Source organism: Lactuca saligna, chromosome 5 (genome assembly GCF_052625555.1).
Source record: "Lactuca saligna cultivar CGN05327 chromosome 5, ASM5262555v1, whole genome shotgun sequence".
Taxonomy (NCBI): domain Eukaryota; kingdom Viridiplantae; phylum Streptophyta; class Magnoliopsida; order Asterales; family Asteraceae; genus Lactuca; species Lactuca saligna.
The window spans coordinates 30,211,676-30,355,854 of record NC_136421.1 but is presented as its reverse complement, the minus strand read 5'-3'; the positions used below and the strand labels follow the sequence as shown (position 1 = coordinate 30,355,854).

The window sequence follows — 144,179 nt, the reverse complement described above, 5'->3', positions numbered from 1 at the left end:
TCAAAACATTAAATACCCGGGGTAAAATATCAAGCCATGGATGACCCACAGATCGGATTTGGATCAACAAACCTACGTTATCTAATTACCTGCATAAACATACACAAACCACCCTACAAATACAAGAAACTTACACAATATATCCTGTAATCATAAATTAAGACTCACAAACCCCACAAATGATAAGTTTGTATTTGTTGGTTAATATTTTCAACAGCCCCTCTCAAACTTATCATTTGAGACTACAACAAATCACTTACCTATAAACATATTCATAAGGCTGAGTCTATTTGATAAAAAATATGTTATGCAAATGTTAGACTTAATCAGAATATCAGCATACTGATCAGAAGAATCAATTTTAATAACTTTTAAAACTCCATTTTCAATTTTTTCTCTTACAAAATGAACATCTATTTCGAAATATTTAGTTTTTTTTTCATGAAAACCATGATTTAACGCTAACTTTATTGAAGACTCATTATCAGAAAACAATTTAACAGGAGAGAAATCTTCATGACCAAGATCATAAAAGTTTTCAAAATCCATAAAATCTCACATGTGATAGAACCCAAAGCACAGTATTCAGACTCAGTAGAAGATCTGGATATTGTGCTATGTTTCTTACTTTTCCAAGAAATTAACGAACCTCCGAAATATACCAAATAACCAGTAACAGACCTTCCGGTTGATAGGTATTTAGCCCGATCAACATCCACATAAGCAACAAGATCAAAAGAATTTGACTTAGAAAAAAACACATTTTCCAAGACAATTTTTTAAGTATCGCAACATTTAGATGTGACTAACGGCGTTTATGCATATATTGACTTAAAACTTGTACAACATAACTTATATAAGGTCTGGTCATAGTCAAATAGATCAATTTTCCTATAAGTTTCTGAAACTCAATAATTTTAACAGTGTAATCAGAATTATCATCACAATCACAACTAAAAACAAAGTTAACTTCTAGAAGTGTCTTAATAGGTTTACTGCACAACATTCCAAACTCATGTAAAAGTTCCAAACAATATTTCCTCTGATTTAATAAAACACCACCATTTACAGGTAACACTTCTATTCCTAAAAATGATTTCAATAAACCTAAATCCTTTATTCGTAATTGTGACTTAAGAAACAATTTAACATTTTCAATTTCAATACTACAGTTTCCAGTCAAGAGTATATCATCCACATATACTAGTAAAATAACAATGGTGTTATTTTAGACCTCACAAACAATGAATAATCACTAATACTCTGAGTGAAACCAAAGCAAGACAAAGGTGAACACAAATTTTCATTCCATTTTCTAGGAGCCTTTTTCAGTCCATATAATGATTTGACTAATTTACAAACTATCACACCCCAAAACCAAGAACGGTGGAAACGTTCTGAGGCGGAGGACGTCATGTAAAGTATCACAGCACAGTAAATGTAAATAAGCAAACAACATCATCCATTGCATTAAATATATAATTTTAATACAAGCGTGTCCTGTACAGTTATAGACACCAAAAATAATGTAAATCAAAATAAGATGAGTCTTGGATGCGCTCCATCTTCTCAAAAGCTGGCCTCGGTACCTGTCTACTGATGACCTGAGAATACAAGTTATTTTGAAAGAGTTTATCAGCATTAAGCTGGTGAGTTCATAATTATTTTAGTGTCGGTATTTGTCATCCAAAAACGTTTGAACATATCTCAAGTGTAAGTTTGTAAAATGTAAGTAAATGTTTGTAAGTGTTTGTACAAGTTTGAATCTCTCAGAAAAACCTATATTTTCTATTAAAGTAGCCTTCTACCAAGGCTTAACTGTTTTGTATGCTCATTTGTTGTAAAAGTGTGTAATTTCCCAAGTGTAACTATCATTTAACAAAATATAGTTTGTACATTAAAGTTTAAGTGAAATAATCACTAAAAGTATGTAATGGGTAAATTATTGTAGTACTGTAGTGTTGTATTATAGGAGCTACTACTGTACTAACCACCTTAAACCGGATTTATATTAAGGTATCATGTGATAAATTGCACCATACTATCGACTGGTAACAACGACATACGAATGGTCGTAATAACGGAATGACGTTTGGCACCCGCAGACTTGCAGGTCCGGCTGTAGCTAACAACAAGGTGTAGGATAGTCAATCCAGTATAGATTTATACGCAAACTCACGCTCTCCCTCCAAGAGAATTTTGGCTACAACTCGGGCCATGACATTTAAGACATGCTCCGATACAGTGGATCACAATTGTTAACGTGTTCTTGTATATGTAATGTAATGAACTGTTCTAGTATATTTGTATATGTTCTTCCTCTAGTATAGTTGTATATGTTCTCTGTCTAGTATAGTTGTATATGTTCTCTTTCTAGTATATTTGTATAAGTACTCGTAGTAATAAGTATTGACTCATGAATGAACTAACTAATTTATCTAGAAATTGTAGTAGTATGATCCTATGTTACCCCGATGGTAACTTACTGATGATGTACTGATAAGTATGAATAAGGAAGTACTTTTATGTCTATACATGTATATTTGATATATAACTAATATTGAAACGACCTTCGGACGACTACCCGAAATCCCACCAGACCACATCTCAAGCGCGAAAAGGAAATAGGGTGAATGGCCTTCTTAAGCCCTTTAAACATTTCTTATATATCTATACATATATGGGCCTGCAATTTATACGAAGTAAAACAAAGTTTAATAAAAGCATTTGATAAGTAAAAGAGTTTGTAAAACATTTTGAAGTAAAACAGTTTGATAAACAGTTTGAACAGTGATAAAATCATTGGTTTTCTAGTTATTAATCGCATGTGATTAATGTAATCACATGTGATTGATGTAATAACTATAAGTATTTAACTTGTATTCCCCATATAAAGTATTTAAAACATTTAAAAGCATTTCAAAGGTTAATTAAAGGGGTATGGACTCACTTGCGGTGAGTGGATTGGATTGAAGTATCGGATATCATGCTAGGTGGCAAACGGAGACTTGTTCACACGCATGAGCCTAGTTATCATATAATGAGTATATATATATAACTAATTAGCCAAATAATAACATAATAAAATAAGTTGGGACACTTAGGAACATGTAAACACTTTGTATAAGTGTTATAGGTCCTAATGGTTGCATCTAAGTTGCTATGGGACAAGGTTAAAGGGGTTTAATGTACCAAAGGGCTTTATATAAGAGTTTACTACCCAATAAACCCCACACAAGGAGTTTACGGTCGTAAACCCTTGAGTTTACGGCCGTGAACTCTAATCTTGGTGGTAATGTGTGTTTTGAAGTGCTAAATGATTTCTAGAATAAGCCTAGCTTGGTGGTTTAATCCTTTGGGTAGTTTAGGGCCTTAAAATACTCCTTTGAGGAGTTTACGGCCAAAAGACCATTTCTTTTGGAGTTTACAACAGTAAACTCTCAAGGGATCGGTGTTTTAATTCTTTCAAGTCTCTTGCACAAGTATAACTTCCAGGCTTTTGTTTAAGGCTAAAGGGGACCCTAGGCACACTTTGGTGCCCTTACTTGGTGTTTACGGCCCAAGAGTTGTTCCTTGGCCGTAAACTCCCTTTAAGGGGTGTTCTTGATGTTTAAAAGTCCATAGATTAGCTAGGATTAAATGGGTATTAAAGTCTAAAGCCTTAGGAGTAATTAGGACACATTTTGTCCCTTGAATTTGGAGTTTACGGCCTAAGACTTTTTCGGGCCGTGAACTCCTAAATTTATGTGTTTTTGATTGTTTTCTAGTCACAAGTATGCATACCTATCATCCTAAGTTAGTTACCTAACAAGGAAATGGGACTAGATAGCCTTTATGTTACACCCCAAAACTGAGAACGGCGGAAACGTTCTGAGGTGGAGGACGTCATGTATAATATTAACAACAATGTAAAGTAGTAAACAAGCAACAACATCATCCATTGAATTAATAAAATAATTATTATACAATTGTATTCTGTCAAATTTTGATAAACACTAAAGCATAAATAAAAATGAAAGATAAGTCTTGAACAAGCTCCATCTTCCTTTCTCCTTGCATTGGTACCTGTCTATGATGACCTGAGGATACAAGTAATTTTGAAAGCGAGTTTCAGCTTTGAAGCTGGTAAGATCATAAGTATTTAGTGTCTTAATTTGTATGTAAGAATTTGTAAGTGAACTGTAAGTATGAAAATGTTTGTAAAACAACTGTAAACGTTTGAAAAACCTTAGAAATCCCTATGATTCCTACTATTATATAAAGTGCATCTTCTACCAAGACCTAACTGTTCTAAATGTTCGTTTCTTGCAAAAGTGTGTAATTTTCCCAAGGGTAACTATCATTATCAAAATATAGTTTGTACATTAAAGTTTAAGTGAGGGTATCACTAAAAATGTAATGGGTAAATCATTGTAGTACTGTAGTTTTGTATTATAGGAACTACTGCTGTACTAACTACCTTAAACCGGATTTATATTAAGGTATAATGTGATAATTGCACCATACTATCGACTGATAACAACGACATAAAGAACGGTCGTAATAACGGAATGACGTTTGGCACCCGCAGACCTGCAGGTCCGGCTGTAGCTAGCAGCAAGGTGTAGGATTGTCAATCCAGTATAGATCTATATGCAACCTCAACGCTCTCCCTCCAAGAGAATTCTGGCTACAACTCGGGCCATGACATTTAAGGCATGCTCCGATACAGTGGATCACAATTGTTAACGTATTAATGTAAGGGTAACGTTTCTCGTTCTAGTATAGTTGTATGTGTTCTCGTCCTAGTATAGTTGTATATGTAATGTTCTAGAAAGTATTGACTCATGAATGAACTGACTCATTGTATGATATCGCGTTCTAGTAACGGTTCTAGTACCTTCCTAAACTACCCATATGGTAGTTTACTAGCAGTCTAACTGGTACGTATGGTCATGGATGTATACCCTTACTAACTAAGGGCATGGAATGAACTGGAAAGACCTTTTATGACTATATATGTACACATGATATATAACTAATATTTGAACGACTTTCGGACGAATACCCAATATCCCACCAAACCACATCTCAAGGTGCGAAAAGGAAATAAGGTGGATAGCCTTCCTAAGTCTTTTAAACATTTCTTATATAACTATACATATAGAGGCATGCAATTTATAATATAAAAGCATAAATAAATTTTGTATGACATTTGAAACATAAACATTATTTTAAGAAAAGATCGACTTGATGTCGATCTATAACACAATTTGAAGGCATAAGTATGATAAAACAGTTTTGAGTATAAGGAAACATTTGATTGAAACACAATTGTAAATAAGTTTGAAAGGTGATGTACGGAGTAAGCTGTACAGTGTAAAAAGGAGTTTAAAACATATAAAATGTTTATAAAAAGTCATTTGAAGGAAACTGTTTGGTAAAACGGCTAATGAGTAGCTAAATCTTTTGAATGCTGTATATTAATCACATGTGATTGATGTAATAACTAGTGTAATTCTACTTATTAATCACATGTGATTGATATAATACTAGCATGATTCTACTTGTACCCCCACCCCCCATTAAACATTTAAAAGTAGTTTAAAACATTAGTTAAGGGGTATGAACTCACTTGATTGAAGTGGTCGATTTGAAATAGTCTAGAGAAGAATCGAGCAGAACTTTGACAGGAAGAGTTGAAAACGCAGGAAAATCTCGGGATTCTCGGGAATCTCGGGAACACAAAACCTTCCTTCGGGACTTGAAGGTGAAAAACCGGGGCTTTGGGAGGTTCTCGGGGGCTTAAACGCAGAGTTTCGGCGCGAGAAAGAGAAGAATGGAGCACCTAAACCCGGCACCCCAAGAGTTGTATTTATAGGGGCATTTCTGGTGTGCCACATCGTGGCAAGTGATGGCCATGTCGTGGGGAATCAAACTTATCCTCTTCCATTGATTGGACGCCCTCAGTCACTTGCCGGGTTGCGGCAAGCTTGTGCCACGTCGTGGCAAGCCTGACAGCCTCGGATTTCGGACCCCGAACTTGTAAAATCCGTAACTTTCGCATACGAGCTCCGTTTTCAACGTTCTTTATATGAACACGTAGCTAAAAACATGATCTACAACTATGGTTTAGACTTTATTGGCTAATTTTGACTTTATTTTTAATTATGTATTTTTTACGGGCCGGGACGCGATAATTCCGTTAAAAATCCATAACTTCTTCATCCGATGTCCGTTTTCGTCAGACTTTTCATCGTTGAGCTACTAACGTTGAGACCTTAGATTCTCATTTAGGTTGTTTTGATCAAAAGTATCTTGATCTCTATTTCGAGTTTTTAGCTGTCTACTGCTATACCCGAATCTTGGAAAAATCATAACTTCCTCATACGAAGTCAGATTTGGACGTTCTTTTTATGTATGCTCACGGTTTGAGGTTATCTATAGATTTCATTTAGATACTTAATGCTAAAAACTATTGTATTGAAACTTCGCGTTTTTCGTTTAATCGGTGTTGCCGGTTTTGCCGAGAATCTTCGGTTGGTCATAACTTCTTCATTATAACTCGGATTTTAGGGTTCTTTATATGTACGAAAACCTTGATACGATTCATAATACTTTATTTAACCCAAATAAGATTAGGAAAGTTATATTTTGACCGAAATTTGATTGGTTTTACATTACATTGTCTCGAAATATCGGGTTGTCACACTTTAGGCTTCGTTTTGGAGTTTACTCCCCAAGAACGTTCTTGGGCGGTAAACTCCCGAATCTCACATATTTGACATGTAATCTATGTTATTAAGCATATAACAAGCATTAAATAACAACTAGGGAAGTGTACTCACGATTTGGGACGAAAACCCGAAGATCCGTGAGAGAGAAAATGGCTTTTCTCTAGTTGGAATTGTGAATAATGAATGAATTTAGTTCAGAAATCTATTTATAGTCCTGAGATATTTTTGACAGAAATATTTTTATTCCTGAAATGATTTCCAATATAACAGGGTGTTGGAGTAATAGTGTTGCACAAAACCGTAGTGCATCCACTCTCCTGATATTCACTGAAGTGTAAACCCTAAATTACTCCAACTTATACGAAAAGTCTGAAAATCGACTATGACTGTTATAACTTCTATTGAAGTGATACTTTTTATTCCTAAAATGATTTCCATTATCCCCCCGTTAGAAGGAATTTCGTCCCGAAATTAGAATTTAAGCAAGGAAGTATGCACGAATGATCGAGTTGTGAGGAGGAAACTTCCTAATCGATTGGTTCTAGTGCACCTAAGTGATAACGGGTTCTCGGTTGGCATTCCAACGAACCTTCACTAACTGGCGATGGCGTTTCTTAGCCTGCTTGACCTCTCGGTCGAGGGTCACTACGGTTCTAATACGAAGGCAAGGATCTCGACGAGTGGACTTGCAAGAGTCCTAACGGAAAGGTATGGTTTCACGATCGAGATGCGAAGAGTAGAAAGTACGTTACTAAGTTCGCAGAGTAGGTCTAGTTTGTGTGAGGCACATGACCGATTCTGATAAGAATCTCGGAGGTCCTGTCTACCTTGGATTTAGCTTTCCACGGTTTACGAAGCGTATTAAGCCATTCCCAGAGTGAGTTATCCTAAAGAACTTGGTCACTCACTTGGAATCTCAAAGGTTCCTTTTCTTGCGTAACTTCCCAGTCAAAGGCTACCCCTTGCTGGGTCAAAGTCGTACGAGTTTCTGTTGCTTGTGAGGAGTTCTGAATGAACTAAGGCGGTAGGTCGGTAAGACCTAGAATCTGGCGAAAAACTATCGGCGTCTCTGGTGTCGACAAATGCTCAACGGTTTTGACAAATTGCAAGAGTGCTCATAATTTCTCACATTACTAACAGTGTGTCTTTGGAAATTTGACTCTTCAATTTCAAAACTCGTGCTTTGAGAACATCGCTAAAAGTTCCTCTGAAGGAAATGTTTTCCCATGGGTTCCTTCTTACTACAAGGGTAGATAAGTAAGTCATTACATGGAGAAATGACGAACTGATCCAGGTAAGAAAGACGTACCCTACTCGTTTAGCTCATAAAAGCTATGGGCGTATTGGTCCTATCCGAAGGGTATCACTACGGACTCGAAGTGTTCGCATCGAGTTCAGGAGATAGTCTTCCGGACATCTTTCCATAACACTCAAACTGGTGATATTCGAATCCCGAATCCATTCCTGGAAGTAGTTTCTTTCTTTGCGTTTGCTCAACCATTTTGTCTACGCGCGGCAGATATAACGCTTTCTAATGAAAAATCTCGACGGAGTCTTCTATAACCGAGGTACATGCAATGCGATCCGTCAATCTCTGGAAGAATATGATCGAGGTTCTCTAGGGTGAGAAACCTAGTCTTCTAATTCTATTTATGTGTAGTTCGCTAAGTTGTCCAAACTGTTCTTGTATCTCCGTGGGTGTTTAAACTATAAGGTGATCTGTTTATGGGAGTCGTACTGGGTTCTATGCTTGTTCTCATGACGATGTGATTACTCGTACTTAGGCAGTTCTCCATCCTGAAGTTCATATTAGAATTCATACCTAGTTTCACAATCACCCTTTCGTGTATACGAGTCATATATAATTAAGGTTGAAAAGGTAGTCGAATAACTGGTTCTTCTTTAAGTTCACATCCCATCGGGGAAAAAGAATTTAAAGTGGAATCATCAATTCTAAACCTATAGAACCTTGATTATATATCACTCTTATGCATACATTCTTCAGTGATAGATCAACCGCATGAATCCCTGGATTAAACTTGACGTACTGCACGAGTGGTACTTCGGGGATTTCTTCGGAAAGAAAATAACTAATAGGTACTCCTGGAATGAGTACTTCGGCGTTCTGATGTGACGGTTTCGCTGGAAAAGTGATCTAGAAGAAAGAGATATACGTATGAAGCTGTTTTCGTGAGGATCAAACTGAATCAATTCGTATGATAATGTCGAAATCATACTGAAACTTAAAGACGTTGGATTTGAACATAAGACGTTTACAGACAAAGCACAACCGTGCAACCATGAACAGAGTTACAACACTTTAGATTTACCATAAGACTATTGCTGCGAATAAGATATACTACTAAAGACAAGTATACGCAGCACGAGAATTCCTATACAGACAGGATCTCGCAAAAGGTAAGACTCTAGTTGCACTAGTTTTAGATAGTTTATAAGTCTGTTACAACGAAACGCCTAAATTACATTTAACGTGGTTTCGGAGCAGGCTCTCATGCGGCTGTGATCCTGAGAATATTCCCGTCTGCGCCAGAGTTTTGTGTTATCGGTCGATCCTTCTGGAGGTGTCCAATTTCACCGCATTGGTAACATATATGGACAGTACCCACATTAGTGGTGGAAGTGAAACGTCAAGTAGGAGTTATGGGGATGAGGGTTCTTTCCTTTTTCGGGCAATCTCTCTTATAGTGCCCAAACTCTCCACAATGATAGCAAGTCTGGTTCCCATCGGCGTTGGGCGAATTGTTGATCGGTTTTGATAGGCTCTTGTAGTAACGTTTGGTGTGCCCCTTTTTGTTGCAGTTTTTGCATTGCAAGGCTCGGCAGATTCCCTCGTGGTGGTAATTGCACCGGTTGTACTTCGGGAGTGTTCCTTTGTATGGTCTGCTCGGTACTGGGATGGCAGAGGTTTCCGCTTGCTGTTGTTGCATGGAAAGTTTTCGGGGTTTCTCGCGTTCTTTCTGAGTTTGATGCTTCCGTTTCTTGTTCTTTGGTTTTTGGCTTTGCGGGCCTGAGGCCGTTACCGTTTGGTGACTTCCAGGATGGATACCACGATTGGAAACTTCATTCCCATCAGTAGCATTGACTGTGCTGTTAGCGCTACGGTGCGCAAGAACCGGGGTTACAGCAGCCACTGCGGAAGCTGTAACTGCCATTTGAAAGGTAGCGGCGTCCATAGGAAAAGTAGAGGTCTCGTTGCTTGGCTGGTTGTTTCCGGACGACGACATGATTTTGTTAACACGAAAGAATAAAGATTTTGTGAGCGATTCTGGTTGATCCTTGATGTACTTAGATGGTTTTTGAAAAGAGTAAGAGTATGATCTTGAAAGTTTGACCTACATCCCTATGATGCAGTCCTAGTAAAGAATGAAAATATGTTCGCGAAGGTTTGACCTACATCCCTATGATGCAGTCCTAGTACGGAATGGGAGTATGTTCGTAGAATGGTTGCAAGACGTTTGTCGTTCGAGCTGAGGTATCATGGGTTGGTGAATAACAAGATCCAACCACGGAAAGAGACTTGGAAGTGTCTCCGGAGATAAATCGCTATAGTCCAATCACTTGACTAAAGCATGTTTCATATAGACTCCAATGAAAGTATGATAAGAGTACTTGAATGAAGAATGACACAAAAGTTAGCCGGCTGTCAATATCTTTGATATTCACGATGTAAGGATTCTGGAAAATAACCTTGTAAAGGTCTTACATCATATCCGCAGAAGATAGTTCCTGACAGCCTAAAGACCTAGCTAAAGTACTTACGGAACAAGAAAATTTCCTAGAAAATGCCACATCAGGTGTAGACAGAAAATAACGATTCTTCTTTATAAGGAAATAAAGTAAAGCGTCTACTACTGGCGACGATCATCACTCTGGTGAACTCTTAGTTCAGCCAATTGACGTTCCATGTCAAGTAGGTGTCTTTCATACACCAACTGGCATACTCGGAGCCCTATGACTTCAGCTTGTGATTCAGTCAGTGCTTGCAGCAGGGTTTCATGGTTTCTCTCTGACCTCTCGTGAGCATCTTCTAGACGAACGGTGCGGAGGGTATGCATTCTAGCATAGGCGACTACTTCTATAATCTGATTTAGGGCTGTCCTGCCTTGAATCTCCTTTCGGGCCATTCTGCGGACCAAGATTGGCAAGACTCTATCTGCTGAGCCCCCATTGCTCAAGTCGGAAAAGCTTCGGTCGCCATCAAATAGCATAGATTGATCTTGTCCTTGGCTCCATATTTCCAAGCATTCCACTCACTCAGGGTCGGGCCATGAAAAAGCCGGACAAGGGTTAGGAATTGGAAATGGAGCTGCTCGGGGTAGGTTTTCAACCTCTGCTTCGGAGTTAGCATCATACAAAAAGTCTTCATCATGGTGATCATTCAAGAGGAAAAGGATGATCATTCTCTGGTTATTCTCCAAACCAACCAGCTACGACTTCATTTGGAAGGTACTGGTTGTCGAGGGGATGGAGTCCAGTTATGTTTTCTATGCGAGAATTTAAGGGTAAGAGAATAATTATTAGACGAGCTATCTAGATAATTATTTAGAAAACCTTCATTAGTTACATCGCTATTTGTGAAGTGCATACCAGCTATGTGTAATCTAAACAGGATAGACCTTCGAATAAGTGACCTTAATTTCCAAATTCACACAGAATAGGGGTAAGGCAAACTTATCACAGATTCTAAGTCTATAACATCCTAATTACATATAGCCTTTGTGTATCCACTTAGCAACTATCAACTTAGAAATGAAGATCCCATTTTAGTTCTCAAGTATAAAGTACTTCTAGTAACACCAAATACTCCTATAGTATTTTAAAATTTAATGTTATGTTCTATTGTTCTCATTGTGGTAGGGATGGTAAGATTTTAGCATTGTTGCAACCACACACTTAAGCTTAGGCACATGCTAGTCAACCCTCTGATAATATAGGTGATCAGGCTATATCTTCCCAGTTTTGACCATATGTCTCTAAGCCCACTTGTGTTGTCCAACAATCGTAATTCTTTTGTACTGTCCTAGTGACACTGATTTTAGTATGAATGCAGCACGTATACTTACTTAAATATTTTACTGTTTAAAGTATAAACTCTTGGTCAGAGTATTTTTAATCCCTTATGTATTTATAGTTAGTATATCTTTTATGGGTTGATATACTTAATTCATTATAAACAATGCTCTGATACCAATCTGTCACACCCCAAAACCGAGAACGGCGGAAACGTTCTGGGGCGGAGGACGTCATGTATAATATCAACAACAATGTAAAGTAGTAAACAAGCAACAACACCATCCATTGCATTAATAAAATAATTATTATACAATTGTATTCTGTCAAATTTTGATAAACACTAAAGCATAAATCAAAATGAAAGATAAGTCTTGAACAAGCTCCATCTTCCTTTCTCCTTGCATCGGTACCTGTCTATGATGACCTGAGGATACAAGTAATTTTGAAAGCGAGTATCAGCTTTGAAGCTGGTGAGATCATAAGTATTTAGTGTCTTAATTTGTATGTAAGAATTTGTAAGTGAACTGTAAGTATGAAAATGTTTGTAAAACAACTGTAAACGTTTGAAAAACCTTAGAAATCCCTATGATTCCTACTATTATATAAAGTGCGTCTTCTACCAAGACCTAACTATTCTAAATGTTTGTTTCTTGCAAAAGTGTGTAATTTTCCCAAGCGTAACTATCATTATCAAAATATAGTTTGTACATTAAAGTTTAAGTGAGGGTATCACTAAAAATGTAATGGGTAAATCATTGTAGTACTGTAGTTTTGTATTATAGGAACTACTGTTGTACTAACTACCTTAAACCAGATTTATATTAACGTATAATGTGATAATTGCACCATACTATCGACTGATAACAACGACATAAAGAACGGTCGTAATAACGGAATAACGTTTGGCACCCGCAGACCTGCAGGTCCGGCTGTAGCTAGCAGCAAGGTGTAGGATTGTCAATCCAGTATAGATCTATATGCAAACTCAACGCTCTCCCTCCAAGAGAATTTTGGCTACAACTCGGGCCATGACATTTAAGGCATGCTCCGATACAGTGGATCACAATTGTTAATGTATTAATGTAAGGGTAACGTTTCTCCTTCTAGTATAGTTGTATATGTTCTCGTCCTAGTATAGTTGTATATGTAATGTTCTAGAAAGTATTGACTCATGAATGAACTGACTCATTGTATGATATCGCGTTCTAGTAACGGTTCTAGTACCTTCCTAAACTACCCATATGGTAGTTTACTAGCAATCTAACTGGTACGTATGGTCATGGATGTATACGCTTACTAACTAAGGGCATGGAATGAACTGGAAAGACCTTTTATGACTATATATGTACACATGATATATAACTAATATTTGAACGACTTTTGGACGAATACCCAATATCCCACCAGACCACATCTCAAGGCGCGAAAAGGAAATAGGGTGGATAGCCTTCCTAAGTCTTTTAAACATTTCTTATATAACTATACATATAGAGGCATGCAATTTATAATATAAAAGCATAAATAAATTTTGTATGACATTTGAAACATAAACATTATTTTAAGAAAAGATCGACTTGATGTCGATCTATAACACAATTTGAAGGCATAAGTATGATAAAACAGTTTTGAGTATAAGGAAACATTTGATTGAAACACAGTTGTAAATAAGTTTGAAAGGTGATGTACGGAGTAAGCTGTACAGTGTAAAAAGGAGTTTAAAACATATAAAATGTTTATAAAAAGTCATTTGAAGGAAACTGTTTGGTAAAACGGCTAATGAGTAGCTAAATCTTTTGAATGCTGTATATTAATCACATGTGATTGATGTAATAACTAGTGTAATTCTACTTATTAATCACATGTGATTGATATAATACTAGCATGATTCTACTTGTACCCCCCACCCCCCATTAAACATTTAAAAGTAGTTTAAAACATTAGTTAAGGGGTATGAACTCACTTGATTGAAGTGGTCGATTTGAAATAGTCTAGAGAAGAATCGAGCAGAACTTTGACAGGAAGAATTGAAAACGCGAGAAAATCTCGGGAATCTCGGGAATCTCGGGAACAAAAAACCTTCCTTCGGGACTTGAAGGTGAAAAACCGGGGCTTTGGGAGGGTCTCGGGGGCTTAAACGCAGAGTTTCGACGCGAGAAAGAGAAGAATGGAGCACCTAAACTCGGCACCCCAAGAGTTGTATTTATAGGGGCATTTCTGGTGTGCCACGTCGTGGCAAGTGATGGCCACATCGTGGGGAGTCAAACTTATCCTCTTCCATTGATTGGACGCCCTCAGTCACTTGCCGGGTCGCGGCAAGCTTGTGCCACGTCGTGGCAAGCCTGACAGCCTCGGATTTCGGACCCCGAACTTGTAAAATCCGTAACTTTCGCATACGAGCTCCGTTTTCAACGTTCTTTATATGCACGCGTAGCTAAAAATATGATCTACAACTCTCGTTTAGACTTCATTGGCTAATTTTGACATTATTTTTAATTATTTATTTTTAATGGGCCGGGACGCGATAATTCCGTTAAAAATCCATAACTTCTTCATCCGATGTCCGTTTTCGTCAGACTTTTCATCGTTGCGCTACTAATGTTGAGACCTTAGATTCTCATTTAGGTTGTTTTGGTCAAAAGTATCTTGATCTATATTTCGAGTTTTTTGCTGTCTACTGCTATACCCGAATCTTGGAAAAATCATAACTTCCTCATACGAAGTCAGATTTGGACGTTCTTTTTATGTATGCTCACGGTTTGAGGTTATCTATAACTTTCATTTAGATACTTAATGCTAAAAACTATTGTATTAAAACTTCGTTTTTTTCGTTTAATCGGTGTTGTCGGTTTTGCCGAGAATCTTCGGTTGGTCATAACTTCTTCGTTATAACTCGGATTTTAGGGTTCTTTATATGTACGAAAACCTTGATACGATTCATAATAATTTATTTAACCCAAATAAGATTTTAGGAAAGTTATATTTTGACCGAAATTTGATTGGTTTTACATTACATTGTCTCGAAATATCGGGTTGTCACACTTTAGGCTTCGTTTTGGAGTTTATTCCCCAAGAACGTTCTTGGGCGGTAAACTCCCGAATCTCACATATTTGACATGTAATCTATGTTATTAAGCATATAACAAGCATTAAATAACAACTAGAGAAGTGTACTCACGATTTGAGACGAAAACCCGAAGATCCGTGAGAGAGAAAATGGCTTTTCTCTAGTTGGAATTGTGAATAATGAATGAATTTAGTTCAGAAATCTATTTATAGTCCTGAGATATTTTTGACAGAAATATTTTTATTCCTGAAATGATTTCCAATATAACAGGGTGTTGGAATAACAGTGTTGCACAAAACCGTAGTGCATCCACTCTCCTGATATTCACTGAAGTGTAAACCCTAAATTACTCCAACTTATACGAAAAGTCTGAAAATCGACTATGACTGTTATAACTTCTATTGAAGTGATACTGTTTGTATAGAATGGAAATTTCGGGTTGTCACACAAACTCTAGCATCATTTTTATAATGATATACCTCTGGTAAAGTCATATAAACATCCTCAATTAAATCACCATACAAAAAAGCATTATTAACATCAAGTTGAAACAGTGGCCAAGAATGATTAACAACAATACAAATAACAAGTCTAACTGTGACAATTTTTGAAACTGGAGAAAAAGTCTCCTCATACTCAATTCCTTCCCTTTGATTATACTCTTAGCAACAAGTCTGGCCTTATATCTCTTAACCTCACCATTTGACCTATATTTTATTTTACAGATCCAATGACAACCAATGGGATTTCTATCTTTAGGAAGGTAAACAATATCCCATGTATGATTTCTGTATAATGCTTCTATTTCTTCATTCATGGCTTTGACCCAATTAGGATCAGAAGAAGCCTCAAAATAAGTTTTAGGTTCATAAGTTTTATTTAGGTTAGACACAAAACATTTATTTTCATTAGTTAGAATAAAATAATTTACAGACATCCCTATAACATTTCTTTTCATTTGTTAGAATAGAATAATCTAGCCAACAAACGAACATTCCTTTTAGAATGAGTGACCCTTAAAGTGTGTCCATCAGAAGGATTATTAGGTTCCAAATTACTTTCCTTAGCCAAAGTAGGTGAAGTAGGAGCATCCACATTAACCTGAGACACATGTGTCTCGTTAGTTTGGTTGCTGACCCCACTAGTGGAGGTCCTAACCAGGCTGTGAACTACTCCAACACCATCAGATTGAGGGGTTACTCCTAGATCACCTAAACTAAAGTTTTCTTGAAGAGAACTAGATATCAAAGGCCCAACATTGGAATATGGGTGACTTAGGTCAACAAAATAACCAAATTTATCACTAACAGATGACTTAAGCTTGAAAGGAAATACATATTTGTAAAATTTTATATCCCTAGAAACAAACACACTATTTGAATCAAGACTTAAAACTTTGTAACCTTTTTGTTCAAATGAGTAACAAAAAAAAAAAAAAAAAAAAAAAAAAAAAAAAACTCTTTTCATCCCTTTCTAAAAATTTATCAAAATTATTTAGCTTAGTTGCAAAACAATGACATCCAAAAACTCTAAGTTATCAAAACTAAGGGAGGACTTGTACACATGTTCATAAGGTGAAGCTCCATTTAAAATTGAAGTGTGTGTTCTATTAATCAAGAAAACTAAAGTAAGAACAACTTCACACTAGAAACTCAGTGACAACCTATAGTGAAACATTAAAGACCTAGCAACATTCAAAATATGTCTATGTTTTCTTTCCACAACCCCATTCTGTTGAGGTGTGTGAAGACACGAGGTATGATAAATAATACATCTTTCTTCAAAATAAATATTTCATGTTATGATTCAAAAACTCAGTACCATTATCAGACCTCACCCTTTTAACTTTAACTTCAAATTGATTGAACAAAAGAATTAAAGAAAGCATTAACACACTTAAAAACTTCACTTTTAGATTTTAAAAAATATAACCAAGTTTCCTTAGTGAAATCATCCAATATAGTAAGGAAAAACTGAAACCCTTTTGAAGTGCTCACCCTGTAAGGACCCCACACATTTGGATGAATCAACTCACCTAAGCTAGATGAAACATGTTGACTAAAAGAAAAAGATTCTCTGGTTTGCTTATCCTTATGAAAAATGTCACAAGGGGGTAAAGATCCATTAACAAATTGAGGTCTAGTTTTTAAAGAATTTAAGGATTGATCAGAGGGATGACCAAGTTTACAATGTCATGTAAGCTTAGAGACATAACACACAACATAATTAGAACTAAAAGAATTACCTGAAGGTACTCTAGATTCCCTACCATTTCCCACCATCTCCTTTGATTGTAAACCCTGAATTTTGCAACTATATTCATTACACACAACCTCCCACTTACTATCCTGACAGACTTTATGAGCAGATAACAAATTAACATTGAACTCAGGAACAACAAAACATCAAAAAGGGTTAAGGAATTGGAAATATTTAAATTCCTAATTTTTTCAATTTTTGCCTTAGTCCTATTAGGATTACTAACAAGTAGATTAAGTTTGGATACAACCACAGTATCATGCAAGAGTGATTCAGAAGCTATCATATGTTGATTAGCTCCTGAATCAACAACCCATTCATTGCAATTAAAAGAAGAACTACAAGCATTGAACAAGCAAGTACTTGCCATATTAGCATTGGCAGGTGTTTCCCCAATGCATTGTTTTTCACTAATCAGTTAAAGAAACTTGAAGTATTGATCTTTAGTAAGCCGATGAAACTCAAAATCTCTAGATTCAGATGATCCGGAAGACACAATGGAAGAATTAACATTAAAAATTTTTATTTTGATTATTTTGAATAATTTCATTTCTTGGTTTAGAATCTTTGGGACAACCAATTATTTTATCACACTTCTCAATGGTATGTCCTTTTAAACCGCAATTCTTGCACCAAACAACCTGACTCTTGTTTTAATTTCCAGAATTACTAGAAGAGAACCTATTATTAAACCTACTATTAAAAGAACTAGGTAGACTCTTAGAAGCAGATTGAGAATTAGTAGAAAGAGAACCATTTCTTTGAATGGACTATTCACTAGATATTGTTGAGAAAGTAGTTTTAACATTGGGAAGAGGATCCATGAGAAGAATATGAATTTTAACTTGGTTATAAGACTCATTAAGACAACTAATAAATTGTATAAGTTTCATGAGTTTAGCATGATCATTAAGCCCACAAGTACACTCTAAGAGACTAGTCAAACCATCACTTTCTTTAGATAAGACATCAAGATTAATAAAGTAATTAGAAACAGAGATACCATTTTGTTTCAAAGAGTTAATTCGTTGATGTATATTAAACACAATAGACCCATCAGCTTTGTTGTATGTTTCATACATATTTTCCTAAATTTCTTGAGCATTATCAAAGTATGCATGATTGGCATATATCAAAGTATGAATGATTGGCATAGATAGAGTCATTAATGGAGGACAAAAACCAAGAACATAATACAACGTTATCCCTTTACCACTTAGACACTTTACTAGCATCAACAGACTCCTTTTTAAAAGTATCATCAACAAACCCTAATTTGTTTCTAGATTTAAGGGTCCTAGACATGGTGCTCCTCCATAGATGAAAATTTTCATTACCAGTTAGTTTAATTATGACAATGGTAGTAGTAGAATTATCAGATGGATGGATGTAGAGAGGATCATCGACCTTAGTCGAATCATCCTTTCCACTTCCACCCGCAGGATCATTAGGACCAACCATAGAGACAAGAAAAGAACCACAAAAAACCAAATAGATACATAATCAACAACGAACAGATACATAATCAACAATTTATAGATAAGAAGAAGATCAACAAAGAACAAGAATTAAGCCAAATATAATTGGTGTACTCAAGACACCAAGATCTCCCACATCTAAACTAAAAAGGAGGAAGAAAGGAATGAGAAACGTTCACAGAGGTCCAAAACCACTTTTAAAGATCGGAGATGACCGCTCACCTCCCCTAGGGTTTGTTCCCTGTCAGAGTTATTTCATACACACGTCCGTTCCCTAGAAGAGTTACTTTAACGCTAAGATTAGGATTGGGTGAGCAAACTAGGAGATGAAACAGCTTCACACGAGGAAGGTTGCAAACCACAGATCCTTTAGGATCAGTAAGATCTTCCACCAGAACTACAAACAACAAAACAAAACAAATACATCGTAGTAACTAGTTTCTTAAACAATAATCAGTTCTAAAAGGACCTGATGAATACGAAACTAGATCTAACACGATCAGTTTCAATAACAGCAAAATCGAGTACAAATAAAAGCGGAACAGAGAAAGAAGAACACAAACCTGCCAGAATCCTTCAACAGATTGTCGTCGAACACAAGTGAAGCCACAAGGTGGCTCTGATACCATGTAGCAAAATATAAACTCAAGAACTCAACACATTCCAAACATCGTCATTTCATTCACTATGAAACAGTCGGTTTTCATCAAACAAATACTAAGAAAATCCTCACTATAATCACACTCAATCGCTCAAGCGTTTACAAGAAAAGAATCTACACAAAAGAAGTTTAACTATGAAACCCTAATATGAAAACCCTAATCTAGAGACAGAGAGTAAAAACAAGATAATATCAATCAGACGTAATTCTTGAGTTATGAATGAAATGAGCAGCTTCATAACATTAAATGCTTGGGGAAAAATATCAACCCATCGATCGGGTTTGGATCAACAAACCTGAGTTCTCTAATTACCTGCATAAACATACACAAGCCACCCCACAAATATACTTAATTGCGGCAACACATTTTTGAGACCCTATGAATCCTCGTTTACCTCTAGTATCAAATCTCATTTGGAAAAATTCATACTTAATGTATATTTAATATTTAAAAGTTTGAATGAAACAATATATTTAAATTATGTAAAAACTATATTTGAAAGAAACAATACTTGTTTTTCAAGGCATTAGCTAACCGGAAAAAAAAAACATTTTTCCGCAAACAAAATCTTCTTTTGAAATCGCGTGACTAGTAAACACAATCATCCACAAAATAATTATGAACTAGAAGTTTGTGCCCTTCTTCGCGATATATGTTTAACGTCGTACGCCTGGTTAATAGAGGAGCTGGATTTGGTTGTAGTAACACGTTCGTGCAATACTCGTACATCATAGAGACGAACATATTATCGTCATCACCATAATCGAACATATTCATTTTTTTTTTTTTTGAAATTATTGAAAGTTAATGAAATAGAAAGAAAAGTGGGGATTAAAATTAAAGATAATATTATGTATTTATAGGTAAAGAATATATATATATATATATATATATATATATATATATATATATATATATATTAAATTGTTACGGTTTTTCAACGATCAAAATGGAGAAAAGAAAAAAAAAATACGTAGTATCAATCGTTGCCATCTCAACAAAACGTCACATAAAGGGAAGGGGACGGTGCTCCCCCGTGCTCACGGCGTTTTCTTGATGCCACGTCACAAAAAACGATGGTGGGCGTTGTCCACACCAATTAGTCTAAATTAATGAAATGAACCATAGATGAAATAAGTCATTCAACTATAAGGAATCATATTCCGCGATAACTACTTTATTTCATTTTTTTGTGGTAACTAATCCTGTTTTTTTCTTTTATTATCCGTTAATGCTCCATTACAATTTTATTTTCGATTGCTGCACACTATCTAAAGTTTTATATATTGTTGAAAGTCAGAATTTTACAATTAATTTGTGAAGCCTAAAACATACAAGTAAATTTGATATAGATGTGATTCCTAACACTAAGTTATTTTTCGTCGAAAAAATAATGTTAGTAAACTAATTTCAGTTTGGAAAACTACTTTTACGAAATACATAATCATTTCAAAATAAATTTTGAAAAAAGTAATATGATTTATACGATTTAAATGTATTAAAAAAATATTTATACGGTTTCAAATAGAAAATTATCAACATTGAACGAAATTGGAAAAAATGATGTTGGATTTGAAACAAAAAAACACAGTGTTAAATTTGAAAGAAAAAATTAAACTTAGTGTCAAAATCGAAAAAAAAAATGAAAACTTAGTGTTTTTTGTAAGAAAAAAAATCAATTTTGACACGTCAGCATAAAATGTCAGCATGTCACGTTATCAAAACTAACACGTCATCATGCCACGTCAGCATATAACCTGGTTAACCGGTCAAGTGGTCAGAATTGTAACAAATTGGAAAACACAGTGTCAAAATTGACACAAAAAATAAACTGTATCAAAATCGAATTTCTGTATAAAAACAGTGTTTTTTGTGCCATTTACCCTTCATATTTGGTTACTACTCCGATTACCCCATAATGTTACGATCATGATGGATTAAACATTCAGCATTTAGTCGGCAGTCGGCACACAGTCCATCTCTATTCAATCTTCCTTTAAATTGTGTGTCGGCAGTGGCAACTGGTAAACCATTGTTTGAGAAATCTATGCCGTCATCAATACTTTATGTAGGGTCAATGCAATTAATCTCTTTAAGCTGTCACACAATTAATTTAAGGGACATTTCTAAATTTTACCACATGTATGTATCTTACAAAAATTATAGAACATAATTAAGATTTTTGTATCTTATAAAGTATAAAAATTAGTAAATTACCATCTAATCGGAAGACCTGATAACCGATGGATATCCGTTCATGAATGTGGATTTTCTTATATAAATGATATAAGTATGAAATGTGGTATCCATCAAAACACAAAACCTTACAGGCATTTCATATTTATCTCTAGCATTTAGATGACACAATGTGTGAATTTTTAGTCGAAGAGATTACAGTGAGCCATATTAATGTTCAGGTTTTGTAGTTGTAAATTAAAAAAGAAAAACATGTGTATAAAGAAAAACCCCAATCCGAAATGTAGAGAATATTTCCGAGTATTTTTTTATTTATTTTTTTATATTTTTAATGATCCATAAAATAGGTTTTCAATGTCTTTTATAATACTTAGATTATACGAGTCATGGTAGTTTTTTTTAGTTAGGTTGAAAAATCATAAAAACAATGTCTTTTGGTAAGCAAAATATGTTTCATACAAGGCAAATTGTAGGGTTGTTGCCCGTTGATTACTAGATAATCACTTCAAACTTTTGGTCTATTGTACACTATAATATGTTAAAAAGGTAGGCAACATACATGTGAGTTCACAATTCACATCAACAAGTTCAATGGCTAATATAAAACCTAAAACAAAAAACATTATTGACGAGTATGTTGCAACACGTCTTATATCTGTAATTGTAATAGAAAAATGCATAACATATATTGGACAAGCAAGGTGCATCTAGAACGAGTCGAAACACTTTGGGAGCTCAAGCTAGCTGTCGTGATAATTCAAATTGAGCTCAAGCTTGGTATCATTTTAGGTTTGATAAGCTAAAATTATCCAAGGTCAAGACTTAAGAGAGCTAGACATGGGCAAAAAAAACCGGTTCTTGATCCGAACGGGTGTCCGAACCGAAAACCGGTTCACCACTGAACCGGTCCAGTCTTGAATCGAACCGGCGCAAGACCGAACCAACAATACATACCAATTCGAAGTTTCGACCATTGGGACCAGTTTGGAACCGGTTTCGCCTGAACCGGTTTTGGGATATGACCGTTTTTTTTTGTTTTTTCTTATTGGCTATATAGCCATTTGAGGGTGTGTAAGGCTTGATTTTGGCTCCTATTTGTCCATATTAATCATTCATTATATATATATATATATATATATATATATATATATATATATATATATATATATATATATATATATATATATATATATATATATAAAATTAGATGTTTAGCTCTCAAGTTTAGTTTAACCAAACCTCAAAAAACCTCTCTTAGATCAAAGAAACACTTTCAAGTTAAGCAATGGATTCGACTTCCATTGGTGTTCAAACAATGTTACCATTATTAGCATCAAAGAAACAAATAGAAATCAGGCTATTTGGAGTAATTTTGATTTGTATGTAATGTTGAGCGGTCTTAGAAAAGCGCGATGCAAAAAATGTGATGCTTTTTTCAATGAAGATGAGAACTCGACATTGAGACCCTATATGAATAGGCAATGTCCTGCAGTGAAATTTAGGCTGGATCATAATCAAAGAACAATGATGAAAGATACTACATTGTGGAATTATGAAGCAGCTAAAATTCGGGATAGGATGGCGAAGTTCGTGATTCAATTTTTTTTGTCTTTTGACCACTTCAACAACAAACGATTACTTCATTCATCCAAGATACCATCCGATCGCGATATTACCATGTGAGTCGTACTTCGTTAGATGCGATTGTATTGAAATGTGGAAACTTGTAAAAAATGAAATGATTTTAGGATTTGAAGCTTTAGAAACCGGTGTAAATTTAACTTGTGATGTTTGGACGACACCTCACGATTAGGGGCGGAACACGGACATTATAATTAGGGGTGCCGAAATTAAAACGATCAGGGGCGGAACACGGACATTATAATTAGGGGTGCCAAAATTAAAACTTCAAACGATAACCTTATAAACAAAAAAAAATTGATTTAAAACTGTGACATACAAAAAATATAAAGGAAAAAAAAACTAATATAAAATATTATTACATTGTATATCCAAATAGATATCGTTTTTATTTTGTGTTTCGAAAATCCTAATTTTTTTTCTACAACTAATATTTTTATCAAATTCCCTTTCAATATACAAAATAAAGAAGAAATAAAAACAAAGAGTCCATAAAATCATTTCCGGTTTTATTCCGTAAAATACCTTCATTTTATAACTTATGGTAATTAAATATATATATATATATATATATATATATATATATATATATATATATATATATATATATATATATTTTTCGATGTTTCTAATTTAGAGTATATATACAATAACTAATTTCTTAATAAATAAGTATAGACTAGATTATAATCCGCGTTACACATAAAAAAAACATATAAATGTCTACAAATATTGCATAATAATTATTAAAAAAATTATGATTATTGATATTCTTGAAATCGATAAATATCTCTAATTGTTGAATAACCTTTTTGTACACAACATTTTTTTTTTGTTTTATTAATGGAATGATATTCTTCGTTGCATATGAGTACCTTAAAAATCATAGATAATTACATTAATGTAAATTGAAGAAAATATTGATGAATAAAACATTAGGGACAAAGCTTTTAGTTTTTTTTTTCCTTGAAGAAGATGAATCGTCAGTTAAATCTATTACTTTGTTTTAGTATTAATGTTACTTATAAAAGTTAAAAATAAATATATAGACTTATTTGTTAGTTTTGTTATCTTACTAGATTATGACCAGCGTAAAACGCGAAGAATATATAAAAAAATTACATATATATAGGTATAATGAGTTGGCACAATTATAAAAAAATAAAAATAAAGTAATAGAAACAAAATTAGTATGATTGGTGATATTGAAATGTCTAAAAAAAATGAAATTGCTAAATATCTATAATAGTTGAAGTATCTTTTTATAGTTAATTTTATTTTGTTTTATTAGTTGGACGATTTTTCTCGTCACATATGAGAACCTTTAAGTATGTTTTACTTGTGACGCGAGAAACAACATATAATTGATCATGAATGAAGACAAATCTACGAAAGTATAATCCAACATCTGATAATGATTGTCCTTAACTTTTGTTAATTGTCATAGCAAAACAAACAACTACATGGAATTGTATTCGTTGAAAATGAAATATGATTCATTTATCATATTGTCTCCTAACGGTTTATGGATGTCTGATGAACGGATAATGTATTTAAGTGTCGTATATCAAATTCTTAAGAACATAATATTAAGTAATAAAAGAATGTTATAATAAACAAATAAAATTACAATCTTTTTCATTTTCTTTGGCACCAAGGTGCTTAGCCCAATATGAATACACTATGTTTACAAAAGTAACAATATTCGTTTGGAAGAAAAAGTAACATAGGTCATAATACGTGCCACATAGAAAATATTTTTTTATGTCTTAGTCAAAGATAAATGAAAGACAACCTATATCACTATTTAGAAATAGACAAAGTAAATAATGAAGTTATTGTTATTTACCTTAATGCATAATAATAACAGTCTATTTGGTTTGTTCTTTACATAAAACACACATGCACGAAGTAGCCTGCAACATTTATATAACTGCTTTTTCTCTTTTTTTATGCAATTTACAATTTTTTTAGGTAAATGTTTTATTTTTTAATAGGTCAAATGAAATATAAATAACTTACTATTATCGGCATAAAATGAAATGCACTCTCTATATTAGTAGCAAGAAATAGAAGTAAGATGCTATTATTTTTTAAGAAAGATAAGTTTTTTTGGATAAAAATAACATGAACTTCAAGATATAGCAATGTAATTTGTTGCAAACATAAAAAAACAATTTACTTTTATTTGTCATCCGGTAACATGTCATGGTATTACAGACGCCACAAAAAACAATGTACTTCTGTTATAAACAGAAAACACAAAAAAATATATGTCTGATGCCAAGATCATTAGATGTTAAATGACAAAGATTGAAGTTAATGTTGATGCCATGGTCATTATATGAGAAATCACAAATATCCATGAAACTTTTTGAGTTTTATATATTTTACTCAAGTAACACATACAAAGTTTACATGGATATTTTCGTCACATTAGTTTGGAAAAAAAATCGGTAAAGAGTTTTCCATCATGTTTGAATTTATAGCATTCATATTTCCCTTCATGAGATCACACAACTAAATATGAAAAATAGAAAAAAAAAATACGTTAGTAAAAAAATGACATAAGATGTGTATATCCCTGAAATAACAGTTGTAAAAACGGTATTGGACTGAAATTGAGACTGATGTGAATGTGAAAAAAAAAATACATTCTTTTTACTTCTCCGAAAGGTAGAACTACTTGCTCTCAATCCATTATATGTGGAAAAAAACGTAATTTCACTCCTCATCCCCATCATCCATAAAATAGAAAAGTAGAAAAATCGAAAAAAATTCAAAATGGTAAATATAGACCGGTAAAATTGGAAAATATAGTAAAAACATCTAAAACTAGAAAATGGTAAAAAACATGTGAAAAGACTTAAGCAATCAAAATGAGCATAACGGTCTAAATGTGTTGTATTGTTTGTATCATGTAAAGTTTAAGATGAATACTAATTTTAACCTTTCTCATCAATTGAAATGAGCAAAATGAAAGTTTTGAAGAAAATGACAAAAATGGCCTTAAATGGCTAACTTAACTAATGATCAACTATGTTCTTTTAAAATGACCAAAATACTAACTTCTTTATGTTTTTCATTACTAAAATGAGAAAATGACAAAAATATTCTTAAATGGTCATAAATTATCAAAACGGTTAGTTGTTATGTTAACAAATTTTCTAACTTCGGAAATGTATCAAAATAGCATACTACTTTGAAAACTCTTAAAATAGCATTTTTTTTTTTCATTTTGATCATTTATTTTTTAAAAAAAAATTATAAAAGTGGAAATTAGGTTATTTTTGGATAATATAAATGTGGCATTTTGGTTATTTTATTACATAAAACAGATAAGTGGTAATTTGGTCATTTTCTAGAGAATAGAAAAGTGGCAAGTCGGACATTTTGTGGTCATTTTATTTTCATTATGAATATTTTTTCCATAGATGATTTTCTAGATTTTGACAGCCATTTTGTTCATTTTACCAAGAAACAAAAAATTGGTCATTTTTGTCATTTTACCAAAAAACAGGAAACGAAAAATATAAAATTGATCATTTTTAACTACATTCGAGATCAGATATGAAAATTCCCTGAATGATAATGGCATTTTGACAAGCATCTTATTCATTACAACTCGAGGTTGATTCGTTCGGTGAATAAACTTATGTATCTGTCTTTCATTTTCGAGCTCAATTTTGAAGAAACCCCATCATGGAACATACTCCTGTTATTCATTCAAGAAAAAAAAAGAGTCAAAACAACTAATTTTAAAACACTAAATCATGTGAAATTTATAATGCATTAACTTTTAAATTTATTGGGTAAGTCCTCAAAAGCATTAAATTCACCAACACTCTTTGTTTATGATAGTATTCTCTTAGCATCTTCCTTGAAAAATAAAAAGTATTTAAACATAAAACATGTTTATTGATAGCATAAAGTCTAATTTAATTAGTTTTTATTAAAAAAAAGACACTTGAAGAGGTTCAGACCTATCTTCAGCATAATATACATGTTTATGGGATGGCTGGGAATCAAGTGAATGTAGTGTTGCACATAGCTTTTCAATTTTATGCATTAAAATAAAATGGTTTAAGTATATAATAATCTCAAATATACCAAAAAAAATCAAATTACTACCATATTTTAGAAACTTTTTTCTCAATTTGAACTTTCTGCAAGACATAACACTGAGCTAGCTTTTGAGATTTTGGAATACATTTTTCAAAATCATTGATTATTAGAAAGAAGCTACATATATTTCTTAAATAGTAACACTATTTTAGATCGCAGATCACATCATGCATACGTACAAATAAGATCACACACACAAACAGTAACACACAATCATTATAAAGTAAGTTACTATTCCAACATTACTTTAAACTTTCTAACTTGAAACTTACATTATTTCACTTGAGAAGAAAACTTGCCAAATATTTGAAAATATAAGAAAACATGATCAAAATCTTAAGCATTTTATCATGAAATCCAATTAGAAAGAGAAAAAAAAAACATATATTTTTCGCCCTTTCATTTTCAAATTTTGGTCTATTTACAAGTCATTGTTAGGAGGCTAACTCTTCACTTTATGCATCTGTACCCATCTTCTCTTCTTTTTTCCAAAATTACAACTATGTAAGTACACTATAAGAGTAAAAAAAATGGTTAGAATCTTAACAAACTGATTCACCGAATGAATCAACCTAAAATCTTGAAAAGTTAGCTTTTTATTTTCTTCAAGAAATTAAGAAGTAAGAATTCTATTATTTTGTTTTGAAATGTGAATACCACATTGACTGAGGCTTCAACAGGGCCTTTGATGGTGATCAATGAAGATTGAATAATGTGACGATATCCTTGCTCAGGGGCTATGAGATGTGGTTGATATCCATCAGCTTCTGTTATTAGTTTCTTGATATTTTCCATTGACAATTGTTGCTCAAACAACAACTTCTTAAGACCAGCATGAAGTTGCCTTTCAAAAACATGGTAAATTTGATCTCCCCCGGATCGCCTACACAACAATAAATAACAATGTACAATATGTTGTCAAAGTCAGATGCTACTGTAAACAAATCAATAATTTTTTTTTCAATCTGTTTGACTAAAGGCAGTGGTTGAGGATCGAGTACTTACATTTCATTTAGATGTTCTTTGTATATTTGATCAAAAGCCCGACAAACATCCATTATCCGAAGCAACTTTCCCTACAATATTTTTTAACCATATATAAACATCAACATGTATTAGGTGCACCCTATCTCTCACATACACATACACACAAGGCTTACTCCAGCATCACTAGAAATAGGTTTTCCAAGAAGGCTAAGTTCAGCTTCAAGATCAGCAACCGTTTTGCTAATTAGTTATTGTATTCATGGGACTCTTGATTTGATCACACCTTCTAAATGTTGATGAGAGTAAACCAAGTCATCTATCTGTAAAGATTCATTTCCGAAACACATGGTTTTAGCATCTTATATGATTAATTACCTTTGAAAGCATCTTTGCAAGATATTTGGACCCCATTCTTGGAGCCAAGTGCTTGTAGTCTCTGTTGTTGGAGAATTATTCTCGCTCCTTACATCAAGCAGAAGTCATATCAACCAGTTTGTTAATATCTTGTTGTGACCGATTAACAACCCCAACCCATGGAAACTTTAGTCGATATGATTTTCCTTCTAAGATCTAAAAAACCAAGAAAACATAGACAAGATGATGATGAACCCCACCAAGAACACTTAAGATATCATTCAACAAATTAACTTACATCAACCGCATCAATACCCTTATCCATCAAATCAATTTTGGTCAAGACTCCAATAGTTCTTTCTCCTAAAGTAGCAATTCAAATCTTAATCTCATAACTTAGCATTCAAAGTGTGTTAGAGAATTTAAATGCATTTCGGTACCTGTAGGGTCCACTTCACGTGTCATTTTGATCGCATCTGATGTAGCCAGATCTTGATTAGCAGGTGAAATAGCCAAAATAATGCAGTTTGGCCGCATCAAGAAATTTTAAATTCCATTAACAGAAAGAAACTCAAGAGTGTGTACTCATTTTATCATCCACGATTATAGTCAACCTTTTGAATATGGGCACGGAGCATTGTTGGGTTTTGAGCAATCTAACACTTCCTAAGTGTGCATGCAACCCTAATAAACCTTGGATCTATGTTTGTCTAAATACATGCAGAATAATAATTTTCCAAGGTTTATAACCTATCTAACATGGCATGGGGAACATTTCAACATAAAAGAGTTAGAAGAGATTACATACCTTTTGATGAGTTGGGTTCTTAGGAGTTTGAGGGCCAAGCACCAATAGTGTGAATGCCTCAAATGGAATCACAAACACCACAAACTCTTGGAAAACTTTGAGAGAGTATACACACTCTTGTATTTTCGGCCACACACATGCACACACACACTAGATCACTAGTTTTCACTTAGGCTCCATTTCATGCTCCATAAGCATGCTTATATAGTGTGCATGGTTAGGGTGAAACCCTAATAACACATGTCTTTTCCTTTTCCAAGGATCCATGGGTTAAAAGCTCCATGGATCATCCATGGACTTCCACATAAGCCTAGCCCATTAACAAATGAGTATTAGCCCACACTATATAAAACAAATAGCCCATAATTTAATTAGTATTCCTTTTAATCTCTAAATTAATTCATAATTAATTTAAGACTAAAACTAATTAAATAACGTAACTTCATATTAATATATTATAACTCATAATATATTAATAAACATATGTGTATAACTCTCATAAAATTATCCATAATAGTTTGGATGAGATGCAACCCAAATGGACCATGTCGGTCGGGTCAAGTATATACCAAATAAGTTATGGACTTAGACACCTTATCCAACAAGCATATCCTCATTCTCTTGTATAATGCTTTCAGATTGACCATCTACGTTCATTCAGTATTTAAATTAATAATTGTTGATTCCATTATTTAAAAATTAATGAAATATCTGCTTCATTTACCAATTCAAACTTTTGTGAGTCCAGGAAGATCAACCAAAGTCAAGTTCACCACTGTTAAGATCAATGTTTTCATCAAAATCGATTCCAAATTCGATGTTGACTCTGATCACACCTTAATGAACTTCTAAAAATTTAGGAATATTCAAAAACCAGAAAAGTTAAACGAAAAACACTTACATACCATAAGCTTTCCATCCTCAAGCATTTATCAAAAAGGCATGATTTGGCCATCTAAAACAGAACCGGTCCTCAACCATTACAATTCTAACATGTACCAAAAAATTAAAAATTAGATTAAAAAAGATAATCATAACTGAACTAACATTAATTGCAAAAAATCAAAAATTACCAACATCACTCATTCAAGCAAAAAATCAAATAGTTAATAGGCAAATGAAGATCCAAGATCAACTGTAAAAGGTAGAAATTGATACAGTCGAAGGGTTACAAAGCCATGAAGTTCAATACTAACAAAAAAAAAACAAGAAGAGGTTTCATCGTATACGTAAGACGTGGATTTCCAGTGAGAGGATTTTGATGACGGTGGATAGCGCGGACAGGAGATTAGGGTTTTAAACACGTAGAAGGTAAGAGCGTAAGTTACGATTAGAAGCATGTATTATACCATGTTTGACTAAACTTTGGTGAAGGGTAACATCAACAATTTAATCTAATTTGATCTAATGGTAGACAATATAGGATTGAAATTCAATCAAGGACCCTGATTGTTTTAATAGTGAATTAATTGTTATCTTTTAATAATATTTAGAGATATGAGGAAAGTAATGATTATAATGGAACAACATTATCTAAAAAATAAATGCTTAAATATTTCTTGAGGGAAAAAATCAGGATCATTAAAAAAATTTATATAAGGAAACGTGTAAGTTATGAAAATAAATTTTTTTTATGGATATAAGGAAAATACAAATTTAAATTTGATAAATGAACACGTAAGAAATAAATGTTTGAAATATTTTTGTAAGGAAAAAATCGAAATCATTAAAAAAAATTTATATAACGGAAATACAAATTTAAATTGGGTGAAGTTACAAATGAAATTAATGACGATTAAATAGGTAGGTTACGATCGGAATCCGTTTTGGAAAGTCTGAATTTGATAAAGGAAATGCTTAATCGTTAAAATATAAAATTATAAATGCAAGGAAACATATAAAAAATACATATAAAGTTTTAAAAAGTGGACACAATAAAAAAAAAAAAAAAAAAAAAAAAAAAAAAAAAAAAAACTATCCTAATAAATAAGAATCATTTTGGGACATGTCATTTTCTCATTCATTTTGTCACATAATAAATTTTGGTATTTTTGAATAAACTATTTTTCACTTGTCATTATTCTATAATTTTCAATTATTTAAAAGTATATTTACTTAAGTATATTGTTATATACGCATAACATTCAAATTAGACAATTCATTCCAAAATAAGATTACTTAATTTAAACATATATTGACAACCAACATGCTGGTTTTTCACTGCATTAAATATTGACAACTATTTCATTTATTCAAATAAAGTCATAGAGTATAATTTATGGAATGTTAAATGTTATATTAATTTAATTTTTGTATATCAGAAATTATTTTTTAAATCATGATTGGCTTATTTTAAATTATTATGAATACAAGTGCTAACTTTTATGTTTGTTCTTATTTATTTTAAGTTCGCAAAAACTTTGCATTAGACTTGGTGCAACTTTGAATAATTTTGGTATATCATCAATGTAATTTGGTGTATATCTTTCGATTATATGAAATATCAAATAATGACATTTCATTGCTATTGTGATAATTTAGTTTATATATTACATTTTTACTAATATTAACGGTCTTATTTTGTTTTTCTAATAATCGTAACGCTTTTAGTAATTGTACTTTTTACAAATCTCTTAATATCTTATAAGTTTTTTTTTTATCTTACTATATAATTTTTCATAAATATGCTATTTTCAAGATTGACTGCCTTAAATACGAAACTTTGTTCATTGATTTCGACCAAAAAGGGTTTCCCATGACCAATATATAACCTTTCGAGGATAGAGACAGATTAGGGAAAAATGTTGAAATAAAAGCTTTAACTTTCTAAATAAAAAAAACACATACGCACATTGTTGTTAACTAAATATATTAAAAACAAAATAGAAATTACAAATGCACTTTGTATTTACTAAATACAGTTACAACAATTCAAAGTAAATTTAGAAATTAAAATTCAAAACATTATAGATTAAAATAAAAGTACATTGCTATTAACTAAATCTATTAAAAACCATGAATTATTGGCAAATATAGCTATATAATATTGATAATTAAAAACACTGAAGGGTAAATGGTAGTTTTTAATCATCAGTCGTGCAATCCAAACAATCTCATGAAAAAATTAATTACGTAAGACACACATACACACATACAGTTAATCAAAAGTCACTACGCTTTTTTCATGGGCATTTTACCAAACATGTAGAGTGCAACATCAAATACAAGGTTAAAAAGACAAAAGTAAAAGATTGAAAAACTAATGCTAACATTTATAATCAAGATTATTCATGCATTTAAAGATCACAGTCAAATACATCACTAATGAGAATCAAAAAATCAAATACAATTAATAAAAATTAAGAACATCATATTAAAGAAGGAACCTGTATGATGAACGTGATGTTGCAAATGGTGATGTTGTTCGAACGTGATGCTGCAAAGGGTTTGAAGAAAACATAATGTACGAACAGCAACACATGATTTATACACAACTTTCAACAATGATTATGGAAATGATATCAAATTTTGAATTCTTTGATTCTTTGAAATTGAGCAACTATATCCCATAATCTTGTAAATACGTTTCATATAATAAATGTGAATTGAAAAAAATATACAAAAGGTGCCAGCTAAAAACGTGATTTTAATTAGGAAGGAACGAAATTTACTTTCAAAAATTATGATGTGGTTTAAATGAGTTGAATATATTCCTATTACAAATGATGTTAACATTAAATTAGTTAGTCAAACTTCAAATTTAGTCAATATTAATTTACTTTTAATTTTATTTTAGAATGAAATCATCAAAATGATCCAATGGTTAAAATTAATCAGAAAAACATAATGAATGGTTTTGATTGTTGAATGTGATGTCATAAGGTTTCTCTTTTAATATATATAAAGATTGTTAAAATTCATAGATGTTAATCATCACCTATCATAGGCTTACTTTTTCGTATTTACACTTCATACCTTACACATTATGGTATCTGATTATTTGATATTACGAGTCTTAGGGAGAGAAAATAAAAAGCCAAAGAATATAGAGAAATACATATTAGGGAAAATAACTTAAGAGGGTAATTATTTGTTTGGTTTGTTTTCAGTAGGTCACTTTTAAAAAAAAAAAAATCTGATATACCACTTAATTTGTTGTTTGTGTTCACATTAACCATTGTGACAGCTATCACCTGATATTGAAGGTTTTGCAGTCTCTTTGTCCTCTCTGGCGACTCTCCGATCACCTTCTCCGGCGAGATTCCGATGAACATAAATATTTCGGCGAGTTATTAGCAAATGTTCTTATTTGTCAAATCTGGAAAATCTATCGAACATTATCACATCATAACCTACACACAATGAAAACCGAAAATTGAAATTGTGTTTGTGTATGAGAATCAAAAGCTGAAAATCTGTTTTAGGGTTTTCGTTTGAACAAGATGGCAAAATCCAAGATCGAAATCAAAAACTAAAATCGTGTTTGTGTCTAGAAACTGAAACGCCTTCCAGATCCAAGATCAATCTTAATAAATCGTGTTCAGAAAAAGGAAAGGGAGAACTCAAACACAAAAGATGAAACCTGCTTGTTTTCTAAGACCCGGTACATACTTCAACCAACTGTTTGCTTTCCGGACCTTCAAACTCGCGAATGAACACACTATGTGTTCTTGAACATGAACCCAAAAATTAAGCATAAACGAAGAACTCGAACACTGAAATCGTTTTCATAACAAGATGTGTGTTTGTGGAAAATAGAGAAGCGTAGGTATTCTCCTTGAATCAATTTTCAGATCTGGAAAATAGAGAAGAAAAGCCCTAATCAATTGCTGATCTTGACTAATCTATATGTTTTCTCTTTCTTGAATCGATCTTCAGGTCTCCCTCTCCAGAAACAAACAAACACAAGAACTTTTGAGTTCCATCGATGAACCTTCAAACGAACACATTCGTTTCTTTCAAAAAAAGAACACATTTACACACACAAATCGATTTCTACTTGTATTAGATATGTTTTGGAGATATGAAGAGGTTCGCATTAGATTTGAGTTTCTTAGATCTAACACACCGGCACACACACATCCTTGTTTTCCTTATTTGATTTCAGATCTTGAACTCACCGAAATATTCATGTTCATTGGAATCTCACCGGAGAATGTGACCGGAGAGTCTCCGTAGAGGATAAAGACACCGAAAACCTTCGATAACAGATGATAGCCGGTTACAATGGATTATGTGAACGCAATCAACAAATTAAATAGTATATTGAACACAAAAAAAGTGACCAAATGAAAACAAACCAACTAAATGATTACCTTCTTAAGTCATTTTCCCTACATATTACCATTTTATCTTTTAGTACTCCTGTGGAGAGGAGACCGAAGAGCCGGAGAAGTAAAGGTGGAGAATGGCAGCAGACAAAGTGCAAGCTGGAAATCAGATGTGAAGACTCCGGCGAGGCAGAGCGGCCGGTGGAGAAGAGCGAGAATGATAGCATCGCAGAGTCCGATGACCGGTGGAGAGGAGAGAGATGGTGCATGGAGAACGTGACAGTCCGGCGTCGGTTACCACCATACCGGTTGTTGAGAGGCTTTCGGACAAAATCTTTGTTTTCCCGCGGAAGGAATAAGTTTTTCGGGTTTTTTTTCTAAAACTCTAAGCTTGAGTTAAGATTTTTGTTAATATGAACAAATTTTCATTATTTTTATAATGTTTAAGATCTATTTAACAAATCTATTTTGATTTGTTGAGTGATTTCCGGATGCTTCTTTGCTTATTTGGTTTTAGATTCTTTAGCAATTAACAAAATCTTATAAAAACAAAGGGGCCTAATTAATCAATTTGATGAATGTTGGGTAAAATTAGATAAGTAATCAATATGTAGGTTATCAGAATGCTTAAAACCGAGGAGGCTATGCCCCCTAGCCTCTATTACCGTCTACCACTGTTTACGGTTCACCGGATTCGTTCCTTTGTGTTACTGCTCATTGGATAAATCCAAATAATTGGTTCATGATTAAGCATATGATTGCGTTTGAATTGTTTGAGGTGCCGCACACAGGTAGAAATTTATCTAAAATTTTAGATTGTGTCATCAAAACTTATAAATTTGAAGAAAAAGTTTTTCAATATCTTTTGATAATGCATCGAACAACACTGTCGTGGTTAGACAACTAAAATTAAAATATAAACCAATTTGTGATGGTGTTTTCTTTCGTAGTCGATGTGTTGCACATATCATTAGTTTGGTTGTGCAAGATGGACTAACAAGCATTGAATTTATAAAAGATGGTTTCAAACAAATGCTAAAAGATATTTATTGTTCTAGTAATGCTCGATATCATAATTATATGAAGTTTTGTGTCGATGCGAATGCTCTTTGGTTAGGTCCGAATTCAGAAACACCTACCCGATGGAATTCCACTTGCAACATGTTTGAATGTGCCTTACATTAAAAAGATACTTCAAAAATGTTTCATGACCACCTTGGGGAATGTAATCGGGTTACGGCTTATCCGGGATCAAGTTTTGATATTATCAAACTTGTTGCGGAAATGCTTGGAGTTTTTTAAAAAGCAACTACTTTTTTATCGGGGGTTTATTATAATACAAGTTGTTTAGTTTTAAACCAAATATTTTTAATGTGTGCAAAAATAAAGGAGTTGGAAATGAGAGGCACAATGTTTGCTAATATGATTAAACCGATGAAAGCAAAGTTAAAATATTTTGAAAATATGCCTTCCTTTATAATTTGTTCCACCACTTTTAATCTGACTCTAAATGTTAGGGAGTTGAAACTTTACTTGAAAATATTTTTACGATTTGGGTTTATTGGATGATGACATAGAGTATGCATCAAAGGAAATTTTAAAATTTAACAAAGTCTTTGAAAGTTTGTTTGAAGTTTATTTAACAAAGTATGGTTCAAATAACATTCATGACATGATGCGAGGTACGGGGGCATTCAGATCCATTTCTCACCAAAATAACAAACAATTCGGCTCTATAATACTTTAAGGAATGAAAATTCCAAACGAGCTCGATCTAACACCCCAAGTAGCGAGCTCGGAAGGTACATTGGTTCCGATTTTTTTGGCACAAATGAGTGTGCAAGAGTTTGATAATTTTGATATTTTTGCTTGATGGTAAGAAAATAAAACTCAATTTCCGATTCTAGCCGTCATGGCTTATGATCTACTAAGCTCCAAAGCTTCTACGATAGCTTCGGAATCGGTTTTTTCAGTTAGTTGCAGTGTTATATCAACAAGAAGAACAAAAGTCACCCCTTTGTTAGTGGAAGTGTGCATTTGCTTGAAATGCTACCTCGACGGCGTGGAACGGATACAAGACGTTGAACTAATAAAGGGGAAAGCGTTGCAAGTTGAACAACAAGTACATGACGAAGAAGTAGCCATGAGATTGCTCGCGTACGAGAGAATTTTGCACAATGACACGGCAAATGAAGAATAAATCCAAGGAACAATGAAAAACAATTTGGATGTTTTGTTTTTATGTTTGAAGATGTATTAGTTTGACAATTTGGATGATTTGTGTTTTTAAGTTTGAAGTTGTATTATATATTTCCAATATAAGAAATAAAAAAAATAAAAAAAAAGGTTAAAAATTGCTCCAAAAAATATGTTTTATATTTGAAGTTGTATTATGTATCATATATTATGTCTATGTTTGTTAAACAAGAAACAAAAGCGCACAAAAAAATGCATCGTATGGACACTGTAAATTGCTTTTTTTTTGGTTAACCACAATCCAAACACTTTTAACAAAAAAAAAAAAAAAAAAAAAAACATTCCTATTTTACACTTTTAAGCCCAAAAACAGGAAAAAAAAAGGTTATTATGCGCGTCAAACCGATTTTTATTGAACTGGTTTCGGTAAAACCGAACCGATTTATATAAGTTCGGATTTTTTGGGTGGACCGGTCCGGTTCAAAAAAAAAAAAAAAAAAAAAACCGATTTGTGGACGTCTAAAGAGAGCCATGTGATCCTACATGTTAGAATAGATTAATAGAATCAAAACTGTTTTATTTATCAAAGAGCGGGCTTCAACTGGTTAAAGCCCAATTTGGCCCAAATATACATTTGACATTTTGAGTTCAACTGTGATTCTGTGAAGTCCTATTTTGGCGTTTTGGCAGTCTGTGAGAATGTGAATATAATAAAATCCATAAATTGTTAGCTTTCAAACAGCTTTTCGAAATATCCCTTAAACTTCAAGCCATTTGACATTTGAAGGCAAGTTATAGTGTTTCCAATGTAGCATGTATGTACTAGATAAATATAATTTATTTTAAGTTACACTTTGTGTTAAGTCCTAAGATAAATTATGTAATACCGATATATTTTGGTTATGATCATGGTTTAACCGCTATATTTTAGTTTCGTCAAATGAAATCAATCCAAGTTTTACAATTTTTTCTATGTCAATTTTGAATTGCCATAACATGTTAAGTGGTCACAGTAGAAAATTTTGTCAAAAAATTTGTAGCTTTAGTGAAAAACTTGACACTAAAATTTGACTACTTTAACATGTTATGCTATAACAGGTTGTCAATGGAACCTTTAAACTTACTTTAAATTCAACACATACTTATACTTATTGGTATGAATGTTGATAATTGTATTAAGTATATGAATATTTGGATATAATTACAAATGTCAATTTTTTTTTTAAAAGATTACATGTATATCATATAATTATATTTGCATTTAGATATATCTTTATTGCATGTGGATACCTTAAATATTAATTTGTCTCAATTAAAATTAAAGAAAAATAATATTGTGAAACTAAACCTATTTCGTTCCACTATATTGCTTTCATTTCATTTCCACTAACAAAAAGGAACTTGGGAAGTAATCATATCATACTTTTACATTTTCGTTTTCAAATGATACAAGAAACAAAGAAAATGAAAAAACGATAGATGGGAATGCTAGTCAAATAAGCTAAGTTTTAGTTGAGAATGAAACTAATAATAATAATATAATAATAATAATAAAACTATATACACTTAACCTAAAACCCTAAATCAGTAGATTTACATGTCTTTTTATTAAGTCGACAAGAAAACACTTTTAGACCCAAAACCAAAAAGGCATTAATGAAATTTGGCCTTTAGCTTTATAACTAAATATCCCAACAATACTAATCATTTCATCGTGCTTTAACTGAAAATTAACCACGATGACAAATTTAATGAAACATAAGATTTGATACATCGATTTATCACTAACCAAATTACCATTTAAAGTAATGGACAACCAAGGCATGCTGTCAACCAACACATATAGTTCATAAATGGCCAATTCAAATAGAAGCGACTGAAAAAACATTCCGGAACCATGAAAGACCTTAAGACCACCACAATCGGTCATTTAAAGGATACATGGACACCGAAGCAATCAAAGACAATAAATCATCGCGACCACAATCGGTTTTTATTTTTTATTTTTACAGTTTATTTTTTATTTTATCGAAAAGCTGAATATTGGCTTGATAAATGCATCTTTTTGGCCACTTGGTGAATGAAAAGGGTGTCCAAATGGATTCATTTAAGGTTGAAGTCCTTTTTTTGTTGTTGTGAAGTGTCCAAATGCATATCTTAACAAATTGAAACAATGTTGGATAATTCCTTGTTGAGAAATCAATTTGTTGGATAAACAAGAAAGTTATAAGACATTATTTTATAAATAAATAAAACATTTATAAGAAATAACAAGTTTGAATTTTATTTTTCTAGGATAGCCTACCTGCTAAAATTTCCCATGTATGGCCCAAGTAACAAACAATGAATTTTATTTTCACGTGTGTTTAAAGAACCATTTCAAGCGGCTTCTTAGTAAGAGACTTTGGTTGCAACAAATTAGAACACATCAGTGAAATTTTACTTTTTTGAGTAAATTATATGATCCCTATGGTTTTGGGTAATTTACATTTTTGGTCTCTAATTTTTTTTAATTCGGAATATCCTTATTGTTTAATTTCGTTGCACGTTTAGTCCTTGATTGACATGTAATTACTATATTACCTTATTAATTTATTTTTTACTTATTTAATATTTATTTTTTATTTACAATTTACAAAAAAAAAAAGTTATTCACTTCTGTCCGGCTACCCCATCAAATCCCAAGGTACATTTTCTTCTGATATGTCTTCCTTCTTTCTCTGCTCAACAAAGGTGGAAGAACTCAAACCCATCTAAGAATTGCATCCCTTCATCGTTGCATGGATGTTTCTGGCGAATGGAAATCAGAAATCAAGAACACTCCCCTCTCCATTTTCTCAGCTCCGGTGAACAAACCTTAATCCTTGAAGTTAGAACACCATCGTTGCCGCTAGCATCTTCGCCATGTCTGCCAGCATCTTCGATTTATTCCGCCAGAAACACAACCCATTCCATTTCCAACATCTTCGACTTACTTTGTCAAAATTTTCTAGTATAATTTTGGTTTGATTTGGTGTTTTCTAGTTTTGGATTTGATGTTTCTTCTAATTTTCGTTTAGGTTTTAGCCGACAATGTCTTCGTGAAAGAATGGTGACATCGATGATGACCTTCTTACCCACAACCAGTTCTCGAGCCTCCATCCGATGAACCAGATTTCTTGACATCAAAATGAAACACCACATCAAGTCCTTAATGTCGTTTCTCATTTGCTTCCACCTTTAGATTGTTGTGATTCCCATTGAGTTTGTTGCGATTCTAACCACCCCACCCCAACCCATAACTAAATACCCAATAAAACCTTTTTTCCTATCCGCGGATCTAATTATATAGATTAGTGGTTGTTTTTGTAGCACCTGGTTCCTTGTACGCAAAAATTTACCTAAGTATTTGTCATTTTAGCCTTGGACTCGACGAGTTATAGGTCCGACTCGTATAACTCGTCGAGTAGGGACACGGTCCGGGGGCACGTTTAAGTTGGCGACTCGGCGAGTCCATATTCTGGACTCGGCGAGTCACCGCTGTTTGATGAAACCCTAAATTTCAAGGGTTTGCACCCTATTTAAATCCTCATTTCTGCCCCAAGCTCGCCCCCATTCACCCTCAGAGCCCCCAACGTCGTTTTTGCCCTTTTCCTTGTGAGATTGAAGTGTTTTGGGTGTGTTCTTGAAGTTTTTGAGGAGAAAGAAGAGTAGATCAAGAAGAGGAGAAGGATGCCAAGCATTTTTGTGACATCTTAACGTTTTCCTTGAGGTATAGCTCGTTTCCCCTCTGTTTTCAAGCTTGTAGTCCCTAATAGCTTCATGAAAGTCCTTCTTGAGCCATTCTCCAAGCTTGTTTGTGCTTTGTGGGTTGTAATAAGTTGTTAGTCTTTAGATCTAGGCATGATTTAGTCCATGGAGCTTAGATCTATTGCCTTTATGGAGTCATATTGCATGAAGTCGTAGATCTACCCCGTTTTGGTGCAATTTGAGCCCTAAAACCTTCATTGGTGATTATCTACACGTAAAGTTGGAAACTTTACGTGTAAACCAGGCCCTAGGAACCCAGATCTATGAATGGCATGGACTGGATTCAAGCAAAATCGCGTGTATAGTTTTTGCATGAGGCAGACTCGGCGAGTCGTTCATCTGACTCGACGAGTCGGGTCGCGAGTCCCAGGGTTGTTCCCCTTTTGTGTTTGCGAGTTGGAGTAGTGAGTCATAGGGTATGACTCAGTGGGTTGGAAGCCAGTCTCACTCATGAAGTCACTCGGCGATTCAATGCCATGACTCGGCGAGTTCATGGCAATCTTCTTGTCTCAAGAACAACTCGACGAGTTGTTCATACAACTCGGCGAGTCACAGCTTAGAGTGTTCTTCGGATGAAGGCGAACTCGGCGAGTTGTTCATACAACTCGGCGATTAGGATGAAGGACTATTGGACTTGGGTATAGAGAAAGGGACTCGGCGAGTTGGCAAGCCAACTCGGCGAGTCTGGTCAACTGGCAGTTGACTGTGACTTGACTCATGACTTGTTAAGGGTAAATGGACAATTTACCCTAAGGGTGGTTAGCAGTATTTGACTAAGTGTTTGGTGGGAATTACAGCCGGAGGATTTCCGTAGCAGCAGCAGCAGACAGACCATTCCCACACAGATCAGCAGCTACTACGAGGTGAGTTACCTTCTAGTAGCGGTGGGTCTAAGGCCACAATGTCGGCCCACCAGTAGGAGATGTATGATAGATGATTGTCTTTGTGATATCATCTAGGTTTGCTACTACCTGATATGTTATATGCTAGCATGATATGTTTTATGTGATAGTAGTAGAGTTCGGTTGTTAGGACCGAAGGGTAGCCAGACACCCCAGATACGTCTGACAGTATATGATGATATGTTTGCATACTGGCTTTTTACTTCATATGCGATAGAGGTAGTAGGAGGGGACTAGTCCCCGAGTTCGGTTGCTAGGACCGAAGGGTAGTTCAGGCACCCCAGATATGTCTGATAATATGTTATGTTATGATATATATGATAGTAGCAGTAGGGGGTGAAATAGTCCTCGAGGTTCGGTCGTCAGGACCGAAGACTAGTCAGCACCCCAGAATGGCTTGACATGGGTAGTCAGCACCCCAGAATGGCTTGACACGGGTAGGTTGGCACCCCAGAATGGCCGTACCGGGTAGGTCGGGCACCCCAGAAAAGCTTGGCAATATGTAGGATATGTGATTGTATGGTATGCGGTATGATGGGGGAACTCACTAAGCTTCGTGCTTACAGTTTTCAGTTTTGGTTTCAGGTACCTCTTCTTCGAAGGGGAAAGAGCTGGCGCGGTAGCGGCCCATCACACACATGCTTCGTATTCCGCATCATGAGATCTTCCTGGGGATTTGTACTCTGACATTATTATGTTTTATAAAATGTTTTCCAGACATGCGATATCTTTATGAAAAGTTATGATCAGTAAACGTTTTAATTCGAATGCTTTGCTAAATATATGTTTTCAAAAATGAAATTTTTGGCTCGTATTTTTGGGGTCTTACAGTTTTCATTACCTAGTTGTGAATTTTCATCGATTCTGCAACCCATTTTTGCTTTTTAGATGTCAATAGGTTTTTATTTTGCAGGTTTTGTTTCTTGACTTGGTTTGGATTTTATTTTAGTTGGTTTTGATTTGATTACATGATCAAGCTTTAATATTGAAGTTGGAGAAGTTGTTTATGTTGTGAGCTTAATCACAGGTTTCGTCATAGAGATTAAAGGTGGAGATAGTAGTTGCGGACGATGGTTAGCAGGCACGAAAGAAGGAAAAATCCCAGAGAAAGTGGTGATTGGAGAAGGTAACAGCACGGTAGCTCACATGTGGCAACAAGAAGAGATGAATGATCAACATATTAGGAGGGTGGAGTGTGGGTTTGGCTTTTGAGATGTGGGACCCATAAATATTTTTTGATTAAACCTTTTTCTAATTAGATAATAACAAAATAGAAAAACAAATAAAAATAAAAGAAATGGTATTCAATCATTTCATGTGTGATAGAGACTAAACGCGCAATAAAAGTAAACTATAAGTATGGTCCGAGTTAAAAAAGTTAGGAACCAAACAAACAAATTACCTCAAACCACATGGACCATTCATGTAATTTACTCTACTTTTATTAACTAGTAATAATATATATAACTTTACTGATGCTACATGAATGACAAATATAATTTAGTCCATAAATAACTACTCATATATTTATAATGTAGGGAAATCGAGTAATTTAACCATTTTTGGGATTTTTTTTTTATTAAATATAACAAACTTATTTTTTGAAGACTAACCATTGGTTCGGAATGCGTCATTCCAGACCCGGAAACCGGCCCAAGCCCAATGGTATATATGAGCCCCACAAATAAGAAATCTGGAATACACGTTTCGGAATTTACAGATATGAAGCACGATCTACTCACATTTTGGAGCACATTTTCAACGTGGATTCGTCAAACAAAATAAGTTCTACACTTTAAGTTACTTTGCATTTGATTTTATAAAACGATTTACGTATTCCGGAATGTCCAGAATACGAGGAACAACTCCAGAATATTATGATCGAATCTGAATTATCCTTTTTTTTAATGTGTTTCTTGTTGTATGTGTATGAATCTCATGTAAGTACTTTTTAGTGTGTTTCAAATCACTTGTTTTAGTCTGGAATTAGGTATTGTAGGGGTTTTGAAATGGTAATGTAGGTCTGAAACACGAAGAACTTGGTCTGGATGTCGGTGAACTATTCTAGAATGATGTTACGGAATATCAATCCTGAATAACTATACTTATAAGTTTTTCTAAATATTGTTTAATAACTCATGTTAGTCCAAAGACGAGCTTGCGTGGATATTGTTAAAAAAATGAGTTTTACGGACGACGAAATTGTATTCCTTTTACAGGAGCTTTCGGGATTTCCCCCGATAAAGGTAAAATCAAAAAACAAAAATTTTATACTTTTAATTTATTTTTATGGTAATATTAAAATGTTCTTGGAATTTTGTTTTTGCAGATAAAAACCGAAGATACCGAGTTTCAAAAGAAGATAAAAAAATGAATCAGCAACGACACCTATAAAATTAAGAAATAAAAGCAGAAAATGTGTTAAAACTTATATTAAAAGCAGATAGAACTCCGAAAGATGGCACCGAAGCAAGTGTAGACAAACCTGTTATGATAGATTAGTTGCATTTATAATGTTTTTTTTGTTATGGATATGTTTCACCAAGTGTTTTTTTATTATTAAATACTTTTACGCACGTTAGTTTCTAAATAGTATATTAATATAATTTAGGTATATTTTATTATCAGTCACCAACATCTAATGACTCGAATGATGATGATAAGTTGCCTACAGAATATGTTATACCACTTCTTGAAGACGAGCAACGATGTCTTGTTGACACGACTCTATTAGAAATGATTCGTGATTATCAACGTGCGAAACAACGAATGGTAATACTGATAATCTCATTTGTGACATCCCGAAATTTATAGCAAAAATTATAGCCGGACAATTCACAATCTCGTGATAATATGACTTATTGAGTTTTAGTGCATCTATAGTAAAATAAATAATTTTATTATATAATGTCAGATGATACATTATTTCCCAACTTGTAAACTGTTAACCGAATCAAACCGTTTAACCGACAATGCTAATTAATGCGTTTGAAATACTAAAATTTTGCATTAAACAATTTTGAGCAAAAGAAACATTAAAATATTATAGTACATGCTCCCTTGTTTTCGAAAATATAAAGAACATCCAAAACGGTTCAAAAGACACGACAATTTTGCATTAAACAGTTTTGACCAAAACAAACATTAAAATATTATTGTACATGTTCCCTTGTTTTCGAAAATATAAAGAACGTCCAAAACGGGGTTTGTTTGCAAAAGACACGATAATTTTAAGAAAACAGACGGTAACACTGTTTTTTTTAATTGCGTAAAATCGAATCAATCTGTTGAGGTACTTACGCTTTAACGAAGGGATTTACAATAACGTTTTTGAACTCATACTATAATCTATTATTTAATTTCACACTCAAAATATTTTTCACAAAAATATTTACAAAAATCACGAAAACGGACATCACGAGCCATTTAGACTCGAAACTTCAAACGCAATTTCCTGGAGATCCGTAACTCCAAAAGTAATCCGTTTGATGTTCCATAATCCTTGAATTAAACTTTATCTAACGGTACTTTCAAAAAAAAATCTCGATGTATAGATGTCGATGCACCCGGTTTTGTATGTTTTGGACATTTAATGAAAGTATAACCCCATGTGGGGCCCACACATGACCCAAGAGGCAAAAATGATCATATTTCTTTGACAAAATTGCAAGAATGGTCCCTATGGTTAGGTCGAAATTTTTATTTTGAGCCAAACAAGTTTGGACTAGCATTCATGGTCCAAAGGTTTTCATTTTCTTACCACTTTGGTGCAATTTACTTTAAACTTTTTTTTGTAATGATGACTTTGCCCTTGGATTTTATTTTTTTCAGTTATTTATTTATTTAAATACTTTTATAATTAAAAGAAAATTAAAAAATACATATCTCTTTATCTCCCTCCCCCCCCCTCTCTCCCCCTCCTTCTCTCTCTCCCTCGAATGTGTCTTCTTCTCCACAAAAAAAATGCTTTTCATCCTATTCATCTTCAAAACAATTTCTTTTTTTAAACCCAAACGCAAAATCTAGAGCTTGAAGCACCGGTCTCGTAAAATAATCTTAGTAATTACTTCTCAAACCCTCCTCAACGAACTTAAATCCCCAAATCAAAACCAGAAATTGAAGTGGAAACAGGGAGTGACCATCGATTTAATCACTGAAGATAGAGCATCGATTTAATTGCGGTGGCAGAGCAAATCAAGCACTTAAGGTTGAGCGATGTGAAGAACAAGCAGAGGAAATCACGTACCCATCATCTCCTTCATGGAGAACCCAAAATTTGGGTTCATTCTCGGATCTACACAACAAGCATCCCCAATCGACGACTTTTAACCATATGAATAATGGTTTTAACCCCATTACATATAACCACGATTTTGAGGGGTTCGTTTTGTTTATTTGCGTTGATGTAGGGAAGAGGGATTTGTCAAAGGTGTGACCAAGTTTTCCAGTTGGAGATGGAAATGAAGACTAAAAGAGGGATTGTTGTCCAAACGCGAGATTGATTCTAGTCATCAACATCATTGCATTCGAGGGAACAATTAAAATAACATAGACATACCTCGTGTTCTTCAGCTTTGGAATATTAAAGAAGAAAGGAGTCGTCAAAGTTTTCAGGTTAGTGATGTATCGAAACCATAAAGTTTCTGATAGAGAACGAGATAAGAGAGGGACATGAAGAAGGTGGAAGAGATGAGAGTTAGAGTTTTGGGTGTCGAAAGATGTGCAATGGTGGTTGAAAATGGGGTGGTGGGGATGAGATGTGTCAGTGAAGGTGAAGTTAGGGTTCTGACATTATGGTTATGACGGTCGACTCCGATGGTTTGGGTGGTGTTTGTCAAGTAAGGAAAAAAAGGACGATAAATGGTTTAGAGAGAGAGAGAGAGAGAGAGAGAAAGAGTGAGAGAGAGAGAGAGAGCGAAAGAGAGAGAGAAAGAGAGTGTATGTGTGTGTGTGAGAGGGAGAGGGAGAGAGATAGAGGGGGAGGGAAGGAGAGAGAGATATGTTTTTTTTTTATTTTTCTTTTAATTATAAAAGTATTTAAATAAATAAAAAATTGAAAAAAATAAAATAAAATCCAATGGTAAAATCCTCATTACAAAAAAGTTTAAAGTAAACTGGACCAAAATGATAAAAAAAATGAAAACCATTAAACTAGAAGTGCTAGTCCAAACCTGTTTGACCCAAAGTAGCAATTTCGACCTAACCACATGGACCATTCTTGCAATTTTGTCTATTTCTTTCCCTCCCCTCTTCCACACATTTTCATTCCGATACCCCTATCCTTCTTTGTGTATAAGTTTCATCAAAATAATACATATCCTCTAAATAATACATATCCTGGTTTGAGGAATGAGTGTGTATGTGTTTTTAGTATAAATAGAGGCATGAGAAACCTCCAAAATCACGCAAACCTTCAGCCACTTCTTCTTGATCTCTATATCTCTAAAAATCTCTACCAAACTCTCTCTAGGTGTACACCACCATAAACTACCATTCCACCACCTTATACCACCTACCATCGATCAAAACTTCACTCAATTACCTTCCTCACACCTTCTATCCCTCCCTCTCACCGTTTATGCCAAGAAAAGGGGAAGAAAAGCTCAAGACAACCACCCCCGACCACCCATTGCCTCCACTCCACCACCCACTGCCACTACCGGAAAATACCATCTCCAAGCTTTGATTGTTGCTATTTTCGATCCCCACAACCCTCTCAACATCCCCTTCATCGAAAATCACTTAAAGAAGGAAGAAACGAAGGCAGCAGCACCTCCTGCTACCCTCGCTGCCGCTGCTGTTAAAGTTAACCACCATCGCCAGGTTGCATCTCAGACATTGTAAGTCATTCCTCCTTCCTAAATATTACCCTTCCCGACTTAACGAGAACCACAAAAAACATTCGCAGATTTTTTTTTTTTTTTTTCCTCATTTTGGTATAGCTGCGCGGGGACGAAGAAAAACAGGAGGATACCCTACTGTTATGAACCATAAATCCAAACTCATACAAAAGAAATAAAATCGGTCCCCATACTCTGATTTTGTCCAGCATTAGTTCCTCCCTTTCAAAAATTATTTCAAATTTAGTTTTAAACAATGAAAGTTTAACCAAAATGTTTAAAATTAACCTTATGTAGGAAAAACCTTTTCACAATGAGTCCTAGACAAGCATACAAAATTTCATAAATTTTTTTATATAATTAACCTATTGTTAGATTAAATAAAACATTGAGATTTTTAACCTTTAAAAAAATATTAATTTTACTTTAAATTAAATAAAATTTGAATTTATTTACAAATTTTGGAAAATGTTAAATCATTTTAAATTAAAATTTTAAAGAAAATTTATTTAAATAAAATTTGAATTGGCAAAACTTAGGAAATTATTCATTAAATCATTATAATACCAAATCACGTCCAAATATTAATATATATCAAAAAAATTTGGAAATCAAAATAATCCCGAAGATCACGACCTCTCGACAACACATCCCTTTTCTTACATAATTACTCAATAAGGTGAGTGTTACGACCCAATTTTTACATACTTTCAAATTTCAAGAGGGGGGGGGGGGGGGGGGGATACATGTACTACTTGTGATATATACTATATATATTTTCTAAATGTTTTCTTTATGCAAATAACATCATTTTTATGAAATATAAATCGCACAAAAATATTATTTATTACTTTATTACTTACGGTACGGGAAATCTAATTTGAAGGGTCGTACAGGGTTGTTGGATTTCAGAACGGCTTAAATGCTATGCTCTCAAATGTTTCATGTTTGGCCCTCGTCTGTACATGGTAGTATGTGTACTAAGTAATATTTATCATACAAAATACATATGAATTATCAGTCTTTTGTGTAAACACATTTATAGCTTGTGAAATATTTTTTTAAATACTTATTGTAACGATCCAAATTTTACAAAGGATTTTTTCATTTTTAACTAGTCAACCATTTTTCATAAAACATAAAGATTCCAATAATCGTTTTCAAAAACCATCAACATTACAACTTTATTATTTTCAAAACATCATAGTGTCCCCCAAACCAGATCCGAAAAGAGAGATAGAGTGCACGCTGCATCATCACACCTTGCCTTTACGCTTGGACTCCGATGTACCTGAAACAAATCCACAAACGGTAAGCTGAAAGCTTAGTGAGTCCCGCAGAGCATACCCCACACAAACCACATATCACATTATCTATAAAGCTACCTCTACCACATATCACATGTCAATTAGCCATGAAGCTATATCTACCGTTAGCCACAAAGGCTATATCTACCATCAACCATAAAGGTTGTCTCTACTATTAGCCATAAGGTCGTCTCTACCATTAGCCATAAGGCTATCTCTACCACATATCATGCATACAATACTATCACACCTCTATGTAACAAGTAAACTAACTATCACAAAATAGGCCGACCTTGGTGTCTTAGACCCAATGGTATGGTGAGAAAACTAACCTCACAAAGATGAATCAACAACTGAATTCAGGTATGTCCTATGTTGCTCTTCACAAACTGTTTATAAACAATGAGTAAATGACTTAGCAAAATCCCGAAAATACCCCCAGGGTCAACCTTGGTTAAGGTCAAAGTCTATAGTCAAGGTCAACAGTCCGTATTGACGTTGACTCATCGAGTAAAATCTTTCACTCGTCAGGTTCCCTTCTTAACTCACCGACTCACCGAGTCAACCAAGGGACTCATCGAGTTCCTTGATGTTTACGGCCATAAACCACCAACCGTACACCCCTGACCGAGAACCCTTGGCTGTAAACCCTTGGTCGTGAACCCTCTCGACTCGCCGAGTCACCAGTGGGACTCGACGAGTTCTCACGTAATCGGTTCTTTCTAGTGGGATTTAAGGTTTCAAACATCAGATCAATACTCTCCTAGTGAAGATATCACGTAAAGTTGCAAACTTTACGTGCATGCATAGCCTCACATGGCCATAACACGAAAACTAACATTCAAACAAGGTTCTTATGCATGGAGAGGGAATGAGCTCAATACAAGATGCAACTTTATGATATTTGGGGGCTAAGAAGGTCCAGATCTGGAACCATATCCTTGCGATAGGTCCAGATCTAAGCTTGCTTCCATTTCCTCAAAGTTGGTCACAACTCTTAAGTAGAATTTATGCTTAAGGTATCAGATTCATACCTCAAATCAATTCCCAAGGTGAACTAGCTGCTAGATCTAGTGTTTTCCCCTTGATACTTCTTCTGCAAGCTTGGAATCCTCCCCAAAATGTCAAGGATAAGCTCCCAATTGATCTTACTTCACTCACAAGAGGGTGTGCGGCCGTAAACGTTCTTCTATGGTGCTAAGGAAGACTACTGGGGCGGATAATGACGTTTATAAAGGGGGCAAACCCTAAATTTAGGGTTTTCTTTAAACAGCTCGGACTCGCCGAGTCGGTCCCGTTCCGCGTTTCCTGATCTCACAACCCTACTCGACGAGTTGACCTCTCAACTCGGCGAGTCCATACATAAATCCTTTCCTATTCAAAACAAGTGTTACAAGGGTATTGAGGTGATGATCTCGCATCTCCTCTTCTGATTCCCATGTCTATTCGGAGCCTCTTCGATGCTGCCATTGCACTTTCACCAGCCTTACTTCTTTATTCTGAAGAACCTTGGTTTTCCTATCCAGCACCGCAACGGGTTTCTCAATATAGTTCAAACTCTCATCCACCTGTATATCACCTAGAGAGACGACTGCGGCCTCGTCAGTAACACACTTCCGAAGTTGCGACACATGGAACGTGTTGTGAATCAGGCTAAGCTCATCTAGCAGGTCCAAGCGATATGCCACTTTGCCTACCCAAGCCATGATCCTGAACGGGCCTATATACCGACGCCCCAGCTTTCCCCTCTTTCGAAACCTGATGATCCCTTTCCAGGGCGATACCTTCAGCAACATGAAATCCCCCACCTGAAACTCGAGATCTGACCGTTATCGGTCGGCATAGCTTTTCTGACGGCTCTGCGCAACCCACAACCGGTCACACACCTGTTGTATCAACCCCATAGTCTTGAGCACTACTTCAGTGCTTCCCATGACCTGGTGTCCAACCTCATTCCATAAACCGGGATCCTACACCTCTGACCATATAACATCTCAAACGAAGCTCGATCGATACTGGCATGATAACTGTTATTGTACGAAAACTCTGCCAAAGGGAGATACGTATCCCAACTCCCTCCAAAATCCAACATGCATGCCCGCATCATATCTTCTAGTGTCTGGATTGTTCTCTCATTCTGACCGTTGGTATGGGGGTGGTACGCCGTGCTAAAATGTAGCTGAGTGCCCAACTCCTCGTGGAATTTCTTCAAGAATCTGGATGTGAACCAAACATCACGATCAGAGACTACCGACACAGGATCCCCATGTCTGGACACTACCTCACGTACGTACATATCTGCCAACTTCTCTGCATATATACTTTCAGATATCGGAATGAAATGGGCACTCTTCGTCAGTCTGTCTACAATCACCCATATGGCATCTACACCACTTGTCGTCATTGGCAGCTTTGCAACGAAGTCCATTGTGACCTCCTCCCACTTCCACATGGGAATGGATAGAGGCTGGAACTTACCATGAGGCTGCTGATGCTCAGCCTTGACCTTCGTGCAGGTCAAGCACCGCTTTACAAATCAAGAAATTTACCGCTTCATGCATGGCCACCAATAATTCAGCCTCAAGTCTCTATACATTTTTGTAGCTTGTGGATGTATAGAGAACATTGACTTATGCGCTTCCTCTAATATCTTCTGTCTCACGCCCCCAGTCATAGGTACCCACACCCGGCTACACTGCATCAAGAGACCACGACTATCCTTAACAAATAGAGGATATTCTCCTCGGATCCTCTCTCCAATTCTCTTTCTTCACTCCCTCAACCTGAGCCTCTTTGATCATCTCCAACAATGGATAGATCACCGTCATCCTCAAACACACACTCCTGATCGTAGAAACTACCGTCTTACGCCTCAAGGCATCAGCCACTACGTTGGCCTTCCCTGGGTGGTATAGAATCTTGCAATCATAGTCTTTTAGCACGTCCAACCACCTTCTTTGTCACATGTTGAGGTTCTGTTGGTCCATCAAATACTTCAGACTCTTGTGGTCGGTGTAAATGGTACACCGTACTCCATACAAGTAATGCCTCCAAATCTTGAGGGCAAACACCACTACCCCCAGTTCCAAATCGTGAGTAGGGTAATTTGCCTAATGCGACTTCAACTATCGCGAGGCATAGGCTATCATGTGTCCTTTTTGCATCAGTACCGCTCCTAACCCTGAAATCGATGCGTCATAGTACACCACTAGATCATCTAATTCATCTAGTAGAAAAAGGATCGGAGCCTCGCACAATCTCCGCCTCAAGGTTTCGAAGGCGAACAACTGATTCTTACCCCCACCGAAACGTCACATTCTTCTTGGTCAGACGGGTCAATGACACCGCAATCTTGGAGAAGTCCTGGATAAACCTCCGATAATAACCCGCTAAACCCAAGAAGCTATGAATTTCTGATGCATTCTTCGGTACTTCCCACCGCATCACTGTCTTAACCTTGGCTGGATCAACCAAAATACCCTCCCGGTTGATGATATGCCCTAAGAATTGTACCTCTCGCAGCCAGAAATCACACTTGGAGAACCTGGCATATAACTTCTCCGCCCTTAGGGTCTCCAACACCTCCCTTAAGTGTTGTTCCCTAGTCTTAGAATAGACCAGGATATCATCAATGAAACGATCACTGACCGATCCAGCATCGGTCTACATACCTTGTTCATAAGATCTATGAATGTTGTTGGGGCATTGGTGAGCCCAAACGGCATAAATACAACTCATAATGCCCATACCGAGTCCTGAAGGCCATCTCCTCATCCTGAATCCTCATCTGATGGTATCCCGACCGAAGATCAATCTTGGAAAACCAAGACGCACCCTGAAGCTGATCGAATAAATCATTGATCCTTGGCAATGGATAACAGTTCTTCACCATTAGCTTGTTTAGTTCTCTATAATCAATACACATTCAGTGGGATCCATCTTTTTTCTTCACGAAAAGGATTGGTGCTCCCCACAGGGAACTACTCGAACGAATGAACCCTCGGTCTAACAGCTCCTGAAGCTGCGTAGAGAGTTCCTGCATTTGCAGTGGTGCCAACCAGTATGGTGCCTTTACTATCGGTGTGGCACCCGGCACCAAGTCAATTCGAAACTCCACCTGCCTCTCTGGAGCCACTCCTGGCAACTCTTCGGAAAATATATCGTGAAAATCCCGAACCACCGATACACTGCATACATCCTTCATGATCTCTACCCTTGTATCCGAGATATAATCCAGAAATCCCGAACAACCCCGCTGCAGGAATCTCCTAGCCCTTGCAGCCGAACATAGGGTCGGCCCCTACGATGCTCTATCACCATGTACTACCAATTCTCCACCACTTGGGGTTCAAACCCTCACCAACTGCTGCTCACAGTCAATCATGGCCCTGTTGGCCCCCAACCAATCCATCCCGACAATCACTTTCAGCCCTCACAATGGTAGTGGGACTAGATCGACACGGAATCTCTCACCAAGCACATTTAGGATACAGTCCCGATACACCCTCGTAACGCTAACGGTGCGTTCATCCGCAATCTCCACCTCGAGCGGGGAATCCAAAGTTCCCGGCGCTTCCCGGAACTTTTTGCTAAGTGCAAGAGATACGAACGATACGAACGATCGGGTTGCACTCGAATCTAACAAGACATGAGCAGTCATACCATTGACTAAAAAGGTCCCTAACAAGCATATAATACGCATAAGCGAAACATATACATATAGCGGGGAAGAATAATTATGTACCAGCTACTACATTTGGCGCTGCGGGTGCCTCTTTTGTAGTCTGATGGAATGCACGGCTCTTCACTGTTGGAGCTTCCGCCTTAGCAGGGCGACTATCGGTAATCCTCATTGTGGCAGGCGCAGGTGCCGCCATATCTCCTCCTCCCCCCCCCTGCAACTTCGTACAGTTGACCCGCTTGTGGCCAATCTGGTTGCAGTGAAAATATATTAAGCCCTTTACGGGGCAGTCCCAGCTCATATGGCCCTGTTGGCCACATGCATAACATCCCGATCCTGCGATACGACAAGCACCATTGTGTACCCGGCTACACTTGACACATCGGCCCCGACCTTGCTGGCCCTTGCCGGAAGCGTCTAACGTCTTAGGCTTCTTAGCTTGCCCTACTGTTGCCTGAGTCTGCTCAGGCTTCCGCTTCGTGCAGGATTCCAGCTCCATTTCCTATTCCCAGGTCTTCTCCACCATTTCATTCAGGGTCTTACACCCCTTAAACCTTACAAACTCCCGGATATCGTCCCTCAACATGGAATGATATCGGGTCCGCCTCATTTCCTCACCAGTAGCATATTGTGGAATCAACAAGGCTTGTTCCTAAAACTTGGTGGTGATCTCCGCCACAATCTTGGTGGTCTGCTACAAATCATGAAACTATCGTACTAAATGTTGCACCTCAATGGGTGGTGCAAACTCCAGATCAAATCGCCGAAAAAACTCGGCCCACGTCATCTCAGCCACCCCGACTGGTCCCACCTATCTAGTAACTTCGCCCTACCAATCCTGGACTCCAGGCAAGAACTCGTGCGTTGGTCGTTTTCGATATCCGCCACCTAACATCGGCTGACTATGGGGTCCCTGACCCCGAAAAAATCTGGCGACCTACATGCCTTGAACTTCCGGAACGAGGGAGTTCGGGCCCCTAAATGTCCCACAACAATCTCAGTCCTGAATGATCTGAGTCTCTTTTCCATGATCTCCATTATGCCCTTCTTGACCATCCCAAAAATGAATAGGGTAGCATCAAGGATTCCCCTGGTAACCTCGACTGCAATAAGCTCATGCAGCCTTTCATCTATATCATCTGTAGTATCACCCAATCCATTCCCGGATCCAGCCTAATCCCGATCCTCTCGTCCCGATACATGTCACCACCATGCTGAACTGGAATATCACAAATCATATCTATCAGGATTTCCATAAAACAGATCTCTTCACACGGGTCCTCCTTGAAGTCGTCAGATCTAACATTGGCTGGGGTACATGTCCTGTGCTTTCAGTAGTACGGGCCCAATACTAGCTTCCACACCTACCTGTACCTTTCCCTAAGACTAGACCTGATAACTCTAATTCGTCCCCAAATAAACCATGTACTACCAACCACCGCATAACCAAATCCTAGGCTGTTCTAATATTTTCTCTACCCACATCAAATAGACCAATCATAACAGGTTGCCTTTATGCATGCAAATTATACACAGAAGAGGATCAAATAAACTTATGAATAAAAGATTCTTCCCTAGGACCACAACCATACGAGGAACAGGAAATAAGGCCAAATTAATCATTCTGAGGCTATATACTCCTAACAGTATACAATTTTAAAAGCATACACATAGCAAGCTCCATATAATCAACAAGGCTCAAATATCAGAATAACATGGCTAGCACATTAGGGAATTACTTACTCAGCTCGGTTGATCACGTGCATCACACTCTCATCTTTTCCTTTCTTTCAAAAGCTTTTTATGTTATTTTTGAAAACAATTTTACCATTTCCTTAGTTTGAGTTCTGACACACCAGAGGGTATGCCCGAATCCCTCAAACCAAGGCTCTGATACCAACTTGTAACGATCCAAATTTTACAAAGAAAATTTTCATTTTTAACTAATCAACCATTTTTCATAAAACATAAAGATTCCAATATTAGTTTTCAAAAACCATCAACATTACAACTTTATTATTTTCAAAACATCATAGTGTCCCCCAAACCAGATCGGAAAAGAGAGATAGAGTGCACGCTGCATCATCATGCCTTGTGATGTGTTAAAACTCACTTAGTTTTAAACCTACTTTTAGTTGTAAAATAAACACACAAAGGCAGTGGACCTATCAATTGTGGTATAGTCAAATAAGTAGGGTATCGAACACAGGGAACGGCAAATTAAAACTAAAAACTAATTCTATCCAAATTAATTAATAAGTAGAGGTGTTTCTCTAGTTTTACAAGACTAGAAACTTACTAACTATTATTCAATCTAAAAACTAGAAAAACAAAGAATTAACTAATTCTACCTTCCACACCTACCTGTACCTTTTGCGATGGAACTTGAAAAAAATTTGAAGAACAATGAAGAGGAAGATGAATGCTTGAGAGAAAGAGTTGGAAAGGAGGTGCACGACGAGTGAGTTGTGAAAACTGATTTCCTTAAGGTTAAAACCCTAATTACCGGTTGTAAAAAATTGTTTTTATTATTTTTCTTCTGTAAATAAGACCGACTCGTCGAGTCAGTCTCGGACTCGGCGAGTCTGGTCGCGAATTTATCCTTCTTCTGAAATCTACAGGGACTCGTCGAGTCATGGTCAGACTCGACGAGTCTCTTGCCGATAAGTATAAAATTTTGCCATTTATTTAGGAAAGAAAATGTTTGTTACCCCACACGTAGTCCATACGCACTCTCAAGCAAGCATGTCTGATGAATTGGAAGATTAAAATTCTAAAAACGAAAAAAATTCAAACAAAACTAAAAAGGTAAAAGAAAGCAAACTCTAAATAACGGGTTGCCTCCCGCCAAGCGCTTCTTTTTTAAGGAGTCGTTAGCTGGACTCCTTCCCATCTACATCTCGTCATCTTCCAGCATCGAAAATACACACCTAATCTTTTGTGGTTTGTACTTTGTCTTGTAAGCGTAAACCTTCTTTTTATAAGCCTGTTTTAATTCCTCTCTCTTCTTTTTTATGACATCATCCTCAGCTGCTTGGGCTTCTTTTCTCTTCTTTTTCTTCTTCACCCCATTCTTTTTCTCCTTCTCTTTCACCTCCTTTTCATCAAACTTAATTACTTCATATTCTGTGAAAGTCCATGCTCTAGGTTTGGTAATAAATGGTTGATCAGCCTCCACTCTCCTATCCATTGCCTTCTCTTCTTTTTCTGTGTTTAACCCATCTACAAGCGGAATTGCATCAAGACATGCTATATGGACGTGTTGGACTTTCGTATCCGTTTCTCCTTCTGCTGTTTGTTCTTCTAAAGAATTATGAAAAATATCCATGCCCAAAATATGGAGAGAATTAGCAACAAGCAGATCTAAGTCGTCCAAGCCGTTGGTAATTTCGAGTGGACTCGTCGAGTCCAGTAAGGTGACTCGGCGAGTCGGATCGTATTTCACCATGTCTTCTGTGTTTTCCTAGTCGGCTCCTTCCAGTAGCTTTTCTATCTCTTCCAAGTTTTTGTTAACATCTCCATCCTCTCCAGAAGGTAGCAAAAACTTGTTTGGATCTCTTTCTTGCAAAAGTTCAAGTTCTTTTTGTAGTATCACATCATCTAAATCGATAAATGAGATCTCTTCTTTCCCTTTCTCTTCTTGCTTGGCTTCTGGTATAGCTCTAAATACCGCTGACTCGTCTCCTACCCTTAATGTTAGTGTAGACTCACATACATCAATTAAAGCACATGCGGTGTTTAAAAATGGCCTCCCCAAAATAATTGGAACTTCGGGGTCTTCCTCCATATCTAGCACCACAAAGTCTACTGGAAAGATGAACTTGTCAACTTTAATGAGAAGATCCTCGCAAACTCCTCTTAGATGAATTGTCGTCTTGTTAGCCAAATGGATCTTCATGTTTACCAGTCTTGGCTCCGGTAAGTTCAGCTTCTTGAAGAAAGAGAGAGGCATCAGGTTGATACTTGCACCTGAATCAGTCAACGCTTGAGTGACAAATGCATTTCCAAATTGGCATGGAATTATGATACTTCCCGGATCTCCCCTCTTTTCGGGTTACTCACTCAACATTATCTCCGCGACTTCAACCAAGTCTTTCCTAGCATCAAAGAGACCTTTTAGTAAGTTAAAGTACTTGGGTGTTGTAAGCATCGTTTCTACAAATGGCACATTGACTTGGAGGGCTTTAACATGCTTCATCAAGGCTTTATAAGCTTCAACTTTTTCCACAGGCATGACTTTGATTGGGAATGGCAGAGGGGGATTATATGGCTTTAAGGGGATGATAGTTTTGTCTTGTACGCATGGACTCATCGAGTCCATTTGAGGGACTCGGCGAGTCGGGTTGGGTTTAGCTGGATCCGACTCTTCTGTCTTCTCTGTCTTGCTATTGGAGACCCTCTGTGCTTGTGTGAAAATTTTTTCACAGCTGGAAGTCACCATACTCACATTTTCCATTCTTGGATTATTCTCGGTGTTACTTGGAAGTTGACCCGGTCTTCTTTCATTCACTTGATGTGCAAGCTATCCCAGCTGTTTCTCAATGTTGAGAATGGATGCCTGCTGATTCCTTAACATATTTCTAGTCTCGTGCATTGCTAAATCGTGATCATTGTGTCTCTTTTTGGATGCGGCTATGAATCTAGTGAGCATTTCTTCTAAATTGGCTTTCTTTTCCAGTATCGGTTCTTCCTTTTGATAGAATCCCCTCTCCTTCTGCTTGTATTTCTCCTCCTTAGCCTTTTTATATTCTTCGTATGGGAGCCATTCCTTCTTCGGTTTCCTCCAATCCTCGTCGTATCTATCGCGACTAGAGTAAAACACTTGAGCCTTCTTATTTCCATTTTCATCCAAATCATAATCCTTGGTGAGGTGGGGCCCTCTACAATTCTCGCATCCAACTCGAATAGCATGGATTGTTTGATCCATTTTTGTCATCCTTCTATCTAGACTATCGAGCTTAGCTATTACCGCCGCCATGCTATCATTCACCGAGTTCACTGCTCCCCGACTTACTTCATTTCTCGGATTGTGGTATTCTCTAGAGTGCTTAGAGAATTCCTCAATTAACTCCTTGATTACCGGAGGCGGCTTTCTGGTGAGCGGGCCTTGTGAATCGAGCAATTGCCTTATGGTGACATTGACTCCATCATAGAAAATGGAGACCTCTTGTTGGCTATTAAAGTCATGGTGTGGGCATTTTCTAAGCAAACCTTTGTACCTTTCCCAAGCTTCATAAAGAGATTCACCGGGTTGTTGCTCGAAGTTGGCGATGGCTTTCTTCAACTTAGCTATCTTGGAAGGCGGACAAAAGTGGTCTATGAATTCCTCTTTCATCTTGGCCCATGTGGTGACCGATCCGGGAGGAAGTGACTTGAGCCAATCCTTCGCAGCACCTTTAAACGTGACTGGGAGCATGCGAAGTAGTTGGGTTTCGCGAGGCACATTTGGTACATTGAAGTAGTCAGCCACATCATTTACTTCATCCAAGTGCTTGTAGGCGTCTTCGTGGTCTTTCCCATAAAAAGGAATCTCCTTGAGTTGAGCAAGAATATGACCCTTTCGCTCGAAAGTAGCGGTTGCGGGAATTGCGGGCTGCACAAGTCCCGGGCCGGTGTCATCACGCATCCTTTTCTTCCATTCCCCTATGGGGACTTCATCGATATTAGCCATAGCGGTAGCTAAATCGTCTTCAAACTCGGATTCGTGCTCGTATGTGGGTTCTTCCTCTTCCTCGGTCTCGTACTCGGTGTCTTTTTGAATTGGATCTTCGATTATCAAAGAGGCACTGGATGCTCCTGATTTGTTGCTCCTCTTCTTGCTGAAAACAGACTTGAGGTTTTTGAGTGGTGAGTTCTTTGAAGAAGCGGATTCTCCAACGGTTTTGCCTTTGCTCCTTCTTAGTGCGGATTCCGGATCTTCAAGAGGAGGGACCAGAGGTGTATCATATCCTCGGTTCATGAAACAACTGTAACCAAAACAAAAAAAACGCGTAAAAAAAAAATGGCTAACAACGACGTACTCGCCGAGTTTGCACGAGTGCACTCGGCGAATCCAAGGTAAAATCAGAAAAAAAAATTATTATTATTATTTTTTTTATTATTTTTTATTTTATTATTTATTTTATTTTTTATTATTTTTTATTTTTTTTAAAATTATACTACCTACTAAATTACAGTGTAATTAACTTTGTGTAAGATAAATCCCGCACAAATGATCGATTGAATTAGAATTTGATGTTAATTTTAGAACCGTTCCCCGACAACGGCGCCAAAAACTTGATGTGTTAAAACTCACTTAGTTTTAAACCTACTTTTAGTTGTAAAATAAACACACAAAGACAGTGGACCTATCAATTGTGGTATAGTCAAATAAGTTGGGTATCGAATACAGGGAACGGCAAATTAAAACTAAAAACTAATTCTATCTAAATTAATTAATAAGTAGAGGGTTTTCTCTAGTTTTACAAGACTAGAAACTTACTAACTATTACTCAATCTAAAAACTAGAAAAAGAAGGAATTAACTAGATTCAATAACATGAAGGAACTTCTGTTTAGTTCAACTCAATTAATCCTATGGTTGATTTCAAGGTAATAGTGCAATGGATTAACTCTTTTGTTGGTTACCGATTCAAGTGACTAGGTTCGCATTCACTACACTAATCCTTAGTAAATAAACTAACTTAAACAGTGATCAGTTGTCTAATTCAATTTAGTTCACTAGATTAATTATTCGGATTACTTTAGACTTACAATAGTTAACCAATTTGGCTTTTAATTAACTTCTTGTTGATGGTCATCACACAAGCTTGCACATGAATTTACTTAATTTTCTTATTAATTCTAGTTTCATGTTCATTAATTGTAGACATATAACAAAGTAGTCACATGGTACATGAGGTTGGTAATCAAACGATGTTCATGCTATTTAATTACCTTCCTATTAACAGAAAATTAGTTATCATTCACACACAAGGTTCTTTAGCAAGCTAAAATAACAAAAATCACCAACATTGAATTAATCCTACCAATAATCAAACCATAGTCTCAATTTTGTATCCCCAAACAGAAGTTAAGAGTTTTAGCTCATGATTGAAGTAAATAACAGCATAAAAACGAATTCTAATTGTCTAACCATAATGGAAAACAAAAGATTAAGTAGAATGATGAAATTTGCCTCAAATCTCCTTCGGGATTGAATTGTAGCTTCTATCTTCGTCTTCTAGGGTTTCTATGGCCTCTGAATCGCAGCTGATTTTTCCAGAATTGTCCCAGAAGTTTTTTTCATCGATCTGAGAAGTCATTTTATATTCACGCATCGACGCGTCGAGTCAGGTGCCGACTTGTCGAGTCCATCTCACAATCCCCGTATGCGATAAGTATCTGGGTTCCCGAGTCGTTATCTTCTCGAATCTTCACTTAGACTCGCCGAGTAGTCGACCCTACTCGCCGAGTAGGTGTTATTTTTGGTGTTTTCCTTCTTTATTCAACTCCCGAGCTCCTAACCGCTTCTCCTGCTTCCTTTTGCTTCTGAGCTTCATTTTTGGACTGAAAATACAATTCAAACACTTTTAAGCACCTTTTGTCCATGAAATGCACTAATTTAGCTAATAAACGAATAAAAAATCTATACTTAATACAAACTAACTATGCACATATCACCTTGCCTTTACCCTTGGACTCCGATATCCCTGAAACAAATCCACAAACGGTAAGCTCAAAGTTTAGTGAGTCCCCCAGAGCATACCCCACACAAACAGCATATCATATTAGCTATAAAGCTACCTCTACCACATATCACATGTCAATTAGCCATGAATCTATCTCTATCATTAGCCACAAAGGCTATCTCTACCACCAGCCATAAAGGTTGTCTCTACTATTAGCCATAAGGCCGTCTCTACCATTAGCCATACGGCTATCTCTACCACATATCATGCATACATACATATCACACCTCTATGTAACAAGTAAACCAACTATCACAAAATGGGTCGGCCTTGGTGCCTTTGACCCAATGGTATGGTGAGAAAACCCACCTCACAAAGCTGATTCAACAACTGAATTCAGGTATGTCCTATGCTGCTCTTCACAAACTGTTTATAAACAATGAGTAAATAACTTAGTAGAATTCCGAAAATACCCCCATGTTCAACCCTGGTCAAGGTTAAAGTCTATAGTCAAGGTCAATAGTCCGTATTGACCTTCACTTGTCGAGTACAATCATTCACACGTATGGTTCCATTCTTAACTCATCGACTCGCCGAGTCACCCAAGGGACTCATCGAGTTCTTTGATATTTACGGCCGTAAACCACCAACTATACACCCCTGATCATGAACCCTCTCGACTCGGTGAGTCACCAAAGGGACTTGACGAGTTCTCACGTAATCGGTTCTTTCTAGTGGGATTTAAGGTTTCAAACTTCAGATCCATACTCTCCTAGTGAAGATATCACATAAAGTTGCAAACTTTACGTGCATGCATAGCCTCCGTGGCCATAACACCAAAACTAACATTCAAACAAGGTTCTTATGCATGGAGAAGGAATGAGCTCAATACAAGATGCAAATTTATGATATTTGGGGCCTAAGAAGGTCCAGATCTGGAACCATATCCTTGTGATAGGTCCAGATCTAAGCTTGCTTCCATTTCCTCAATGTTGGTCACAACTCTCAAGTAGAATTTATGCTTAAGGTATCAGATTCATACCTCAAATCAATGCCCAAGGCGAACTAGATGCTAGATCTTGCGTTTTCCCCTTGATACTTCTTCTTCAAGCTTGGAATCCTCCCCAAAATCGCAAGGATAAGCTCCCAATTGATCTTACTTTAGTCACAAAAGGGTGTGCAGCCGTAAATGTTCTTCTATGGTCCTAAGGAAGGCTAATGGGGAAGATAATGATGTTTATAAAGGGGGAAAACCAGAAATTTAGGGTTTTCTTTAAACAGCTCGGACTCGCCGAGTTGGTCCCGTTCCGCGTTTCCTGATCTCACGACCCTACTCGACGAGTTGACCTCTCAACTCGCCAAGTCTATGCATAAATCCTTTCCAATTCAAACCAAGTGTTACACTTATATGTTATAAGAAAACAAGATTATTTGAAACATAAATATTTACATATCTTATGTTGTTAAAATAATACAACTAATAAAAATAACATATACATTCTGACTACAAACGTACTATGACTGTATAGATGGTTATCAACTTGGTAGTTTCAATGTACGTCATACATACACTGAAATATATAGATTTATATATTTATACAAGTTATAGAGCTTGTATCTTAGGTTCACACATGTGCTTGTGTATACTACCCTAAGTTTTATCAACTGTTTAAACAACTATCGTACACTTTTACGTTTATGCGTATCAAATATACTTGTTATTCATCCGTTTATTCAAACATAAGTGATGAAGAAGGCATTTGCTAGATGAAGCTTCCATCAAGCTAGCAAGGCACTTGGCTCAACATAGTCCATAAGCTTCCTTACGTGGAAAAAGGAATATCTATCGAGGAAGGTCGTTCATGGGACGATGATTCTGTCATGTCCTCTCTTAAAGAAGAAATTGGCGTTCTAAAACAACAAAATATTGAGCAGGATATTTTGATTGGAAAGCATGATGTAAGGATAGCTGATCTTCAGGAAGACAATGCATTGAAGTCAAAACAAATCTCTGAGCTACAGACTAATCTTGGATGTTTGGCTACTTTCTATTTTGGCTTGAAGAACAAACTGTGTGAAGCTTTTGGTGATAAATTCCAGTCCTTGTTTTAACAGCCTTATGGTATTGAAGACCCTCCCACTACTCCCATCCAGCCTTCCGAACGTGAATTTCCTGTTGACCAGCCAACCCCAAGAACAACAAGCGTTGTTAATCGATTTGAGAAAGAGCCTGTGAATGCCAATCCTCAGATCAAAATTAAACATGGCCAAAGAACAGTCACAACTAAGAAGAAAGAAGGTTTTCTCTTCATGAAGAGCTCAAATGAGAATCGTAAAGCAAATGAACCTCAACTCGCTGTGACAGATCTTAAAACGAGAAAATTTGGTGATCAATATGGTGATCGTACAGGGATTAAAATGTGGGCTTATGATCATGAACTTAAGCTATGGGTGGTTAAAAGAAATTATGGAAATCTAGAATACTATAAAAGCATTCATGACTTCAACTCTTGGACAAAGGTTGATCTCTCTGAACTCTCAAGGCCTCCATTCCACAATTCTTCACAAGATCCTAGTGCTTTCAACTTCAAACAATCTTTAGACAGACAGGTCAGGGATAATTTCCCCACGATGAAGACAGCAGAAGCTCTGATTAGAAAAGACAAAGATATTCTTGATCCTGAAACTAACCAACGAATGAAAATAATGTTGTGGCCAGCTGCTAATCAATTGAAGGAGATTGCAATCCCAGAACATTTTCATGATGAATATCTTGATAATATGGAATTTTGGGCCTTTGATGATGAAATAGCAACTGCAGCCATAAAATTCAAAAACGGAGAAGGAGTTCTCCGACTCGTTAGCGCTAAGGATCTTCTGAGATTCAGAGAGAGAGACATTCACACATTGGCCCGTCATCAAATCGTATGTAAGAGGGAAGTCATGGAGGTTGCTGCAAAAGAATTCACAGGAATGGTTGCCACGATTATCAATAAAAGACTTTGGATGGGATCTATGGGAAAATCTGACCTAAGGCTGCTCGAGAAACCAAAAGATTGAATACCAAGTCCATGTTAGCCTCAAACCAAGGGGGAGATTGATAGGTCATAATATAGTGGTTTGGGCTAGGCATCCATCTTGTATAGGTCTTGGTAGGGTCTTGGGGTTTGTTAAAGTGGTTGTAACCTTTGTGTGGTTGTCTACTAGTGTACTGCTGTGGGTGATATAAATAGTAGGTATCTATATCAGTCTTAGGTTGATGTAAGTGTGTGTTTTCAAGGTGTATTTTACGTTTATGTGATATAAATGTATGCATGCTTGGATTAATTCTTCTTCTACTCCTTCTACACTCTGATTTATTGAAATACAATTTGATCACTGATTTGGATCGTAGAATTCGGGACCTTACATAATGTTTATCATATATTGGTGGAGCGTATGTGGGTAACCGGCACATCGATTAGGTAATAAAAAAATTAAGGGTAATTTGCATGGTTATTCACACCTTGTTTGTGATCCTCGGCATCCTAGTCAAAAACTTGAGCGGGTACAATCGAGATTTAAACATGCCATTGAAAAGTTCAATAAATCTCAAAAGATCTAATAGTTTCAATTCACTTAAGACCTAAAATTCTTTTCCGTTTTTCGTGGTGGAAATTTATAAATCGTCATTTACCTACCTTCAAATATTTTATAGCTTGGATTATGACATCTCTCTTCCAAGTCATAAAATATTGTGTTGGGTCATAGCCTTAATATTTCATATTGGGTGTTATATTAAGGATTTAAATCAACTAACTTGAATTTCTCCCATTGTAGATGTCTGGTTCAGACAACTATGATCTTCCTAAATCTAAAGCTTTCCTATTGAAGATGATGTCCCGTGATTGGATCATGGAAATCATACTTCTCTTCCTCTACCTCCTCCAATAATTCTCTTTAACCTACAAGTTTAAAAACTTGAATAGTTCAAGGTCATTCAAACCCTATTGGTAAGTCTATGTGCACTCATATCTTAGAGATGAAGTCACATATTGACAAGCTGGGAGAGTTGGGTGTTAGTCTCAAGGAAGTTGGCTGTTGACTGGGCTCTTCAGTCACTTCCTAAGTCACATAGTGTGTTCTTTAAGGATTACTATGTAATAGACTATGTCATGGCCCTTAATGATCTTACCTATTTGCTTGTTGCCGCTGAATCAACAATGATTTGAAGCACCGGTAAAACAAATTTTATTGGAAGATCTACTTTCCAAACATACTTGGACATTGACAATGGTAACATTGGAAGTCCAGAAAAGCTTTCTCTTCCCAATAGAAAGGGATCGGCCATGGTCAAGTCATTTTACCTATGGTAAAGAGAAATGCTAAGTCTGAGATAGTCTCGTGTACCATTCCCAAAGAGTCCATATGCCAAGAGAAGGGGCATTGGTTGCGAAACTGCTTTATTTACCTGAAAGATCATAAGGATGGTAAAGTCAAAAAGTTTGACTCTACTTCGGGTAAAGTCCACTATCTAACTATATTAAGTTTCTATTTGGAGATTCATAATACATGATGTGGCTAGGTCGCATTTTGATGTTTCGTAGAATCAAAGAAAAGAAAGGAAGCTTAAAAGAAGAGTAAGTTGATTCTGATCGCGAAGATGGATTTCGATCACATGGTTCGATGATCAGAATCTTAAGCTACTCTTAAGAGTTATGATAGATTCCTTAGGTTTTAGATAAAAACATAGGTTCATTTGTAGATGCATTGTAAAGAAAAGTTTTTCCGTAAAGTTTTATAAAATAAAGGAAAGTTTAGATTTTACATTATTTTATGGTTCCTTACAATGGCATTTGTGAAAAATTGTTGTTTATATGATTTCAATGATCGCAATATTGGAAAATGGAATAGGTTCTTTCATTTGTGGTAGTGTCGTGATTTACCAAATAAGGAACGATTCTCATCACCCAAGTTTTAGTTGGATAGAAACTTGGAATCATGCAACTTGTATTTTGTGATGAATGAGAATGTTCATCTTTGGAAAATTAAGACTAATTCCTTGTTCACATGTTTGTGTGAGTCTAGTGAAGGGCTATAAGATCAGGTACACTTGGTTGTGCACTGATCAAGTCCACCACAAAGATCGATAAGGCTATTCGTCATGATTTATTAAAGTTTAGTAAATATGGTTATGCTTAAAAGTTTAAGTATAATTTTGAAACATTGGAAAAGTTTCAATGTATGGCAGGACGAATGAGAAGAATCAAATTCGGGCAGAAAGATAAAAGTTTCTCCAGTCTGGAAAGATGGGAGAGTACTTGAGTATCTTGTTTTATGATTATCTTAGTGATTATGAAACCAAATCACAATTGATTCTCTAAGGACATCTTAGTGCATTTGTTTGAATAAGAAGAGGAATTGTGAATTGTTGAATTGGTTAAATCAAAAATAAATCATACTTCGGTCCAAAATTGAGTCTTAGAGTGATACTCCAAGTTTGTAACTTGAGTGACATAATCTTAAGAAGGTTTATAACACTTGCCAAATGTAGAGTAAAATATTTTCTTACTCTTGTACATTTGAAATAGGTAAGTTGTCATGTTTTGGATAAAACAAAGACCAACTAAGACCAATTGTGTGAAGTGTTTATCTTGATAAGTATCCGCACAAACTCTTGATTATTTGATTTGTCAAGGAATGGTTCTTGAAAAAATAATCTTATATGTCAAGAGGTCAGTGGGAGTCTTAAATATTTTGAAAAAGTTTCAAGAACTAATCAAGAATAAAACCTATTGTTTATCACTAGCACACGACTTGAGGTTTGTAACCTATCGTGTTGATATATTCTTGTTTCTATGCCCATTCCAGTTTAAGTTGACTATGCATGTGAGTTCTATGGGTTCTCAGTTGTTTGCCTAACTACTTGGAAGCAATGGTAGGCCCTTGTGCTACTAGGTGGCAAGAAGTTAAGATTAAACAAGTTCAGTCCATATGGTATAGGTTTGTCACTAACCTTGTCTTGTGACTATGGTTATGATAAGTTCACATGGATAGGACACATGCACCATAAAATCTAAGTGTTATAAGGCTTCTCTTCAATTCATGAAAATGATGGTGAGGAAACGCTTTCACTAAGTAGATTTTAAGTAGATAGAAATTGTGATATTTGCATTCTCAAAGTCGTTAATGGAGCATGTGTGGTTAACCGGCACACTAACATGGACTTGTGAGAAATGGAAAAGGTCTAAACAATTGAGACTATGATTACAACATCCCTTTTCAAAGTTCTACAAATTATTTAGACACACATGTGAGCTATCTAAGGAAAGGTGTATGATTTTGATAAAGTTTTATCAAAGCATCTCGTATCTGAAATCTGAACTTTGGTAAGAAAGTCAATAAAGTATTGATTTCTAGAAGTCCAGCTGATTTTTGGATACATGTCAAAGCTAGTGGGAGCATAAGGTTGTGATAATAATTATCATGGTAGTGGGAGCATGATTATTATGTTAGGTGTTGCAAGTTAGCAATGTTAATTATAGAAAACAAAATTTTCAATTGGGAAAGGTTGTTTTTCCATATTTAAGGGACAGGGAATTCTACTTCATTTCAATTCTAAAAGCTTGGATTGAGATTTTAATCATTTTTAGTCAAGGATATATATATATATATATATATATATATATATATATATATATATATATATATATATGAATTTTATGTTGGAATAGCTCAACATAAGGAAATTCAATATATATATATATATATATATATATATATATATATATATATATATATATATATATATATTGCGTTCTCAAAATTCGATTATGATTACGACATCTCTCTTTATAGTTAAATTATGAAAACATGGAAAATAAAAAAAATATTATAGAAAAAGACTGGTCAAGGATCATGTCTTTATGTGGGACATCATGAATCGTGTCCCATATGCTTCGGGTATAGGATCGATTACATGTGCTATAATATTTATCCTTTCTAAATTTTCCAAATGCCTAGGGCATTAAGAGGGGAAAGGGTCTAGAATTGGATATGACTAAATGATTAAGCAATTGTCGAGGACAATCTGAGGCTTACCAAAGATTGGTTGCTCATGGACAATTGGAAGTATAGTGTTAATTTTGAAAGGACCATATTGGTTGCTCCTGTAGCCGCAACTGAAGGCTGTAATAGCCTTTAAATAGATCCCAAACCCGAGAAATTAGGGTTTCACTCAATAGCGTGGACTCGCCGAGTCCACGAGTCGACTCGTCGAGTCCGATCACCAATTCGGATAAGAACCCACGGTTCTACTCGGCGAGTCTGAGCATCAACTCGCTGAGTTCCTCCCCAAGCTCAAAATAAATGAATAAAATAATATATCTGGAAATCCGGATGTTAAAATTCTCTCCCATTAGAATCAGACTTCGTCCGCGAAGTCTCACTCCGCAAACAACTCTGGATGCTGCTCACGCATCTCTCGCTCTGGCTCCCAAGTCAGTTCGGACCCTCTCCGATGTTGCGACTGGACCTACACCAGGGGCACTTCCTTGTTCCTCAGTACCTTGATCTTCCGATCCATAATTGCAACCGGTATCTCAACGTAGTTCAGGCTCGCATACACCTGGATATCCTCTAATGGTACCACCGCCGACTCATCGGCCACACACTTCCTCAACTGCAATACGTGAAAGGTGTCATGAATCTGACCTAACTCGGCAGGTAGCTCCAACCAGTATGCTACCCTGCCTACTCTTGTGATCACCCTGAATGGACCAATATATTGGGGCCCTAACTTGCCCCTCTTCCTGAATCGGATCACTCCTTTCCAAGGAGATACCTTCAGGAGAACCAAGTCACCAACAAGAAACTCGAGCTCCGTGCAACGCCTATCCACGTAGCTCTTCTGACGACTCTGAGCTGTCAACAATCTCTTCCTGACCTGTTGAATCTGCTCAGTCGTCTGAAGCACTATCCCTGTGTTGCCCATCACACGCTGCTCGACCTCTCCCCAAAAAATAGGGGTCCGACACCTCCTCCTATATAATAACTAGAAGGGAGTCATACCAATGCTCGAATGATGGTTTTTGTTATATGAAAACTCAGCCAAAGGCAGATACGTGTCCCAACTTCCCCCAAAGTCCAACATACATGCCCGAAGCATATCCTCGACCATCTGAATCGTCTGCTCACTCTGACCGTCCGTCTGTGGGTGGTATGCGGTACTAAAATGCAGCCTCGTACCCAACTCCTCATTGAATTTCTACCGAAATCTGGAAGTGAAACGCATGTCTCGATCTGAAACAATCGAGACCGGAACTCCATGGCGCGATACCACCTCCCTTATGTACAACTCTGCCAACTTCTTAATAGAAGAGCTCTCACTTATAACAAGGAAGTGAGTGCTCTTCGTCGACCGATCAACGATCACCCAAATTGCATCGACGCGTCTCGCAGTCCTTGGCAATTTGGTGAAAAAATCCATGGAAATCTGTTCCCACTTCCACTCGGGAATCTCTAATGGCTGCAACTTGCCATGCGGATGCTGATGGTCAGCCTTGACTCTTCGACAGGTTAAGCATCTCTCTACAAACCATGCGACATCCCTCTTCATACAGGGCCACCAATATACTCTCTTCTGGTCCAAGTACATCTTAGTGGCCCCGGGATGGATCGAGAACCGCGACCTATACACCTCTTCCATCAGAATGGTGCGTGCCCCACCCTCAAACAACACCCAAATCCGACCCTGAAATGTCAAAAGTCCTCGGCTGTCGGCAACAAACTCGGTCACCTACCCGACTACCCGCTCTCTCTTGCGGTTCTCTGGTCTCCCGGCCTCAACCTGGGCCTCCTGAATGGTGTCCAATACTGGACTCATCACTGACAATCTCATGCAAATGTCTCGTATCGTGTCACTCTCCGCCCTACGACTCAGGGCATTGGCTAAAACATTAGCCTTGCCTGGGTGGTACAGGATCTTGCAGTCGTAATCCTTTACCACATCCAGCCATCTTCTCTGGCGCATATTCAGGTTGGGCTGGTCCATCAAGTACTTCAAACTCTTGTGGTCCATGTATATAGTACACCGGACCCCATATAAATAGTGATGCCAGATCTTGAGGGCGAACACTTGTGACATCCCCAAAATCACGGCCAGAAAAGACCGGTTTTGTTTATACTTTATTTCAAAATCAGAGTAATCTTTTAATAAAAGGGTTGCGGAATTTGTCCCAAAACAATAATATGATAAAGATTTATCAAAAGCATTTCCATAGAAATGTATTTCATTAAAAGACTCGGGATGTCATGTTCGTACAGATCAAAAGTATAAACAGTACAATATAAGCCTTACTACATTATTTCATATCTACAGGCCTATATCCGTAATCCCTCGTCCAAAACATCACACCTATGCTCATGCGCCACTACCTATAATACATAAAACTGAGTGGGTCAGGCTTGGGAGCCTGGTGAGCACATAGGGTTTTCAACCCACAATAAATAAGTTTATTAATTTCATCAATCAACAATAACCCGATTACCCGTTCCCGTTATCCTCACTTTACGTCCCTAAACACCTATCATAAGGGACCTAGCCTAAGGATCATCATCGGGACGGACACTACTGCTAAGGGGATTCCTCAGCAATAAATGTCCTAATAGGCAACCATGTGGGGGATGGAGTACACCGGTGAACACATCGTTCACAACACCTACAGGTTGCGAGTCTGCTAGTGTTCTACTGGACTGTCTAGAAGAGTCCGTGGTCGTCATCTATACTCCGCTAGATGACTGGATCAACAACAACAACATCGAGGCCTCTCATCATTTTATCACATAACACGTAATTTATATAAAATACTTCATATCTATGTGTAAGTTGAAAGGGACCATGCACTCACCTGATTAGGTGGTGACTCAGCACTCGGACAGCGCTTCGATACTCTCAAAATGATATTCCTTCGATAAAACCTAGTATTGATACCACTAGGGTTTAGTCTAATGATAACCACGACAAATTAATTATCTGACTATTATTATTATTATATAAGCGTTAATAACACTCAATATAACTCATAATAATAGCCCAAATAATCATTTTAAGGACCTAATAACATTCCTATATTAAAACATAAGCTAAACTAAAGATAAGATAGGTACAGCTCACTTACAGTGGGTTTTTCTCGAAAAACGGGCTTCGCTGGAGAGTGTTCCCGAGCCGAAAGGCTCTTTTCTTGGGACTCCGGGAGCCTCGGGGCTTCCTTTGGGTGCTAGGGGGTTTACCTAGGCTTTTAGGGGGGTTAGGGAGGTTAGAGAGAGTGTTTAGAGAGAGAAAGAAGAGGGGTGAGGGGTGAGGAAATGAGGGAACCCGGCACCTCTATTTATAGGGGAGGATTCTGATGGACTCGTTGAGTCTGAGTCACGACTCGTCAAGTTGGTCCATGTGGTGGCCTTCTGGTGGTGCCACGTGTCCAATTCTGGTGGTGCCACGTCACCGCCTATCGCGTATCAGCCTTCAAACTTAGAAAAATCATAACTTTCGCATACGAGCTCCGTTTTCGAAGTTCTTTATATCCACGCGTAGGTAAAATCAAGATCTACAACTTTCGTTTAGACTCCGTCATCTAACTCTCGACCGATCTCAAATTTAACAGTAGGAGGCGTTTAGACTGTTAAATGACCGCGAAGAGTTCATAACTCCTTCATACGGACTCCGTTTTCGTCTGTCTTTTTACCGTTGAGTTCCTATTAATGAGATATTCAACTCTCATTTAGGTCACGTAAGCCAAAAACAGTTCAAACTAAAATTCGAGTTTCAGGCCATGCACTGCTAAGCCGAATCTTAGAAAAATCATAACTTCTTCATACGAAGTCAGATTTGGGCGTTCTTCTTATCGATGTTCTTAGTTTAACATATTCTACGACTTTTGTTTAGATTTCTAAGGCTAAAAAGTCTTCTATCGTAAATTCACTATTTACGTCTCCCGGTGTCGTGCCGGTTTTGCCTTAAAACTTCGGCGGGCCATAACTTCTTCGTTATAGCTCGGATTTCGGCATTCTTTATATGTACGGAAACCTTGAGACATATTCTACAACTTTATGTAGAGATATCGGGATTATCTCACACTTTAATTTTGACGTTCATTTTTATTCTTTATTAATTATACATTTATAATAAACACATAAACACACATAATTCACATAATACTCAAATATTTCATATTTATTACTTCAAAAAGAGTTACAATAGTTGACCTAGACTATTACATTGACAACAATGCTTAGCCCTGAAACCCGGGCGTTACAATTCTCACCCCCTTAGGATGATTCTGTCCCGGAATCATGCATCAGCAAACAGATGTGGATAGCGACTCATCATGTCATCCTCTGTTTCCCAAGTGAGATTCGGCCCATTCGAATGTTTCCGTCGGACTAGCACTAATTTCGACCATCTTGCGTCGTAACTTTTTAGTCTTACGGTCAACAATTACCTCGGGCTCTTCGATCAGCCTTTTATTCTCATCCATCCTTAACTCTGAGATTGGAATTATGTCGGGAACATCTCTCATGAATTTCCTCAAATAACACACATGGAAGGTGTTATGAATACCATTGAGTTCTTCGGGCAATTCCAGCTTGTAAGCTTGGTTCCCAATCTTCTGAAGAACTTTGAACGGTCCAATAAACCTTGGACTCAACTTTCCTCGTTTCCCAAATCGTATAAGTCCCTTCCACGGTGAGACTTTAAGCAAAACGGAATCCCCAACTTTGAATGTTATCGGTCGTCTTTTCTTGTCAGCATATCTCTTCTGACGATCCTGAGCTGCTAACATTCTTTCCCTAATCACCTTCAATTTCTCAACAGTCTCATGGACCATATCGGGGCCCATAAACTGCTTCTCTCCGGCTTCAAGCCAACAAGATGGCGTACGCCACTTCTGTCCATACAAGGCTTGATAAGGTGCCATCTTGATGCTCGAGTGAAAACTATTGTTGTAGGAAAATTCTACTAGAGGTAAGTGCTCGTCCCAATTCCCTTGGAAATCGAGGGTACATGCTCTCAGCATATCTTCCAACGTCTGAATCATTCTTTCACTCTGACCATCAGTTTGCGGATGGTAAGCAGTACTCAAACACAACTTTGTACCCAACTCCTCTTGTAGACTCCTCCAAAACCTTGACGTGAAATGACTATCACGATCTGACACAATCGTAAGAGGGACACCGTGAAGTCTTACAATTTCCTTCACGTTAGCATTTGTGAGCTTATCCATAGACCACTTCTCGTTGGCAGCTATGAAGTGTGCACTCTTGGTGAAACGATCCACGACTACCCAAATCATGTCGTGTCCGTTCTTCGTTCTGGGCATTTTAGTCACAAAATCCATGGTGATGTCTTCCCATTTACCCATGGGTACAGGTAAAGGTTCTAAACTCCCATACGGTTTCTGATGTTGTGCCTTAACCCTCGCGCATGTTACGCACTCGGCCACATACTTCGCAACATCGAGCTTCATCGTCGGCCACCAGTAGTAGGGTTTTAGGTCCCTATACATTTTAGTGCTACCGGAATGAATCGAGTACATGGTCTTGTGTGCTTCTTCCATTAGAAGATATCTTATTCCTCCCGTCTTAGGTACCCAGATTCGATCTTGGAATACCTTCAGTCCTCGACTGTTTGTACCGAACACTAACGTTTTTCCCAAACGTTCTTCCTTTCGGTCATTCCTTTCTAAGGCTTCTTCTTGAGCTTTCCTGATACTTTCCACAATCGTCGAGACGACTTCAATTCTTAACGCTCTTGGCCTTTTTCTTTCAAGATTGACTTTCCGACTGAGAGCATCAGCAACAATATTTGCTTTACCTGGGTGGTAAAGTATCTCACAGTCGTAGTCCTTGAGAAGCTCTAGCCAGCGTCGTTGCCTCATGTTCAACTCCTTCTGATTAAAGAGATACTTGAGACTCTTATGATCAGTGAAGAGCTTGCACTTCGTGCCGTAGAGGTAATGCCTCCATATCTTTAAGGCAAATACTACCGCTGCCAACTCTAGATCATGAGTGGGGTAGTTCTTTTCATGCTCTTTCAATTGTCGAGATGCGTATGCTATCACCTTTTCTCTTTGGGTCAGAACACAACCCAACCCGACTCCAGATGCATCACTATAAACTGCAAAATCTTCGACTCCATCGGGTAGAGAAAGTATCGGTGCTTCACATAACTTCTTCTTTAGCTTCTCGAACGCCTCATTGTGTTTCTCACTCCATGTATACGTAGCTCCTTTATGGGTCAAAGCTGTTAATGGAGCAGCTATCGAAGAAAAGCCTTGGATAAATCGTCGGTAATATCCGGCTAATCCTAGAAAGCTTCGAATCTCCGTGGGACTCTTCGGACGTTCCCACTTCATTACAGCCTCGATCTTGGCGGGGTCAACCATTATTCCTTCTTGGTTAACAACATGACCCAAGAATTGGACTTCCCGTATCAAGAAGTCGCATTTGGAGAACATTGCAAAAAGCTTCTCCTTCTTTAACACCTCCAACACTTCTCGTAGATGCTTGCCATGCTCTTCCTGGCTTTTCGAGTAGATGAGAATGTCGTCGATGAACACTATCACAGATTTATCGAGGAATGGTTTACAAACCCTATTCATCAAATCCATGAATGCTGCGGGAGCATTGGTTAGTCTGAATGACATAACCAAGAACTCGTAGTGTTCATATCTTGTTCTGAATGCAGTCTTCTCAATATCCTGCTCTCTCACCTTCAGCTGATGATATCCTGACCTAAGATCGATCTTTGAGAAGTAGCTCGAACCTTGCAGCTGATCGAATAGGTCATCAATCCTCGGCAATGGATACTTGTTCTTCACCGTTGCCTTATTCAGCTCTCGTTAGTCTATGCACATCCTCATGCTTCCGTCCTTCTTCTTCACGAATAACACCGAAGCTCCCTAGGGTGATGAACTAGGTCGAATGAAATCGCTGTCCAACAGCTCCTGATGTTGCGTCATGAGCTCCTTCATCTCCGTCGGTGCTAATCGGTAAGGTGCCTTTGCTATCGGTGTTGTTCCTGGTAATAAGTCTATACGAAACTCTACTTGCCTATCAGGTGGTAATCCGGGAAGATCTTCGGGAAAGACTTCCGGATAATCGCACACAACCGGTATATTCTGCACCTCTTTCTTTTCTTTCTTAGCATCGATTACGAATGCCAAGTACGATACACATCCCTTGGACAAAAATTTCCTGGCTTTCATCAAGGAGATGATTCCAGAACTCACTCTGCGTTTGTCCCCGTACACCATAAATGATTCCTTTCCGGGTGGGTTTATCCTAACTATCTTCTTTCGGCATAATATCTCGGCATCGTTGGCGCTAAGCCAATCCATACCCAAAACGATGTCGAAACCATTTAACTCTATGGGTAATAGTTCCTCCTGGAATTCATTTCTGTTTAGGTCAATGACGATGTTCCTAATACGATTACTAACAAGTACAAATTTACCACTGGCAACTTCTACAATTAGGGCGCTATCAAGTTTTTCTACAGGTAATGCTAATTTCGCACTAAATTTATGCGACACAAAGGAGTAGTTGGCTCCGGAATCAAACAGTATATTTGCAGGCAAACCATTTACAAGAAAGGTACCTGAAGCGACGTCTGCTGCCTCCTTTGCAGCCTCGAGCGTCATCTGGAAGGCTCTCGCCTTCGGCTTTGGTGGTATGTTGGGTCTTCGTGCCTCCTTCTTCTTCGGGCAGCCCTTCAAAATGTGCCCTTCTTCATTACACCCATAACAGGCCTTCTGGTTGAGGGTGCATTCATTGGCATAGTGCCCAGGCTTTCCGCATTTGGAACAAGTGACCCCTCCATCACACTTACCAGAGTGCTTCTTCTTGCACTTGTCACACCACTTTGCTTCTGATCCTCCTCCTCTCGAACCATACTTCGAGAATCTACCTTTCTTACCGGACCTCGAGGATCCGTCAAATTTCCTTTTCTCTCCCACTTCCGCTCTCTCCAGACCCTTCTCTCGTATATGAGTCTCCATATTCTTAGCAGCCCAGATGGCGGCTTTCAGAGTGGTAGTTTGCTTGACCATTGGACCGAAGTCCGCTGGTAATCCGAGGGCAAATTTTTTAACCTTGGAGAGTTCAGTTGGTACGAGGTGAGGAACAAGCTTCATTTTCTCAGTAAAGCTTGCAGCGTATTCAGTAACGCTCATTCTTCCCTTCTTCAGATTCTGGAATTCGTTGTTGATCTCCAGAAGATCCTGCTCAGAGCAGTATTGCATCTTCAACTGTACCAGAAAATCCTCCCACGACATTTTGCTTGCTTCACCTTTGGGCATCAAATCAGCTAATAGCTTCCACCAACTTAGTACTCCAGATTTCAATAGAGGAACTGCGAGAGCGGTCTTCTGGCTATTGCTACACTCGCAACTCTCAAACATTGTCTCCATCTCCGAGATCCAGTTCATGACTTCCACCGGCGTCGGGCTTCCAGATAGACTCGGTGGCTTGGATGCCATGAAATCCTTGTATTTGCATCCACGTCCATCATTTCCTCCATCCTGGTGGTTTTGCCTAACTATCGGTGGGTTGGCTTGACCAATAGTCCCACTGTAGTTTCCTTCTTCAGTCTGCCCTTCGTTCAACTCGGGCTGTTCGATCTGAATAGTCGCTTCCTCTTAATTTTGCTGGAGCAAACACCTGGTTTCCTCCATTTGACGATCCAACATTGTCTGGATCATCGCTTGCACTCCGGCCATCGTTATTGGTCCGGCAGCGGCTTCCACAACTGGTGTTTGTTCTAACACTGGGGGTTAGTGTCTGTTCCCATTTGCGTTCACATTTCCGCTACGGGTCCTTGCCATCTTGATCTATACACCGAATAAGGTGAATTTAGATCTTTATTTAGGAGAGACGTTTTAAATCGTCCTTATCACTCCGAAACGTTTACATGCTAGTTCTAATATCATAGTCGTACGTTTAGAATCCTAAACACATAAGGTTTCCAGATCCGGTCGGCAACAGACCATAGATCCGAACAAAATAACAGCATATCATGCATAAAGCATTTAGCACATAAAAGCATTTTAGGCACAATTCCTAAAATAAGCTAGTACTCACACCTCATAATCATCGCTTAGCATTCTAAGTTTAAGTCTAGAAATCCTACAAATTCCTAGTTCGCTTAAACTAATGCTCTGATACCAACTGTGACATCCCCAAAAATCATGGCCAGAAAAGACCGGTTTTGTTTATACTTTATTTCAAAATCAGAGTTATCTTTTAATAAAAGGGTTGCGGAATTTGTCCCAAAACAATAATATGATAAAGATTTATCAAAAGCATTTCCATAGAAATGTATTTCATTAAAAGACTCGGGATGTCATGTTCGTACAGATCAAAAGTATAAACAGTACAATATAAGCCTTACTACATTATTTCATATCTACAGGCTTATATCCGTAATCTCTCGTCCAAAACATCACACCTATGCTCATGCGCCACTACCTGTAATACATAAAACTGGGTGGGTCAGGCTTGGGAGCCTGGTGAGCACATAGGGTTTTCAACCCACAATAAATAAGTTTATTAATTTCATCAATCAACAATAACCCGATTACCCGTTCCCGTTATCCTCACTTTACGTCCCTAAACACCTATCATAAGGGACCTAGCCTAAGGATCATCATCGGGACGGACACTACTGCTAAGGGGATTCCTCAGCAATAAATGTCCTAATAGGCAACCATGTGGGGGATGGAGTACACCGGTGAACACATCGTTCACAACACCTACAGGTTGCGAGCCTGCTAGTGTTCCACTGGACTGTCTAGAAGAGTCCGTGGTCGTCATCTATACTCCGCTAGATGACTGGATCAACAACAACAACATCGAGGCCTCTCATCATTTTATCACACATCACCTATTACATCTAACCATGTTTTACCCCAACATTCTCGTAGATATAAAATACATATACAGTTTAAATCATTGAAAACATGTATAACAACGTTCATCTAGCATAGATAGCAAGTATTCAGATAATATGCACACATAACACGTAATTTATATAAAATACTTCATATCTATGTGTAAGTTGAAAGGGACCATGCACTCACCTGATTAGGTGGTGACTCAGCACTCGGACAGCGCTTCGATACTCTCAAAATGATATTCCTTCGATAAAACCTAGTATTGATACCACTAGGGTTTAGTCTAATGATAACCGCGACAAATTAATTATCTGACTATTATTATTATTATATAAGTGTTAATAACACTCAATATAACTCATAATAATAGCCCAAATAATTATTTTAAGGACCTAATAACATTCCTATATTAAAACATAAGCTAAACTAAAGATAAGATAGGTACAGCTCACTTACAGCGGGTTTTTCTCGAAAACCGGGCTTCACTGGAGCAGCGTTCCCGAACCGAAAGGCTCTTTTGTTGGGACTCCGGGAGCCTCGGGGCTTCCTTCGGGTGCTAGGGGGTTTACCTAGGCTTTTAGGGGGGTTAGGGAGCTTAGAGAGAGTGTTTAGAGAGAGAAAGAAGAGGGGTGAGGGGTGAGGAAATGAGGGAACCCAGCACCTCTATTTATAGGGGAGGATTCTGATGGACTCGTCGAGTTGGTCCATGTGGTGGCCTTCTGGTGGTGCCACGTGTCCAATTCTGGTGGTGCCACGTCACCCCCTATCGCGTATCAGCCTTCAAACTTAGAAAAATCATAACTTTCGCATACGAGCTCCGTTTTCGACGTTCTTTATATCCATGCGTAGGTAAAATCAAGATCTACAACTTTCATTAAGACTCCATCGGCTAATTCTCAACCGATCTCAAATTTAACAGTAGGAGGCGTTTAGACTGTTAAATGACCGCGAAGAGTTCATAACTCCTTCATACGGACTCCGTTTTCGTCTGTCTTTTTACCGTTGAGTTCCTATTAATGAGATATTCAACTCTCATTTAGGTCTCGTAAGCCAAAAACTGCTCGAACTAAAATTCGAGTTTCAGGTCGTGCACTGCTAAGCCGAATCTTAGAAAAATCATAACTTCTTCATACGAAGTCAGATTTGGGCGTTCTTCTTATCGATGTTCTTAGTTTAACATATTCTACGACTTTTGTTTAGATTGCCAAGGCTAAAAAGTCTTCTATCGTAAATTCACTATTTACGTCTCCCGGTACCGTGCCGGTTTTGCCTTAAAACTTCGGCGGGCCATAACTTCTTTGTTATAGCTCGGATTTTGGCATTCTTTATATGTACGGAAACCTTGAGATATATTCTAAAACTTTATGTAGAGATATTGGGATTATCTCACACTTTAATTTTGACGTTCATTTTTATTCTTTATTAATTATACATTTATAATAAACACATAAACACACATAATTCACATAATACTCAAATATTTCATATTTATTACTTCAAAAAGAGTTACAATAGTTGACCTAGACTATTACATTGACAACAATGCTTAGCCCTGAAACCCGGGCGTTACAACACTACAGCCCCCAACTCTAGATCGTGGGTGGGATACCTCATCGCATGAGGTTTCAACTGCCTCAATGTGTATGCAATCACATGCCCTCTCTGCATCAACACCGCACCCAATCCCGATATCGACGCATCACAATACACCACAAAATCCTCCATCCCCTCCATAAGCGCTAACACCGGAGCTTCGTATAATTTCTGGAGAAGAGTCTCAAATGAGGTCTGCTGCTCCGGACCCCACGTAAAAGTAAACACCCTTCCCGGTCAACCGGGTGAGAGGCACGACAATCTTGGAGAAATCCCTGATGAATCTCTTACAGTAGCCGGCCAACCCTAGGAAACTCCTGATCTCGGTGGGGGATCTCGGCACCTCCCAACTCATCACTACCTCAATCTTAGCCGGATCGACCAATATCCCATTTTGGTTAACGAGGTGTCCTAGGAACCGAACCTCTCGTAACCAGAAATCGCACTTGGAGAATTTGGCATAAAGCCTCTCCGATCTCAGAACTCCGAGGATCTCCCTCAAATGCTCCTCATGCTGCCCTCTGGATTTCAAGTATACCAATATGCCGTCAATGAACATGATCACCGAACGATCCAACATCGGCCTGCACACTCTGTTCATGAGACCCATGAACGCTGCTGGTGCATTGGTGAGCCCGAAAGGCATCACCACGAACTCGTAATGCCCATAACTAGTCCTGAATGTTGTCTTTTGAATATCATAATCGCGTACTCTCATATGATGATATCCAGACCTTAGGTCGATCTTGGAGAACCAAGACGCTCCCTGCAACTGGTCGAACAAATCGTCGATCCTCGACAAGGGGTAACGGTTCTTGACCGTCAACTTGTTCAACTACCGGTAGTCAATGCACATCCGGTGTGAACCGTCCTTTTTATTGACAAAAAGGATCGGAGCTCCCCATGGCGAGCTGCTCGGCCGGATAAACCCCTTCCCTAGCAGCTCCTGAAGCTACGAGGATAACTCCTGCATCTCTGGAGGCGCAAGGCGATAGGGGCTGCCCCCGGAATCAAATCAATGCGGAACTCTACCCGCCTCTCGGGAGGCACGCCCGGTAACTCCTCAGGGAAAACATCCAGGAATTAACGCATTATCGGTACCTCATCGACTGACCTCGGTCTCTCTAAATCAACCCTGGTATCCATCACATAAGCCACAAACCCATTAAAGCCCTGGTGTAGACTCTGCCTCGCTCTAGCAGCCGAACAAAACGCTGAACCAGTATGGGTACCCTCGCCATATACCGTAAGAACTCCCCCACTAGGGTCTCCCATGGTCACCAGCTATCGCTCGCAGTCAATAACCGCTCCGAACCTACTCAACCAGTCCATGCCCACAATAACACATACGTCCCCTATCACAATCGGGACCAAATCAATAGGAAACGCAACACTGAAGATCTCGAGTACACATCCTCGGATCACCTTAGTGGCATACACTGCTCTCTCGCCAGCTATGGAAACTCTCAGAGGTCGACTCAACTCCCCTCGACTAATACTGATGTGCTGACTAAAAGCTAAAGATACAAAAGACCGACTCGCACCCGAGTCAAATAACACCAAGGCAGGTACAAAATTTACAAGAAAAGTACCTACGCATATCATAATATAGGCACAATATCTCAACATTTAAAATAAATCTATGAAACTATACATACCAGCCACAACGTCGGGTGCTACGCGGACCTCCTCCGCGGTCAACTAGAAGGCTCTCCCTCGTGCCTTCGGTGCCTTAGCCTTCACCAGCCGGCTCTCTGTAGCTCTGAATGTAGCAGGGTTAGATCCTTGAGATGCTCCCTGCGCTGACCCCCGCAGCTGCAGACACTCTGCTTTCCGGTGTCCAGTCTGGTTGCAATTGAATAGACTGCGAACCCCTTGGGGAAATCCTTGGCCATATGCCCCTCCTTACCACACTTGTAGCAAGACCCTGCTCTACAAAACCCATCGTGACCCTTGTTGTACTTGCCACAAGTGTGGCCCTTTTGGCTCCCTGATCTGGAATCGACAGGCTTGGCCCGCTTGGCTGCCGGCTGGGACTGTGCCGATCGTCGATCCCTCCTCCCTGGCCTGAGTCTCCAGCTCAATCTCCATCTTCTAAGCATTTACCTGAAGCTCAACAAATGTTCGGTACGAGGATTTCGCCATGAACTCCCGTATATCCCTCCTCAAAATACTCAGATACCGACTCATACGTGCATGCTCGGAAGACACGTGCTCCGGGCATAACACCGCCTTCTCATGGAACATCTTGGTAATCACTGTAACAGACTCAGTACCCTGCTTGAGGGTCAGAAACTCCTATGCCAAACGCTCCCTCTCCACCGGGGGAACATACTTATCACGGAACATAGCGGTGAACCTCTCCCAGGTCACCGCAGCAAGCTCAGCAGATGAAAAGTGCGTCGTCACAAACTTCCACCAGTCCTTCGCTCCCAAGCGAAGCTGGTTCAGCGCAAACTTGACCCTCAAATGCTCTGGACACGAACATGTGTAGAAACACCCCTCGATGTCCGAAATCCACCTTATCGCTGCAATAGGATCCTGCGTCCCATCGAAATCTGGTGGCTTTGTGTTGCTGAACTCCCGATACAGTAATGAGTCACCCCCTTGCGGCCTGGCGGCGGAGACGACTGCGGTGGCCGCAACAACAGCAGCCTCAGAAAGAGCAGCGTATCACTCATTAAAAGTCTCAATAGAGTTGTCTTGATAGACCCAAACATCTCCGGTATCTCTGCTCTGATTGCAGCAACCACCTTCTCATGGATCATCCTACAGATCTCCACATCGCTAGCACTGCTGCTCTCTGGGGTAAGGTGTGTCTTGACCATGATGTCTCTGAAATACAACATAAGAAAATATCAGGGACTCGCTCGAGTATACTCGTACTCGATAACTCTACCCTACTTGATCTGTGGTGCCCCAAGGATTTTTACTTGGACTGTGCATCGCTTCGGTGTCTTCAGTAGTACGAGCCCAATACTACTGTCCACACCGCATCAGTATACACCCCAAGTCCTCCTCCTAGGATCCCAAATTCAGGTACTCTACTCTCACTAAGCATAGTCTACCCTCCAGCAGATCTCTCATAAGCCTCTCGCTGCTGTCTACCCCCTCTCAAGCATCTCCTAGCAGCAACCCCTAGGCTAAGGCATCACAAATCAGGCCACTCTAGTCCTAATAGGAATACCTAGCCTGCTCTAGCATGCAAAACATAACATATCATCTCATAAACATATAACATAAGTGTATTCTGCGAAATCACCGTGCAGGCGCTGGCTGATTGTACACACGACTCTGCTATGCTCTTTTCAAATTCTTTTACTCTTTTAGAAAACTTTGTTTCACTTTTGAAAAATATCTCTCAAATGCTCAGTTTGAGTTCAGATAAACCCCAAGGTGTACCCGAATCCCTCAAACCAAGGCCTTTGATACCAACTTGTAACACCGTAAAATTTTAAACAAAATTTCACATTTTAAGAACAATTTAAATCACAATATTATAAAACACATTGTTTCATATTTTCAAACATAAGTAAAAAATTCCAAGATCATAACATATAAATAAAACTCCGCGTGTGTGTGTACTGATCATGTCGGCGCCTTCCCGCGATCCTCACTAGTACCTGAAACACATAACACAAAAACAATATAAGCAGGAAGCTTAGTGAGTTCCCCAAAATACCACACATAACACATACTAACCACTCGAGACTATAACTCTATGGGCCCTTGGGCCCTAACTCTGTGGACCTTCTGGTCCTAACTCTGTGAACCTTCCGATTCTAACTCTGATATACTCTGATATATACACACGACATAAATCATAAAGAAATAATACAGTGCAACACATCACATAAATAACATACAATAACTCTGTCACATAACTCTAATTACCACTCAAGGTAAAGTATAGTGAAAAGACTCACCTCGAATGTCTCGATAATATCTTGCTCGCGTAAACACTGATCTAGCCTCTTCCTAAACACATAAACAATCATCTTAATGAATAACGGCTCTCCAGGCTAGACTAGATCCTCACATGTCCTCTAAGAAGGCTAAAAGACCATTTTATCCTTCAAACAGTCCACAAGTCCAATTGTTGACCAAACCCTAAAAGTTAACAAAAGTCAACGGTCAAACCTTTGACCAGACTCGTCGAGTGCACAAATGTGACTCGGTGAGTCCATGCGTGTCCTTCTCACCCCTGGTCCTCACTTGACTCACTGGGGCAACCCTCCACTCTTCGAAATCATCTCTGGTTGTGAATTGCGGGACAACCCGACCCAACTCGTCGAGTCAGGCTCTTGACTCGGCGAGTTCAGTCATGAACTCAGGTCCTCTAAATCCCCTCTGACTCACCGAGTCATTTCCCCAACTCAGCGAGTCACCAACTATATGATTCATGGGGAAAACTAATCCTACTCGTCGAGTCTGTTCTTGGACTCTGCGTGTTCATGCCATGCTCAAACTCAAATGACCTCCTGAGGTCAGATCTGTTCCTCTAATCCATAGATCTGACCTTCCCAAGCATGATAATTACGTAAAGTTCAGATCTTGATGCTCATGCAAAGGCACAAAGGCTCTATTTGGAGAAATAACCTCAAACATGACATCCTAAGCTCATGTCTCCTTATATCAATCATAAAGATCAAAGGGTTAAGGTCTCTGGACCTCTTTGGATCCAGATCCAAAGCCTCAATACGAGAAGGGACGAAATGCTCATCAAATCAAGCCTCTAAAGGGTCTAGAAAACCCTAACTCCAAAGGTTAACACCAAAACTGAAGAAGGATCAAATCTATACCTCAAATATGAAGTCACTGGGCTCTGAAATCCATAGAATGGCACCCTCTTCAGCTTCATCTTTCCTTGGTCACCTTCTTCTTGAAAGAACACCAACACAAGGATCAAAAATGGCCTCTCCTTCCTCACAAATGCTATAGTTCTCTTAGGGTTTATCTCTAGGGTCTGGTAGCCGCAACTGAAGGCTATAAGAGCCTTTAAATAGATCCGAAACCCGAGAAATTAGGTTTTCACTTAACAACATGGACTCGCCGAGTCCACAAGTCGACTCGTCGAGTCCGGATACCAATCCGGATAAGAACCCGCAGTTCTACTCGGCGAGTCTAAGCATCAACTCGCCGAGTTCCTCCCCAAACTCAAAATAAATGAATAAAATAATATACCTGGAAATCCGGATGTTACATACATAATATGGGATCAGATAGACAGTCAAATAAATGATTCTACCCTAAGACCACAACCAAACAAAGAACATGAAACATGGCCAAATCAGTCATTACAAGGCTGTATGATCGTAATCGTATACAAGGCATCATAAAAATTAGACAATTCTATCATGCAAATCCTGAAGGTATCCTTAGACCTACCATAGAATGCAATTCATATAACATCATAAAAATCATACTACTTAGGTATAGGTATTTTAGGAATCATTTACTTGAGCTCAAATGATTTCACGCATCACACCCATTTCGTTGTAAAAATCTATTTACAAAACTTATTTTCTTTTCAAAAAGATAACCAATTCCTCAGTTTAAATTCAGACACGCCCAAGAGTATGCCACAATCCCTCAAACCAAGGCTTTGATACCAACTTGTAACATCCCAAAAATATTGATAAAAAATTTCATTTTTAAAACTACCAAATCCATACATCAAGTGTTTCAAAACTACTCATAGTAAAAAATGTATCACAATCATCAAAGTAAAATAACAATCATCAATGTGGAAAGTCAGAAGGGGATATTGTGTGTGTCAAGTCGGGTCCTTCCCTTTGGAGCTGGAAGTACCTGGAAATGTTTAAACCAAAAACCGTGAGTAAAAAGCTCAGTGAGTTCCCCAAAATATCATATACATATAGATAGGCCCAACCCAACATACATATAAATGGGCCCAACCCGACATACATATAAATGGGCCCATCCCAACATACATATAAATAGGGCCAACCCAACATGCAAATGGGCCCAACCCAATATAAATATAAATGGTCCCAGCCCAACATACAAGTGAATGGGCCCATCCCAACATACAAATAAATGGGTCCAACCCAACATACACATGCAAGAGTCACAAAGATAGCTAGTATCCTACACAGTATAGTGAGAAGACTCACCCATCTCCTGAAATCATCTAAAACATAGCTCACTTCCACTTGGACGACACTACAACACACCAATTGAATCAAACAAGGTATCACCTTAGTCTAACCTCCAAATCTATTCATTTTGACCAACAGACAAACCAGATCAACAAGTCAACGGTCAAGGTCAAATTTAGTAATCAGCACTCCTACTAGTTTACCCTCACGTCGTGACAACTTATGGCCATGTCGTGGAAGACAGACTTAACCCAGTCTCAACTCAATCACGATTCAAATCAGTCCCGACTCAACTCAGTTTCAATCTAAGTCATCATCATGTTGTGATGTTTATTCCATCACGTCGTGACGGAAATCAGTCCAAATTAATCGGGGGAAAACCCTAGTCATCACGTCGTGACAACCAGAACGTCACATCGTGAAAATTGATGTAACAACATAATGGATTAAGCCATTTCCCATTGATCATATAAGCTCCAAAGCTCATATCTGATTCTTCCCAAGGTCTTAATGGATAAAGTTTCTAACTTTACCCATTAATACATTCTTTTAAGCCAAGATCTCAAATCTAAGGTCCTTAATTGTGATATCCCCATTTTTCACGGCCAGAAAAGACCGATTTTGTTTATGCTTTATAAAAGAATCAAAGTAACCCTTTTAATAAAAATGTTGCAGAATTTGTTCCCAATAAAACATGATAAATATGTTATCAAATCTTTTCTGAAGAAAAGTATTTTTATTCATTTTAAAACATTTGGGATATCATAGTCAATACAGAAACATAAGCATAAATAGAACTTACATTCATTATCACTAGTGATTTATATCTCCTTAATCTCTCAGTGTAATGTGACTTCATATCAACACATGTGATATAGATAAACTGAGTGGGTCGGGTTGGGAAACCTGGTGAGTACATAAGGTTTTCAACCCACAATAAATAATTTTATTAACTTTATCACACCAAACAAACCTGATTACCCGTTCCCGTTATCCTCACTTTACGTCCCTAAAACATCTAACACAAGGGACCTAATCTAAGGACTTTCTTCGGGGTGAGAACACATGCCTCGGGGGTTCCTCAGCAATTCATGTCAATTAAGGCAACCATGTGGGAGATGGAGTACTGTTGGTGAGCACACAGTTCAAATAAACACACAGTTCAAATAAACACCTACAGGTTGCGAGCCTGCTAGCGTTCCACTGGACTGTCTAGAATAGTCTGGTCATCATCTATACTCCGCTAGATGACTGGATCATCAATAACATCTATATCGAGGCCACTCATTATTTTATTTGGTCACACAACAACTATTACATCTACCCGTGTTTTACCCAACACATTTTGTAGATATAAAATACATATACAATTTAAATCATTTAAAACATGTATAAAAATATTTCACCCAAAATAGACAGCAAGCATTCAGACAATATTCACACATAACACTTAATTTATATTAAATATTTCATATATATATATATATATATATATATATATATATATATATATATATATATATATATATATATGTGTGTGTGTGTGTGTGTTTGTGTAAGATGAAAGGGACCATGCACTCACTTGTTAAGGTGATGACTCGGCACTCGGACATCATTTCGTTACTCTTAAAACAATTTCCCTCGACAAAACTTAATATCATTACCACTAGATTTTAATCTAATATTTACCATGACTAATTATTATTATTATTATTATTATTATTATTATTATTATTATTATTATTATTATTATTATTATTATTATTATATAAGCGTTTAAACAATACTTTCCAACCACTATGTACAGACAGGGGCCAGACATAAAACACCGAATGGCAGGACCATTTTGGTATATAGCACTTCTGAAATCCAACAACCCTATGCAGCATTTTAAACCAGATTCCCTGTACCGCGAGTAGTTAAAAAGATATTATAACGGCACTTATATAAGTCATAATAATAGCTCAAATATTTATTATAAGTTTATAATAACAATACTAATTTTAAATATAAACTATATTAAAAATAGGGTAAGGATAACTTACTTACAAGGGGATTTTAGCTAGCAGTCGGGCTCTGCAGGGGCAGAACTTCGTCGCTGAGTCTTTATAAGAAAGATTCGTGCAGCGGTTCAGCGCTCACCTTACTATACTAAAACTACAGAAAGAGAAGTCGAATCATGAAGGACCGAAATGCTCGGGGGATAAGAAGAAAAAGACTCTTGAATCAAGATACTGGTGCAAGAAATATGAGAGCCCAAACATTTTATTTATAGTAATTGAATTTACAAAAAATATCATCCACAATTACTTAATGACCTTATAGTTATATAAACAACTAAACACCCCTTTATAATACTATTTTAAATAGATTTAACGATATTTATACTATAATGTCGAAAGAACTCAACATTAGTCTTATAATGACCGCATCGTCGATACCTTTCTAATGATATATACATATGTATATATATATATATATATATGTGTGTGTGTGTGTGTGTGTGTGTACGTATATATGATTTATACTTTATTTTAATACGTAAATATGTTATTATAATTTGTAACTCGTTCATACGAACTCCGTTTTTGACGTTATTTATATCCACACATAGGTGGAGACGTACTCTACAACTTTTTTTTAGACTCCATCGGCTAATTTTGAGTTTATTTTTAAAGTTATATTTTTAACAGGCCGGGACAGGATTTGTCCGTTAAAATCTCATAACTTCTTCATTCGATGTCCATTTTCGTCTGTCTTTTTATCATTACACTACTAATAACGAGATCTTCGATTCTCGTTTAGGTTGTGTGGGCTAAAAACCGCTCGATCTAATACTCGAACTTCGGGCTGTACACCGTTAAGCCGAAACTTCGAAAAATCATAACTTCCTCATACGAAGTCAGATTTGGGCGTTCTTTTTATGGACGCTCTCAGGTTAATATATTGTACGACTTTCATTTAGATTACTAAGGCTAAAAGTCGCTCTATCATAAATTCACTATTTACGTCTTTCCGATGCCGTGCCGATTCCGTCGCGAAACTTTGAAGGGTCATAACTTTTTCGTTATAACTCGGATTTCGGCGCTCTTTATATGTACGAAACCCAGACATATTCTACAACTTGATGAAGATTATTTATTCTAAATAATCTTTTGTTGAAAAGTCGTTTTTGGCCCCTATTATCTCTAAATTGACTTAGATTGGATCTACGGGCGTTACATTAATGACAACTTAATGCCTAGAATCAACCACTAAGCACTTATTTCTGAAAGCCCTCAATCCACAACTTTCAGAAGGGCTTTAGGAACCCTATTGATCCTTAAAAATGCAAACTTTATAGACATACATGCACCATGTATGTCCTGTCCAAATCTAGGTCAAAAGATGTAACATGACCTAAAATCCATGCAAAGTCCCCAAATTACAACCACATCCTAGATCTATAAGATATAATGCTCTTGGGACTCAGAGAGTGTTGTAAATAACAAACTAATAGACGCGCAAGGAAACCGACAAATAATATTGAGAATTATATGTCGATTAGTTGCGAATAATAGATCCAATTATTATTATTATATTACCAAGTTTCGTCCAGAAACTAGATCTATCCTTCTCGATTAGATCCGATTATAAGAAAGGTAGAAGAAGACTGTCCTGTTATTGGACGAATTAAAGACAAGATAGAAAGGTAAAACCGACCTGTTGATTGCTGACTTGATGTTGAAGCAACTGCACGGATCAGATTCCTATCCTTAAAGGTTTTTACTTTGCTTTTATTGGCTGTAAGCAACAGAGTAAAACCCCAGGATTTAATGCAGCTAGATCGATATTCCAACAGCACTTGAAATCGACAAACACAAAGCGACTACTCGGAAACTAGAAGAAAAAACGCAGAGAGAGGGAGAGCTTTCAGATTTTCGTGAGATTCTATATGGCTCCTAGGGAGCTGTATTTATAGTTATCGTAACCCTAGAAGGCATCAAACGGGCCCCCATAGGCCGGCCCCAGAAACCCTAGGGCGACAGCTTGCTCTCCAAGCAATCTGTTTCCTGATCCTTCTAGAATACCCTGACTTGGCCTCCACGAAGTCAACGGCGGTCAACCATTTGACCGGATCGGTCAAACCGGCTTGATCCGAACTCGTCAAAAATAAAAGCTCCTCAGCTCCCAGCGACCGATGCGTCGTGCAAAGTGCGCCTAAATCGCGCCATTTCGCTCACTCGTGGCGTCGGCTAGTGCTAGGCTAGGCTAGGCGCGCGCGTGGGCTTGGCCTATTCCTTTGATCCACTAAAGCCTTTGAAGGCTTACCAAGGGAATAGGCTTATAAACCCACAAAAGTTTCTTCCCCCCACCAATGTGGGATACAAAGGAAATTGCCAACTTGCAATTCCTTTATATATAAAGTTCCAACAATCCCCCACCAAGTTGGTAAGTTTCCTTTCACTCAGACAGATGATGTCACTTGGGTGTCACGAAGATTAAACCCTAGTTTAATGAGAACAAACAAGAAGAGACCGATTCAATGGTATCCTTATAGGTTTAAACCATGAAGCTCAATGACCTCTCCGGTTTACCCCCACACACCACAAGTCATATTTGTGTTCTCCCTGAGCGCTATAAATCCTTTTCATAACCCTTTAGAAGATAAACCACTAATCTTCACTTGAGGCGCCACCACCTCTAGATCATATAGGCATATTTTTACAACATCTTCGTTGCTTAGATGTCTCCAAAACTACGTTGAGAGTCGTAACTCAACCTCATTCTCGGCAACGACGCACTATCCTACCTCACATGGATCTATCATGAATGATAGTACCTTCTATCGTTAGTGATTTCGTTGTTACCCTTTAAACTTGAAAATTAGGAGCACTAATGTCAAGTTAGGTTTCCATCACTAAACGATTCTATTGTGGTTTTAGACCCATGACTCTCGTGGTAGATGTAACCAAATCTCTCGTCAGAGGTTTGGTAAACGGATCTGCCAAGTTCCTACTTGTCTTGACATAGACAACCTTGATGGTACCACTTTCAATTAGTTGTCTCACAAAATTGTGACGCAGACCTATATGTCTTGACTTCCCATTATATACTGCATTATACACTTTAGACAGTGTGGCCTCACTGTCACAGTACATGGGTATTAAAGGCATCGGAATATCCCACAAACGTATATCCATAAGTAGATCTCGAATCCACTCTGCCTCTTTGCCTGCTGCTGCTAAGGCAATTAGCTCAGCTTCCATCGTTGAATGAGCTATGCATGTCTGTTTCTTGCTCACCCAAGAAATAGCACCACCAGCTAGAGTATAAATCCAACCACTTGTGGACTTTGAATCACTGGTGTGATCAATCCAGCTGGCATCAAAATAACCTTCAAGTATTCCATTAGATGACGAATATGTCAATTCAAAAGCACTTGTCCTTTTCAGGTATCCTAGTACTCTACCAACTGTTTTCCAGTGCTCCGTCCCTGGATTAACTGTATACTGACTCAACTTCCTTACAGCGAATGCGATGTCAGGTCGCGTGCAGTGAGTAGCATACATCATCCTCCCAATTGCACTAGCATATTCTAGTTGGGCCACAGCTCGACCAGAATTCACCTTAAGTTTCACACTTGAATCAAAAGGAGTGTTAAATTCCTTAATGTTCAAATGTTGAAACTTTGTCAAAATTTTCTCTATGTAAGGAGATTGACTCAGAGAAATCTGATCACCTGTCCTCTTCACCTTGATACCAAGAATAGTATCTACTTCTCCAAGATCTTTCATCTTAAAGTTCGAGGATAGGTATTTCTTCGTCTCAAGAATACCTTCTAGGTAAGTGCCAATGATCAACATATCATCAACATAAAGACATATAACTACTATGTAATCAGATGTATGTTTAGAGTAAATACATCTATCAGCACTATTGTGCTGAAAACCAAAGGCAGTCACAGTGGTGTCAAATCTCTCATGCCACTGTTTAGGAGCTTGTTTCAACCCGTACAAAGACTTAACAAGTCTACATACTTTGTTTTCTTGTCCAGGTATTACGAAACCTTCAGGTTGCTCCAGGTAAATCTCCTCTTTGAGATAACCATTCAGAAAGGTTGTCTTCACATCCATTTGATGAATATACAAGCCCTTCAAAGCTGATATTGCTATGAGAGTTCTAATTGAACTAATTCTAGCAACTGGGGCATAGGTATCAAAATAATCGATCCCTTCTCGCTGCCTATAGCCCTTTGCAACCAACCTTGCTTTATAAGCAGATATGGATCCATCAGGATGATATTTCTTCTTGAATATCCATTTGGATCCTATGGGTCTTCTCCTCTTGGGTAGATCAGCTAACTCCCAAGTTCCATTACCCATAATTGAATCCATTTCGTCATTGATTGCTTCCTTCCACAGAGGAGCATCCCGAGACGTCATGGCTTCAGTAAAGGTCTTAGGATCATCATCCAAATTAATTGAAAAGATGACCTCTCTCGTCACTTTCTTTTGTGTTCCTTCGACCAAATAAGAATAGAAATCATCTCCAAAGGTTTTCTCAATTCTAGCCCTAGTACTTCTCCTTGGTTCCTCCACACTGGGAGGAGGTGGGAGTTTTTCTCGAGAGGTACTTGTAAGTGTTGTATGACTAGAGTTTTCTTCATCCTTAGAAAACTTGTCCTCAAAGAATTCCACTTCTCTGGATTCCACAACAACACCAGAATCAATATCTAGTAATCGGTAAGCCTTGCTATTTTGAGCATATCCAATAAATATACTCTTATTAGCTCGTGCTCCCAATTTGGTTCGCTTAGGATCGGGAGTCCGATAATAAGCAACACACCCCCACACTTTCAAATAGTCTAGGTTAGGCTTTCTACCTTTCCACAACTCATAAGGGCTTGTAGGAATCACACGACTAGTGATCCTGTTATGAACATAACAAGCAGTCAATAGTGCTTCCCCCCACAGATTGTTTGGTTGACCCGATTGGTTCAACATACAGTTGACCATCTCACAAAGAGTTCGGTTCTTCCTTTCAGCCAAACCATTCAGTTGAGGGGTGTATGGTGATGTTCTCTCATGTTTGATTCCATTCTCTTCGCAGAATGTGTCAAACTCTTGGTTGAAATATTCTCCGCCTCTATCCGAGCGAAGAATTTTATTGTGTCTTTCAAGTTGATTTTCGACCTCAGCCTTATATCGTTTAAATGCATCAAAAGCTTCATCTTTTGATCTCAGCAAATAAACATGTAGATATCTACTGAAGTCATCACAAAATGTGATGAAATACCTTTTTCCTCCTCGAGTAAGGATTCCATTTAACTCGCATATATCAGAATGAATCAACTCAAGTAAAGATGTGTTTCTCTTAACTGATGGAAATGGTTTCTTAGTGAACTTTGATTTTACACATGTTTCACATTTTTCAAAATCTTTTGAGTCATATTTTAACATACCTTTAGTTTGCATTTTTTCAATGTTTTTAACATTAGTGTGAGCTAAACGTTTATGCCATAAAGAAATTGAACAAACAATATAACAAGAAAAGTTCACTTCATTCACATTAGCAACCAATCCATCAATTACATCATTTCCAACACTAGACACACTAGCAACACCACTCTCAACACTAGGACCACTCATATTACCCTCATCACTAAGACATAAACGATACATTCCCGAAGTGTTGTTAGCCCTCCCAACATATCTTCTGCCTTTAGTGATCATAATTTTGCCTCTCTCAAGCACCATATTGAACCCACCCTTTTCAAACTTGTCCGCAGAAACCAGACCCTTCGAGATAGTAGGAACATGAAGAACATCTCGAAGAGTCACCCATTCACCACGTGTGAACTTCAACCGAACATCACCCATTCCTAGAACTTCAGCTCTATGGCCATCAGCACAGACGACAACCGTCCCATGAGGCATGGGTTGGTAGGTGCGAAAGCTCTTTCGTTGCCCACAAACATGCACAGTGGCTCCAGTGTCTATGAACCAACCTCGAGCACAGATTCCTCGAGTAAGAGAGGAGATCATGAAAATCTCTCCAAGGTTCACACTAGCCACCATTTCAGTTACCTTCTCGACTGCATGTGCAACCGGTATGGATTTGCGATCTTTGCATTCTCTCTCATATTGCCCAATCTCTCCGCAGACGTGGCAAGGACCGGCCCTTTTTGGCTTTGAGTTAGGATTTTGATGACCCGGTTTCTTGAAGCTTTGTTTCTTGGGCCCAAAATTCTTCTTGTTCTGTTCCCCAGATTTGCCTTTGTGGCTAGAACTCCCACCTGACACATGATGCACACTTTGTCCAACTTTACCTCGCTTGTCCCTGATGCGAGTTTCCTCCTCAATGCGGAGGTGTTTCATCAGATCATCCAAGGAGTAGTCCTCAGATTTGTGCATCATTCTCTTAGAGAAATCTTTCCACGAGGGTGACAGTTTTGCGATTATCGCACCAACCTGAAAGAGTTCTGGAAGAGAGATGGTGAGTGCGTTCAACTTGTTGACCATGACTTGGAGTTCATGCACTTGCTCCATAATTGGTTTGTCATCAACCATTTGAAACTCAAGATACTTGGACACAAGGTACTTATTAGTACCTTCTTCATGTGCCTTATACTTGAGTTCCAACGCACTCCATAACTCTTTAGGATCTTTGACCGGCGAGTAAAGATCATAGAGCCGATCAGATAAGGAATTCTTGATGTGACCCACACACAATTCCTTGGATTCTCTATGCAAAATCCTTTGTTTTTCCAGTTCTGTAATGACCGCTGGGTCCATAGATTCCCCTTCCTTTGGAATTGGATCATCAGGAATTGGTGCTAGTTTTGGGTCCAACAAAAAGGAGAGCTTCAAGACATGAAGCATGAACTTGACCTTTTCGGCCCAATGAGTGTAGTTTTGACCATCGAATTGGTCAAGTTTGGCAAACTCTTGGTTCATGAAATGGAGGCTAGCAGTAGAGTCCATTAGTCTGTTGATTGATCACAAATAAAAAAAACCTTTAAGATTGTTGTAAATAACAAACTAATAGACGCGCAAGGAAACCGACAAATAATATTGAGAATTATATGTCGATTAGTTGCGAATAATAGATCCAATTATTATTATTATATTACCAAGTTTTGTCCAGAAACCAGATCTATCCTTCTCGATTAGATCCGATTATAAGAAAGGTAGAAGAAGACTGTCCTGTTATTGGACGAATTAAAGACAAGACAGAAAGGTAAAACCGACCTGTTGATTGCTGACTTGATGTTGAAGCAACTGCACGGATCAGATTCCTGCCCTTAAAGGTTTTTACTTCGCTTGTATTGGCTGTAAGCAACAGAGTAAAACCCTAGGATTTAATGCAGCTAGATCGATATTCCAACAGCACTGGAAATCGACAAACACAAAGCGACTACTCGGAAACTAGAAGAAAAAACGCAGAGAGAGAGGGAGAGCTTTCAGATTTTCGTGAGATTCTATATGGCTCCTAGGGAGCTGTATTTATAGTTATCGTAACCCTAGAAGGCATCAAACGGGCCCCCATAGGCTGGCCCCAGAAACCCTAGGGCGACAGCTTGCTCTCCAAGCAATCTGTTTCCTGATCCTTCTAGAATACCCTGACTTGGCCTCCACGAAGTCAACGGTGGTCAACCATTTGACCGGATCGGTCAAATCGGCTTGACCCGAACTCGTCAAAAATAAAAGCTCCTCAGCTCCCAGCGACCGATGCGTCGTGCAAAGTGCGCCTAAATCGCGCCATTTCGCGCACTTGCGGCGTCGGCTAGTGCTAGGCTAGGCTAGGCGCGCGCGTGGGCTTGGCCCATTCCTTTGATCCACTAAAGCCTTTGAAGGCTTACCAAGGGAATAGGCTTATAAACCCACAAAAGTTTCTTCCCCCCACCAATGTGGGATACAAAGGAAATTGCCAACTTGCAATTCCTTTATATATAAAGTTCCAACAGAGAGATTATATCCATATCCAAATTAACACACTAAGAATTAAAGTCTAAGCTAATTCCCGAAGTAAAATAAACATATATTGAAGTTGCAACACTACTACAGTAAATCAGAAATACTTTTACTCATCTACGTCACTTGTATGAAATTTATTACTTTATTTTTAACCCTGAAAGTTTCAATGAACAACACTCTTACACACTCAAAGGATTTAACTTACACATATACTATCCTGGAAAATATAGGATTTTCTAGGGATTTCTACTACTCTCAACATTTATTTCAGCTTTTATATTACCTGATTGTAAACACTTTTATACAACAAATGATACTAAAATCTTATAAACTCACCAGCTTTATGCTGATACTCGTTTTCAAAATAACTTGTATCCTCAGGTCCAAGATAGACAGGTACTGGTGCAGCTTTTTGGAAGATGGATCATATACAAGACTCATCTTTTATTTTTGTTATACTTTTGGTGTCTATCAACTGTACATAACACGTTTGTATTTAAAATCACTATATTAATGCAATGGTTGTCGTCGCTTGTTTTTACTATTATGCAATTGTTATGATATTGTACATGACATCCTTCACCCCAGAACGTATTCCGCCGTTCTCGGTTTTGGGGTGTGACACTATCATGGTTCGCATCACTTCCTGAACTTCTGCCATTGTGATAGGTTCGCGTGCAGGCGTAACGACCGATGTATGACCCATCACATTCTTAGTCTCAGGTTGTCATCTTCCTCTTGTTTTGTACACCCAAGCAGACGTTCGGTGTACCGAGGCGATAATTTAAGATAGGAAAGATTTTATTTACAATAGATGTATAAATCTCCTTATCACACTGAAACGTTACATGCTAGTTCTAATATCGTAATCATACGCTTAGAATCTGAACACATAAGGTTTCCAGATCCGATCGGCAACAAACCATAGATCCGAACAAATAACAGCATATAAGGCATCTTTATAGCTATAACATAAATCATTTAGCACATAAAACATTTTAGACATTTTTCCTAAAATAAACTAGTTTTCGTGTCTAAATTATAGTAGACACTCATCTCACAATCATCGCTTAGCATTCTAAGTTTAAGTCTAGAAATTTCCTACAAATTCCTAGTTCGCTTAAACTAATGTTCTGATACCAACTATGACATCCCCATTTTTCACGGCCAGAAAAGACCGATTTTGTTTATGCTTTATAAAATAATCAGAGTAACCCTTTTAATAAAAATTTTGCGGAATTTGTTCCCAGTAAAACATGATAAATATGTTGTCAAATCATTTTTGAAGAAGTATTTTTATTCATTTTAAAACATTTGGGATGTCATCGTCAATACAGAAACATAAGCATAAACAGAACTTACATTCATTATCACAAGTGATTTATATTTCCTTAATCTCTCAGTGTAATGTGACTTCATATCAACACCTATGATATAGATAAGCTGAGTGGGTCAGGTTGGGAAACCTGGTGAGTACATAGGGTTTTCAACCCACAATAAACAATTTTATTAACTTTATCACACCAAACAAACCTGATTACCCGTTCCCGTTATCCTAACTTTACGTCCCTAAAACATCTAACACAAGGGACCTAATCTAAGGACTTTCTTCGGGGTGAGAACACATGCCTCGGGGGTTCCTCAGCAATTCATGTCAATTAAGGCAACCATGTGGGAGATGGAGTACTGCTGGTGAGCACACAGTTCAAATAAACACACAGTTCAAATAAACACCTATAGGTTGCGAGCCTGCTAGCGTTCCACTGGACTGTCTAGAATAGTCCGTGGTCATCATCTATACTCCGCTAGATAACTGGATCATCAATAACATCTATATTGAGGCCTCTCATTATTTTATTTGGTTACACAACAACAATTACATTTACCCATGCTTTACCCAACACATTTTGTAGATATAAAATACATATACAATTTAAATCATTTAATACATGTATAAAAATATTTCACCCAACATAGACAACAAGCATTCAGACAATATTCACACATAGCACTTAATTTATATTAAATACTTCATATATATATATATATATATATATATATATATATATATATATATATATGTGTGTGTGTGTGTGTGTGTGTAAGATGAAAGAGACCATGCACTCACTTGTTAAGGTGGTGACTCGGCACTCGGACATCATTTCGTTACTCTTAAAACAATTTCCCTCGACAAAACCTAGTATCATTACCACTAGATTTTAGTCTAATATTTACCATGACTAATTATTATTATTATTATTATTATTATTATTATTATTATTATTATTATTATTATTATTATATAAGCGTTTAAACAATACTTTCCAACCACTATGTACAGACAGGGCCAGACATAAAACACCAAATGGCAGGACCATTTTGGCATATAGCACTTCTGAAATCCAACAACCCTATGCGGCTCTTTAAACCAGATTCCCCATACCGCAAGTAGTTAAAAAGATATTATAACGACACTTATATAAGTCATAATAATAGCTCAAATATTAATTATAAGTTTATAATAACAATACTAATTTTAAATATAAACTATATTAAAAATAGGGTAAGCATAACTTACTTACAAGGGGATTTTAGCTAGGAGTCGGGCTCTGCAGGGGCAGAACTTCGTCGCTGAGTCTTTCTAAGAAAGATTCGTGTAGCGCTTCAGCGCTCACCTTACTATACTAAAACTACAGAAAGAGAAGTCGAATCACGAGGGACCGAAATGCTCGGGGGATAAGAAGAGAAAGACTCTTGAATTAAGATACTGGTGCAAGAAATATGAGAGCCCAAACATTTTATTTATAGTAATTGAATTTACAAAAAATATCATCCATAATTACTTAATGACCTTATAGTTATATAAACAACTAAACACCCCTTTATAATACTATTTTAAATAGATTTAACGATATTTATACTAAACTAATGTCGAAAGAACTCAACATTAGTCTTATAATGACCGCATCGTCGATACCTTTCTAATGATATATACATATGTATATATATATATATATATATATATATATATATATGTGTGTGTGTGTGTGTGTGTGTGTGTGTACGTATATATGATTTATACTTTATTTTAATACGTAAATATGTTATTATAATTTGTAACTCGTTTATACGAACTCCGTTTTTGACGTTATTTATATCCACACATAGGTGGAGACGTACTCTACAACTTTTTTTTAGACTCTATCGGCTAATTTTGAGTTTATTTTTAAAGTTATATTTTTAACAGGCCGGGACAGGATTTGTCCGTTAAAATCTCATAACTTCTTCATTCGATGTCCATTTTCGTCTGTCTTTTTATCATTACACTACTAATAACGAGATCTTCGATTCTCGTTTAGGTTGTGTGGGCTAAAAACCGCTCGATCTAATACTCGAACTTTGGGCTGTACACCGTTAAGCCGAAACTTCGAAAAATCATAACTTCCTCATACGAAGTCAGATTTGGGCATTCTTTTTTATGGACGCTCTCAGGTTAATATATTGTACGACTTTCATTTAGATTACTAAGGCTAAAAGTCGCTCTATCATAAATTCACTATTTACGTCTTTCCGGTGTCGTGCCGGTTCCGTCGCGAAACTTCGACGGGTCATAACTTCTTTGTTATAACTCGGATTTCGGCGCTCTTTATATGTACGAAACCCAGACATATTCTACAACTTGATGAAGATTATTTATTCTAAATAATCTTTTGTTGAAAAGTCATTTTTGACCCCTATTATCTCTAAATTAACTTAGCCCGGATCTACGGGTGTTACATTAATGACAACTTAATGCCTAGAATCAACCACTAAGCACTTATTTCTTAAAGCCCTCAATCCACAACTTTCAGAAGGGTTTTAGGAACCCTATTGATCCTTAAAAATGCAAACTTTATAGACATACATGCACCATGTATGTCCTTTCCAAATCTAGGTCAAAAGATGTAACATGACCTAAAATCCATGCAAAGTCCCCAAATTAAAACCACATCCTAGATCTATAAGATATAATGCTCTTGGGACTCAGAGAGATCACAAAGTTGCAACCTTTATCTCTTCTACTCATTCAATCTTCACAAATGGGGAAAATATAACATAAAACCAAGATCTAAAAGACATACAACAAAAATATGAGAGTTTTGAGAACTTACAAAAGTACAGAAGCTACACACAAGGATGATGCGAGGTTGCTTGGTGGAACTAAGAACTAATTCTTATTCTCATTATTTAAAAACCACCACAAGCTTGCAAAAGTGAGATAAAAAACCTCAAGAGGGATAGGTCTGGCCAAAGGGGCATTTGGAGGTAATGGCGGCTGAGAATGGAGTAAACCCTATCCTCTCACTTCCTTTAAATAGGGTCCAAGTCTGAAATTAGGCTTTTGCATCTGATTAGGTGTCACGTCGTGACCCATAGAGTGTCACGTCATGACCCTTGGATGACCCTTCCTGCATAATGCGAGCATGTCACGACTTGACGGTGCCTCCCTTACGTCGTGCCCCCCCCCCCCCCCCCCCCTTTAAAATCCATATTTTACTTAAAATTTCGTACATTGGGGATCCTGATGTTACATGAATGTTTTCTTTCCCTGGAGCATTTGAAGACTCAAGAGTTAGTATATTTGAATATACTAAAAGGTATGATTCTTATCCTTGTGTTTTTGATTTTAGTAGGTCAATAGTTGTTTCATAAAGTATGTTGCTATAATAGTGAAAATGTCATAGAAGTTCTAGGTTGCATATGCCCTTAAAAGTTTATGAATAAAAATCCGATGTGCAAATCTTTATATTGTAACCTAGAAATCCCATCATAAGTTAAGTCAGTTTTTAAGTATACCAAGAAAAATGCATATAGATGTAGCATATTGGGTGCTTCGTTACTTGAAAACCATGCTTGGACAAGGTTTGTTTCTACCTTCGTTTAGGAACCTCAACCTAATAGTTTATTGTGATGCCAGTTAGTTGAGTTGTCCATAAACAAGGAAATCTTATACTGGTTATTTTATTAGTTTGGAGGAACTCCTATTTATTGGCGAACAAAGAAACAGAGTGTTGTTATCAGATTGTTAGTTGAAACATAATATAGATCAATGGCCTAACACGGTGCGTAAGATAGTTTGGTTAAGATGGATTTTACAAGATTGTGATGCTACACAAGTTGGAGCTGCACCTTTAATGTGTGGTAATGAACTAGCCAAACACATCACAGTTACTCCAGTATATCATAAACGCACCAAACATGTGGAGATGACAACTTTGTTAGAGAACGAGTAGTTAATGGTGAAATAAAGTCTTGTGCTATCCGTTCAGAATTTCAAACTGCATACATATTTACTAAAACTTTAGGGGTAGATCCAGTGGCAGACCTATGTAGGGCATTTGGGGTCCCGGGCCACTGCTCAATTTCCGGCACGCAATGTAATTTTTTTTTTTCTATTACGTGCACCCATTTGAAGTACGAGGGATGCCCTACTAAAACAGTCTGCATCCGCTACTAGGTAGATCGCTTTTGATTACTATGCATCAAAGTGGGTGTTCGTGATCTTCAGAGTTCAACTTGAAAATAAAATTTAAGGTTATTGTAATTATTTTTGATATTATTAGTTTTTTCGGTTTATGTTTTCCTTGCTCAACAAGCCGTAGAGTTATTATCTATTTAGAATTCTTATCCAGTTAGTTTTGCATTCTATCTATATCCGATCAAAAGTTGTATTCATATGTTGTAACGAAAGTGTAATAAAGTGTGGGGATAAATGACATTTAAGTCAAGATGAAAGATCGACAGGCGCATTTTATGTCAACGATATTGGTGGCACGATCTGAAAATTAGTCGGACAATGAAGGGTATAATTGTAAATAGGCAAGTATAAAACGACGACTTGAGGGCAGAGTCTGTTTCATGTGTTGCCAAAAGGGCGAACGAAGCAGAGCAAATTCCGTTATCTATCCACACCAAAATTCAATCTTTTCGCATTCTCTCAATCCTTGATATCCATCGTTTTCTCTGAATCGGTATCTTTGCTCTTCGAGAAATTTCGCTTGTTTTTTTGATCTGGAGGTTTTTTCAAATCGAATTTTCTAGGGTTTTTTTGAGAATTCATCAGCCATGGTTTACGATTCGATCGCCAACGCTTCGATCCCGACTGCGGTTTCCAATCCGAAGGAAATTAGCAAGAAAAAGCGGGTACATTTATTGAATTCTATTCAATTGTTCGATTTTCTGATGCGTATCGTTTGATTGATTGATAGTTGCGAGAGAAACGTGTTGGTTTTTTCTTTTTGGGAAAATAGGACGTTCTTCTTGTTATTTTGTTACGATCTAACCTGATTTTTTCAATCTTGAAGGTGAACAGGACTGCCAAATTGAAGCAGTGCAAGCTTGATGCTCGTCGTGAACAGTGGCTTTCTCAAGGTGATTTTTCTCAGTTTTTTGTATCATTTGTATTTGATCTGATATGAGTTGTATGTGCTCTTATGGTTAATCAATTTTTTTTCCTTATAGTGAAGAACAAGGGGTTTAAGGAAGAAAATAAAGGCGATGTTCGTGCAAAAATGCCTGCTTCAGACATGCATGCCTCAAACGAGGGAGATCGATCGCTGGTGAAATTAGTGATTAATCCTGGTGGTGAAGAGAACGATGGTTTGATGAATCATTACAGCGATTGGGAGTCGCCTTCCAACAGCCCTACTAGTCATACAAGCAGCTTGGGAAGTAACAGATCAGTGGCTAATTTCACCGGTAGTAGTAGCCGGAGCAGCAGCAGTAGCAGCGGTGGTTGTTATTCAGAAAGCATGACAGAAGAAGATGATGGTGACGATGGATGCTTGGATGATTGGGAAGCAATTGCTGATGCTTTAGCCGCCGATGACATTAAAAACAATCATAACCCTAATCCGGACTCCACAACCGCATCATCAGAGCTAGAGCCTGTAGAAACAATCAAAGAGGATCAAGAGGATTCCCATGCACAAGTGAATCATCGAGCCTGGAGACCAGATGATGCTTATCGTCCTCAAGGTCTCCCAAATCTGCTAAAACAAAACAGTTTCCCCATGAATTCAGATCGCCATTATAAGAACGTTGGATTTGCATTTGCTCCATCAACATGTCCGATATGCTGTGAAGATCTTGATTTGACAGACACCAGTTTTCTTCCTTGTCCATGTGGGTATAGACTATGTCTTTTCTGCCACAAGAGGATTCTTGAAGATAATGGTCGTTGTCCAGGGTGCAGGAAGCTGTATGAACAACATGCAGAACAGGGGATTGCAGCTTCCAAACTGGGTCGTTCTCACAGCATGATCCCCAGGCGTTAGAAGAAAAGTATGTCGTCCTTTTCATGTGTGTCTTTTATGTTTACATATTAGAAGAAAAAAAAAAGACTGATATTAGTGGTAGGTATGTCCATAGACAGTGTTTGGGAAAATATGATCTTGTGAGTTTGCCTATAGGACTTGTTGGGTGTTGGGTGTTGGTATGTGAATACATAAAAAAATGGCATATAAAAAATCGAATACATAATTTCCACTTATGAGTTCATATCCATCATTACTGATATAATGTTAATCTGTGTTTATAACCTGATTGAAATATGTGATATGTTCTCAAAGATAAACTATGAAATCTTCACTTGTCATTTTTGTATGGGATTTGAATCTAATAAGTGTAACCAAACGTAAAAGCATAGCCAACATTTGTTAATTTGGATACAAATAATAAGTTTGGAGTTATGTGCAATATATAAAGAGTATCATTAAAAATTAAAGCTTAACTAATGATCCCCTTCTTGATCCAACCACTTTTATGTTTAAAATTCTCCATATCTTTCTAAATTTCCGGGATCATATTTGCCAACATAAGGCAAACAACATAATGATCACCTTCTAGTTGATCTGAATAGTAGCTGTCTAGTTCTTAGGAGGCGTATTAGGTAAAAAGGTTTTTAATGATGTGTAACTTCTGTTCATGTGTGAGGATGGATGATCCTCAAATTCCAATACCAGTCGCTTTCAGTTTCTCATTCGCTTAAAGAGAAGTGAGAGACAAGTTCTTTATGGATGTTACGATCATTTAAAAAAAAAATTTAAGTTTAATTTTAGTATTAGTATTTTTGATATTAAATAGATCACCCTTATATCATTTATAAACCTGCAGTTCTTATGTTAACGCTTGGAATAATTCATTATTGACCATTTTTGTAATAATTATTTTAGTGTTATAATATTTACATATTGTGATTATAACTGTGAAAATATGACATACTTGGTACCCGATCTTACAAAATTTACTTGATGGAAGTAACTATGCGTTACATATAAACAAAATTGCAAAAATGGTTCATGTGGTTAGGTCAAAATTGCTACTTTGGACCAAAAAGGTTTGGGCTAGCACTCATGGTCCAAAGGTTTTCATTTTCTTATCACTTTAGTCCAATTTACTTTAAACTTTATTGTAATGACCAATTTGCCCTTGTTTTTTGTTTTTTCAGGTTTTTTATTTATTAAAATACTTTTATGATTATTAAAAGAAAAAGAAAAAAGAAAATCTCTCTCTCTCTCTCTCTCTCTCTCTCTCTCTCTCTCTCTCTCTCTCTCCATACACCTTTAAACTCCAATGTCCTTTTCTGCCATCATAACCACTACCAGTCCACATTACCGCCGCCACCAACACCAGACGCCACCAACAGTCGGATGTCGGAAAATTTAACTAGCTCTGACGAGATTATTTTTTGGCAAGAAAAAAAATTACTGATGGGTCTCGAACTTGATTTTCGGCTCGAAAAAATTGCATGTGTGTCAGTGGGTCTCAAACTCCCATTTTAGGAATAATGATTTATAGGTGGGAGGTTCAGCGAAACTCAAATAAATATCAACCCAAAACTTAAGATGATTGTGTTCAAAGTGTTCTTGGTATGAACAAATAGAAGCCTAAAATGTAAGATCTGAAATCTTGTTCATAGTGAAGCAAATCAAATTATTGTCATTTTGGTTCTTGTGTTCCAAAAATGACCACCGATGAGCAAACCCTAGAACTTAACTGTAACATCCGAAAAATACAACCAAATTTAAATTTTTCAAAACAACCCGATTTTCATTAAAATGTTTACAAAAAGGTTTTCAATACAAATTATTAGAGTGTTCCCAGAATCACATTGCTACAAAATCATGAGGAGCGGTACGATCGCGCCTTCGCCTTGCCAGGGTCTCCTGAAGAACCTGAAAAACATTAAACCACAACTGTAAGCCCGAAAGCTTAGTGAGATACCCCCAAGATACCAACCACGCATACGCCCTTCCAGGCTGCGACCTTCCGGTCCAAAACATACATAACATAACATAACATAGAACAGCCATGCATATCGGGTCTACTGCGTGACTGGTCCGCCGTATCGGGCCTTCAGTCCATCGGATCCATCCTCCAGGTCTAGTCATGTCCTTCGAGTCTACAGTGGGGTTGGTTCGCCCGCATCGGGCCTTCAACCCACCTGGTCCACTCTCTGAGTCTACAGTGTGACTGGTCTGCCCGCATCGGGCCTTCAGTCGGCCTGGTCCACTCTCCGAGCCTCGGCACGTCTGGTCCGCCCTCGTGGGGCCTACAGCCTATCCGGACCGCTCGCTGGGCCTTCGGAACAACCGGTCCGCCCTGGGTATCTTGGCCTACAGCACAAAGCAGGACCCGCCTCAACCCATCTCCAATCCAACAACCATGTGCACAAAACATACATTCATATAACAGTCATGGTCAACAAACGAGCAAGCAGATCACATGGCATATCATTACCCTAACCGGGTTACCGACCTAACCGGTCACTAGCATAGCACCACTCTGTATATCGGGAAACTGACCTTAGCAAGGCCTCCTAGCATGTACCATCCTAGCTACCAGGATGCAGACACATCAAACAATAACATAATAACCATAACCGAATCTCAATACAATAAAGGGTCGGCCTTGGTGCCTTAGACCCTGTTGATATAGTAACCGAATCTCAATACAATAAAGGGCCGGCCTTGGTGCCTTAGACCCTGTTGATATAGTGAGGATAACTCACCTCGAAACTGTCGGCTGAAAAGATAAGATCTTGCTGCTCCGAACTCTGAGACGAACTCCTCCACTGAACATCAAAACATACAACTCAACAAATACCCTTAATTACCAAAATACCCCTGGAAGACAACTGGTCAACCTTGGACAAGTCAAAGTCAACCCCTGACTGACCCTACTCGCCGAGTCAACCCGATGACTCGCCGAGTCCATACGCTCAGAACCTCCTTCGATCAGCGACCCAACTCGCCGAGTCACCCCAAGACTCGTTGAGTCCAACGACTCTGAGTCCACTCGCACCCAACTCACCGAGTCATCCCTTGACTCACCGATTCCTCGACTCAACCAGAAATATTGGGACTTCCTCGACAAGACTCGCCGAGTCCAAATGGACTCGTCGAGTCCAAGGCTATCTTCAACCTACTCGCCGAGTTGTTCTTCCAACTCGTCGAGTTCCAGGCCATCTTCAAGCAACTCGTCGAGTCCACCCATGTGACTCGTTGAGTACCACCGGTCTGAATCCATACAGAAGCATCTCAGGCCATGCAATTGATCCAAAACATAGATCCAACCTCCTACAATCCATCCATCACGTAAAGTGGCAAACTTTACGTGAATCTAAGGAGATCTAAGCCTTATTCACCTTAGAACCAAGGTTTGGGACATGGTGGCTTCACTAAGCACTCAAACACAGGAACTTTAATGCACTCTAGGCCTTCAATATTCCAGATCTGAGGTAGCAACCTCAGATCTAACCTCCAAACTCCAAAACATTCCAAGATATACTCCCCACAAACCCCAAAATGATGAAACTAGGAAGATACAGCCCAAGAATGAAAGTGTTACCTCCAAAAGGTGCCTCAATAGCAACCAAACTCGAATCCAAGCAAAGCCCTTTGATCCAAGCCACTTCTCCTTCAAGATTTCTTCAACCAACACCTTTCCAAGCTCTAATTTGCTCCACAAATGAACTCTCCACGAATTTAGGGTTTCTGGAACTCAAAGGGGGAATAAGGGAGGCTGTGGAGGGGTATAATGCTCTTTATATAGGGCTCAACCCCGAAAATTAGGGTTTTCTCCATACAGCACCTACTCGCCGAGTCCATCTTTGGACTCGCCGAGTAGGCCACTAGACACGTGACCATAGCCGCGACCTGACTCGCCGAGTCTATCCATGGACTCGCCGAGTCACCCTCTAAAACTTACACTTTTAGCCCTTCAACTCTACTCTTGCGATTCCGGGATGTTACATTAACCTGAAATCTTTGGAGTCTTGATGAACTTAACTTGAAATCTTCAGAAAACCCTTCATAACTCCAAAAACTCTAATTTTGATTTTGGGCTTCTTCACGGATCCAACAACCACCAACTCAATTTCTTATACAACCATCATCACTGCAGCTACCAAGTCAGATTGAAGATAAACCTCCATGGCAGACTACGATTTCACAGTTCGAGATGACCCCAAAATCTTAGCATCTTCGTTTTACTGATGAAGAAAGAGAAACAGTGGGGTTGACGACCATAATGTGAGTGTATGCGTGCCTAAGCTCTTGAGAGACTGTAGAGAGATAATGGTGAGAAAGGTGTCGTTCGACCTCAAATATGGGTTGTATGTATGTGTTTTACGTTTATGATCAAAGTTGAAATCTGCAAAATCTTTGAAGAACAAAAATATCGAGTCTAAGTTCTTTAACATTTGGTTTCATGTTTTTCAGATCTCTTGTGTTCATCTTCATTTTGGTTCATCTGGCGTGTGTTTTTATGTAAAAACAGGTATGTGTTTATGTTTAAGAACAAATCGAGAATGGATCAGTCGGAGAAGGGGAAATGTCGGCACTGAGAGGAAGCATAGAAATCTTGGGAAGAACAAGTGGGTGGAGGATTTTGACTTTCTTTTTCACAGGAGAGAGGGAGAGAGGGGATGGCGAGGGAGGGAGAGAGAAAGATGTATTTTTTTCTTATAATTATTAAAGTATTTAAATAAAAAAAAAAACAAAATCCAAGGGCAAAATCGTCATTACAAATAAGTTACAGTAAATTGGACCAAACTAACAAGAAAATGAAAACCTTTGGACCATGAGTGCTAATCCAAACTTGTTTGGCCCAAAGTAGTAATTTCGACCTAAGCACATGGACCATTCTTGCAATTTTGTCTTACATATGAGGGGAATCTGGTTTCCTATTAGATGTGTCTGATACGTATACAGAAGGGCATGAAATTTCTCTCTCAATGAGTTCCATAAGAACATCTGGTTATTCAAATACGCTCTCTCGCTTTTACTGAGGATACAATGTGTGTTTAATATGATTCTAAAAGTTTCTGCAACACCACATCAATCTAGGATTGTTCTTTTGTTGGATTTAATCTCTTAACATAAGACAACTTGCAATAACATTAGTGTGTTGGGAAGAATGTAAAAGAGAGGTTCTTGCACAACAAAAACACATAGATCCATTTTATTAAACTACACACATAATGACAATCACAAGTTGAACCTTGACAACCATTGTGACTTTTCAGTTTTCAACCCAACCATCACAAACCAACCAAATAAAATTACAAAACTAACCCTAATTAGTCGCGGAGAAATCAAATTTCAACATATCAGACTTTTACTTTTTCCCGCAACATAGACAAGATAGATTCTCCCCAAAACACATCCTGTTTCTGTATCTTATCATCAGAACGCCACTTCTCAACTCGTTTATCCACACTCTCCACTTCCTGCTTACCCTTCTCAACACTCTTCTTCTTAGTTTCAAAAACCTGTTTCTGAATCTCCTCAACCTCAGCAACAAAACTACTCTCACAAACAACCTCATCAAAATCCATACCATTCGCATGTTCATACCATCTCTGTGTAAACTTATACCTCTTCGGCCTATATTTCATATACCCATCTCCCTTCAAATGTCGATAATAATTCGCAATATCCAGCGGCTCAACAAGCCGCCTAAACACCGTCCCCACCTCCACCCAATCCTCCCGCCCCTCAAATTCATCCGGAAGATCCTCCCGCATCACCATTTCAACAATCACATCCCATATCTTAGCCAACTCTAGCCTGTTCATATTAGCCTGAAAGTCTGCTTTCTCATTTTGAAGCTTGAATGCCTCGTAGTAATCTACATTAGTATCTTTGTAGTTACGGATTTCACTCAGAATATCCCCAATCATCTTCGATTCAGTCCGAGATTCAGATTGCTCTCTTCTCAATGACTTATCAATCACCCTCTGGTTTTCTTCCTTCCTGTTCTCCGCCTCCTCAGCAGCGATTATACAGCATCTTGCACTTGTACTCTACAACAACACAACACAAATCAATTTAGGTCAACAACAAAATGGTAATTTGTGAATACCACTCACCAGTTGAAACAGAGCTTCGTTACTTGTACGATCCGCATCACCTGCAGTACCGTTAGGAGTCAACAACTTGTCGTTGAGGTCTTTCAGGTCGACCAAGTTTTCCAGGTGCAACCCGTTCTTCAATTCTTCTTCGTAACTAAAACTTTTTGAGAAACTTTTGTACGCAAAATCAACTAGCTTTTGATTTTCATCGGTTAGCTGTAAGAAATAAAACAGTAACTGTAGAACAGCGTTCGGGTTTTCCACCCGAAACTGTTGAGAATGGCTAGTGCAGAAAACGTAAAAACCCGATGGTCTATACGGAGAGACTTTTACAAAGTCAACCGATAGCTTCTCCATTAGAGAATTTGTAGGTTCCATGAGCTCAAATGCAACATGACTTGCAACTGTTGATGCATTTATTATTACATTCTCAAAGAACTCAACGCATTCAGCGTCTCCTATCGACTGATCTTCATCCATTGGTTGTCTCGCACTCGATTTTTTACGCTTATGATCGATGGGTTTGACTTTCTGTTGGAAGAATTTGAGAATGCTAGGTAGATGTTGTTGAATTGATATCTTAGGAGATAGCATCATGCGAGGAACAATGTCGTGGTCCATGACAAAATGGGTAAAATGACCCGCCCATTTCTCACGCCGGACTGCGTGGGACAGGGTCCGATCACCAATCAGAGGTGACCCGAAAGTGACGCACCCGATTGGGAGTTTTTTACCGCGTTTTTTTATGTATTCATCGAGCATCCAAAGTGTGGCAAAACTTGCTGTCGCACCACCATATAAATGCCCCGTGAATAAAATCTTCTTGTTTGCGTTCACAGCTTTCTCTATCTGAAATTTTTACAGTTTGACTTTCGGTCAATGTTCTTCGTTTTCAAATCTAAAGTTATAACTTGAAAGTAAAGTTGTTAGATTTATACCTCGGATTTGAACGTGGAATCGTTTAAAAGATCTTGAAATCTTTTAAGAAACGCTGCGTTGACTTTGGCGGGTCGATTCTCTCCGATCCGGCACAGGGACTTGAAGAGTTTACGATCAACCTCGGTTTCTCCAAAAAGATCACCATGGTACCAGTTGCTGACTTCCCACGATCCTGGAAATGCGAAGATAGCAACCTCCATTGATGGTTTCTTGTTGAGGTTTGTGATGAAAGGTTTGTTTTGTTTGTGGGCTTCCATGGATAGAGATTGAGCTGTTTTTGTAAGCTCATTGCTCAGGCTGAGTTTCACTGATTCTTTCTCTACCTCCATTTTCTCTCTTTGTAAAACACACACTAAAAGAACAGTTTGTAAGTTGATTTTGATTGTTTTTCCAGTTGTTGATTGGTGTTTAGTTAAATATATAGGGGATGAAATATTATAAAATAGAACGAAGAAATTACATGGAACGTGAGGATGGTATGAAATTACAATTTGAACCCTTTTGAAGGATAGCGATCATTTTAAAGTCAAAGAAAAGACGACCATAGCAAAGTTTGTGAAGCGATTTCACAAGTGGATTTTGTCCACTTGTTTGTAGCCAGTAGGCTTCCTTGAAGTTTCATGGTCATTCGAACGACGATTTTTAGGAGACGACTTGCAATTTTGTCTTGGTTTGGGAAATTGGGACTCAAATTCCTTGAAACCCTCAACGTGTGCTAAATGTGTGTTACTTGTTTTCGTTCATATATTATTTATTGGTTATAATAAGTGTATATGAATATTATGTGATACATGTAAACTAGTAAACTGTAAGATGATCCCACACTTCCAAGAGGTATGTATACGTAGGTATCATGTTCTTTTGATATTTGACCTTTTATGTTTTTTTTTTCTTCCTGTTAGACCTACTTGTTCAAGCTTTAGCATAATGAACAAGTTTCAAACCTATCTTTAAAGTTTTAGCTAGTCACACTTGTAATATCAAGGTCTTCCATTTTATATAATCGGCAAAATATACGAGTTGAGTAACCTATTAAAACGGACAATTTTTTGAGTTGGGATAATCCAAACGTTTTTTTAACCATTTATAAACATTTAGTGTGTTAATATGATTACAAAAAGTATGTTGTTACCATGAATAATTCATTTTTTGTATAAAACGGATCAAGTTAGAGAAAAGAAGTTGATGATCTTCAAGGTGGACTTTGAAAAGTCGATAACCCGATAGAAAGGGTAAGTGCATTAGGCATAAGTAATGGGTAAACCATAAGACTCTAGGGATAAAAACTCACAATGTAAGCTACCTTTGATGCACTTGTGTTGTGGTGTGTACATAAACCCCGCCCATGACGGCCTTCCCACTCTTGCTTTGAGAGGTGACGAGTATCAGGGCTCCAAACATTAGAGTTTGTTTTTTCTGGTAAGCACGTTTGGGTGAGAGTCCCAAATGTGATTTTAGTCTAAGTAATTGCAATCACAACCTCCAACTAGTTTGGATTGGAGAAGCCTATATTGGAATTGTCACAACGACATTTGGTGGAAAACTTACTGTTGTAAAGCCCCATGGAGGCTTTGACGTTACAAAAGAATTCAACGGCTTGCTCGCAGATGGATAGATAGAGGCTATACATACTTTTTGATTTCCGCTTTTAAGCCACGAGGAAACCACCCAATTGATTACTCTTCAGTCCGATAAAAAATTAAAGAAGAGAGGGCCTTAATTTCAATTATGTATTTTTCGATGTCATCATTTAAGAAAATTGAACCCAAAGCCTTGTGGGGATTACAGGTTACAGAATTGGTCTCATGTTGTATTAAGGTGCTTAATCAAACATGTTAGTATATCAATGAAGGTTCGATCCATCCATATGGAAGAGATAAAGTTTCTAGGCTTGTATAATTGTGTATCCAGGCAACTTTTTTTTTCCTTACTCTAGCTCTCAAAAATGGTAGATGGGGCACTGTACTAGTCTGGCGCCAACTCCGCCACCTTCAAATGTACAGTATTAAGACTCAACAACCCCTGCTCCCCGTCTTCTTCCCATCGCATCATCAAATTCTTTGATGCTCTCCAATGCCTTACAACAGGGTTGACACGAGTGATGTCATATTAGGCATAAGTGACACGAGGACGTGTCAGGCATGACACGGGGCATGTCACTATAGTGTAATATGACACGAGGCCGTGTTAGGCATTCTCTTCAATGTATTTTTTTTCAAGGAAAACCTAGTAAACGACATCCGATTGCCCTCAAACTTTATATATAAGATAATACGATCACCGACCGGTTCTTGATCCAGGATCGAATATACCAAAATATCATCAATGAATACGATCACCGATCGATCCAGCATCGGCCTGCACACCTTGTTCATGAGATCCATGAACGCAGTTGGGGCATTGGTGAGCCCAAAAGGCATCACCACAAACTCGTAATGTCCATAACGAGTTTTGAATGCAGTCTTCATATCTTCATCCTGGGCCCTCATTTGATGATAACCCGACCTCAAGTCTATCTTGGAGAACCAAGATGCCCCCTGCAACTGATCGAACATATCATCGATCCTAGATAACGGATACCGGTTCTTGACCATCAACTTGTTCAACTCCCGGTAATCAATACACATCCGGTGTGAACCATCCTTCTTCTTGACAAAAAGGATCGGCGCTCCCCAAGGTGAGCTACTCGGTCGAATAAACCCCTTCCCCAATAGCTCCTGAAGCTGCGAGGATAACTCCTGCATCTCTGGCGGCGCAAGGCGATAAGCCACCTAGGCGATAGGTGTTGGATTAGTGTCTAAGTCCATAACTATTTTGGTATGTACTTGACCCATGGTGCATGGTCCTTTTGGGTTGCCTTCACCAAAGCAACTTGATTGGAGAAATAAATAAAGAGAGAGAGGTTATTATGATTTATTAACATGTTATAAGAATAATATATTAAAGGAGAAATCATATTTGTTTAATTAATATTGGTCAATAATTAATTAGGAATTAATTTTGTGATCAAGTGTAATTAATTAAACTAGAGGGGCTGATTTGTAATTATGTGATAGTTACAAAATAAGGTAAGGATTATCTTAAATATAGGGTGAACGAATTTAAGGAGATAATGCCTTAGAATTCGACTAGGATAAGGGTTTCTAAGACTTATCTTATGGTTACTTGGTGGGCAAGCAACTAGATAAGGATAAGGACTAAAACCCTAATCTTTACACCTATATAAACCCCCTAAGGCTCATGAATTCGTCTAAGCCTTCCCAAGAAGTCCTAAGGACGAATTCCTACCTCTCTCCTCTCTCTTTATACCTTCTCCATTTGCTCTTGGTGTTTGTAAGCCATTAGAGGAGTGACACTTGTGACTCTAAGCATTCCAAAGTCAATTCAAGGAGGAATTAGGATTGTTATTGCTACATAACAATCAAGGTAATATCTTAAACCTAATTATATGTTAATATCGATTTCCATATGCTAGAATTAGGGTTTATAGTCTTGGATTCAAAGCATGTACAATAGAGAAACCTAGATCCAAGCATTAGGGTTTGTATGAGCACATAGGATGTCTTATGACCAAAACCCATCAGTGGTATCAGAGCCTAGTATGGTTTCAATTGTATTGATGCATTGTATATCTAAAAAATTCATTTTTTTTTGGTGTTCTAGAGGCTGGACTCGCCGAGTCCAGGGTGACTCGACGAGTCCAGGCTTGACTCGACGAGTCAACTCGTCAGATAGTGCTTATCTCGGGATTTCTTGCTGTTTTTGCATATGGATAGTTACCTTATCATGTTAAATCAATATTAATCCGATTATATGATATATTTGACTATATTTTTGATCTAATTGAAGATATTTATCAATTAATAAGATAATTGTTTCCTTATAAGAAAATTGATTAATTATTTTGAGTAAATTGATAAATTGTTTTGAAAGAAATCATTAAACAAATCAAATATGGATAATTATGTAATTAAATGTTAGTTTAGATTATTTGTTATTTGATCCTTGTTGTTATGAAAAGTTTCATATTTTACCCTTTAGGTTTTATAGTTTAAATTTGAACCCAAAGGTTTTGTTGTTTTGAAATTTAAATAATTGAAACCCTAATGTTTTTGAAATGTTTCAAAATTTGCCCTCAAGTTTTGGAATTTAAAAGTTGATTAAAAGTTAATTAGGAATGTTAAATTCTAAAACCCTAGTAATGTTTTGAAAAGTTCAAATACACCCTTATGGTTTTATTAATTAATTAAAGAGTATAATTAAAAGAGACTTAATAAATCCATAAAAGTCTAGGTTAACCATTTAATTGAATTAAAAGTGTAATTGTTAAAGTTAACCACCTAATATTTTAAAAGTGTAAAATGCACCCTATACTATATATAACATTAAAAGTCTAACATTATATATATGTATGAGTAAAAGTCAGTCTTACCATTAGTAGGCCTCATTCATGAAGCTGGTCTATAAGGGGTGTTTAAGGAAATTGCCTATAAAATGGCGATTGAATGGGTATCCACTCTTACCCACCGCACGTTTGACTAGTGGAGGGTCGTTAGCCGAACAGGTAGGATAGGATGAAACCTTCCATTATAAGTATAATGAAATACAAAAGTAACTAAATGTTTTTACAAATTCCCAATCTTAGTTACTTAGGCAAAGTGAATTGATGCAATTCCATGAAATTACACTTTGTGCCCTTGCGAAGATGTTAGTGGAGCGTGTGTGGTTTACCGGCACACTAAATGGTTCTAAGCAAAGGTAGCAAAGGTTGGCTCAATGTTTGTCATAGTTCGGTGGAGCGTGTGTGGTTTACCGGCACATCGAATAGGTGACTGTAACATGTGAGGGCACCATGTAAGTTTGCATGGTTATTCACACCCGCTTTGTGATCCTCGGCATCCTAGTCACAAACGAGAGGGGCATATCGAGATTTAAACATGCCATTGAAATGTTCAATGAATCTCAAAGGATCTAGGAGTTTTCATAGATTTAAAACTTAAATTTCTTTTTCATTTTTCATGGTGGAAATTAGTGAATCGTCATTCACTTAACTTCAAATATTCTGCAACTAGATTACGGCATCCCTTTTCTAGGTTGTAGCGTATTGTGTTGGGTCCTAGCCTTAGTATCTCATTTGGGTGATTTACTAAGGACTCAATCAATCAATCAACTAACTTGAATTTGTTTCTCCCGTTTTGTAGATGTCAAAGTTCGACAACTATGGTCTTCCCAAATCCCTTGGAACAAGCATTCCACATGAAGATGATATTCCACGATTCGATCGAGGAACAAGAAATCGTGCTTCACTTCCTCCACCTCCTCAAATTGTTCTCCCTAACCCACAAGATTGTAAAATTGAAAGGTTCAATATCACTCAAGCCCTTTTGGCAAGTAAACATAAAGAAGGAAAGTCAGTGTGTGCACACGTCTTAGGGATGAAGTCACACATTAATAGGTTAAGAATGATGGGATCCGTTGTCGGTGAAGAGATGGCTGTTAATTGGGTTCTTCAGTTACTTCCTAACTCGTATAGTGAGTTCGTAAGAGAGTACTATATGATGAACCACGACGTGACCCTTATGGATCTCACCTATATGCTTATTGCTGCTGAATCAACGATGGTTTGGCGCAATAGAAAAGCAAAGTTGATTGGTGAATCTGCCTTCAAGACCTTTATGGATATAGACAATGGCAATGAAAGACATGCAATGATCGGAAAGTTTGATCATAAGAGAAAGGCGATGTCTGAAGTAGTTCCATGTGTTGTTCCAAAAGAGTCAATTTGCCTTTATTGCCAAGAGAAGGGACATTGGAGACGAAGTTGCCCTATTTACCTAAGAGATCTAAGAGATGGGAGAGTCAAAAGTATGACTACGCTTCAGGTAAAATCCACTATCTAACTCCGTTAAGTTCTTATTCATTGATTCTTAATACATGATGTGATAAGATTGCATTTGAATGTTTTGCAGGATCGATGAAAAGAAAGGAAGCTTGATAAGAGAGCAAGATGAATCTAATCACAAGAGATGGATCTCGATCGCAAGGACTTGAAGATTGGATTTTGAGCTTAGATAGTTATGATAGAAATTTTCCTTTTACATAGTTTTCAATACATTGTAAGGACAAATGTTTTTCCGCTGCTTTTATAAATAAAATAATTGTTGACTTATTTATTTGTTTACTTCCTTGCAATGAAATCGTTATGAAAATTGATGTTTGCATATTTCTACAATGAATGGATATGATTCTTAGTTATGTTATTTATGGAAATGTCGAGAATTTACCAAATAGGGAGAGTTTCTCATCGCCCAAACTTCAATTGGACTGAAATTTGGAATCACGCAACTTGGTTGCATGATGAATGAGAAATTTCATATTTGGAAATTAGACAAATTCGTTGACAAAGTGTCAAGTGAAGGACTAGGAGATCGAGTACACAAAGTTGTGTGTTGGTCCAGTTCACCATAAGAGTAACAAAGATATTCGTCATGATTTACTAAAGGTTTAGTAAATATGATTATACTTACAAGATTAAGTGTAATTCTAAATTGATTAAAGGGTTTAGATCAATAGTAGAACGAATAAGAAGAATCAAGTAGGCAGAAAAATAAAAGTTTCTCCATTCTAAGAAGAAGGGAGAGTAGCTTTTATGCTTTATAATGGGTCTTAATGATTAAGAACCATATCTCAATTGATCCTCTAAGTGAGTCTTAGTACAATTGTATGTTTAAGAAGAGGAATCAAGGATTGAAGAAATGGTTAAATCAAGAAGTCTATCATACTTCGTTCCAATAACAAGTCTTAAAGTTAAGATTGTGACAATGAGTGAAAAGTATTAAAGGTTTATAACATTCATCAAATGTGGAAAGTTGTGATGTCTTGGATAAGACAAAGGCCAACTAGGACCAATTTATGAAGTGTTTTTTGATAAAAGCTACACTAACTCTTGAATATTTGGTTGTCAACAAATGTTTATTGACAAGAGAATCTTATATGTCAAGGAGTCAGTGGGAGTCTTAATGGTCTTGAAAGTTTTCAAGAACAAATCAAATAAACCTTATCGATCATCACTAGCACACGAGTTGAGGTTTACAACCTATCGTGTTGACAATATTTTGATTCTGTGCTGTTCCAATTGAGTTAATTATGCATGTGAGTCATATGAGTTCTCATTTTGAATGCATAAAAGGCAAGACACCTTGATCAATGAAAGGTACATTGATAGGAAAAAGGTGAGATGCTTAACTACTTGGAAGACGTGGTGGGCAGCTATGCTACCATAAGGCAAGAAATCAAGATTAAGAAAGTTCGGTCCATATGAGTTTGAATTTGTCGTAAACTCTGGTTTTAACAAATTCACATGGATAGGAACATATACACCATTAAAATCTAAGTGTCATAAGACACACATGTGAACTATCTAAGGCAAAGGTGTATAAGTTCAAGAAGCCTTGATAAAAGATTATCAAAGCATTAAGTATTAGAAACATGGAAATTCAATAGGTATTGTTTTTCTGAAAGTTAAGATGTTTATGAATACATGTCGAAGCTAGTGGGAGCATAAGTGTTATGTTTTATAGTAATTATCATGATAGTGGGAGCATAAAAGTTATGATTGTATGATTATTATGGAAAGTATTGCAAGTTGACAATATTAATTATAGAAAAACAAGAGTTATACCTTGCAAAGTCGTAAGGGTTGTAAAGTTGTTTTGCTATAATTAAGGGAGAGAATATTATGCTTCATTTCAAATCTAAAGGCTTAGGTTGAGAAATGTTAATAAATTTAGTCAAAGGTACATAGTGTGTTCTTAAAATTTCGATTATGATTACGGAATTCCTTTTCACAATTCGAATTTTGAGAACATAGCAAATAAAACATTGTGCATCGTGTCTCATACGCTTCGAGTATAAGATCGATTGCAAATGATTTAATGTTTGACCATTCTAAAATTTTCCAAATGTCTAGCGCATATAGAGGGAAAAAGGACTAGAATTGGTTTTGACCAAAATAATTAAACAACTATCAAAGGACAATCCAAAGTTCGACGAGGATTGGTTGCTTGTGAGTAGTTGGAAGCATGGTATTGGATGGACCATATTGACATTATTATGAATAGATAAGATTCTATTAAGAAATGAGTCGTCATATGGAACATATGGAAGCGTGTCCATACTGGGAAGTAAATATTGAAAATTTATGACTAGATTAGAAACCTTTATGCAAAAGGATGTTCAAAGGAATGTACTGTGAGTGAGAGACATCGTATCTAAGGAATTGTCTTGTAACAATCTCCGATAGAGGACTTTGTAATATCATTGGAAATAGTCTTTGTGACTTTGGTGCAGTGACATTACGAAAGAATCATTGCATAGGATGTTAGAATCTAGCATATTCTATAAGTAGCAAGAATTTGATATTCTTTCACTTATGAAAAAGGATTTGGAGTTGTGAAATGAGAATGATTGGAAATGTGTTCAATGTGATCTATTTCACAAAGTAAGAACCATAGGTAAACATTGTGTACATGCTAGGAGCATGGGACAAGTGTAATAGTTCAAGTAAGCAGTTGAGTACCCGAAACGACAAATAATGAGTAATCGATATGGTGATAAATAAAAGGTGTTTTATTTATGCTCAAAGGGTTGAGGCCATATGGGATTAGTATTATTCTTGTGTTTCACTTTGCATGTTTTGACTTCCAGAATAATTGAGTTTATTAAGAATAATCGAATTATTCAAACGGGCCACAGTCGTTCATATGTTGGAAGTAGATATGAATGAAGACTGTCGTGAATTGGTGTGTGGATTGTCTAAAAGAGTATTAGACATAAGCAAATGTTTGCTGCAACATTCAAGAGTGCTTATGAATATGAATTTGAGCATTGGATTAAACCCACGCTCACTTGGATCACTCCATGAATTGTATCACGAGTGATTAGTGAGACGATAACATCTTATATTCTTGAAACCGAGATGTGTGAGTTGTATTTTTCAAATCGGTTGCACATTGATAATATGTAAACGGACTAGTAACTTGGTGTTATAAAACATATTGTTGTGTGTGATTTCGTTAGTGAGTGCAAGCAAGCATTGAGTCAAAGTTTATCCGTTCCTTTTATTCAAAGTAGGATAAAAGCGATATCTTTTGGGCCCCTCGATGGTTTAGTGATGACAAACGTAAATGCTCAGCCGGGCTAGGGCTAATTTGCTTTGTTCAATTAGTCAGTCGTCATAAATCGGGAATCGAGAAATAGTACAAAGAGAATGATTAGAAATCATATCTCATACGATATCTAGAATGGAGGAATATATGATCCCTTATCTAAGGACACGCGTATCTGATAGGACCAGAGTTGACAGCGGGTTTGGAAAGCTACGATTGCAGATCAGGATCTGAAGTCATACGCAAAATAGTTATTAGACTTATCCAAGTGGGAGACTGTTGGATTAGTGTCTAAGTCCATAACTATTTTCGTATGTACTTGACCCGATGGTGCATGGTCCTTTTGGGTTGCCTTCACCAAAGCAACTTGATTGGAGAAATAAATAAAGAGAGAGAGGTTATTATGATTTATTAATATGTTATAAGAATAATATATTAAAGGAGAAATCATATTTGTTTATTAATATTGGTCAATAATTAATTAGGAATTAATTTTGTGATCAAGTGTAATTAATTAAACTAGAGGGGCTGATTTGTAATTATGTGATAGTTACAAAATAAGGTAAGGATTATCTTAAATATAGGGTGAACGAATTTAAGGAGATAATGCCTTAGAATTCAACTAGGATAAGGGTTTCTAAGACTTATCTTATGGTTACTTGGTGGGCAAGCAACTAGATAAGGATAAGGACTAAAACCCTAATCTTTACACCTATATAAACCCCCTAAGGCTCATGAATTCGTCTAAGCCTTCCCAAGAAGTCCTAAGGACGAATTCCTACCTCTCTCCTCTCTCTTTATACCTTCTCCATTTGCTCTTGGTGTTTGTAAGCCATTAGAGGAGTGACACTTGTGACTCTAAGCATTCCAAAGTCAATTCAAGGAGGAATTGGGATTGTTATTGCTACATAACAATCAAGGTAATATCTTAAACCTAATTATATGTTAATATCAATTTCCATATGCTAGAATTAGGGTTTATAGTCTTGGATTCAAAGCATGTACAATAGAGAAACCTAGATCCAAGCATTAGGGTTTGTATGAGCACATAGGATGTCTTATGACCAAAACCCATGAATAGGTGCTGCTCCTGGAACCAAATCAATACGGAACTCCACTTGTCTTTCTGGAGGCACGCCCGGTAGTTCCTCGAGAAAAACATCCGGAAACTCGCACACTACCGGAACCTCGTCGACCGAACTTGGCCTCCCCGCGGCCACTCGTGTGTCCATCACGTAGGCTATGAATCCACTGCAGCCTGCTGCAAACTCTGTCTCGCCCTGGTAGCCGAACAAAACACTGACCCACACTGGGTCCCCTCTCCATACACAGTAAGCACTCCCCCACTAGGGTCTCATATGGTCACTAGCTGTCTCTCGCAGTCAATGACTGCTCCAAACTTACTCAACCAGTCCATGCCCACAATGACACAGACATCTCCCATCACGATTGGAACTAGATCTATAGGGAACTTGACACCAAAAATCTCGAGTACAGCTCCTCGAATCACGTCGGTAGCATATACTGCTTTCTCATCAGCTATGGAAACCCTCAGGGGTCGACTCATCACTTCCCGATCAATACTGATGTGCTAACTAAAAGCCAAAGATACAAAAGACCGACTCACACCTGAGTCAAATAATACCAAGGCAAGTAGAGAATTCACAAGAAAAGTACCTACGCATATCATAGTATAAGTACAATATCTCAACATGAAGGTAAATACATGAAAGAATACATACCAGCCACAATATCGGGCGCCTTGCGGACCTCTTCCGCAGTCAACTGAAAAGCTCTCCCACGAGCCTTCGGAGCCTCGGCCTTTTCCAGTCGAATCTCGGTAACCCTAGCAGTAGGCGCAAATCCCTGTGCTGATCCCTGGTGAAGCTGAGGACACTCGGCCTTCCGATGGCCGGTCTGGTTTCAATGGAAGCAAACCATAAATCCCTTGGGGCAATCCCTGGCGATGTGCCCCTCCTTGCCATATTTGTAGCAAGCACCAGATCGACAGGCCCCTTCATGGCCCTTACTTTACTTTCCGCAAGTGCGGCCCTTCTAACCCCCCGTCCTCGAATCGTCGAACTTGGTCCGCTTGGCTGCCAGCTGAGACTGAACCGGCCGCCGATCCACCCGCTGAGACTCGGCCTCCTCCCTGGACTGAGTCTCCAACTCGATCTCCCTCTTCCGGGCATTTTCCTGGAGCTCAGCAAATGTCCGGTATGTCGAGTTCGATATGAACTCCCGAATGTCTCTCCTCAGAATACCCAAATATCGGCTCATCCGTGCCTGCTCAGAAGACACCTGCTCAGGGCAGAACATCGCCTTCTCATGAAACTTCCGGGTGACCACAGCAACTGAACCATTACCCTGCTTGAGAGTCAAGAACTCCTGAATCAACTGTTCCCTCTCCATCGGGGGAACATACTTGTCTCTGAACATGGTAGTGAATCTCTCCCAAGTCACCGCTAAAATCTCTGCAAGAGTGAAGTTCGCCGTCACGAACTTCCACCAATCCTTCGCTCCCAGGCGGAGCTGGTTCAAAGCGAACCGTACCCTCAGATGCTCCGGACATGAACACGTATAGAAGCATACCTCAATGTCAGCAATCGATCTCATCGCAGCGATCGGATCCTGCGTCCCATCAAACTCGGGTGGCTTCGTGTTGTTGAATTCCCAGAATAGCAACGAGTCACCTCCCTGAGGTCTGGCAGCAACTACAACTGATGTAGCTGCAGCGGTTGCAGCCTCAGTCACCGCGGCATACCGCTCATCGAAAGTATCCAACAGCGTGGTCTTGATAGACCCAAACATCTCCGGAATCTCGGCCCGAATCGCCGCAACCACCTCATCGTGGATCATCTGACGAAGCTCCTCGTCACTCACACCGCTCGTCCCAGGTCTCTGTCATGTCCCAACCATAATGCCTCTGAAATACAACACAAAAATATTAGAGACTCCATCGAGCATACTCGCACTCGATAGCACAACGCTACTCGACCTCCGATACCCAAATGATTCTTACTTGGGCTGCCCACTGATCCGGTGTCTTCAGTAGTACAGGCCCTATGCTACTGACTACACCGCATCAGCATTCTTCCCAAGCCCTCCTCCTTAGACCCCGGATCACGAGCACTCTATTCATGCTATGCTTGGCTACCTACTCGCTCTCAAGATATCTCATAGTAGCAGGATTCCCTAGACTAAGGCATCACAAATCAGGCCACTCTAGTCCTAATATGAATACCTAGTCTACTCTAGCATGCATAACGTATCATAACATATCTCATAACACATATTGTAAGGGTATTTTGAGGATGTTACCGTTCGGGCGTTGGCTGACCATACACACCACTTCTTCTTTGGTTATCACAAAATCTCTTATAAAATTTATGCTTTTATTATAAATTTTTTTTCTCAAATCCTCAGTTTGAGTTCAGTTACGCCCGAAGGTGCACCCGAATCCCTCAAACCAAGGCTCTGATACCAACTTATAACAACGTAAATTTTCAAAAAAAAAAAAAATTCATTTCATAAAACATGTTTTCAACCAAATCAAGCCATAAAAATCCAATGTATCATATCATAATACAAAACATATCAAATCCCAAGATCATAAAATAAATCCTCCGTCAGTGTGTACAGATCACGTCGGCGCCTTCCCACGGTCCTCGCTAGTACCTGAAACACATAACACAACAACTGTAAGCATAAATGCTTAGTGAGTTCCCCAAAATACTACTTACACACATACACCCTTCCATGCCATGACCTTCCGGTCCATGTGTCTCAGGGGACTTCCGTCCCAACCCGGTAAACCTTCCGGTCCTACGGCATCGACCTTCCGGTCCACATCACAATGCCTTTTGGCCCATAACATAACGCCTTCCGGCCCATATCAAGCATATCATACATAGCACATACAACAGTTAACGTAATCACATACAATGCATACTTCTCATAACATATCCGACCTTCCGGTCACACATAAATACCCTTCCGGGTACAGTATAGTGAGAAGACTCACCTCTGATATCTCGGTAACTCACTGACTCGGTAGGAATGTAATCTAGCCTCCGCCTAAACACATAAGGTAAATATTCCCATAAATATGACTGTACTCTGACCTTTCTTAACATCCTTAGAAGGGTAAAAGACCATTTTACCCCTTTTTTAACTCAAAGGCCTCGCTGCTGACCAAACCCTAAAAACCAACCAAAGTCAACGGTCAACTTTGACCCGACTCGGCGAGTGCACTTGGGCAACTCGGCGAGTCAACCTGTCTCCACTTAACTCCTTAGTCCCAATTAGCACGTTGAGTCCCTCCCTCTACTCGACGAGTCTCCGGGCATGAATCGCGGGGCTACCTTGACTCAACTCGCCGAGTCCCAAGAAAAACTCAGCGAGTACATGCCATGCATAGATTCTTTTGACCTCCTGATGTTAGATCTGTTCCTCCATTCCATAGATCTGACCTTTTCAATCAATATAATCACGTAAAGCTCGAAGCTTGATGCTTATATACATGCATAATGGCATCAAATGGTGATTTAGTCCCAAAAATGGCAACCTAAGTCCAATCACCCCTCAAGGACCATTAAAGCATACAGGATTAAAGTCTTTGAACCTCTTTGAGTCCAGATCCAAAGCATAGACTCGATAAGGGACCAATTGCTCCACATAAACATCCTCACAAGAGGTTAGAAAACCTTAATCTCTTGGTTCAATACCAAAACTGAAGAAAGGTCGAATGAATACCTCAAGTTGGAATCTCTAGACTTTGAAACCACTTGAACCACACCTTCTTCAGCCTCCTCTTTCTCTTGACCACCTTCTTTTTGCCAAGCCAAGGAAAGAAAGATCAATAAAGGCTTCTCCTTCCTTCCAAACGATATGGATCACTAAAGGAGCTCTCAAGGGACTGGTAGCCGCAATGGGAGGCTAAGAGTACCCTTAAATAGGCTCCAACCCTGGAGGATTTAGGGTTTCATTAAACAGTGTGGACTCGCTGAGTCCAATGCGAATCCGGATGAACAATCACGACCCTACTCGGCGAGTCTACGCATCAAATCGCCGAGTTCCTTCTCATAATTTTTAAAAAAAAAATATTAATAATATACCTGTGATTCCAGATGTTACACATATTCTCTAGCAACTTGAGGGGAGTACCCTTAAGTGTCCACCATCAATTTTTTTTTTGTAAGATTGGACTTATTGAGATTGACATGGGTTGGGTTAGTAGCATGTATTACATCTTATATTGATTTAATACCCATATTTTACTATTTAAAATATATTATCTTATTGCATATTGATTTGAAATGAGGAGTTGTATTTAAAATAATAAAAAAAAACACTATTTTTGGAGGTTTGCTTTGAGTATATAGATTTCTATCTCTTACTCAAAACAAATCAAACACGGGTAACTCATTAGAAATTCCATTATGTAACTTATTTTGATGTATGTTTAGATTGAAGATGTTAGAGGCTTTAGAAGTTAGGAACATTTAGAAGACCCTGACTTGTAGGGAACTTTAATCTTTGTGATGATACCTATTGGAACTACGCCTTTGAAAAATTATTAACTTGAATGTTTTGGGACCGTTAATATTCCACAACTTATTTTACGACTTGACACATGGATTTTAAACATTTAAAACTTGTTTTTAATACTATTCTATAAATATTCAAGCGAAGGGTGTTTCATTCTCCAACTGATAATGTCCCCTTATCAGATCCTAGTGCAGATCGAACCATTGTGAGGAGTTTTGTTTATCATACTGTCACACCGTCGGATATAACTCATATAGTTGATGTGGTTAGCCAGTTTGTTACTGATCCTTATACTATTCATCAGGGAGTTGTTCTTCGTATCTTGAGATATCTTCAGGGCATTCAGTTTCACCACCTTGTGTTTCTTTCCACGTCCTCTCTTAAGTTATGTGCTTATAGTGATGCTGATCGAGGTAGTGATACTCATGATTGCAAATCCACCACTATTTTTGTATCTTTATTGGAGATTTGTTTGATTTCTTAGAATAGTGACAAACATGAAGTTGTCTCGATCTTCAACGTAGGCTGAATAGTAAGCTATGGTTTCTACCACTTGTGACCTTATTTGGTTGTGTTGGCTTCTTGGAGACATGGGTGTTCACATCTCTCAGCCTACACCCGTGCATGTAATGTTCTAAAATTTCAAATAAAATTAAATATTTTAAATCATTTATATTTATTACAAATCACCATTAAATCCATTAATTAACCAAAACCGTTAAAATACAAGTACTCAAAATAACATTTTAAAGCATACATTTAACAATACTAATTCATTTGTAATCCAATCAACAATGGAAAAACTAATAGTGATAAAATCTCATATCAAGTGTCTGTGATAAGGACCCAATATTCAAACCGCATCAGTGTACAGTCAAACTAACTAGCATCAGTGTACATATAACAGGCACATAAGCCATCATCCCTAGATCTTTAGTCCTATCTAGCATGCTATTCTACTAACTGATAAACATAACATATCTTGTATGGGTATTTTGGGGTACTTACTTGAGCTCAGCTGGTTGCATGCACCACACCCTCTTCTCTTATCAAAGTTTTTTTTCTTTATGAATTGTTTTCGCTTTTCTAAAACGGTTTCCTTTCTAAAAACTCTTTTTACAAAACTGTCTTTTCATTTTGAAAACATTTAGACTGATCCCTTAGTTTGAGTTCAGACACACCCGAGAGTATGTCTGAATCCCTCAAACCAAGACTCTAATACCAACTTGTAACATCCCAATAATCTGTACCAAAATTTTTTCTTTAAATCATTATCAAAGCCATATTCATAAAAACATATCATAAGTAATAACATAAATTCAGAGTATTAATTCCAAAACATAATTCATTATCAGAGCAAAACATCTCAGGCTAACTAATCAATGGTGTGTGCCATGCGATCACCCCGAGCTCTTCCCTCCGCTACCGGAAGTACCTGAAACCAAAACTGAAAACCGTAAGCACGAAGCTTAGTGAGTTCCCCACCATACCACATACCTTGCACAAACACATACAACATATACTGGGCCACGCCCTCTATTTCGGGCCTCACCCCTACCTCGGGCCCCACCCGCTACAACGACCCCGCCGCTCCAGGCCCCGCCTGGCTTCGAGCCTCACTCAGATACATATTTGTTTCTTTTAGGCCCCGCATGTGTCTGGGCCCTGCCCGCTAACCACATATAGTACAAAATAGCATATAACACATAACTGAACATATCCTACTGCATTCTTGTCCTTAGACCTCGCCTGTCTTGGGCCTTACCCCTGTCTTGTCACTAGTGAGTCATGGAAACCCGTCCAAGCTCCTACGGTAAGTGAGACACGGGCCCCCACCCACACTCACTCCATGCCTATCTCGGGCCTCACCCATGCTCTGCTACTAATGAGATATGGAACACCGTCCATACTCTGCTATTGGTAAGATACAGGTGATGGGTTTTAGCCATAAGAACATCCTTTGTGCTCATACAAACCCTAATGCTTGGATCTAGGTTTCTCTATTGTACATGCAATTCATCCAAGACTATAAACCCTCAATATAACATATGAATTAGGGTTTAGATCATACCTTGATTGTTATGTAGCAATAACAATCTTAAATCCTCCTTGTAATGACTTTAGAAAGCTTAGAGACACAAATATCACTCCTCTAATGGTTCACAAACACCAAGAGCAAGAGGATGAAGAATAAGGAGAGGGGGGCTGCCCAAAACGTGTGGAAACCCTAAGGATTTAGTTCACCACGTTTTTGAGTCTCAAGGGTCCTTTAAATAGTGAGACTATTAGGGTTATCTAACAAGGAAACCCTAATTTGGATGCTTAGGCCCTAAGCAACCCATGGACTCCTTCCTTAAAGGCTTAGGATGATTTCTAATGGGTATCCCCATAGAATTCGTCCACTCCTTTAATATGGAGTCCATTAGCTCAATATTCAACTATCATACAATTGACAGTTCCAGTCCCTTAAGTTTAATTAATGTCTTTTAGCCACAAACTTAATTCTTATTAATTCTTGACTAATTATGATATATTATTCCCATAATATATTAATAAATCATAACTAATCCTCTCTCTCTCTCTCTCTCTCTTCATAATTCATCCTATTAAGTTGCTTTAGTGAAGGCAACCCAAAAGGACCATGCACCATCAGGTCAAGTACATACCAAAATAGTTATGGACTTAGACACTAATCCAACAACAGGACCTCGCCCACACTCACATTCCTACCAGGCACATACATGTATCACACAAACAATAAGTATACTCTATCATGCAAACCAATCCTTGGGCACCCGCCCGACATTGGACCTTGGTCCGGAATATCATACTAACAAGCAGTGCCTAGGGCTAACCCTCAGGTCTTCCTACACATAACTACATGGGTCGGCATTGTGGCCTTAGACCCATTCACACAAACGGAAACTCACATGCACTGCTGAAATTGCTGATAACCTTCTTGCTGCTGATCGATAATTCTCTGAACCGCTGCTCCACTAGCTCCCCGAGCTACCAATATCAATACATATATCACTTAGTTCCAAACTGAACTCTAGAAGCCAAACTAAGTCAAATCTGGTCAAAGACAATCTTTCTGGCTGACTCTACTCGTCGAGTCAGTCCTTTGACTCGTCGAGTACATGCACTCAGAACCCTCATAATGCGACCCAACTCACCGAGTCACCCCAAGACTCGTCGAGTTCAACGATCTCTGAGTCCCATCCTGTCCAACTCACTGGGTCACCATTCAACTCACTCATCTAAGCCCTAACCAGAAGGGGTTAATGCTTCATGACTTGACTCGTCGAGTCCATGACAATCTTCAACAGACTCGCCGAGTTGTTCTTCCAAATCGTCGAGTCCATGCCCACCTTCATCCAACTCGCCGAGTTCACCCATGTGACTAGCTGAGTCGCTCTAGTTCTTAATCCATACAGGGCTTTTCGAGCCATGCAGGGGCACCAACTCATGGATCCACTCTTCCCAAGTCTATTCCTTACGTAAAGTTGCAAACTTTATGTGAAACTAAAGAGATATGGGCTTAAAACACTTTAGGGCTAGGTTTTGTGACAAAGGGGCTTCACCAACAACTTATTGGCATAAACTTTATGGCTTTCTGGATCCTTAATAGCCTAGATCTGAGGTAGCAACCTCAGATCTACTCCAAACTCGAAATAAACCTCCTCCATACTCAGAATGCCCAAATCTCAACCATAAGATATATCTAAATGCAATAAGAACAACTTATTACCTCAAAGGAGCTGAAAAGTCACACCAACTATGCTTCCTCTTGCACCACTATGAACCTCCTTCCCTTCCAAGCTTCAAATCACTTCACCAAGGCTAGATTTTTCTCAAAATGGATATGGTGGCTAGGGTTCGGTATTCTAGGTGAGAGAGACTGCATATGCACCTTAGGGAAGAGAATGAGATGTTTAAATAGGGCACCAAGTCCCGGACTTAGGGTTTTCCCAATCCAGACCTGACTCGCCAAGTCCACTTTCCTACTCATCGACTCGGTCACTTACTCTTCGACCCGGATCCCGCTCAGACTCGCGAGTTCCTCCCTGGACTCGACGAGTTGACCCCTTTGACCCAGGGTCTTCCTTTCCTTTCTTGGTCTTTCTGATTATGGGCGTTACAGAACATAAGAGCGATTCCTTCCAATTTGTTAATCTTCATTACTTAGCCAGGGGTGTTTTGTAACATCCGGAATTTCAGGTATTATATTTATTCATTTGATTTTGAGTTTTGTGGAAGAACTCGGCGAGTTGGTGCATAGACTCGCCGAGTATAGACGCGATTTCTCATCTGGATTAATGACCGGACTCGACGAGTCGCATTGGTAGACTCGGCGAGTCCGCGCTGTTTGATGAAACCCTAATTTCTCGGGTTTGGGGCCTATTTAAAGGGCCTTATGGCCGTCATTTGTGCTCACCAGCCCCCAGAGCGAAACCCTAGTGCACTTGAGCATTTGGAGTGAGATAAGGAGTCATTATAAACCTTGGAGGTGTTGTCTAGCAAGGGAAAGGAAGCTTTAGCCAAGAGGAAGCAAAAGGGTTAACTTCCTGAAGATCCGAGGTCCAGAACATCACATTTGAGGTACCATTTTCGAACCCTTTTTTGTTGAGGTGATGTTCATGTTGATTTAGGCTTATTGAGCCCTTTTATGGCTAGATCTAGTGCTCCCATGGTCCCTTAAGTGAGTTAGGTTCTGGATCTGGACCCTTGGAGGTCCATAGTGTCCCTTTGTCCAAGCTTTTTATGAATCCATGTAGGTTTTGGGTTGGGATCTTTGTGCTTGAGGTCAAAACACCATTTATGAGTCATTAGGTGTGATATGAGCGCCAAGACATGAACTTTACGTGATAAATAAGCTTGGAAGGACTGGATCTATGAGTTAGTGGAATAGATCTGACCTTAGAAGGTCGTTTGGGGTTGTGCATGGGATGCACTCGCCGAGTCCATTGGCAGACTCGACAAGTTGGTGCAGGTTGTTCAGGGATTTCGAACCAGGGGTTGAGTAACCGAGTTGGGTGAGTGACTCGGTGAGTCGGAAGGACTCAGAGGAATCGGGTCCTTATAGAGACTCGACGAGTCCACACCAGACTCGGCGAGTTGGGTTGACCGTTGACCATTGACCATAGTTGACCGGTGTTGACTTGATAGGGTTAGTCAACCTTAGTTGGGAAGTGTTAATTAGAGATGTATTGTGTTATAGGAGGACTATAGCTCGGGAGATCGAGCACTAATGATTTCAGGGATTTACGAGTTACCGAGATACGCGAGGTGAGTCTTCTCACTATACTTTACCTTGAGTAGGTAAATAGAGTTATGTGATACAGTGATTTATATATATTGTTTGTTGCATTGCATTCTTCTATGTGATTTATGATGTGCATGCTTGCAGAGTTAGAACCTTAGGGTTCACAGAGTTTTAGGTCCACGGACCCACAGAGTTATAGCCTCGAGTGGCTAATATGTGTTATATGTGGTATTTTGGGGAACTCGCTAAGCTTTGTGCTTAAAGTGTTTTGTGTTATGTGTTTCAGGTACTAGTGAGGATCGCAGGAAGGCGTCGGCTTGATCAGTATACACACGGGATTTTTATGATAGGAGATCTTGGGATATTTTTATATGTTATAAATTGAGTATCAAACAATGATGTTTTTATGATTTACAAATGAATTATGGTTTTTTAAATGCGAAAAATTGTTTTGGAAATTTACGGTGTTACAAGTTGGTATCAGAGCCTTGGTTTGACGGTTTCGGGTACACCTTCAGGAGTATTTGAACTCAAACTGAGGATTTGGAAAACATTTTCAAAAGAGAACCAAATTTTCTAAAAGAAGTAAAAGATTTTTAGAGAAACACAGAGCAGAAACGTATGTATGATCAGTCAGCACCCGAACGGTGATTTCCCAAAATACCCTTATGTTATATGTTTATGAGATTGATATGATGTATTCTCTTGCTAGAGTGGGCTAGGTATTCCTATTAGGACTAGAGTGGCCTGATTGTGATGCCTTAGCCTAGGGAGAGGTGAGCTGCTATGAGATGCTTGAGAGTGAGTAGGTAGCAGCGAGAAGCTTATGAGAGATCTGTTAGAGAATGGATTATGCATAGTAGAGTACTTGGGATTTGGGATCCGAAGAAGATTATGAGAGATCTAAGCAGGCAGGTATGAGCCATTATTTGAGTATTTTGCGGAGGGATATTCGGGAGTTTGTGGCGAACTCCTCGTACCGGACATTTTCCGAGCTTCAAGCAAATGCACGGAAGAGGGAGATTGAGCTAGAGACTCAGGCGAGGGAGGAAGCGGAGTCTCAGGGGAGGGATCGACGACCGACACAGTCTCAGCCGACAGCCAAGCGGGCCAAGTCCGCTGATCCCAGAGCAGGGAGCCAGAAGGACCGCACTTGTGGGAAGTGCGGCAAGGGTCGTGATGGGGTTTGTAGAGCGGGATCTTGCTATAAGTGTGGCAAGAATGGGCATATGGCCAAGGACTGCCTAAAGGGGTTTGCAGTATGTTTTCACTGCAACCAGACTGGACACCGGAAGGCAGAGTGTCCGCTATTGCGAGGGACTACCCAGGGAGCACCACAGGGATCTACCCCTACTGCTATCAGAGCTACTGAGAGCCGGCCAGTGAAGGCTGAGGTACCGAAGGCGCGAGGGAGAGCCTTCTAGTTGACCGCAGAGGAGGTCCGCGCAGCGCCCGATGTCGTGGCTGGTATGTACTCTTTCATGTAATTATTTAATGTTTAAAATTTTATGCTTATATTATGATATGCGTAGGTACTTTTCTTGTGAATTATGTACCTGCTTTGGTGTCATTTGACTCGGGTGCGAGTCAATCTTTTATATCATTGGCTTTCAGTCGGCACATCAGCATTAGTCGAGAGGTGTTGAGTCAACCTCTGAGAGTTTTCACAAAAACTTAAACATTTAAATGTTTAATTACTAGATTACATTTTATAATAGAAAATCAAGTTTTGTTTTATAAATACAAGTTAATATGTAAGCGTTTATGATCATTGTATTATCATTTTGTTTTAACTTTATTTCAAATCATTTTGGCATCATGCTAACATTGGATCTGATGGTGCTCAAAAGGTGATTCATTTTGTTTCTTAGTTATATGGTAATAGTGTATCAAATAGAAGAGTTGGATTTTTTTATTTTTTTTTCAGATTTTAAATCTCTAGTTGGTCAAAAACTAGAGATATAATGAGATTTTATACAAAAGATTTGAATGTTAATCAAGTTGTTTATAAATTTGATTTTGTAGGTTATGCCATTTTTTGAGCATCTTTGTGTGTTTGTAGTGGTTCCGATATGAATTGTATGACGATGTTTGTAATGAATATTCATTTTGGATGATTAGGAAACCATGTAAGAGGATCTTCAATTATTTAAATATATCTATGAAAATCTATGTAACTATTAAAATTAAATTTATTGCATTTTATATATTTCAACGAATATTATAAATTGAAATTGAATTTTGTTGAATATTTTTATCGTTATGAATTTGTTTTGAAACCTAATTTTGTTATGGAACAAATGACTATAATTGGCTACGGAACAAATGGCAACGTAATTTATTACAGAACAAATGGCTACAGAACAAATGACTACGAAATTTGTTACAAAACCAATGACTACAGAATTCGCGACAGAACAAATGATTACGAAATTTGCTACAAAACAAATGACTACGGAATTTGTTACGGAACAAATGGCTACGAAATTTGCTACGCACCCCATTGTTACGAAATTGTTATAGAAGTACGTTGTAGTTAAATTGTTATGGAATAAACGTCGTAGCAAAACTGCTACGGAACTATAATTTTGTAGCTAAAGAGTTTGCTACAAGAAATATACCTATGGAATCTCATTGAGAAATTCCGTAGGAACTTTTGTAGTTATTCAAGTTTAGCTACAGAATTTTTTCGTAGTTAAATCGAAATTTTCTTGTAGTGTATAATACTCCTTTTAAATAAAAATAGTACCGGATTAAATTATAAAATGGCTAATATTCAAACCAAAATTTATGAAAATTTTAAGACCATTAATATTTCCGATCCATAGTTACTTCAAATATTATGTAGAATTTTTTGTTTGTAGTTGTATTATTGAATATATTTTTTGTCTTATATATCCTGTAAGCATTGCAAGATCAAAAACCCTTTATCCTCACCTCCTTAGTATGCTGGTCGGCTAGTGTTATGAAATAAAGAAGTAAAAATAGAGCAAGTCCCACCTACCTAGTATTTTAATAAACAAAGAGGTAAATCAAACTTGTAAACAATTAATAAATATAAAACGATAATATAGTTATCTACGAAAAATATCGTAATGGTATTTAAATATCAGTTCCAAAGAAATGCTATATCCTTTTAAAGATTCCATCACAAAATGTCTCAAATATTATTATCATAATAAAAATCTTAAAAAAAAGCTCAAACTCATGTAAAAGTATAACTTAAAAAGCGTAAATCAATTATAGCAAGGATACTATTCATAAAATATCAAACACATTCACACTCACTCACATATTACACTCACCCAGTTACCCTTATTAAGTAATCATATGGAAAGGTTAAGATTATGTACATTTTCTTCCTTTTTCATGGGTGTGGGTGTAAGTGTGGTGTTTATCCTAGTTTTCCCCGCAACACAGAGAAAAAACATTCTCCCCAAAACACATCATCATCATCATCATCATCGTTTCGTATTTTGTGATCAGAAATCCAGTTGTGAACTTGTTTCTCCAGACTCTTGAATTCCTCTTTAACCATATCAATCGGCTTCTTCTTAGTCTCCTCCACCTCCTTCTTAATTTCTTCAAGCAGTGCAACAAAATTAGTCTCTGAAACCAACTCAAACCCCATCCCATTTGCATGTTCATACCATCGCTGTGTAAACTTGTACCTTTTTGGTCTAACATCCAAATAAACTTTATTGTTATCATCTCCTTTTGAGTGGCGATAATAATTTCCGATATCTAAAGGCTCAAACAGTCGCCTGAACTCCGTCCCTACCTTCACCCACTCCTCCCGACCTTCAAATTCATCAGGAAGATCATCGCGCATCACCATCTCCACAATTTCGTCAAATATTTTAGCCAGCTTCAGCCTGTCTACGTTAACCAAGAAGTCGACGTCGTGCTCCTTTTGAAGCTTGAAGGCTTCGTAGTAATCAGTGTGATTTTTTTTATACTCACGGAGTTCATCCAGAATTTCCTCGATGAACTTAAGCTCAGTTCGATTTCTTTTCTTTTTCTTCTCTTCCGGTGTTGCGTATTTTTTCATCGACTTATCGATCATCTTCTCGTTTTCTTTCTTCCTATTCTCCGCCTCTTCAGCAGCTATTAAACAGCATCTTGCACTTGCACTCTGTAACAACACACACACACACACACAAAAAGACAATTTTAATTTATCATCAAGTCTATTATACCCTACCTACCCCAAAGAATGAAGACGATGTTGATGTAATTAACTAATTATAGGCACTCACCAGTTGAAATAGAGCTTCGTTACTTGTACGAACCGCATCGCCTGCAGTACCATTAGGAGTCAACAAGTGGTCGTTGAGGTCTTTCAGGTCGATCAAGTTTTCCAGCTGTAACACGTTCTTCACTTGTTCTTCATAACTAAAACTTTCATTGAAACTTTTCGACGAAAAATCAACCAGATTTTGACTTTCGTCGGTTAATTGCAAGAAATAAAACAGTAACTGTAGAACAGCATTCGGGTTTTCCACCCGAAACTGTTGAGAATGGCTAGTGCAGAAAACGTAAAAACCCGATGGTCTATACGGAGAAACTTTTACAAAGTCAACGGATAGCTTCTCCATTAGAGAATTTGTAGGTTCCATTAGCTCAAATGCAACATGACTTGCAACTGCTGATGCATTTATTATTACATTCTCAAAGAACTCAACACCTTCATCGTCTCCTATCGACCGATCTTCCGCCGTCCGTTTTCCCGGACCCGATTTGCTGAAGATCAACTTTCGACTTTTGTGGGGCTTATCATCAATGGCGTTGACTTGTTGTTGGAAGAATTTGAGAATACTAGGTACATGTTGTTGAATTGATATCTTAGGAGATAGCATGATACGAGGGACAACGTCGTGTTCCATGACAAAATGGGTAAAATGACCCGCCCATTTCTCACGCCGGACCGCGTGGGAGAGGGTCCGATCACCAATCAGAGGTGACCCGAAAGTTACGCATCCGATTGGGAATTTTTTACCGCGATTTTTTACGTACTCATCAAGTAACCAAAGTGTGGCAAAACTTGCTATCGCACCACCATACGAATGCCCTGTGAACAAAATCTTCTTATTTGTGTTCACAGCTTTCTCTACCTGAAAATTTCACAGTTTGACTTTCAGTCAATGTTATTCGTTTTCAAATCAAAAGTTATAACTTGAAAGTAAAGTTATTAGATTTCTACCTCCGATTTGAAGGTGGACTCGTTTAAAAGATCTTGAAATCTTTTAAGAAACGCCGCGTTGACTTTAGCGGGTCGATTCTCTCCGATCCGGCACATGGACTTGAAGAGGTTACGATCAACCTCGGTTTCTCCAAAACGATCATCATGGTACCAGTCGCTGACTTCCCACGATCCTGGAAATGCGAAGATAGCAACCTCCATTGATGGTTTCTTGTTGAGGTTTGTGATGAAAGGTTTGTTTTGTTTGTGGGATTCCATGGATAGTGATTGAGCTGTTTTTGTTAGCTCATTGCTCAGGCTCAGTTTCACTGAGTCTCTCTCTACCTCCATTATCTCTCTTCTGTAAAAGCACGCGGTTTGTGAGTTGATTTTGGTTGTGTTGTGTTGTCCAGTTGTAGAATGATTAATATATAGTATAATAGAAGGAGATGAAATATTATAAAATATGAGTAAGAAATTACTTGGAACATGAGGATCGTACGGATTTTGCCCACTTCGCTTGTCGACGCTAGATGTAGACTTCCTTGAAGTTTCCACTTTCCATTGTCATTCAATGACGACTTTTAAGAAACGACTTGAACTTTTGTCTTGGTTCGGGAAGGGAAATTCTGATTCAAATTTTTGGGAACCCACAAGCGTGTGACAAATGTGTTTTATTTGTTTTGGTTGATATACTACTTATTGGTTATAAAAATTGTATAAGATCGATAATAAGAATATTATTCTGTGCTACATGTAAACTATAAAACTAGTGAGTTGTAAGATGATCCCACTCTTCCAGAAGGTATGTATACTTTGGTGCTAATTTCTTTTGATATTTGACCTTTTATGATTTTCCTTTATTGACCTACTTGTTCGAGCTTTAGCTTATGAACAAGTTCAAATCTATCTTTAAATTTGAGTATCTTTTTGTGAATTGTAAAATGGGATCTTAGTTTTAACTAGTCGCTCTTGAAAGATCAAGAACTTTCATTTTATATCATTGGCAAAATATATTTGGCTAACGTGTTAAAATGGGCAACTTTTTTGTACATGTCGGGATCGAGTTAGTGTGTTAATACGATGTTAAAAAAGTATGTCATTGTCATGAATAATTCATTTCTTGAATAAAACAACTTAAAATGTTATATTCATCGAAAACACATTTTAGATAACTTTCAACCCATTTGATTGAATAAATGGATCAAAATTACCATAGGGTTTTGGCATATAAGAAGTTTCAAATCTATCTTCATGTATCAGGTGTCTCTTCATGAGTTAAGTTATTAAAGATATTAGGGTCTGCTATTTTTATGAATAAACGGTTAGGTAAAATGTTAAAATGAATAATATGTTGGTATATGTCCGATCAAATTGGGTAACCCAAAATATTTTTGACCATTGTTTTATAAACAATTACTTAAATAAATATGATTTAAAATTATATTATTACAAATATAATCTAATTTTTGAAATATATGTATCGAAACATGCTCTGGACGACTTTCAGCCCATTTGATATATTTTTCGTTTATTCATTCTTTACACTTTTAATATGTTAGTCATAACAAATAATCCAAACCAATTTTTAAATAAATTGGCCATCATTACCTTCCAATTAATAAAGAAAATTATATTAGCAGAAAATCCTTATGGGTATCGGAAGTCCCTCGTCTAATATAATGCTTTTCTTGGACTTTTTGAAGCATCGTATTTGGCATTTGTTTTCCAGATCGATTAATCGTAGATATCATTTATAAAAAAAAAAAAATTGTGTCTTCTCTATTGAAAATGAAACCAAATAATGGGTGCAGTTTTAGTGTAAAATCTTCAATCTTATAATTCCAAAGATTCGAAATATATCAGGATCCAAAGGAAGTAGTTTCTCTGTTGCCTGTTGGTTAAGATTTAAGAAGGTGTGGTTTTGTTCGTCATTACCATTTAAGGAAATTAGCACAACCGAAACACGGAAATTTGGAATATATGCAAGGTCGACAACAAAATAAATTATTTACTAGATGCAATCAATGTGGCATTGTTATTTCCAACTCCAAATACCCAATTACGATATGATATAAGCTTTTGTAATTCTTATTGTATCTTTGGTAATTTATTAATTTATATTTTGCTTTGTTTGGTCAGATTAATTTAGTTAATTTAGTTTTAACTTATAATTTGCTTAATTTAATTAGTTTACTTTACTTATAGTTAGCTATCGGCATCCCCTACTTCAACTACTACTTCGAACTGTAATACTAGTAGATATAATACGAATAGTAGTGTCTAGCATGCTCATGCTTGACATGGTTAGTTGGATTTTTCAAAAGAGTTATAAAGATCCTGCATCATGGCTATTTTGCATGACCACTTTTTGTTTGATAGTCAAACATATGATTTTAGAATTAACATGTGATTTAAGTAATGAAAATAAATAGACAAAACTGCGAATTTGGTCCTTGTGGTTTGCCAAAACCTTTGGATGGGGTCCAAATAGTTTCCAGCTTGCACCAAAGGTCCAAAATCAAGGTTTTCTTGGGTTTTTAGTCCATTCCGTCATTGACCGTTTGTTTGGGGCAATTCAGAAGGATATACGTGTGTTTAGGTCCTTTGAAACCATTACAATTGCATATTCAAACGTAGAGAAAAACCATTACACTTGCATATCATGTCAAGATCAAACCTTTATAATTTCATATTCATAAAAGGATAAAACCATTACACTTCCCATTGTCATAAAAGCATTACATATACAATGATCCAAAAGATAACACTTTTAAGTGGTTACTACCAACAAAAACATATATAAACCACAATTAAACCTTCTAGCACCAAAAGACAACATTTTTAAGTGGTTACTACCAACAAAAAAGTCCTAACCTCTAATTCCTATTTCCAAAACAGCACAAACAACAGAAACAAAATCCACGAGACAAGCAAACACATCTTCAGCTGGCCCACTTCAACCTCATACCTATTCATTGTTCTCAACAGTCCTGGTATGATAACAGTTGATCTTTGACACATAGGGGGATCGAACCACCCCAAAAATGCACATCTGGATCCCTACAAGAATACATTAAAGTAGAAGAGTTATTGCTTAACTACTGACTTCTTTGTAACCTAATATCAGTTTGCTAACCATTTTAGGGCATGCATAGAAACGACGACCAGGGTTTCGTGAAGTCCATGAGGTTCGCACAACAGCAACATTCCCACAGAAGCAGAGGAAGAGGATTCTTCTCTGTAAATAAAAATGAAGAAGAGGAAGAGGATTGTGTATATGTATATAAGGGAGAAATATGATATTATTTAAAATAAGTACCTAAAATGACCAAAATGCCCTCACATGGAGGGCACGTGTAGGCACTAACGGCCCCAAACAAACGGTCAATGACGGAATGGACTAAAAACCCAAGAAAACCTTGATTTTGGACCTTTGGTGCAAGCTGGAAACTATTTGGACCCCATCCAAAGGTTTTGGCAAACCACAAGGACCAAATTCGCAGTTTTGTCAAATAAATAATTATAAACTAAATTAAAGAAAAAACATCATAAATGGTCCCTGTGTTTTCTCAGATTCTGAAGTTTAGTCCCCGTGGTTTAAAAATCTCATAAATGGTCCCTGTGCTTTCAAAACTTTTGACGATTGGTCCTTATTGCTAACTCCGTTAAGTTATGTCTGTTAACTGAAGGGCATTTTTGTCATTTCACAACCACAAGGACCATTTATGATGTTTTCTTATATTTTAAAAAAAATAAAAATTAAATATGATCCCTTCTCTTCTCTCCCCCCTCTCTCTCTCTCTCTCTCTCTCTCTCTCTATATATATATATATATATATATATATATATATATATATATATATATATATATATATATATATATATATATATCAAAGTTCATCTCCCCCCCCCCCTCTCTCTCTCTCTCTCTCTCTCTCTCTCTGAGATCTTCACCCACCTTCACCATGAACACACATAAATATAAAAACATATATACACCTTATCTAGATCAAAGTTCATATATATTGGGCTCTTGACTCATCTTCACCATCGGATGGGTTTTTTTTTCTTTAGACACACACATAGACATATATCTACAGACCTAAGTCGATTTTTTGGATGAAACAGACATGTTTGTTCTTCAGGCACATGAACAAATACACATGCTGTACAAAACAAACAAAAATCTTCAAAACCAAGATGTTTGATTTCAATTATAAAATTGTCAAATCCAAAAATCAAATGTAAACCTTACATACTTTGTTTCAACGCTCAAAGGTTGAAATTGTAAATCATTTAATTAAACTGAAAAATCAATTTTCCTTTATAGTGGGGTTTCGTAGATGTGAAGATATACACCTGGAAGGAAGGATAAACAAAGAGAATGAGAAAGGATAAAGGTTCTTGACAGTTAGGGCAGATGCTTGAAGGGAATCTGAACGCCAGATTTGTGTTTTCCTCATAGAGATGGCGACCTTATTGGTGTTGTAGATCTTGCAAGTATACAACATCTTTCAGATGATGTTGAGGATTATATCGGGTAGAATTGTGAGAGAGAGAGAGAGAGAGACATAGTAGGAATGGCGATGGTTGTTGGTCTTAAAATTGTAGTGGCGATGGTGGTGCTTCGTCACTGGTATGTGAGGGTCTGGCTGACAGGAGAATGAGGATGTGGTTGTTTAGGGATCTAGGTTGTTCTAGTATTCGATCATCATCTGTGGGCGGCAGCGATTGTTGGATAACGAGTGTGATTGATCATCATCTTTAGCCACACTTATCCACGGCGTAGCAAATCAGGATGGAGTTTTCCCATTTGGTTGCGCAGGTGAATGGAAGTAGAGTAGATCGGAGGTGATAAGATGAAAAGTAGGTGAGAGGCAGAGTAGAGGAGAAGAGGTTGTAGACGGTGTTTAATGTCAACGGAGAGAGAGAGAGAGAGAGAGAGAGAGAGAGAGAGGGGAGAAGAGAAGGGATTATATTTAATTTTTTTCTTTTTTTAAAAAAAAATATAAGAAAACATCATAAATGGTCCATGTGGTTGTGAAATGACAAAAATGCCCTTCAGTTAACGGACATAACTTAATGGAGTTAGCAATAAGGACCAATCGTCAAAAGTTTTGAAAACACAGGGACCATTTATGAGATTTTTAAACCACGGGGACTAAACTTCAGAATCTAGGAAAACACAAGGACCATTTATGATGTTTTTTCTAAATTAAACTATCAAATTGACTAATTATGAGTTGTATTAAAGTAATAACTTAGACTTAGTTTCATTTAGTTTCATTAATATTAGGCTAAAAGGTATAGTTTTGAGATTATTAAGCATTTAAGGCTGCCACATGATCCAAATAACCACTTCACTACATGTCTACTAGTATTGGGGTGGTGTTCACTAGTGTGTGTGTGTGTGAGAGAGAGAGGGAGAGAGAAAGAGAAGCGATGAATGGTTTTGGAGAAATGATTTTGATTGGTTGTGAGAAGCCGTGACCAACTTCAATCATCATCACATTTACACCTATTAGGGGTGTTGTTCAAGTGTGAACATCCCCTCCACATAGATCTTTACGTGCAGAAACACCCATAATACCCAATGGCTTTATGTAGCTTAAATTTGAAATTATTCGGCATCATCTAAAAGGAAAAATACCAATGTATTGCCTACTCAAACACAAGTAGGTGATGATGGTCAAATACGATATTATGATCATTAATAAGCACTTTCGTTATCTATGCAACTCATATAAGAAAGTCATTATTTTGATTTCTTCGGCCTAGAGATATTAAGTTCATCAAGAAAGCTTTATAGTCAAGTTTTTGTTAAGTAATTCGTACCACCCAAAAAATGCAAGTGTATAAAAAATTCAATAAATTCATGGAGATTTAAAGGAGTTCTTTAAGATGTTTACAAGTTTAGTGTCATCTATCTAGCAACTAGTATTTAAGTCACCATGTGCATCGCAGAGGAGAACTCGTTTGCAAATAATAAAAACGAAAAGTATAAAATGAAAATTTGGAAGGGACCAAAACATAACTTCGATGCATATGGTATGCGATTTACAAATGACAATGAACAATTAGACACCACAAAAGTATCAAAATAAAATTTTGACCCAAAAAATTATGTATGGAAGAGGCGGATAAAAATAAAACTAGAAATTATATGTTAAGGAAATTAATAAAAACGAAAACTATAAAAAGAATTTATGTAAGGGATGAAAACGTAACTTTAATATACAGATAACTCATTCGTAATTCATATACAAACTCTAATTTACATATATGAACGGTTCACACATGTCAAAGTGATACTTATATCATACCAAATAAAGTTTTGATAAAAAAAAAATTATACATGGAAAAGACGAATAGAAATAAGACTAAAAGTATATTATGAAATTAATAAAAAAAGACTATAAAAAAAACTATGTATGGGATCAAAAATGTAAGAAAAATGACAAAACTACCCTACAAAGTTTCTAAAGCATGTTCATTTAATCCTTAAAATATTTTTGTTCATAAACTCATTTTTTCCGGAACCATTAGGTCCCTTTGGAAGAATTGAAAAGGTAAATTGGTTATCCCTTGCCACATAAGCATCTCTTATGACCCAACTTTCTTTGTAAGACATGCAATAAATAATCTTCCCTTTGTTTTTTAAATACCCAAAAACTGGGGTTTACAATTGAATTTGTTGACTTTGAGTTTGGTAATGGATCAGGATCTATATCAAGTTCAATCATCACCACACATGGTGTCCCAGATCTTTGAGAAAACTTCCACAATCACGTCAAGGAGAAATCTTAAATTCAACAACAAGAAACACTGTAAAATGATTTTGCCCACTTTGCTTGTCGATGCTTGGATGTAGATTTCCTTGAAGTTTCCATTGTCATTCAGTGACGACTTTTAAAAAGACGACTTGCACTTTTGTCTTGGTTTGGGAAATTCTGATTCAAATTTATGGGAACCCACCGCGTGTGGCAAATGTGTTTTACTTGTTTTGGTTGATATACTACTTATTGGTTATAAAAATTGTATAAGATCGATAATAAGAATATTATTATGTGCTACATGTAAACTATAAAACTAGTGAGTTGTAAGATGATCCCACTCTTCCAGGAGGTATGTATACTTTTGGTGTCAATTTCTTTTGATATTTGACCTTTTATGATTTTCCTTTTTTGACCTACTTGTTCGAGCTTTAGCATATGAACAAATTTCAAATCTATCTTTAAATTTGAGCATCTTTTAGTGAATTGTACAATGGGATCTTAGTTTTAACTAGTCGCTCTTGAGACATCAAGAACTTTCATTATAATTATAAACAAAAACCAATTTCTTATATATGTGAGGAGAACTTTCATAATAAATATAAACAAAAACAAATTTCTTATATGTGAGGAGATGTACCGTAGCTAAAAGTACATCTCCTAATGCATAATGTACAAATACTTTAATACGTTAATTATAATTTTAACCCTTCAACTTTGTATGACTCATTAATTGTAATCCATTTATATTGTAAAATCATATTTTTAACATTTACTTTTTAAAATATCATTTTCATCCATCCACCTTTAACTTTGTAAATTGTCACTTTTTCATCTAACCCATCAATTTAGTAAAATGATATTTTTCATCCCTTTACTTTTTAAAATATCATTTTCACGCTTCTACCTTTAACTTTGTAAATTTTCTCTTTTACCCTTTCATTTTCTAAGCTTTTCGTGTTTATACGCCCTCCACCTTCAGTTTTATAATATATCACTTTTATGCCTTTGTTTTTCTAAACTTTTGTTTTTATTTCACTTTTACATTATTCATCTTTCAACTTTATAAAAATATCACTTTTACCATTTCGTTTTATAAACTTTGTAAAATGTATTTTGCACTCCTTTATTTTTTAAATGTTATTTTAACCCCTCAACTTTGAAATTTGTAAAATGTCACTGTTTAATCAATTATCACTCATAATACACAACAAAAAAACATAAAAACCCACTGCAAAGCGCGGACTCAATTACTAGTTTTATATAATTGGCAAAAATATATCAAGCTAACGTGTTAAAATGGGCAACTTTTTTGTACATGTCGGGTTGAGTTTGTTTTATAACAAATGCTTTTTAACCATTTATAAACAGTTAGATTGTTGTTGGTTCGTCACAGCTAACTGATAAACTAGTTTATTTTTCGAGTTTTTTTTTTTTAAGTTATCATGTTTGGCAAGCCAAAAAGTAACCTATAAGCTAGCTTTTTAAAAAGCTACTTAGAGTAACTTTTTAGGAGCTTTTTAAATTTTTTCCAAATATACCCCTTAATTAATTATAGAAACACATTCTTTTAAATGTCATTTTATATCTTTCAGCTAGTTTTACAAAACGTTTGTCACAACTAGGAATTTGAAACCTTGTAAGCATTGAACAAAGATAACAAATGTAAACCAACAATGGGAAAGCATGTAAGATGCTTATTCATTAACAACAAAATCTCAATCAAACACATCATACATGCACAGCAAATAGCCAACAAACAATTGGAAACCCTAAAAAAAATCCTTGTTTGAGTCCATTTTTGGATTAGGATTTCCTTATTAGGCCCAATGGACCAATAAGCTTTCAATTGGACTATCTTCGGCTTAGAACCCTTGAATGGGCTATAATTGGACCCACTTTCATTTATTTTAACATTTTGGGCCATATTGGGCCTAGAATGAAATAAAATACCTTAATGGATCTTATTGGGCCATAACTAACCTAATTAGCCCGAATGGGCCATAAAAATCATTTCTTGATTTATTTTGGGCCAACAGTTATCTAAATTATCTATGATTTGGACTTAAGCATTTAAGGGCTCAATTCTTTCCTTTTCCCTCTCCAAATCTTGGCCCAAGCCCAAATGAAAGGAGGAGTTGACTTCTCATGGCCACCTCATTTTTACATAATGGTCTTCCATGCAACTTATCCCATGTCTCCATGCACACATCACCTTAAGACCTCTCTCTTCTCCTCTGTCTTTCTCTCGGCCGAAACAACACCAATACACACACTTCACTCAAAAATCTCTCAAAGAAACTGTAACATCCCAAAATACAAC

At 37.5% G+C, this 144,179-nt stretch overlaps 4 protein-coding genes, 2 long non-coding RNA genes, 1 other non-coding gene and 1 pseudogene across 7 annotated transcripts; 4 read left to right on the top strand and 4 right to left on the bottom strand.

Annotated features, from left to right (window-relative positions):
* Positions 1 to 27,625: 27,625 nt before the first annotated feature.
* Positions 27,626 to 30,410, bottom strand: LOC145045164 (dynamin-related protein 5A-like; annotated as a pseudogene).
* Positions 30,411 to 46,823: 16,413 nt separating this feature from the next.
* Positions 46,824 to 96,121, top strand: LOC144998291 (uncharacterized). Its single transcript, XR_013660231.1, has 2 exons — positions 46,824 to 47,321; positions 95,962 to 96,121. It is a non-coding gene; the product is annotated as an uncharacterized LOC144998291 (long non-coding RNA).
* LOC144999102 (small nucleolar RNA R71) lies at positions 58,490 to 58,596 on the top strand. The gene has a single exon (XR_013660626.1). It is a non-coding gene; the product is annotated as a small nucleolar RNA R71 (small nucleolar RNA).
* A 5,336-nt stretch (positions 96,122 to 101,457) lies between the features above and the next one.
* LOC144998258 (RING/U-box superfamily protein) lies at positions 101,458 to 103,111 on the top strand. Its single transcript, XM_078958056.1, has 3 exons — positions 101,458 to 101,763; positions 101,925 to 101,991; positions 102,082 to 103,111. The coding sequence occupies exons 1-3, from the start codon at positions 101,686 to 101,688 to the stop codon at positions 102,894 to 102,896; spliced, it is 960 nt and encodes a 319-aa protein (XP_078814182.1). The 5' UTR covers positions 101,458 to 101,685; the 3' UTR covers positions 102,897 to 103,111.
* A 4,942-nt stretch (positions 103,112 to 108,053) lies between these two features.
* LOC145048342 (protein EDS1-like) lies at positions 108,054 to 110,321 on the bottom strand. Its single transcript, XM_078996805.1, has 3 exons — positions 109,915 to 110,321; positions 108,995 to 109,825; positions 108,054 to 108,928 (listed from the first exon to the last, which is right to left on the bottom strand). Exons 1-3 carry the CDS (start codon positions 110,242 to 110,244, stop codon positions 108,233 to 108,235), a joined length of 1,857 nt encoding a protein of 618 aa, XP_078852931.1. The 5' UTR covers positions 110,245 to 110,321; the 3' UTR covers positions 108,054 to 108,232.
* Positions 110,322 to 115,116: 4,795 nt separating this feature from the next.
* Positions 115,117 to 115,989, top strand: LOC145045163 (uncharacterized). Its single transcript, XM_078993506.1, has 2 exons — positions 115,117 to 115,797; positions 115,885 to 115,989. Exons 1-2 carry the CDS (start codon positions 115,117 to 115,119, stop codon positions 115,891 to 115,893), a joined length of 690 nt encoding a protein of 229 aa, XP_078849632.1. The 3' UTR covers positions 115,894 to 115,989.
* A 17,125-nt stretch (positions 115,990 to 133,114) lies between these two features.
* Positions 133,115 to 135,480, bottom strand: LOC145048857 (protein EDS1-like). Its single transcript, XM_078997486.1, has 3 exons — positions 135,102 to 135,480; positions 134,158 to 135,012; positions 133,115 to 134,033 (listed from the first exon to the last, which is right to left on the bottom strand). Exons 1-3 carry the CDS (start codon positions 135,429 to 135,431, stop codon positions 133,293 to 133,295), a joined length of 1,926 nt encoding a protein of 641 aa, XP_078853612.1. The 5' UTR covers positions 135,432 to 135,480; the 3' UTR covers positions 133,115 to 133,292.
* Positions 135,481 to 137,785: 2,305 nt separating this feature from the next.
* LOC144998545 (uncharacterized) lies at positions 137,786 to 138,288 on the bottom strand. The gene is made up of 2 exons (XR_013660362.1): positions 138,220 to 138,288; positions 137,786 to 138,143 (listed from the first exon to the last, which is right to left on the bottom strand). It is a non-coding gene; the product is annotated as an uncharacterized LOC144998545 (long non-coding RNA).
* Between the last annotated feature and the right edge of the window lie 5,891 nt (positions 138,289 to 144,179).

Coding starts and splice junctions, on each gene's coding strand:
- LOC145048857 (XM_078997486.1), bottom strand. CDS start 135,431: ATGGAGGTAGAGAGAGACTCAGTGAAACTGAGCCTGAGCAATGAGCTA. Junction 135,013..135,101: donor AGTCCACCTTCAAATCGGAG/GTAGAAATCTAA, acceptor TGAAATTTTCAG/GTAGAGAAAGCTGTGAACAC. Junction 134,034..134,157: donor ACGAAGCTCTATTTCAACTG/GTGAGTGCCTAT, acceptor GTGTTGTTACAG/AGTGCAAGTGCAAGATGCTG.
- LOC145045163 (XM_078993506.1), top strand. CDS start 115,117: ATGTCAAAGTTCGACAACTATGGTCTTCCCAAATCCCTTGGAACAAGC.
- LOC144998258 (XM_078958056.1), top strand. CDS start 101,686: ATGGTTTACGATTCGATCGCCAACGCTTCGATCCCGACTGCGGTTTCC. Junction 101,764..101,924: donor AAATTAGCAAGAAAAAGCGG/GTACATTTATTG, acceptor TCAATCTTGAAG/GTGAACAGGACTGCCAAATT. Junction 101,992..102,081: donor TGAACAGTGGCTTTCTCAAG/GTGATTTTTCTC, acceptor TTTTCCTTATAG/TGAAGAACAAGGGGTTTAAG.
- LOC145048342 (XM_078996805.1), bottom strand. CDS start 110,244: ATGGAGGTAGAGAAAGAATCAGTGAAACTCAGCCTGAGCAATGAGCTT. Junction 109,826..109,914: donor ATTCCACGTTCAAATCCGAG/GTATAAATCTAA, acceptor TAAAAATTTCAG/ATAGAGAAAGCTGTGAACGC. Junction 108,929..108,994: donor ACGAAGCTCTGTTTCAACTG/GTGAGTGGTATT, acceptor GTGTTGTTGTAG/AGTACAAGTGCAAGATGCTG.